We start from the raw sequence: 144,179 nt of genomic DNA on the forward strand, positions 1-144,179 counted from the left end.
AATGAGAACAGTGGAAATGAGAACAGGAGCAAGTAGAATTCCAAACAAATAATCCGACCTTCAAGTTGTGGAATTTTTAGATTGATTTCCAAACGGTAGAGATGATGAACTTGAAAGTTTAAGTTTCATGAGGTGAAGCCAATTGTAGAAGAATGGCAATTGAAGCCCACACGAGGTTGTAATTTTTGACAAAGTTTATCAGAGTAATATGCGAAGCAATCGATGAATAATTGAATCACAATTGAAGAATAGAATAAATGAATTAATTTGAAAGAATAATTCACTTTTAAAAACGTTCCGTAGATCCGATGAATAGCGAAAAAACGTCCACACGAGGTTGCAATTTTAACAAAGTTTATCAGAGTAAATATGCAAAGAAATCGATGAATATTTGAATCACAATTGAAGAATAGAACAAACGAATTAATTTGAATAATAATTCACCTTTAAAAACGTTTCGTAGGTCCGATGAAAATGGATAAAAGGTTTAGACCGAAGGCGTAAATGCACCATCGACTAAGAACCATTGCAAAAAGACAAGAAAACGCTACAATGCTTGATGAAAAAAGGAAGGTGCCGGATGTGTTTGAAACATAGGTAAAACGTTTGCAAACGCATGGTGAAAAAGTAACAAATATCTAGAAAGTAAGATGCCTAAAGACAAGATTAAATTCCAAAAAATCGAATAGTATAAATATTAAAATTGCAACGGCAAACAATGACACGACGAATAATAAAGGAAACCAACTTGATTGGGGCAGTAACGTGAACCTTGACTGTGACGTCACTGGTCAGCGCAGACAGACAAAATGACGACATGATGTCTACGTAGTAGCGGAACGAGTAACAAGTGGAACCGTTCCAATAAATGCTTTGTCAGATTTTACATAAACTGGGCCCCTTGTGTCATACGGGGGTATGGCACAATAAGAAAAAGTAAGAAATATGTAAAATCTGGCAAGGCAATTGGAAATTGAAAACTGGGCCCCATGTGAGAACCAGGGGAAAAAAACAATGAAACCTAAAAATACAACATGAACCATAGAGCAAGGGGATTAACTAGAATCCTCATCAATGGGAAGAGGTGCCAAACTCGAAATAGCTCTCTTAAAAGTGCCGGAGGGAGTGAGAACAGTGACAACTCGAACCTTGTCGTCCTTACTGGGATGAACTTCAGTAATGCGCGCCAGCTTCCAAGTGGACTGCGCGGAACCAGGATCCTTCAAGATGACAACCGTACCGACCTTCAAATTTTCATAATTGTTTAGCCATTTGCCTTTTTTCTTAAGAGTGGTTAAATATTCACGAGACCACCTATCCCAAAGCTCCTGGATAGAAACAGCAAGTTGATACCAACATGAACGATGATCAATGTGTTTGGTGTTAGGCGGCAAGAAGGGTAATGACGTAAGTGGACGTCCAATCAAAAAATGACCTGGAGACAAGTAGGCAAGATCATGTGGATCTTCCGACAAGGGAACAAGAGGGCGCGAATTCAAGATGGTTTCAACCTGAGTAGCAAGAGTACAGGTTTCTTCAAAGTTAAATACCTTGTTGAATGTGACTACACGGAATATGCGTTTGAAGTTTTTTACCGCATTCTCCCAGAGTCCACCGAAGTGCGAAGCCCGAGGGGGAATGAAGTGCCATTGGATGTTGAGTACAGACATAGTGTCATGAATATCTGATTTGAGACGATCAGAGGACAAAAATTCGTGGAGCTCACGTAGCTCATTGTTGGCACCAACAAAAGTTGTGGCATTGTCCGAAAAAATGGAATGCGGAATGCCACGACGAGCAGAAAAACGAATCAGAGCGGCAATAAATGCCTTGGAAGTAAGTTCCGAGACAGTTCAATATGAACGGCACAAGTTACCATACACACAAACAGCAACAAGTATGCTTTAGAAAAAGTACGAGATTTGGGGCCGCCTACACGGATGGAAATAGGACCGGCGTAATCCAAACCACAATTATAAAAGGGAAAGTTAGCCTGAACGCGGGCCGCTGGTAAACTACCCATGATTTGCTCAGAGCAAAGAGCCGAAAAGCGAAAACACAATATGCAATGCCGCAATACACTTTTGATGGTGCGACGGGTGGAGGGAAACCAAAATTGTTGTCTTACACTGGCCATGGTGGCCTGCACCCCAGCATGACTTAGACGACGATGGTGAGCAACAATCAATGCACGAGTGAATTTGTGATTGCTAGGCAACAATATTTGATGTTTGTAATCAAAGGAAGCATTTGCATTTTGCAAACGTCCACCAACTCTGAGCAGAGAATCTGAATGAATGAATGGTGACAAGGCTTTAATAGAACCATTAGGCAATAGCTCCTGATTTTGACGCAATGCTTTAAGTTTAGCAGAGAAAGCTTCTTCTTGAATAGATTTGAAGATACAATTTTCAGCTTCTGAAATTTCAGAGATAGTTAATTGACCAAAGCGCGGAGTGACTGAATTTTGTTTTTTACAATTATGAATGAACCGTAGAACATATGCTGTTGTACGAACGATTTTGTGATAGGTGGAGCAACTATTGATTATACCTGAAATAACATCATTACGAGAGGAAGTAGTAGCTAATACCTGAACTGAATGAGAATTGATTTCCTGAACTGATACCTGAACTGATTTCTCTAACTGATGAGAGACATCATTTGAAGTTAAAAAATTTGACATGACCCTATGGGGAGCGGCCACAGGTGAAGCGGGGAGGCACGAACGAGGTGCTGCAATAGGACGAATAGCTTTACAAGAACCAAATATGACCCAACCTAGACTGGTTTTCTGAAGAATGGGAGCGTTTTGAGCTAGATATAATTTACCAGGCTGAAGTATAGATGCGAATATGCTAGCACCAAGTAACAAATCTACAGGCTTAGGCTGATCAAACAATGGATCCGCTAATTTAAGTTCAACGGGAATTGAAATTTTGGAGAGATCGATGTTCACACTAGGAACATTAGATGATATGCTATCAACTACAATACAATTTTCTTCAACCGACCACGAATGATCAGATGAAGACAAGCAAACTGAATGAGAAATAGATGATTTGGTCTTATTCTCACCTACACTATGAATCAAAGTGTCAGAATACAAAGTAACAAGTGACAATTTTTCAGCCAACCTAGTTGACATCAAATTACAATCAGAGCAAGAATCTAAAAGAGCGGTTGCTTTAATAAATTCTCCACTAGAAGTTTGAACCAAAACTTCGGCAGTAGGTAACAAGGCGACAGTTGATTGCTGTTGCAAACACAGTGACGAAGTGGAGCTCATTGTGACATGAGAGTTCTTCTGAGGCTGTTCTGCATGAGAAACAGCTTGCTTAGTTGTTTCCGCATTCTGAACCATGACAGAATTCAAAACAGCATTCTTACCCTTGGAGGGAGCAAAAGATTGAGAATGAATAACATTTGAAGTTACCTTATCCTTAGAAGTAGGCTGAGTGTCCCGTGATTGAGGATACGACCTATGAAGAACAGTGTGGTGACTCTTGCCACAAAGTGTACACGATTTGTCCGAACAAACATCATTGGGTGTGAAAGGCTTGAGGCAATTATAACATAACCTTTTGTCACGGACAGCATTCCAACGATCAGTAACCTGCAACTTCAATAATTCATTACAACGATTTGGAAAATGACCAACAGAGTTACAAAAACTACAAGGTGACATAGAAGAGGTAGTAACCTGCATCCTAGCTTGAACATTCGATTGATTTTGATTGAACTTCGGCTTGCTATGAGCACCAACCGAGTTGGATGTACTTTGCTGTACATTTCCTTGATGATGGTTAGCTGAGCTTGAAGCAACAGCTTCCATGATTTTGCATTGAGATTCCAAAAAATTCCAAAATTTATCAATGGTGGGAATGTCGTGTATACCAACACTCTTTTCCCATTCTCGAACAGTAGCAGTATCCAACTGCAACAACATTTTGTGCATGTACAATAAGTCCTTGATTTGGACTCCAAGTTGAAGCGCTTCGAGCGCGGTAATGTGGGACTTGCAAAAGTCAATGAATGCCCGTAATGATTGCGGACAGTTATGCTTTATGGTAGGCGGAGATTCAATTGCCGTGACGTGCCTGGCAGCAATTAATCTCTTATTGTCATACCTCTCCCTTAAGAGGTTCCAAGCAAGCTGAAAACCATTTTCGTTAGCTTCAATGTGTTCCACTCTAGCAAGAGCTTCACCACTGAGTGATTGACAAAGATAGAAAAATTTCAATGAGTCATTAATATTATCTTGATTACCAATAATATTGGTAAAAGCACTTGAGAATGCTTGCCATTTTGAAAGCTCCCCATTGAAGCGTGGAAGCGGAATCTGAGGCAACTGAAAATTTGCCAAATGTGAGTTTTGAGATGTTGGCCGCTGGGAAGCACCAGCAGTGGCCTCATTGTTGCGTTGTCTGCTTTCAAAAGCAGTTAATGCAGCGTTTGCCTTAGAGGTAATGGAGATAAACTTATTAAGTATCTCAAAATGAGTTGAAGTGTCTTGTGCTTGCAACTCTGAATTCCATAGCTGTTCATGTATTTTATCATACTTAATTCTAAGTGAACCTAGTTCGTTTTTGACAGTCAATAATTGATAATAAGTGGCTTCAGTGTCCACAACATAATCGTTATAGCTGGTTATGAACCAATCTATTTCCTGGTGTAAATTGTCTCTTGCATTGAAAAGAGCAGAAGGCTCAGGAAGTGAATCTTCCTCATGATTGGACATGCTTAAAAACTAACAGAAAAACCTGAGTGAACAAAACGATGCTGCACTGTAGCAATGCGATTGCTGCGCCAATAAGCAACCTTGGGCGCTGGTCCAGTACGCAGAGAGGCACGCCTGTGCATTTGAGGCAAGTTGTATCAAGCTTGCTGTGCGGCAAGTCAAGTAGCGAGCTCGCAAGGCAGTGTAGTTTGCTGTGTGTTGTTTTCTCAATGCGCAATAGCCGTCTGTGACCAGTTCAGTGCGGTTCAGTCTCTCAGGGTACAAGATAGTTGATAGCTGGTGCATACACGTCGCAGCATGCTTTGAGTTGCAGCCAGTACTGAAAATTTGAAACAAGTGTGTGAATGCTTAATATTAAACAATATAAACATACAAAGGTACAATGGAATAAAATATACTCTAGAGTGGGACCTAATCATTGGCGTCAAGCTAGACTATTAGGCACATGGTCACTGAAACCCTAAGGTTCAATGGACCAAGAAATGGGTAATAAAAATTAACAATTATCCTAGGTAACACTAGATCAAAAATGAACGGGCTGGAGGACCAATTTTTATCCAATTGGTCCAACCAACAATTATCCCAGATAAACACTGGATCAAGAAATCTGGCCCGGATGAACCAATTTTATGACAGAATCCAAGGTCAGGGCAGTGGACTGTGAATGATAGTTGGTACTAATACCTACAAATAAATCTTTGAATTCTGTGCATAAAAATACTGATAGCTTGAAGTGTGGTAAGTATGCCAATAAAAGACTAAATGAATCAACAAGATGAGATTTAATAACAATAAAATAATAATAGGCAGATGGCCACATACAAAACAATTGTAAGTAGAATGAGTCAATATCTTGGGATAATTACAACATGATAAAACGTTAGAGAAATACAAAATTTAAATGAGATTAGGTCAATGACATTAATGACCATTGAAGTCTGACAATAAACGAAAAGGTAATATTAATGATACCTGAAATGAATATAAATTGAGTGCTATAATGAAAGTTATTGCAGTAAGGTTCAATCTTAATGATTTACAAAAGGAATAATAATAAATGACAATGATTACAAAAGGAATAATAAATGACAATATGCTGTAAATAGTGCTCAACAAGTAGAATACATAAAAATATATGCGGCATAGGCCTTCAGTAAATAAATGTCAAGTAGATATCAATTGAGCAATAATAGGCGTCAGTGGCCTCAGTGAATTGAATGTCAAGATAGACATTTAATAGTACAAAAGGAATAATAACAAATGACAATGAGCTGTAAATAGTGCTCAACAAGTAGAATACATAAAAATATATGCGGCATAGGCCTTCAGTGATTTGAATGTCAAGATAGACATCAACAAAAATTAATAGGCGTCACTGGCCTTAAAATATCACTTGTAAATACAAGGGTAGCTGTCAAATCAAATGAAATAATAGGCGTCGGTGGCCTCAGAAAATCACTTGTAAAGCCAAGGGTAGCTGTTAAATACAATGAATTAATAGGCGTCAGTGGCCTTAGTGAATCACTTGTAAAGCCAAGGGTAGCTGTCAAATCCAATGAATTAATAGGCATCGGTGGCCTCAGTGAATTGAATGTCAAGATAGACATTAATAAAACTAATTAATAAGCATCACTGGCCTTGAAATATCACTTAATAGCTAAGGGTAGCTAATAAATACAATGTGAAGATTGTCCAGGTTAAATACAGGCGACATCAGCCTTCAATGAATTGAATGTCAAGATAGACATCAATTAGAACGATAAATAGGCGACAGTGGCCTCAGATTGACACTTAAGAGCTAAGGGTAGCTAACAAATACAATGTAAAGATTGTCCAGGTTAAATACAGGCGACATCAGCCTTCAATGAATTGAATGTCAAGATAGACATCAATTAGAACGATAAATAGGCGACAGTGGCCTCAGATTGACACTTAAGAGCTAAGGGTAGCTAACAAATACAATGTAAAGATTGTCCAGGTTAAATACAGGCGACATCAGCCTTCAATGAATTGAATGTCAAGATAGACATCAATTAGAACGATAAATAGGCGACAGTGGCCTCAGATTGACACTTAAGAGCTAAGGGTAGCTAATAAATACAATGAATTAATAGGCGTCGGTGGCCTCAGAAAATCACTTGTAAAGCCAAGGGTAGCTGTCAAATCCAATGAATTAATAGGCATCAATGGCCTCAGTGAATTGAATGTCAAGATAGACATTAATAAATCAATTAATAGGCGTCAGTGGCCTCAGTGAATTGAATGTCAAGATAGACATTAATAAATCAATTAATAGGCATCAGTGGCCTCAGTGAATTGAATGTCAAGATAGACATTAATAAAACAATTATGATACATACATAAATGAAAATTGAATAGAACGATTTACGTAACCTGAATAAAATTTTGAAGATGGGATGCAGCCAGGCAGACAGGCAATGACTCCGCAATACCCACAGGAACAGGACATCAGCAAGCGATGATGTGATCTGGCCATGCGATGACAAGCATGGAAGCGTCCATCACAGCAGGCAAATCCCCCAGTGGAAATGAGAACAGGAGCAAGTAGAATTCCAAACGAATAATCCGACCTTCAAGTTGTGGAATTTTTAGATTGATTTCCAAACGGTAGAGATGATGAACTTGAAAGTTTAAGTTTCACGAGATGAAGCCAATTGTAGAAGAATGGCAATTGAAGCCCACACGAGGTTGTAATTTTTGACAAAGTTTATCAGAGTAATATGCGAAGCAATTGATGAATAATTGAATCACAATTGAAGAATGAAATAAATGGATTAATTTGAAAGAATAATTCACTTTTAAAAACGTTTCGTAGGTCCGATGAAAATGGATAAAAGGTTTAGACCGAAGGCGTAAATGCACCATCGACTAAGAACCATTGCAAAAAGACAAGAAAACGCTACAATGCTCGATGAAAAAAGGAAGGTGCCGGATGTGTTTGAAACGTAGGTAAAACGTTTGCAAACGCATGGTGAAAAAGTAACAAATATCTAGAAAGTAAGATCCCTAAAGACAAGATTAAATTCCAAAAAATCGAATAGTATAAATATTAAAATTGCAACGGCAAACAATGACACGACGAATAATAAAGGAAACCAACTTGATTGGGGCAGTAACGTGAACCTTGACTGTGACGTCACTGGTCAGCGCAGACAGACAAAATGACGACATGATGTCTACGTAGTAACGGAACGAGTAACAAGTGGAACCGTTCCAATAAATGCTTTGTCAGATTTTACAGTTTGTCTTTGCTAAAATCATTGTTGAAGCCATTTTCACATGGTGATTCAAATGTTTGACAATCCACAACCACACCAGTATCAGGCACCCGGTCAATAGAATAGTTTTGAAATTCATCCCTGAGTTGTAAATTCTCAGCAGATAAATTATCTTTGTCAAAAGCTAATAGTTTAAATTATCAGTAATCGGAGAATTGAGAGCGACAAGAGGATTGTCCATGGTAATAGAATTAACTGGAACTTCATTCAGCACAGGTTGGTCATCAATTGAAATGTGAACAGGCGTCCTCTTGGATGATAAAAGGGGCACAGCAGGATGGGGTTGTATGATAGGAGAACTGATCACGCAGGAATTAGCTCCCTCCACTGTCACTTCAGTTCTCAAGGATGCATGACCATCTCCAACAAAGTCTCTCACATATCCTGCCAGGTGGCTGCCCAGAATTTGTTTCCCTCGCCAACCAAGGTGAAGACCATGCCTTGTAAAATGAGATCTACCCAGGAACTTGTTGATATCCTTGTAGTGGATGCTGAGACTCCCTGTATATCCTTCCACCGCTCTTGATAAGTTTGAGTTGGTATAGCAAATATTATCATTAAGAGCAGGATAATCATGTCTGTAGGGCACCGCAAACCAGGACATTGGTCCTCAAATCAACCTCAGTAAGACATCTCATTCCTTGGTCCAAAGTCAACTGGAAGGGCTCATCACGATGTAGGTCATTTGTCCCCGCCAATATAATAACACAATCATTTTCTGTGAAATCCTTGACTACAATGCCAGTTTCAGTGACAGATCCCATAATCCCACAAAAGCAGATTGGAGCCTCATTAAGGACTCTTACAGGGCACAGTTATTCACAAAGTGTAGGTCCAGTCCTGATGAAGCCAACAGGGCTTTCCTGAACACTCTGGGTGAGATAGTGGATAGCATTCTAGACTCTGGCCATGATCCAGACTCATCAGTGCCTCAAACTCTCCACGAGTTTCATTGTTTCAGGCCATTGAATGCTGTGGAGATGGTGAACATTGTAGAAAGTTTGAAAACCACCTTCAGCCAAGACATCCATGGCCTATCCACATATGTCCTAAAGAAAGTTGTTGGTGTGATAATTGGTCCACTCCTTCTGTTAGTCAATGCCTGTCTCATCAATGGAATATTCCCAGACTGCCTTAAGGTTGCAAGAACTGTGCTCATACATAAAAAAATGACAATCCTGATGATATGGGCAATTTCAAGCCAGTTTCTATTGTTCCAGTCATCAGTAAAATCATAGAGACTGCTATGTTGAGGCGAATGAGTGAGTATTTGGAAAGTAATAACCTCCTTGGTGATATGCATCATGGTTTTAGAGGGGGTAGGTCCACTACATCAGCAGTGCTCTCTTGTCCAAAGAATACAAAAGGTCTTTAAGGAACATTGATCAATTGAGTTGGTATTGTGCAACCTCTCAAAGGCGTTCGATTGTGTGTCTTATGTCATCTTGTTAAGAAAGCTGGCTAGATATGGGTTCTGGGGAAGAGTGTGGAAGATGGTCGCTGACTACCTCAAGGACAGAAAGCAGGTAGTTTCAATAATGGGTGCCAGATCAAATAAAGAAGATGTACCACATGGTGTGCCCCAAGGCTCAGTACTTGGCCTGCTGTTATTCCTGGTGATGATTTATGACTTGCACCTGGATGGTGCCAGCTTGCTTTTCACTGATGATACTACTATCATTGGTCAGGGCAGACGGCCCCATGATGCTAAATCCAAGGCTTAGATGCTCTTTTCTGAAGCCAAAAAGTGATTTGTCAATAATAAGCTGCAGCTGAATGAGACCAAAACTCAGGAGATTGCATGTACTCTCAGCAGAACAGATACTCTTGATACTGAGCCTGTGACATCACTTGGTTTTGATACCAAACTATCATGGGAGTCACATATCACCAAAGTTTGCAAAAGGCTTTCTAGAGTTGTTTATCTGCTCCATAAAATGAGGGGGCTGCTCACTGTTGATCACATGCTGATGTTGTACCATGTGGTATTTGCCAGCCACATTCAATATGACATCTTGATATTCGGCGCATGTGAGGAACATTCCCCTGCACCAGAAGAAGGCACTCCATGTAATGACATGTAGTGAGTATGATGCACACTGCCAGCCCATATTTCAGCGTTTCGGTATCCATACAGTATATGGCCTTTACATACTGTCATCTCTCCCACATGTCAGGAAAAACATCTACACATTCACCAGAAGAGAGGAAGTGCATTCACATGGAACTCGAGGGAGGGACAACTTGAATGCGCCGTGGTTCTCACAATCACCCTTCTTGAAGACTGGAACAGTTCTTGATGTTTTCAAGAAATCAGGAAAATTTCCAGACCTCAAGCACTCATTGACAGATGCAGAGAGAGGAACTACAATGGCATCAACAACCTCTCGAAGCAAAGACCTTAAACAGATAAGATGTATCTTTAAGATCTTTGTCTCGAAGCATGCTCACAGACACGCCAAACACATCTGGACTTCTAGAGAATTTGAAAGAGCTTATGATCTTCCTCAAGGCAGCTGGTGTGGTGGGGCGAAAGAAGGAGAGATGCTGCTGTCCCGGCTGGATTCTTCCCTCCAACAGAGAAATTGGATCAATGGCAGCATCAGGCAGGGAATCCACTATGTCCTGAACCGAACCCACAAAGAAGCCATTGAAATAATCTGGGCTTGCAAAGTCAATCTTTTTCCATGGCATGGCATGGCATGTCCTGAACCGAACCCACAAAGAAATTTGTGGTACAATTACCACAATAATGGTACAATTATTTATTAGATAGTCTAGAAATAAATGCTTTTACTGGAGTACAGTCAATTGTCCAATTCTTGAAGCAAAGGCAATTAACAATAAATAGTAAGAAATGTCAATTCCTACAATTCAAAAGTAATGTATAATTCAGTAGAGGATAGAGAAATAAATGTGTTTGTAGAGGAAAATGAATTAGACCAAGAAGAGAAAGTAGCATTCTTGGGAATTTTATTGGACAGGAAATTAACATGGCATCCTTACATTGAGAGGATATGTAATAAGATATCATCTGGGGTATTTGTCCTGCGGCAGCTTGCTAGGCTGAATGATAAAAAACTACTGTTAACTGCTTACCATGGACTTATACTATCTCATATTAGGTATGCTATTTTAGTATGGGGTAATTCATCTCAACAAAATATGGACAGAGTGTTTAAGATTCAAAAGAAGGCACTCAGATGTATAGAGAAAGTGAATAGGTTAGACTATGTAGGCCTTTATTTAAAAAGCTTGGTCTATTAACTGTGCCATCTTTGTATGTATATGAAGTTGTAATGCATGTGAAAACGAGTGGTGTGATCCAGAATTCAGATGTTCATGAGTATAATACGCGAAACAGAGCAGATTATCATATAATGGGTCACAATAGTAGGTTATTTGAACAAAAACCAGATTATATTGGTAGGAAATTTTATAACAAGCTACCTCAAATCTTGAAAAGTAATGATGATTTGAAGATTTTCAAAAACAAATGAAAAAATATTTAGTTGATAAAGCTTTTTATAGTGTACAAGAATTCCTTTCAAACCTAAACTAGGTTGAACTACTTAGTGCTAGAATTATTATGTAATAACATGACTTGTCTTATACTCCATGACTGGAGTCTTTAGGACGTAATCTAAAAAAAAAAAAAAAAAAGAAGCCATTGCTCAAAGAAGCATGCTCACAGACACGCCAAACACATCTGGACTTCTAGAGAATTTGAAAGAGCTTATGATCTTCCTCAAGGCAGCTGGTGTGGTGGGGCGAAAGAAGGAGAGATGCTGCTGTCCCAGCTGGATTCTTCCTTCCAACAGAGAAATTGGATCAATGGCAGCATCAGGCAGGGAATCCACTATGTCCTGAACCGAACCCACAAGGAAGCCATTGAAATCATCTGGGCTTGCAAAGTCAATCTTTTTCCATGGCATGGCATGGCATGTCCTGAACCGAACCCACAAAGAAGCCATTGAAATCATCTGGGCTTGCAAAGTCAATCTTTTTCCATGGCATGGATCTGTTTGTATTTATCACATCCCAGGCAGTTTTGCTTTGATCAGGTGCATCCTCAATCCGTCGCTCAGTTGCCAACCATGATCTAGCCAGCTTGAATGATTTATTACATAGCTTTAATCTTTATTCGATAGTCAATGAAGTAACGAAACCTGCCTATGTTGGACATGAATTAGGTTCATGCATAGATAATATAGCTTCATCTATTCATCGGGATAGAATTATTTCTGTAAAAGTTGAACCGATGGCAGTCTCGGATCATTTTGTCATCATTTTCCATGCCATGTTGGATCTGGATTCTAAAGTAACTTAGAATTCTAATAACAAGTTTCAGAGTTCTAGGAAAATTATTAGGCCATTGACGTATACAAATATTCCTTTATTTGAATCACTGATTAGTATGATTAATTGGATTGAGATCTATTCTATTGATTCTTTGGAGGATAAATTTATGTTTTTCAATAGAAAATTTTTAACTGCTGTTGAGCTATGCTTTCCTGTTAAGAATGTCATGTGCAAGAGAAAAGCTGCTCCTATCTGTAAATGGTATAATGATGATATTAGACAATTAAAGGATGACTGTTTGCTTATGTATGAGTTATTCAGACAATCAGGTTTGGTTCATTACAAGGATAAGTATAATTTATTAAGAACATATTCAAGAAGACTGTGAGGGAAGCCAAATTCAATTACAATTGTAATCGTGTGCTGACAGCTAAAAATAAACCCCAAGAATTGTGGTCTATTGTAAAAGAGAATCTGAACAAGAACGATTTGAAAGACAGTAAACAAAATGATTGCCTGACAGCAGGTGGTTTTAATAATTTCTTCATTGAAAGTGTTGGTAATATTGTTCAAAGAGTACCTACATCTGTAAATGATATTTCTTATTATCTTGACATTCACAAACAAGATAATCCTGTATTAAATTCTTTCTCTTTTTCATGTATTACTGTTGAGCAGGTGTATAATTCTATATTATCTCTCAGTAATAGTGCGTGTCTTGATGTTTACTATTTAAATTCATGTTTTATGAAATTGGCTGCACCATTTGTATGTGAAGTGTTGTGTTACCTTTTTAATATTTGTATTAAGGATGGTGAATTTCCTAAATGTCTGAAATTAATTAAAGTTATTCCTTTGTTGAAAAAGGGTTCATCTCTGGATTACAACAATTATAGGCCTGTTTCCATTATTCCTATAATTTCAAAGATATTTGAGATGGTACTCTAAGCAAATCATAAGCTATTTTGAAAGTAATTCACTGTTCACAAATAGTCAATTTGGATATAGATCTAAAAGAGGTACTCATGGTGCTATATCTGAATTCATGAGAAACTGTATTAACTGGCTGGATGGTAAGAACAAAGTTTCTAGTAGTTTTTATGACATGTCAAAGGCTTTTGAACACCATATCTCATGAGATTTTGATAAAAAAACTCCAGTTTTATGGGTTTGATGATGTGTCTTGTAATGGGTTATTTAAATTAGGAATATATTGGGGTTATATTATGTATGGTATTGTGATGGTATTATAAGGTTGTGAGAACAACCCTAGACATTATGGTAACAATTTATAATAGGGGAATCACTTGGCTTGCGAGAGGTTAAATTGATCTAACTCTATAACTCATGAGAAAGGAACTATATTTTAAAATAATAAACAAAGCAGTTATATTTTGGAGAACTAAGTAATCGATTTAATCAAATTGTAACTCAAAATGAAACTGGAAACTTAAATAAAAATAATATTGAGAAAACTTTTTAAACAAACAATAGAATAATTACAGGATTTGCCTTCAATAAAAAAGATGAATAATATATGATAATAAAATTGATAATATTAGCTCACTGAACTCACTGAACCAGGAAAATGGTGTCTCGGAAAAGAAGGGTAGAGCCGGGCCCGATTATCTGCAGTAGATAGCTCCAGGTCCCGTCCTCGTAACCGACTGACTAGAGCCTCTCATTTTTTCCATAATTTTACTTGTCATGAATTTTCACCGTCGTCAACAATTTATCTATTCATTGTGAAAATTCATGACAAATAATAAAAATTATGTAGTTCTATTACAGTCTATTAAGCTTATGATTTCCTATTTAAGTGATAGATTTCAGGCTTCTTTTTATAAGGGTTCTCTTTCACATTTTTTGAAGGTTCAGACAGGTGTACCCCAGGGTTCCACACTTGGAACTATAAGTTACTCTTCATTATTTATACTAATGACTTGCCAGCTGCTATAAGTAATGGAGATATTAAGGCTTTTATGTTTGCTGATGATCTGGCAGTCCAGATTAAGTGTGAAAAGATTTTTACAAATTTGAATGTATTGGGGCAGATTAATGCAACTATTGAGGACTAGAGAGCTGCTAACTTTCTTTGCCTCAATAAAGATAAGACCCAGTTGTTAGATTTTGACTTCGGTTGTAAGACAGATATTAGTAATGTCAAATTCCTTGGCATCACATTGCAAAGTAATAAGAAATGGGAAAATCATATTTTTTCATTGGGTAAGAAAATATCTAGAGGCATTTTTATGTTATGTAGATTAAGAAATATTGTTAGCATTGATGTGTTGGTAGCTGTATATTATGCTTACATTCAGTCACACCTGTTGTATGGTATTTTGGCATGGGGGAGGGATACCAATAAATGAAGAAACTTTTTGTTGTACAAAAAAGGGCCATAAGGATCATTTGTAAAGTAGATAGTAGAGCACATTGTCGACCTCTGTTTAAAAAACTTAATATTATGACTGTTTATGCTTTGTATGTGTTTGAATGTCTGATGTATACCAGAAAAAATCTTTCCATCTTACCCATAAATAGTAATATTCACAATCATTTTACAAGACAAGCAGAAGCACTTAGATTATCACAGTGCAATTACCATTTAACTTTAAAAAGTTTTGTTGAATTTGGAAAGAGGTTATTTAATAAACTGCCTGCTAATATTAAAGAATGTGATATTAATAGTTTTAAGTTTTCTTAACTGTGATATAACTGTTTTAAAAATGTTTATTATATTATATAGAATTTGCTTATCTTTGTCTTTTTTATATACGGTATATTACAATGTGACTGTGATGACTATTAATGTTTATTGTTATATTTTAGAATTTTTTACTTAATTGTTGACTTTGTCTTGCATTTTTGTTAAAGTGTTCAGACAATAAATGAATCTTGAATCTTGAATCCTCCTCTTGTAGAATTGTTTAAATTGTCAATGGATTACTTAATAAGTTTTTTAAAAATGTCATTCTAGTAATGTCAATCAGTAATGACAGAAAACTGAGCTGATTCACAAAGTAAAAGAAATATTCTTCCTTTCTCTGTGGCTGATTATTAAAAATCGCGTATTACGATTTACGATGCGTTGTAGGTACAGATTATTTTTGAAGTGGCAACTCGACAACTGCAACTCTTAGACCAGTTATAGAATAGACACGCCCTATACTGAAAGTCGATGAAGCCAACATCTACTACCATATCACCCCATCGTGACGTCAGCATCAGATAGAAAACGTTCCTGTTGAGTTTGTCCGCCTGTAGTTTTCTATATCTTAGACCAGTATTATAGAATAGACACGCTGGGAAGTCTAGCCTCTGAAGCCAACATCTACTGCCAGATCTCCAAATCGTGACGTCATCATCAGATAGAAAACTATTTATCAGATAGATTGTGTCTATTTCAGAAGGATGTAAATTATTATTCATTAAAATGGTAAACTCCAGCTGCGCTCCCGCTGGAATAGACACAATCTGCTATGGAATACAATGTAAACAAACTCTACAGAAAAGTTTTCTATCTGATGCTGACGTCACGATTTGGAGATATGGCAGTGGATGTTGGCTTCATCGACTTTCAGTATGAATCACAGAGAAGAATTCTAATTCATTAGAAATAAAAATTAATCCTCTTTGTCACTGGAGAAGCAGCGTTCATGCGATCTGGAGAGTTGAGAGTAGCAAGTGATTAGAATAAGAAAAATGAATGTCTAGTCTATGTACTATTAGCAAAACAATGACATATACATGCCTCAAGCCACAAATGCTGTCAGCAGTTGTTTTGCTGGGGGGAGAGAGTGGTGTGAACTGGTTTGTTGGAGAGGGAAGTGTAGGATGCCAATGACTCCCCACTACGTCCCCCTACTACAGTAACTAACTACCTACTACGTCCCCCTAACTCAGCTCAGACAGAAATCGTCATTTGCGTATACAAGCGCTTTCTACCGGTATAAGTGATACTACACATAAGGCGAAACAATAGTCGGTAAGAATGTTCCCTCTGATCTCTTCTCTGTGGTATGAATATACCATTGATATATATAGTTAGATGACTAAGCTATACCTTCAAGCGTTTGGAAGCATGATGCCTCCTTCATTTCTCGTCGCCATTGAATATCGGGCAAGAAGTCAGGCGCCCAGACAGACTTATATGGGAAAACATCGACTTTCATTGCGTTATATCTTTCGACATACTTGATGGATTTCAATATAATTTTTTTTCAACTTTTCGTCATTTCCATTACCATATGATGCAATGATTTGTTCATTGAACATTATTTTAAACTTGACCAAACATCTAATTTAGTGAACCTACCTCACTACAGATTTTGATCCATTCTATTAGCAAATGAATCTCATTTTTACAATATTTTCCTATTACCATGTATTTAGGATATGGAAAATAAAACATTTATTATAGAACGCTAATATTACCGTATATTTTATTAGATGGCATCATAATAAGTAAATAATAAATCAACTGTTATCACAATACTTCGTGAAACTGTTTCCATTCGTTTTGTAACTTAAGTATAGGTACTAACTATACTCTATACTCCTATATTTAATATAAGATAATAAATAACTACATATTATAAGAACGGGAAAAATAAAACAAAAATTATAGATTGCTAATATTACCGTATATTCTATTAGATGGCAAATAATAATAAATTAACCATTATCACAATATTTCGTGGAACTGTTTCTCATTCGTTTTGCAACTTAAGTATAGGTACCTAACTATACTCTATACTTCTATATTTAATATAAGATAATAAATAATAACTACATATTATAAGAACGGGAAAAATAAAACAATAGCAATGATGAAGAATTTATAGACAATTTTAGCAAATAATATTTTTTATAATACAAATTCAGCATACAATATTTTCATAGTTCACAAAATATTACAATATGAGACAAATTAATGGAATGGAATATGGATACCTATATTGGATCTATGGAAATAAAATATTTATTATAATATTACCGAAACTTATATTTTATTAATTGGCAAATAATGATAATGAATCAACCTAAGCCTGCATGAAACATGACCGATGAAAATATAAAAATACTTATGTATGAAAAGAAATATTTTTATCTGGTGCATGCAGATTCGTACATCCATAAGCACTGCATGAAACTACCATACTTTGAATATTTTTTATTGCTTCAATAAAAAAAATATTATCATTTGAAAAAGGCTCTTTTTCTACACAGCGAATACAAATACCTGACTTCTTGCCCGAAATTTCTGGTAGCTACACTAGCGCTGTGGCATCATAGCGGATATCGCTCTTCTTAATCTTATTCTCTATATCAATGGAATATACAATAGGCCGTGTCTATTCTATAACTGGTCTAAGAAGCTGTAACTGACGAACTGGCAAAAGTGGCAAAGGCAAAATGGCGATGGCGATTTGGTTTTTGTAAATTAGAACATTAGAAGAGATGGTAATTGAATATTGTATCAAATAATCTTTTGAAAGTTGTTCTTATCATTAGCTTCTCACTTTATGATAAACGTGAAAATATCTACACACAGTAAACTTGGTCAGTGATTTTGTGATATCTTCGATTGAAATTGGTAACTACCCTAGCTATTCCATCTTTAGTTTCAACGTAAAAAATAGACCAATAATTAGTATACATATATCAACAGTTTGTGGCTAATTCAGTCATTGAATTTAATATGGATTACTTGAAAAAATAATTCCAAGTTGACGCTCACTATGTTTAATAATTAGTTACATTAAGTTATCAAGCTGCAGTTGTTTCAAACTTACAAGATTGTATAAGTTGCAGACCAACTCATTTAAGATACTCATTATTTCTTCAGTCAACCATTCACGTAATTAAACGATCTTTTTAAATATGGAAACTGTGGGGGCACTTTAGTTTATGGGCCGCGGAATCTAGCATTGATACCTACATAGATCAATAGAGGAGGTTAAGACGAGATCAACCATGTATAACATTGTTGTCGATTTCCAAGGATTAGGCTAGCTGAAAAAACATGGCGGAAAGTTCAAAATTTTTATATTAATTTTTATTTTTAATAATTTTTTCAAGCCTACAATTTGTTTTAAACTAGTGCAATCTTATGTAAAATTTGACGAGGAATCCAATGAAACTAATTTCAGGTTAGTACCTTCAGTAGTTTTTGAGATATTGCAAAAAATGTGCGAAAAAGTGCAATTTTTTTGTTTAAAAGAGGTGAACCTGTTTGCATAGTGATTGATAGGTATTTTAAACTATTGGATTTAGTAGAATGATAAATTCTATAGAAAAAATGTCCAGTCACTTGATTGCCTCAACTCAAAATTGTTCGTGATATTTGGGAAAATAAAAAAAATTGCACACTCAATACTCTTCAATTCTCAATATTTAATTTTTTTACTACTTTTAGTGACTACTGAATTGGCTAAATCTCATTGGGATTTTTGCAGGGAATTCATTAAAATAGATTTGAGGTTGGAAAATTTTTTAGACTATTAAGATATTTGGAAAAAATACATGAAAATGTAGTATTTTAGCCTTAGAAGAGTTCAATATGTTTGCATAGGCATAGTGCAGACCGATATTTAGGATCACATTTTATTCAGCTTCTAATGTAATTCAGAAGCTTTAAAAGACTGAAAATAATTGAATCAAATCAAGCTTTTTCCTAAGCCAAGCTTTCCCTAACCTAAGCTTTTCCCAATCTTACCTTTTTTCCTAACCTAAGCTTTTTCCCAATGTAAGCTTTTCCTAAGCCAAGCTTTCCCTAACCTAAGCTTTTTCCAATCTTATCTTAAGCTTTCCCTAACCTAAGCTTTTCCTAACCTTAGATTTTTCCTAATCTAAGCTTTTCCCAACCTAAGCTTCCCCTAACCTAAGCTTTTCTCAAACGTAGCTTCCCCTAACCTAAGTTTTCCCCAATCTTAGCTTTTTCCTAACCTTAGATTTTTCCTAATCTAAGCTTTTCCTAACCTAAGCTTTTCTCTTACCTAAGCTTTTTCTAATCTAAGTTTTACTAACCCAAGCTCCTCAAACCTAAGCATTTCTCAGACCCAGCTTCCCCGAACCTAAGCTTTTACTAACCTAAGCTTTTACTAATCTAAGCTTTACCTAACCTAAGCTTTTCCTAACCTAAGTTTATCCCAGACCCAGCCTTCTCTAACATAAGCTTTTCCCAACCTAAACTTTTTCTAATCTGAGCTTTTCCTAACCCAAGCTTTCCCCAATCTAAGCTTTTCCCAAACCCAGCTTCCCCTAACCTAAGCTTTACCTAACCCAAGCTACTCCTAACCCAAGCTTTTCCCAACCTCAACTTTTTCCTAACCTAAGCTTTTCCTTATCTACGTTTACTCAACCCAAGCTTTCCCCAACCTAAGCTTTTCTTAGACCCAGCTTCCTCTAACCTAAGCTTCTCCTAACTTAAGCTTTTTCTAACAAAAACTTTTCCTAACCCAAGCTTTCCCCAGACCCAGCTTCTCCTAAACTAAGCTTTTCTTAACCGTAGCTTTTTCCTAACCTATGCTTTTCCTAACCTTAGCTTTTCCCAATCTAAGCTTTTCCCAACCTAAGCTTTTTCCTAACCTAAGCTTTTCCTAAGTTGAGCTCTTTCTAATGCAAGTTTTCCTAAACCATCTTTCCCTGACCTGAGCTTTTCTCATACCCAGCTCTTCCTAACCTAAGCTTTTCCCAACCTTAGCTTTTTCTCAACCTGAGCTTTTCCTAACCTAAGCTTTTCCCATCCTAAGCTTTTTTCCTAATATAAGCTTTTCCCAAACTAAGATTTTCCCAACCTAAGCTTTTCCTGACCATAGCTTCTCCTAACCTAAGCTTTCCCTTATCTAAGCTTTTCCTAACCTAAGCTTCCTCTAACGCTAACCTAATATTTTCCTAATCCAAGCTCCTCCTAACCTAAGCTTTCCCCAATCTAAGCTTTTTCTTACCTAAGTTCTCTCTAGGTAGCAAAAAATGGAGTTGCAATATTTTTATTTGCCCAAATATCTCGAACAATTTTGAGTTTAGGCAATCAAGTGGCAACTGGACATTTTTTCTTTAGAAGTTATCATTCTATTAAATCCAATAGTTTAAAATACATATCAATCACTATTCCAACAGGTTCACCTCTTTTAAACCAAAAATTTGCACTTTTTCGCACATTTTTTGCAATATCTCAAAAACTACTGAAGTTACGAACCTGAAATTTCATTGAATTCCTCGTCAAATTTTACATAAGATTGCACTAGTTTAAAACAGATTGTAGCCATAAAAAATTATTAAAAATAAAAATTAATATAAAAATTTTGAACTTTCCACCATGTTTTTTCAGCTAATCCTTGGAAATCGACAACAATGTTATACATGGTTGATCTCGTCTTGACCTCCTCTATCGATCTATGTAGGTCTCAATGCTAGATTCCGCGGCCCATATACTAGAGTGCAGCCCAAACGGTATGACTAATCCTATGTAATAGTAGTAGACCTATTTGTTAATAGTAATAATCTCTGACCCAACCTGACTATTTAAGAACCTTCCTCTTCCTAGCGTACAGGGAACTTGACATGGCTAGCAATACTTAAATCGCTCATACCTCAGGTTTCAAAAGTATTGAAATGTAATAATATTATTGATCTTGATGACTTTGTTACATCTGTCTCTACAATTGTCATAGGCTACACCATTTCATCGTAGCTGCAATGTTTTGAAAGGTACCGGTAGCCTATTCATTTAAAAACTAAAATAGCATTATATTACTTTCAGGATTGCATAGCCTAGCCTACATCTTTTTTTTCTTGGATATTTTATATTAATACAAATTTGATGAATAAAAAAGAGGCTAAGCTCTAGCCGGTGAGCCCCCCCTGTTATCTCAGTTATTATTGAAAACAAAGAATTAAAAGAACAGATTTACGTTAGGCTATGCTTTAAAGATCATTTAAAATTAAATTATAAAATGAGATTATTCGGAACTTTCTATCTCCAATGAATACTGAGTTATGATTTTTCAAAAATGAGTAAAATTTGAAGAAAAAATCAATTTTGATGAATTTTAGTTTTTGATCAACAATATCATCCGATTGTTATCATTTAGATGTATAATTCAAAATCCCTCTAGACGTACTTTTGTGCTCTACAATCTGAGATCAGGTAGAGCGCTCTATCTTATAAAGATTTCCAGGTACACCTGACAACAATGCTCCTTGTATTGTGAAAAACACCTAATTTTCAGCTTCAACCATCATCACCAACTACATTGTCCTCACAGTCGAGACCGACGACAGTCGAGGCCTGCGACAGTAGAGGACTCTTTTCCAGTCCTCTACGATCGTAGGTAGTCGAGGCCTGCGACAGTAGAGGACTATTTTCTAGTCCTCTACGATCGTAGGTAGGCCTCGACTGTCGGAAGTGTACGAAAATTGAGTCCTCTACTGTCGCCTAACGCAGGTGACATTTGAGGACTCTTTTTTAGGAGACCTCTGCGGTCGCAGGTCTCAACTGTCGGGGCTGTTCAAAAATTGAAGAGGCCTCAACTGTCGCCTAACGCAGGCGACATTTGAGGCCTCTTTTTCAGGAGTCCTCTACCGTCGCTGGCCTCGAATGTCGCAGGTCTCGACTGTCGGGCCTGTACAAAAATTAGAGTCGCTTGCAGCAGACGACAGTTGAGGACACATCCTACTGCGATACCAGACTGTACCTGTACTAATGGGTCAATAGTGTATTTTTATCTAGTGTATAATAGATGTTATGAAATACATTTTGTAATGATTATAACATCTGATTTGTTGAAAACCAAATAATGGAAACTTCCTTCATGAAAAAAGAATATGAACTTTGAAGGATGGTAGGGCTTAACTTTAAAGGATTTTCAGAACGAAAATGGGCCTATGACACTTGTCGGTATACAGGCCATCTTTGTGAAGAATTACAGCTTAATCAGTCAAGTATTTCAAGCGTGATGAGCTCACAGACAAACAGACAGAAAGACAGACACCATCTATTCTCATATATAGATAGAAGATAGATTGATGTATAGATTTGTCAATGAAGGAGGCATAATGCAGTAGTAATGGATTCACATTACTTAAAAATATGTTTAGGAACCACCATCCAAGTACTGGAATGTATATCATATCAAGACTTGACCACCTTTGTTGACGAAACTTAATTGGAGGGTGGAAAGATGCGGGTTTCTTCATTTTGCATGCTGAACTTAATAGAAATAAAAGTTCATATATTGACATGAAACATTTTCCAATGCATAGTCAACATCAAAACAATTTAAAAGTTGAAAAATTAATAAGCTTCAGAGAATCGAAAATGGTTGTTACATAGTACGATGAATAGAGTAATAACCTTCTTATATAATCTAGGAAGTTGATTTGAAAATCGCAACTTTATATAAACATTCTTCCTTAAAAATATTTTTTACTGTGTTTTTGAAAAATATACCCGAAAGATCTCTAACAATTACTATATATAATCAGATCAAATATAATATTATATTTTGTACCTTTTTAAAGCCACCTTTTTTGAGATCTTGCAATTTGTAGAAATTCAGTTCTAAGATTATTCCTGTGCCTAGTATTTATAACTCGCACTTCGCGCTCGGCAGGGGGCTTCGCCCGCGGCACCCCTGAAAATGTTTTTCTGGTTTATAATTTATTTTTGTTTTTCTTTGTAATTTGGTAGTGTAGACTCTTCTCCTTGTGACAGGCTACTTCTCTTTTCTTCATCCCTAAAAAGCAGTGCTCAATGACTCTGACTCACAACCGAAAGTACGAAGAGGACGCGCATCCTACCTGGCTGAAGGTTGGTCATGAATCATTTTCGTGAGAGTACGAACAGAGCGCGCTTCATTTCAGTATGTGCTCTCTTCGTACCTCACTGATTTACCCTTCTGACAGCTTGACAGATCTTCGTTCTCCCTGATAATACATATAAATATACATGCTACTACTTATTTTCTAGTTTTCTTCAATAAACCCCTTCAACAAATATCGACGTGTTGAGGACCGAATGGTGAATATTGAAAAATATTAAAATTGTAGATTCCTGTTAGTGTTCTCCAATTATTGTGTTGAAGTGATTTGATTCAAGCCGAATTTATTGATATGAATTCCAGTGAACTTCGATTTATGTTAACTGTTAATTATATTTTTGTGTTTAATTTTAAGTGTTAATTTTATTTTCTGACTGGAGTACGATTCTGCTAAATTACTTCAAAGCTGTTTGAAAGCTGCAATAATTTCAACAACATGGAAGTAATCTAGACTTCTATGTTGTTGGAATTATTGCAACTGAAATCATGTGTCGGCACATAAAGTCTGTCCGTCTGACAGTCTGTGTGATATAAAATCAAAACAATTTTTCATCTTATGCACTTCCAATATTATTTCTATATCCTGAAGGAGTGAGTCAATTTTTTTGTCCAACGAACTTGACCTGTAAAAAGGTTTGAAGAATTCGTGTTCAAAATTTGAAGCTGATTGATCAATTCTCTCTTAAGTTCTTGTCGAACATAAAAACAGGCAGAAAACGCCTTCAGTAAGTCAAAAGTGAGAACTTCGCTAACGCTCGTTCTAATGTAGAGACTTACCTACGTTTCAAGCTATATATATCAGCCTGAATTTTGAACCCTTGTCAACACTAACTTGTCAAACTCGAATCGTAGAGGTACGAAAAGAGCGCGCATCATTTCAGAGCGCGCTCTCTTCGCACCTCATTGATTTACCCTTCTGACAGCTTGACTCTTGCATGCGCGCTGTCTTCGTTTTCCCCTCACGACCTGCTATCTCTATAAAATATTATTGGTGCAGCTTCTTACTTGTGTTGACATTACTCTTTCAATAATTGTTAATGGACAGATACACATTGAAAGTAAACGCATGTTTGTTCTACCTGTAAACTTGAATAATTTCATTTTTAAACTATGACAGAACTTTATTGTACTAGGCTAGGAATTAAAAATCTATGGTGACCTTACCGTACGTAAATATAACAAGGTAAAGTTATAAAGTCTCCTCCCCAAATTGTCAGCCTCATCACCACTTATCACTATTAATTTTTTGAATAATCTTCATTTTTAGTAGAAGATTAAAGATTGATGGTGGGTGAGTTTAAAGATTAAAGATTGATTGATTGGGTGGGGATGATGCCCTGCCAGCCACTTGTAGTCGGCGCCTATGATCATTGTAATTTCTCGCTATTCACTACATCTGTATCAGCAATAAAAATGAACTGTATACTGCACTCCATATTTTTAAGTCGAGACGATCTACAATGTAAACATACATGCGCGTGTGAGAGTCGGATTCTCGGAAGGCTGACACATTCTAGCTAAAATCTCTTTGTTTTCATTCACCACTTGAGAAAGTGAAATTTAAGAAAATTTCATACAGTAGAACTTTTAACATTCTTATTATTCTTCTCGCTCACCTGAGTGAATGAAATATATTGGTAGATGTAGAATGAATATTGAAGAAAACGTTTTAATGATGAAGCAATTCTTTGAATATAATTATTATGATGTCCTTAGAATGGGTAACGTTAATGATCTACTTTGTTTTTCGTCATGTTTAGTATTGAAAATGGATAAGAGAGAAGAAAACATATTCATGGAGAAGGAGAAAGGAATCAGACGAAAAGGGATTGGGACAAATAGTAAATAGATACATGGAAAAAGTGAATTTAATGGGGATAGAAAAATTGATAAAAGATAGTGAAACATATTGAGCCTGGTATACAAAAAGAGGTAATGTAACAAAGCATGAAAATAATACAGAAGAATTCCAAGGTAGCTTGTACGGGAGGAGAAAAAAAGGTGGAAGAGGAGAACAAGAGAAGAAGAAGGCAGGAAACAGAAGAAGAGACATGAGGAGGAAAGGAGATGACACCGAAAAACGAAGGGGAGAAGAACAAGAAAGGAGGAAACAAGAATCAGAAGAAGAAGGATGATGAGAAAATGAAAAGAAACGGAAGAAGAAATAGAAAGAAGGAAGAGTGTACTTCTCTGAACAAAAATTGTGAGGATTATGTTATAGGATACAACATAATAAGTTCAGATAAACACTCTCAATTTGTAATCTTCCAAATGTACTAACAATAAGAAAATTTGAATTAATAATCAATCCGTCTTATTCAGTAATTGATGGAGTAAATAAGAGTGTAATATAATAATAGCCCGAATATAATAGTCCGCCGACTTGCCTTCACGGTCGACGAATCATGTACCTTGGCGCAAAAGTTTGGCCAATTGCGAAGAGTGCCAGAAATGCTAGTCGAAGTGGGAAATTTGAATCGATCTATCGGCGCGCCAGTTTTTGAGCTGTAGATCGTGAAATTACCTACGAATTTTTTCCAAGAAAATCTCACTACACTATCGATAAAATGAAATATTGAATGATTTAGCTGAAAACTGAAAAACATTGTAACCGGAGGAGGTAATTTTAACCCTACACCACACCTGACATCATTTCTGCAACCGGTGACATATTTGTCTCTTTTGAGTTAACCTTCCAAAATATGAAATATATAAGAGTACATGTGGTTTGATAGCCATTCTTGCAGACTATACTACCGCTAGCCACCAATGTAAACGGAGGGGGGTTGTTTATTCTCTTCTATAATATTTACCAAAATTATGCTATCAAATCTCTATTTGAATCCTTGATTGGCTGGGAGCTTTTAGTGGATTCGTTCATTCAAATGCACAGATTATCATCATCAACTAATTGTCACCTATTCTAGCAGCTAGCAACTACGAGTCAGGAACTTCAATGAAAAATACTAATAAAATTTAACTTCAGGTTTATTGAACTCTAAGTAAATAGAACGAATCAATAAAAGTCAGGTAACATGTCAAATTTTCAAACAGAACAAAGTGATTCAGCAATTGATTCACAAAAAATATATTCAATTCCAATCTACACATTTTGGGAACCTGCTAACTTGCTGCATTTAAATTTGGGCCTCGGTCATTCTATGAAACTAAATTTTGAGCTTAATAAGAAAAATAACAAAAGTTCGGCACTCACCATTTTAACAATATTCAAACTTAGACTCTTCAGAAACACTCACATACGCTTTAATAAAACTCACTATACTTGAACTCACACGCACAAATAATTTCCTGATTCCACTCCTACTAACTCTATAAAATTTGGTTCCCTATTCAACTAGATAAAAATTACTGATAACTGAAACATAACAATTTGTCCCTCTGAATGGGAAATGGGCCCATTCAGAGGACCGAGGCTCGCACACCGTTACATGTTTTCCCAGTTACGTCTCAATTCCAACTGTGGCCTTTTCACTTAAAATTATTCCCCCTCCACGAGCGTTGAGCATAACTTCCAGTGGAAAAGCCAAAGCTGCAAAAGGTCAATGGTCGTACAATTCCCAAATACAGTAGCTTTTTCGACAAGAAATTGAAACTGCATTTGAAAAATGCACGAAAATCGCTTTAATTTTGACAACTGAGCAACAAGTTAGCAAATTCAAACAAGACAGAGTCAATTCTCACACTAAAAACGCAGGGTTCAACAAACAGTAAAATCAAAGTTCATTTCAGTTCAAAAACCTGAAAAACAATATAAGATACACAAAAACAACTACAATACTACCCTCTCAATATCACACTATTACATTACCCCCTCCCCTAAAAAAGACGATTTCACCAAAATTTCATTCACTCTTAATTTGCTTTCACACTAACACTTGACACTATTATCTGGTCGACATGAAGCCTGGAGCTGGGACCTGTAACAGCCCTTCGATATGGATGGGGGTGGTCGAAGAGATGCATCCATGCACCCGACGGTAGTACCCAGACAACTCAGCCCGTGGTAGGTGGTTGACATCAGTGCAAACTGCAATACAGCTGTAGGTCAGTTCTGGCAGTCGGAAGCCAGTCAGCTGTTCGCTGGCCTCAGCGACATCAGGAAGTCAGCATCCTCCCGGAACAGTGGACATCACATCAGTAGTAGCAATGATGTCATCGGGAGTGGGGCATAGATGGAATGGCCCCATCACTCTTGCACACAGTAGCCTCTTGTAGACAGGCCGTGATATCCCAGAAGACAAATCACTGTTTCTTCCAACAGGAACTAACCTTTTCAACTGTTATCACTCAACATTTCATCAAAACTCACAACTTACATGAGAGTTGGGTGTGCCAGACCCAGAATAATTTACTAACATTGTAGCTCAAAATAGAAATGACCGGGCCCTTTAAAATTAATTCAACTCAAAATATTCACTTTTCACATAAGACAACAATAAATTTGAACGCATGATATATTTCCTAAAACTTCAAATAATTTCAGTTCAAAAACCTGAAAAACAATATAAGATACAAAAAACAACTACAATACTACCCTCTCAATATCACACTATTACAACATAATTTATCTTCTGAACATTCAGTAATCAATTGAAATTATTTCTATTTTTGTCAACTTTATTATATTCTAGTATTTTCAAGCTTGTTAAGTTTTTTCTGGAACAATTCTCTAATCTATAAATTTGATGTTGTCGGTGATATTTTTTCATAAGATACGTAATTATAATTCAATACCGGCAATAATAATAACTGCAGAATATTTTTTTCAATGCGGGAGGTTTTAATAAAAGCAGCGAATCAAACAATCTCTCTCACACTCTCTCCAGTAATCCAGATAGAGTAGACATGTATTTTTACTGTACAGACATTGAATATGTGCCTAACTAACAGGATCAAGGATTTATATTATCTGAGCTAATGTCACGACGACTCAGGTAACGTTTCTCATCTCGAAATATGAGCAGACATGGTGAACTTGAAGACTGCACAATACCAATACAAATGAATTTATTCTGCTGACAACATCAATAATTATTATAGACTCAAAGAACTGGGAAGAACTGAGATTTGTGTTTTAATGGTCAAGTGCAGTTGAATCTATCCAAAAATACTACCAATACCGTTCCAACCTATTCCGCTTCATTAATTCCATACACTTAACTCTTATAATAATTATCATGCATCATCTTCATTGTTGATTGTTTATCATGCATCATCTTCATAGAATCTCTTTTGGTATCATAGAATTCGAAACAGAGTTTGTGGTAACTATAATCTTAATCAGGAAGTTATTCTTGACGCAGAGTTGATTTCTAACCATGGTAAGTTGGAATATTTTTCAAAACCTAGATTTGAATACCAAAATCAATCTAAATATTTACAAGCATTTGATCTGATTCCTTTTAATGATAACTTGTCAAATCCTTTCAGTGGAGAATTATTGAAAATTTATGATCAAAAACTTGAAAGTATCAATGGTTATGTGAGTTTAAAATCTGTATCCCACAATCATCTGCACATTGGAAATGGTGAAAAGAGGAAGGAATAGGGTGATGATGGGGGAAAGGGAACTTGGATGGAATAATGGAGAAGAAAATGGAATTGAATCAAATTATGAAATTATAAGGAAAAACTTGGAGAACGAAATGAGAATGTACAAAAAATGAGGAGAGATGAGAAAGATGTGGAAATGGAAGAAAGTCAAGGTATGAATTTAGAAAGAAATGAAAAAGAAATATTCGCTAGTATTGGAAAAAGTAAAAATGATAAGAATAATTATAGAATGAAGAATATGTATGAGTTGATGCATACTCAACAAAGAGAAGAAAATTAATGAAAAAGTAATTCAAAGTACCCCAACTGCGAAAGAAAGTCAGTCTCATCAAGCAATATTGCGTGTAATGCAGTGTTATGTTTTGTTCACGTTCGTTTCATCTTGTGTATTTTGTTTATGTTTGATTTATTTTCCATGTTTTGTTTATGTTTGTTTTATTTTCCATGTTTTGCTTATGTTTGTAATCCTTTTCATATTCATTTATTTTATGGCTTGAGAGCAAGCCAATTTGTCAGAATGGCCGAGTGTAGGATATGAGATTGTAGCGATGGTAATTCTATTTTAACGTATGATGATGTTATCATCATATGAAAGTAATCAGTTGTGAAGTTGCAATACTTATTCATCAGATGGAAGGAATAATGGGATATAATATATAATTCAATTGCTGGTAAATACATACTAATTATATAATTCTTTTGGTGCTGTCTGCCATTCTGGAGGGCCTAGCGCAGGCGACAGTTGAGGCCTCTTTTTCAGGAGTCCTCTACAGTCGCAGGTATCGACTGTCGGGGCTGTACAAAAATTTGAGAGGCCTTAACTGTCGCCTAACGCAGGCGACATTTGAGGCCTCTTTTTCAGGAGTCCTCTACCGTCGCAGGTCTCGACTGTCGGGGCTGTACAAAAATTAGAGAAGCCTCAACTGTCGCCTAACGCAGGCGACATTTGAGGCCTCTTTTTCAGGAGTCCTCTACCGTCGCTGGCCTCGAATGTCGCAGGTCTCTACCGTCGCTGGTCTCCATTTTCGCAGGACTCTTCTGTCGTTTGCCTCGTTCGACATCGACCCATCTCATGAACTTGTGACATTGTGCGAAATATCAATGTGAGGACATTGTATTGGTGATGATGATTGAAGCAGAAAATTAGGTGTTTTTCACAATACAAGGAGCATTGTTGTCAGGTGTACATGGAAATCTATATGAGATAGAGCGATCTACATGATCTCAGATTGTAGAGCACAAAAATACGCCCAGAGGGATTTGAATTATCCTATACTATTAAACTAGCAATTTCTGTTTATATGTTCAGATGTTTGGATGTTTATATGTTTTTATTTCACCGGATCTCAAAAACGGCTCTAACGATTCTCACGAAATTCAGAACATAGTAGGTTTATAATATAAAGATTCGATTGCACTATGTCTCATCCCTGGAAAAACTCTGAAGGACATTAAAAGGATAATTTATTCTTGGAAGAACAGATTTCGTGATCTGTTGATAACAGAAGATGCGTGTGCCTGTGTGGGAGATCAGCTGTGTAATCATTCAAACAGCTTACCGTATCTCGCGAGAAATATTATCCAGACATTTTAATAGACTATCAAAATAATCTGATCTGTTGACATGACATGGTTTATCACTCTAAATTAGAGTATATCTTAATACTAGCCGTCAGGCTCGCTTCGCTTGCCATATCCCTCTAGCCAGGGGGCTCCGCCCCCTGGACCCCCGACTGGATCGTCCAAAAATGAGATCACCGGGCTCGCTTCGCTCGCCTGCATGTAGACCTCAGCGGAACCTCTGTACCGAATTCTGGACCCCCGACTGGATTGTCCAAAAATGAGATCAGCGGGCTTGCTTGGCTTGCCTGCATGTGGACCTCAGCGGAACCTCTGTACCGAATTTGAACGTATTATGTCAATTTGATATCGAAAAACACCTGTTACTATATCAGAGTATCTTTGACGAACAAAATTCTTCCACCTCAGCTAAACCTGTGTACTGAATTTTTCTAAATATATTTCCATCAATATTATTGGAAAAGGTGAGGAAACGCAGAAAAGCTGAGAAAACGCTAATTTTGGGCGTATCTTTGGCGTTATTTCAAATTCCCTCTAACACAACATTATTGCACTCCAGCTGAGCTTCTGTAGTAAATTTGAACATTTTCTGTTTATTTGTTCTCGATAAAGCTGAGAAAACGCTAAAAAACGAAGATTTTGGGCGTATCTTTGGAAATTTTTCCAAATCCGTTCTTATTGCGCCTCTAAAGGGCCAACTGAACACACCTACCAAATTTGAAATGTTATGTCATATTTTTATCATATGCTAGGACGATCCAGTCGGGGGTCCAGACTAAACGTCTGGCTAAACGGATATGGCGAGCGAAGCGAGCCTGACGGCTAGTAATATAATATTCCCAGGAATAGCTCTGATTGAAGTAGCAGTACCCAATCAATTTTTCCGCGATAAATCAGGTATTTAGGAGGTACTGGATAAATTTCGTATTTAGGAGGTCCTGGATAAATGCATTTCAATCTTCAACTTGGTGCCAACCTAACAAAGTCAACTCAACTTAATGCCAACCTGACAAATTTTTAATTTAGTTACCAGAATAACTGTTTCAAAGAGGTACTCTCTCTAAATTTTAGTTCTATATTAACATATGGTATGGACATTTCAATAATAATTTTAAGATATTAGAATAAGAAGAATATACATGCTAAAAGACGAACTTTAAAACCTTAAAAACCACCCTTAGAGTTAAAATATCGCCAAAAGATTTCTTAGTACACCTCTGAAGGGCCAACTGAGAGGTAAAAAAATCCAATTAATCTCAAAGTTTTCTTCTTATCACAAATTGAATGCAAGGAAACTTGACTAATGTAAACGCCCCTTTAGTGTTTCAATTCTATAAAATATGTACGGTAACAGTGTATGAAGTTAAATTTACTTGAATTCAAGTTTTCACAAAAGTAAAAGTAACCTCAATGTTAAAATATCATTATGAGGTAAAAAATCTAATTAATCTCAAAGTTCAATCTCAAAAATTCAATTAAATTGCAGGTACAATAAATATTTATGTCATCAATTATAGAAAAAATGTATAAGGTAGCCTTCAAAATCAATTCCATTACTAATAACTAATTTTTATTAATATTTCAAGAATGAATCAAGCTAATGTTTCATCTTTGAACTCTGAAAAGTGGGTAAAAATTACAAAATTATATTTTTGAGACGTTATAAAACCCCTCATGAGTTAATGAACTCAGAGTACCAACTTGTTGATTTGCGGTACTAACCTTTATTTACAGTCAAATGGTAATTTTCCAGGAAACAGCCCCGAAAGTTTTAGTTTTAGTTTTATTCTAAGTCATTGACCAGCGCTGCTGGTTAGACTCTCAGGGTAAAACATGTCACAAAAAAGTTTCAAAATGTCATCTCACTATCAAGAAATTCACTCAGGCTATAGAATGGATGCTCCACCAAGAGAGATTTCGATACTGCTCGGAATTGTCCATCACTTCCACTATCCTTGTTTGACCCACTCTGGCAGCTTATTAAACATTTTGAAGGCAATGAAAGGATAACACCTCTGAGTCCTTGCTAAACGGCATCTTGGCATGTTGATGAGGTGAGTCTGACGGGTTCCATAGCCATGTATCTCACCACGAGTATCAGCACCACCAGAGTCTCTTGTATTTTATTCCCAGCTCTTCTCTCTTCTTCTTAACATGGACCTTCCAGCGAAGCTTTGCATCTAAAGTCATACCTAGGTACCTGGCATCATTGGAAAATGGTACTATTTGATTGTTAATGGTTATTGGTATGGGTTGAGCCCTCTTGTTGGTGAAATTGATATGAACTGATTTTGCTTCATTGAGTTTAATCTCCCATTTTGTTGTCCAGTCTTCAATTTTTTCGAGAGATCTTTGAAGTTTTGCTGTGGCACTTTCAATCTTATAGCTAATATTGCTGTGTCGTCGGCAAATGTTGCTATTGTATTATTCTCGAGACATGGTAGATCACTTGTAAACAGAAGATAGAGAATCGGCCCTAAACACTCCCTTGTGGCACTCCTGCTTTTATTTCTCCTAGTCCAGAATAAGCATCTTCATGGTTCACTCTGAAGTATCGTCCAGTTAAATATGAATGTAAGATGTCTGTGAATTGCTTTGGAAGTAACTTTTCAACTTATTGATTAGTCCTTCATGCCAGACTCTATCAAAAGCTTGAAGCACATCCAGAAATGCTGCAGAACAAACTTTTTCTCTTCCAACGACCTTTCTATTATATTTACAATCCTGTGTACCTGATCAATTGTTGAATGTTTTTTCCTGAAGCCAAATTGATGATCTGGTATCAATTTTTTCCTTTCAATAATCGGGCTCAGCCTTTTCAACAATATTCTTTCAAACAGTTTTGACATTACTGGAAGCAAAGATATTGACCGGTATGATGAGATGTTGTGAGGCTCTTTTCCAGGTTTTGGGATCATTAGCACCTCAGCTACCTTACACATGCAAGGAACATATTTGAGTCTAAAAACGGCATTTATAATATTAGTTAATTTCACTATAGCTTTCCTTGGTAAATTCTCCAATACTACTCCTGTTATTAAATCAAATCCTGGTGCTTTTTTTGTATTCAATTTTTTTATTTCTTTCTCTACTTCATCCAGTGTAACATGTCTAAACTCTTCGCTCTCCTGAATGAAGTCCTTTTCAATTTCTAGCTCATCATGATTGTGTGGTTGAAATGTTTTTACCAGATGATCAGCAAATGCTTGAAATTTTTCTGCATTGCTTCTAGTCCATGAGCCATCCTGTTTCCTAATTGGTGGTGCATGCTGAATGGGTCTTTTCAATTTCCTGGCTGCCTTCCAGAGAGAGTAGTCGGTGCTTTCATCTCCTGTTAGATTTCTCAGATAATGATTCATTGATTCATTCTTAATTTGATGGATTTCTCTTTTGAGCTGTTGAGTTAAATGATTAAGTTGCCTTTTATCTTGTGAAGCTCTTGTTTGTTGCCATTTTTCCCTAGCTCTCCTTTTTTCAGCTATCATTTCCCTCACTTCCGTTGGGTAGCTATTTCCTACAGTTCTTCTTCTTAGTTGTGGGGTGTTCTACCAGGCTGCCTGTTGCACGTCAATGACAAATTTTTCCAGTTCTCCATCAAGCTGTTCCATGCTTCTCAACGGTACATCAAGGATTGTTTTTTCTTCCAGCATCTGTTGAAATCCTTCCCAGTCTGTACGGTTATTAACAAGCCCTGGCCGTTCATTTTGTTCTTGTATTATAGTTTCACTCAGCTGTAGAAGAATTGGAGAATGGCCAGAATCAAGGTCGAAACTTTTCTCAATACTCAAGTAGTTAAAACTCACATTTTTAATTAAGAAGAAATCTATTAGGTCTGGAAATTTTTGCATATCTGAGGGCCAGTAGGTTGGTTTTCCGGTAGAAATGGCCTTACAACCGTACTCTATAATAGCCTTATAGAGCTCTCGGCCTCTCGTGGTTGTTAAACGTGACCCCTAAAAAACGTGTTTTGCATTAAAATCACCTCCAAGAATGAATTTTGTACCCAACATCTCAAATAAAGCTATGTATTCTCCTTTTCGTATTGAATGTCTGGGTGGGCAGTAGATAGCAGCCACAACTAACTTATAAGTTCTTGTTTGAACAGCTACACTAGTTAATTGCACTCTTTCAGACTCATATTTAATTTCTTCATGATGTTGAATACTATCCTTGATGATAACAGCACTTCCAGATAGAGGATACTCTTTTCTTGCTTGTCTAACTTACGTAAAATGAGCTTCAGCACCTGATTAATATCTCCCTCCATATTATCGAACTAACAGCTATTCGAATTAGAGCCTTTGTTTCCTACAACAGTCTGTGCAAATGTTCTTCTACTCAGAGTAGGCACACGAATTTCTACCTGCTTAGTATTTTTATCTCCAAGCTTTGTAGTTGGATTTTGACTGATTGAGCTCGTGGGAGTGTTTGAGTTGTTTTTGAGCCGCATTTCTGATTTTCTGCAGTTCAATAGCTACAGTACAGCTACCCTCTATAACCTGCAGGGTGAGCTTCTCCGCAATGGACACATTTTGGTAGGACATCATTGGATTTTTGGCAGTCCCTACTTAGATGCTTTGATCCACATTTCACGCATCTTGGTTCCATGTTACAGTAACGTTGGGTGTGACCGTAAGCCCGGCAACGCTTGCATTGGGCTATCAGTTTTGTCTTCCTTATATTTTCAATTTCCACCTTACATCGTTTTTAATTCAAATATTTTTTTGATATCTTCCTCGCAGTTAAAGGATACCAGGAACATGTCCAATGGTTCCTTAGTCTTCCATTTGAGTTTATTTACCACTTCCAGGACTTTATAGCCTTGATTCTTCAAATAATCAAGTATGGTATCTGGACTACATGAATGATGTAGTTTCTTTACCATCACTCTGATGGGTCGAGACAGTTTATTTTCGTATGAATGCCACTTATAGCCAGTATCAACCAATTTTTTCGTTACGTTTCTATAAGTATCTACATCTAGAACGTTGATTTTGAATGTTTCATCACTGACTAGCTTTATTCTAAACTTGTCATCTGCAAAGACACTGTTCAAAGTTTTCAAAAACGTATTGAAATTTTTTATATCGTTCACAATGATAGGAGGCGGGGGCACTACTTTATTCTTCTTTTCCTTGGTGTGCTGGCTGTCAGTTGCTGCACTGCTTGTTGATGGCTGGGGGGGAGGGCGAAAGCGAGGTATCCATCTTCCTTTTTTTGAATTTCTTGATTTCACTCGAATCCATTTAGTCTCCTTTGCTAACTCTTCTTCATCCGTAGAGAAATGTAGCTTCTTGTTTTCTTCCTTTTCGGCAGTTAGTTTATCAGCTTTCAAATTTCCTCCAACAGTAAATGACTGAGGCTGGTTCTTACTCTCTCCATTTTTCTCAAGAAGAGAGATTCTTTTAATCAGTTGCTTTAGCTTCGTTTCAAGCTCTTCATTCTTGATTTGCATTATTACACATTTATTTTCAGCTTCCTTCCAACTATTATACAATATTTGTTCGGTCGCTGTTCTTAAATTATTTGGGTCGATGACCTTTTCCGGCGTTGACTCCTTTGTAGGGATACCTGCGTTTACACTACCGGGTTCCATTTTTTCTTCATTCGTTTTGACTTCTTCTTCTTCATCTTCTGTTGCCTCTTCTTCAAACTCGGGAATAAAAAATTTCGACGGTCTGACGAACGACATTTATGTTGAATTTAAAATGTTTATTCATTATTCAGCAAAACGATTGTGTCGCGAACATTGACCGGCCTGTCTAACCGGGACGCTCGAACGCGCACTCGCGTACTGTAATTTCGCACTTTTCGACAATTTCGCGTAGGCCTAATTCCACTAAGGCGCAGATACGGAACTATCGAAATATAACTATTTTTACTACCACTATACTACACTATTCTATTAACACTACAATGCTCTCGACATGCTACCGCTACGACGTCTAAACGATATGACCAAGGACGATATTTAAAAACATATTGAGAGTGCCATGTAATTTTGGGGTTACTATCAGCCTTACCAATTTCAGCATCCACTATAAGTGCATCATGATCAGCAACCAGTGGGTTTATCACATTCACATGATAATCAGATCGATCAATATTTGTAGCCATAATATCCAGACAGTTTTGTCCTCTAGTGAGCTTAGGGTCAGAGACAAAAAGGCCAAAAGATCTCAGCAAGTGAATCACAGCATTTGCCTCTCGATCACCAGTCAAGTTGAAACGCACATTGAAATCACCATCAATTAGGATTTTGTTACCTCCACCTCGCCTGAGAACAAAACCAAGACAAGCCTTAAGCTTATTCACAAAAACTTCAAAACTTCCATTTGGTGAGCGATACACAAGTACAATCGAATCATAATACACCAGCTTTGAACAAGTCACCTCAAAATCCAACTCCACACAAAAACGGCCAACATCAATATTGTTATATTTGATAGAATTTTTTACATATATACTCCTCCACGGTCAATCACTTGTCTATTGAAACAGTTGGTCATTACAAAATCATTTATTACTTTATAGTGGAGAGCCTCCAACTCTTTCATCCAATGTTCACTCACACACATACAGCATCTAAGTTAAAAGAGTCCATACATTCAACAAGAAGATTGTATTTCGTCCTGATACATTGAACATTTATATATACAATTCTGAGATCATCAAGCAAGGTAGGGTTACCAGTGCTACTTATGATGCATTCTCTAAAAAAATTGGCTTACCAGATTCATTAGAAGTGCTTTCATTTTCGGTAACATTACTGTCATTTCTGATAGGTAGTCCTACATTACGTGGAGTATTTCTGTGTCTTTTGCAAATAAAACTGTCTTACTACTACACCAAGTGGCCAGAAATCACAATTCAGTAGATCATTTTGGTACCTACGATCAACACTCACTTTAAAGCTTAAAAGAATTTTTCTCGTCGGTTTCATATGTATTTTGGGGCGCTAAATTTGAATTTGAAATTCGCTGACATGCCAGAGAGCTGCTTCACCTCTAAAAACCCCCAAATTTGGGGACTTTCAATTTTTCCATTTTATTTCGAAAACCTCGGGTTTTATAAAATTGAAGACAATAAAATGTCCAATAAATTAAGTGGTCGCTCAGGATTCTACGATTTCCAGTTTTGGAGCTACAAATTTTCAAAAAAGGGGTATTTTTCAAGTTTTTTTTTTTTTTAATTCTGGAAACTCACTACTTTCACTCTTTACAACGTTACAACGTGGAGCATTATAGAGTAATGATAAAAAATTACATATGATGTGAAAGTGCAATTAATTCTGAACAGGATTCCTCAGAAATTTTGAAATTTAGTTTAGAGGGGAGTGGGAGTACTAGCAAAAAAAGAAAACCATGCCCTACAGCCAAAATACAAGTTTTCCATTGTTATAACCTTCGAGACCTTCCTAACTTGAAAATATTTTTGATCATATTTATTATACAAGGGTTATGTTCTATCAGAATCACCCAGCGGGAGGCGCTTAAGGACAACTCAAGGATCAAAACTTGCATATGAAACACTCATAACTTTTGACACAATGATCGGACTTTCTCGTACTACAGCTCCTTCTTCTCAAATTTCAAATTCGAATTAAGCGCCTTAAAATACTTATGAAACAGACGAGAAAAATTCTTTCGGGGATGTTTCCAGAAAAATGATCATTTGACTGGACCATCAACTACTCTCACATTATCAAGAAATTCGTTGTTTTTATTATTGAAATATATCTTCTCTATTCCATGTGCGCCTAAATTTTCAAGTGTAAACCTTTTCATTTTACAATTTGTATCTGCTATCTAAAAATACCTTTTTATTTATTTTTTCAGGAAATGGTGAATGTTATATCAGGCATTGATCTTGCTCGTCTACCTGTGAACGAGGAAGAGCATAATTTTGGCTCCTGGAATATAAAATACAAAAGTAGTCATATCCTTCACTCAAAATGTATTGAAGCCGAGTGCTCAAAAGATGATTCTTCCAAATGCTGTATCTTTTGCAAGTAAGTTATTGGAAGTTCTTTTTGTCATCCCATGTTTAATTGACAACTGTTGTTAATATTTCTTCTATTGGTTTTTTCTTTTTGAAATTTAATAGATTGCACTTTCCGAGCCATGAAATAGTTGATAATTTAGTTTCTTGAACATCACAAATATTTCCAGTTCAATATTGATTACAAAATTAGACCGCTGTACAGTAATGTTACAAATTGAGACAAATGCTGCATGCCTTGTAATAATTACTCCAAAAGGCAAATCGTCAACATTATGAAATCAAAAACTTTTATGTTGTCAAATTACTATTGAATCATCTTGCCTATTTCATTCACGCAATTGGAAGCGGTTTCATTTACAAAACTGCAATTTAAGTAAATTATTGAAACTAAATCAAACTTAGTTGACGATCTTGAAATTACTTTTTGCTATTAGAAAAATATTAAAATATTGAAATTATCAATTTTTTTTAAATAATCGATTTCTGTCTAAAATTTAGCCGTATGAAAGTTGAATTGCGAAAATTGTTGAATCCTTTCCTCATTTACTTCGATAACGTATATATATACAAATTTGTCAAGATAGTTAATAGCAATACCCTACCTAATTTATTTAATTACAATAACACTTAGTGTAGTTATTATTGACTATATTTGAAAGTTTCAGTTCCAATATAATTTATATATGCAGTATTTTCATAATTGAATCGATTAAATTTGTTTGGATGAATAATGACTGTGATGTTAGACCTATGTGTCACTGTGTCTCTCATTCGTAATTCTGCCACCATTGCTCTCGAATCTATCTAATCTATTATTTAATTACTACGTTGTTATTGAAATTAATTTAGAGTTGTAATGAGAATAATCAAAACCTCCTTAGTGAAGGCCTAACGCATTATTCATAAGTAGAACTACAGCTTTTGATAAGAGTACTTGACTAGAATGTGCAAAAACATTTGGCTTTTTAATTTATAGTTCAAATGAACTTCCAATTTATATGTTTTTTCACACACGATCTTATGACATGAGAGTTGCTAGTATTTCAGATTGTCTTGAGAACATCGAATTTCCAAAATAATTTCTTATAACTTGATGAACATTTTGTGACGGACTCAATCTCATTCTCAATCTCATTTATTTGAAATTCATGAATTTTGATAAAGTAGAACATATTGAAATCGAATTGAATGATTTTATGATGTGAGGATTCTTTATTGTGCTTGGAAAAATGGTTTACTCAATTGATTTTATTTTACAAAAATTCGAATTTAATTATATAATATTTCACTGTATAATAGGCCTATTATCAAGTTTCCGATTTTATCATTATTATTCACTTTCCTGTATGTAATGTGTTCTGTTGACTCAGCATTAATTACTATGAACTAGATCTATATATTTGTTAAATTACGTTGAATATTTAAAAATATAATATTGGTGCTTAATTAGAAAAAATAACCCAGCACATTTGTATTAATTTTATAGAGGAATTTTCATGATATCAGCAATTCACAGAATGATGTGTTTTACAGGTAACTGGACTGAATTATAAACAAAAACTAATTGAACTATGAAAAACTTGAGTGGTGGAGTGCTTTGTCATTTGAAAGTGGTTCGTAAGTAGATTCTAAACAGTGATTATTGTTCTGCTACCAGTGACTATTGTGCGTTGATTACCAATTCTTCAACATGTCGGTCTCCGCAATCTACATTTTGGACGTGAAAGGAAAGGTGTTGATTTCTCGGGACTATCGAGGGGACATTGAGTTGGGTGTTATAGAAAAGTTCATGCCATTGCTGATGGAAAAAGAGGAGGAGGGTCATGGTATGACTCCCGTTCTTCAAACAAGTGAATGCACATTCTCATATATTAAACACTACAACTTATACATTGTGTCGACTACAAAAAAGAATGCCAACATTGCTCTTGTATTTGTTTTTCTTCATAAAATTGTTCAAGTGATGACGGAATACTTCAAGGAAACCGAAGAGGAAAGTATTCGAGATAATTTTGTTGTTATCTATGAGCTTCTTGATGAGTTATTAGACTTTGGTTACCCTCAGACAACGGATAGTAAAATCCTTCAAGAGTATATCACACAAGAAGGTCATAAGTTGGAGATTCAACCTAGGATACCTATGGCAGTGACAAATGCCGTATCTTGGAGATCAGAAGGCATAAAGTACAGAAAGAATGAGGTGTTTCTAGATGTGATAGAATCGGTGAACTTGCTGGCTAATGTTGTTGGAAGTGTGCTTAGAAGTGAAATAGTGGGAGCAATCAAGATGAGAGTGTACCTGTCAGGGATGCCAGAGCTCAGACTGGGTCTCAACGACAAGGTGCTATTCGAGAGCACTGGTCGAGGCAAGTCCAAGTCAGTCGAGCTCGAAGATGTCAAGTTCCACCAGTGCGTTCGACTGTCAAGATTCGAGAATGATAGAACAATATCTTTCATTCCGCCCGACGGAGAGTTCGAGCTGATGTCATACCGGCTGAACACACACGTGAAGCCGCTGATCTGGATCGAGTCGGTGATCGAGCGGCACGCGCACAGCCGCGTCGAGTACATGATCAAGGCCAAGTCGCAGTTCAAGCGCCGATCGACAGCCAACAATGTGGAGGTGGTGATCCCGGTGCCGGCCGACGCCGACTCGCCCAAGTTCAAGACGACTGTCGGCAGCGTCAAGTACGCCGCCGAGCAGAACGCCATCATCTGGACCATCAAGTCGTTCCCCGGCGGCAAGGAGTACCTGATGCGCGCTCACTTTGGCCTGCCCAGCATCGAATGCGAGGACTACGAAGGCAAGCCGCCCATCCAAGTCAAATTTGAAATACCCTATTTTACAACGTCCGGCATCCAAGTCAGGTATCTCAAAATTATTGAGAAGAGCGGTTATCAAGCTTTGCCATGGGTTCGATACATTACTCAAAATGGAGACTATCAACTAAGAACCAATTAACGTCTTAATTTGATTGACTGAAACATTAATGATTTTATCAAATATAGTCAAGGCAATTTTTTATGAATGAAATGCTATTATTGACACTATAATTCATTTTTATTCTCAGTGTGTTGTATGTATTAATATTATCTTTATCCAGTATATCTTGAAAAAATGTTATTTATTTAATAAAATACAATTGAAAATGAAATATTTCTTATAGCATTAATTTTAGAATGGTTTTTATTCTTTATTATATAATAATTATATCGTGAAGTCATCTCTGGGAAATATCACCGGTTGCTATTTTCTATGTAGACTCCATCTTATTAATTATATTATTAGTATGTGAATTAGTTATTGCTCGAAAAATTATTGTTTGACAGACATCAGATAATTCCTTACTTTCGAAATTATAAATATTATTTTTGAAAATACTGTTAAAGTTATAAGTGCCATTAAAATAATACTAGCTTCACAATCTTGGTTTTATGAAAGCTAATCAATTTTAAAGTACGGTACAGGAGAAACTAGCCAAAATGAATAAGATTGATTCATCATAAAACTCAATGATAAAAGAAGCACCAATAGTCCAAAATGATATTTCGTTATATTATCTATCTAACCTGATTTGAAATAGAAATGGACAAGCAATTGATACGCACTTTTATTTGGAAATAAGTGGATTACTTATTTGTTTAATTAGTGGAAGAAATTGTTTAATTCGCGGTACCAACTATTTTCCGTTTGTGCTACCACAGCTTGTTCCATCCACATAAATTTACTTCAATTCTTGGTAGTCTTGTAGCTACTACACAATACTTACACTATAATTTATTTATTTGAGGATTTGCATTGTAAATGCTCCATCTACATTTTCTATTTGGGTATTCTTTCTATTATTAGAAAATTATTTGTAATTAGTTTTACTTTTCTTATCATTCTTTAAAACTAGATAGAGTATTATTATCGTTAGTGGAAGTTTACTCAAATTGCAAGTGCATTAATGATTACTATGACATTCGATAAAACCTGCTTACCAAACGTCTTGCACATTTACCTATAGTGTTCAATTAATGCACTTTTAATCATGAATGAGTTAATATTGTGTCAAGATCAAAACTATATTCATTATTGTACATTCAATTTTATAATTCATAAGAGCAGTAGATTTCCAATATTTTGACATTAAAAAAATTAAGTTTCTTATTGCATTTATGCAATTTATTTATTTGATGGAATGTAAGCCGTTTCAAGCTTAAAGTATGTCAACATTTCAAATTGGAAAAATATGTCAACATTTTCAAAAAAAATTTTTTTAATTCTATCTCTTAGTTGAGTCAAGTTATAACGAAAATATTCTAATTTAATCAATGACTCATTACTTTTAACACTTTAGTCTTATTGTAAGTTACGACAGAGTTTATTAAATAAATTTTATATTCTCGATAAATATATTATTATTTCTATTATTTAAGCCAATTTATGATTAAATTGTAACACAGTATAGTGTTGATAGAATTAAATTATTGCTAATACCCAAAGTTGAGGCTTCTTACTTAATGTTGAAAAATGGTGGCAGAATAATTCTTATCTTTTATTGTTAATTTATAATTTCTATATTGTAAAATAATTTTACAATATAGAAATTAAATATTGATAGATACAGTGAACATTTTATATTGAAACCTAGGTGTCTTGAAAACAGTATTTTATAATAGTTCATTGTAATATTTATTTGCAAGTATTAAATACTGATTCGGCATCGGATGTTTTGAAAATAATGTTAATTTTGAAATATGTTAAGTTCATGACTCATTTAATCAATAAAGTGTTTCATGGTCATTGAATATTTTTGATTACATATTGACTTCGCCTTTATTTTGTCAAGTTTTGCTTCTAATAAATTGTGATACCGTATTACAATTTCTTGATTTTCTACTAATTCAACTCCAATTTAACGATTTGTATTTTTAACTTGGCTGCATGATTTGAAGAAAAAAATGTTATGGTATGTACCCATAGCCCAATCAAATAGTACATCGGACCAAACAATAATTAAGGTAATAGTAATAGTCCGGGCGCAAATGTCATGAGTAAGGCACTCCGTGGTGGAAGATGTCTCAATCTCTTCGTTTGGTCTAGCATATTAAGGATCGTGATGATAAGTCGAAATCACAGGCAAACACCTCGGAAACAAGATGACCGCCAAAATTTTCAGGGTTTTGCTATATATCGCTTTTATTTCAATAACCGTTCAAGATATTCAACCGTTTTTTTAGACGAAAATATTTTCTAAATCTTCCTCTACAATTCTTGTTTCTTAAAATTTTCTTCTAAAACGCATATTATTTTAGTTATAACCTTCAAAAGCCCAAAATTTTTTTCTAAATTTGTTCAAATTTCATTCCATTATAACTCTCTTTGTGCAAGAGATACAGAGAAATTTTAAATCAATGAAATTTAGAGCGTTTTTCAACTTTGGAACGATATATCTTCATGCGCTGTATGTCTAGAAATGAGTTCTCCAGCGCCCTTCAAAGAAAACCCTGCATGATTTCCGGTGCGTTTTTCCATACCCATAAGGTATCAAGCTAGAACTATAAAATCGATTCTTTCATGACTACTTTAAGATAGAGAATTGCAAAAAATGGTTCCAATCTCTTCGTTACAGCAAGACGAATAAGAATATTGTTGATGGAAACAACGGAAATATTCGACATCATTGAAAAATACAAGATGGCGGTCAAATCAATCAATCAAATTTCATTTATTCAAGTAGTTGCATATAAAAGACAAGCTTCACAACATAGAATCGTCACAATCAATAATAAACACAGAAAATACAATAGTGCAAGTAGTTGGTGTCACAAAGTAAAATTGTGACGGGGAAATATTGCTAAATAATTAATAATATTATTGAAAGACGCTCAGCTATCAGCAAAGCTGGCTGAACGCGGAGATAAAGAGGGTACCGATGGCGCACCATCTTCCGTGCATCGAGGAGACAATTCTCACCACCTCTGGCGGCGGCACATCTCCATCCCCTCCACTTTGGGAGAGTATTTAAACGCTGGACGAGCCCCAGACCAGAGCATTCCGCTCCCAACCTTCTTGCTCCTTGTACAGCGGCCCGTTGGCTGCCGTAAGTCCCTGTCCTCCTCTCCTGGTACAGCGGCCCGTTGGCTGCCGTACGTCCCTGTCCTCCTCTCCTGGTACAGCGGCCCGTTGGCTGCCGTACGTCCCTTTCCACCTATCCTCCCAGGGCACAGCGGCCCGTTGGCTGCCGTCCCTATCCATCCATCCTCCCAGGGCACAGCGGCCCGTTGGCTGCCGTCCCTTTCCACCTATCCTCCCAGGGCACAGCGGCCCAGCAAGTTTTTTATTGACATTGACATTTTTTATTGACAAGGTCATTATTGACAGAAATTTTTATATCGCTTGTTATTCAGTTATTGTGAGAAATATCGGATTGGTTTTACCAACAAAGTGTTCAGAATTAACCAAACTATGATGTTCAAGAGAATCATCTCATTTCGACCACACTTTCCATTATTTATTCAACTTCAAAAATTTGAAACATACATTTTTCGGGGACAATATTTTACTTTTTGTGTAGTTGAGAAGTTGATATTGTGGTAATTATTCATATTGAATGAAAAAGACTAAGAAATTGTCAAAAAACCACTGATTTATCAATTTCTTAGTCTTTTTCATTCAACAATATTTTACTTTCCACTCTGTATATGTATTTGCAGTAGACAAACACTAGTATTATTGGCACAGTGTCGTAAAATATTTCCAAAGCTCCAAAATGACATCTGGTTGGAGGCTGTAAGTCCATATTTTACGTCATCGGAAAAAGTACTGTTTGCAGCGGAAAACACGCTTTTTCCACCAAATGCCAATCCCATCAATTAGAAAACCGTGTAACTCATGCCTCCTTGAAGGTACAGACTTGGGAATGGTATCAATCTCTTTATTTTTTCCTTGTTGTTTCCCGGTTTTTCCATGTTTTTTTTCCTTCTCACTTCTTATAAAGTGATATGTGGTATTTTTTGATCGTAATTAGATTATTACTAAGTTGTCAATTCAATCACTAATGAGATTGGAACAAAAAATTTATATTTTAGGGTGGTGATTTAATTTATGAGACTCATGATTTGGCCCTAACTTCTTTTGGGTGAATTCAGACCAACTGCTAATTGCTAAAAACGGTCATTGTTGGAAATAAAAAGTGCACGTTATACAGTGTTATAGTGTGAAAATTATAAAGTATTCACTAGAGTAGATTTCATAAGAATAGTCCAATTGAGGATGAAACAGGAAAGTGCCTCCTCAACACCCCCCCTCCACCATTAAACGACGTTAACAATTCATCAGGTTTAAATATGAAATATGAATGTACTTTTATTTATAATCAGCTGATTTGGCAACGTTGCATATATAAACTCACTCTTAAGTAAATAGTCCCTACTCCAGTAAGAACTATAAAATCTACTCTAGTGGTTACTCCAGTTTTGAGGAAGTCATACCTATTATTGCAGCCTCCGTGGACGTTTGGATGGGCCAAGTTGTTTGTTGTTTATCTCCTGGTGCTCTGGTGCTTTGCCGGCCTATTGTCATCTTCATTCTCAAGGTTTGCCACCACCATATTTTCGCAGTTTACCCCATCGCAATTTTTGCAGATGGGTGAACATTTCAGTCCTTCTTTGATGCATATATTTATGCCCTACTGGATCCAGTCTTACATTAGCAGGACACAATGTGCTAAAGAGACTGGTGCAGGCTGCTGTGAAATTAGTGTAAGCTGAAGAACACTGCCATCACCATTCATAGACCACCAACATGTTTTAACTTGCTGTCAAGATTGGATTAGGTGGTAGCAGTGGCAGAAGTGATGATGTACAGCATCCTCAGTTGGTGGAAGTCTTGGGAGGCTATGTTTACTCCCAGAAGCAGACTTGGCAGAGAGCTGGTTGAGGGTTAAGTCTTGCACCACTGTACAGAATCTTTAGAAAAGTTTCTCCTGCATCCACCACCTCCTGTTGGGTTCCATTAGGTTTGTTGAAAATGCTTACTGTGTCCTCCAGTTGTGGGTGGGTTTTGAGTGTAGAGCATAACTTCCATTTTCTTCGGCCGAAAAAGGCAGATGTGTCAGAACCACTTATGGTGTAAATGGAGAGTATGTGGCTGTGGTTGTACTTGTAGGATTGAGGTGAAATAGCATAAAAATTATTATTGTCGATTTAGCAAGCATTTCGTTGAATTCTAGAAGTTTATATAAATTTCTGTGTAATTTATAGTAAAATAACTTTTATTTCACTTATTATTGAAATCTAGGATCCAATCAAAAATACTGTGTTATCTATTTGAATGAATTAATCTAATCTGATCTTTAACCACACACATCATCCCTCTTCTGCCATCTTCTTCTGGGAACCCCAAATGACAACTGACTTGGCTCCATTACAATAAAAAACCATCTCATTTCTCATGCATTAAGAGCCAGTAAGATTGTCACTGACCTTATGAGCAACATGATAACACAATTACCACGATAAATTAATACCGTAGACGACTTGAAAGGAAGTAAAAATGAAAAATGAAACGTGAATTTAGCAATTTCTCTCAAAGTAGGAAAAATTATCAATTTTCGACGAGATGTAACTCATTTCCTATTGGAGATAGACGATATACCTAAAAGTGAGTTTATAGTCCTGTGAGAGCTGATGCATCGTTGCCAAATCAGCTGATTATAAATAAAAGTACATTCATATTCATATTTAAACCTGATGAATTGTTAACGTCGTTTGGTGGTGGAGGGGGGTGTTGAGGAGGCACTCTGCTGTTTCATCTTCAATTGGACTATTCTTATGAAATCTACTCTAGTGAATACTTTATAATTTTCACACTATAACACTGTATAACGTGCACTTTTTATTTCCAACAATGACCGTTTTTAGCAATTAGCAGTTGGTCTGAATTCACCCAAAAGAAGTTAGCGCCAAATCATGAGTCTCAATAAATCAATAATAATCAATAAACTTTATTCTTGTCATCGAACATTACAAATGTTATAAGCAAACGTCATGTGGAGATAAAACATAGCATTGCATATACTAACAATATATCGTACCGCTAACACATATATACATAACATTAAACATGTACACATATGTATACATATATAAATTTACAAATATAATATAAAACAGTCAGATGCTCACGTTATGACTTAGGTATTCGTCAATTGTATAAAAAGCCTGTTTTTTGAGCCATTGTGCTACTGTAGATATGAACTTTTTTGTGGTAAATTTTTTATTCTTGTCGGTAATTTATTGAATAATAAGTATTGTTGATACTTATAGCTTTTGAATGTTTTTTGCAGTCTGATGTATGGTGTAATTAGGTTATTCCTATTTCTAGTTCTATGTTCATGCTGATGGCTATGTCTTGTTGATAGAGTTAGGTTTTTTTAACATGGACCAGGTTACAATAAATGTACATTGAAGGGAGAGTCATGATTCCAAGCTCGATAAAACTATTTTTACAGCTTTCAACACTCCTTAGACCAACAATGCAGCGAATTGCTTTTTTTTGCCAAATAAATTCCTTCTTCATATCACTTGAGTTACCCCAAAGACGGAGCCCATAATTGAGATGGGAATGAAACAAACCATAGTAAGTCAGAATAAGTACCTCCCTACTGACACAACATTTTAGTTTTCTTAGTAGGTACATAACTCTGGACAGTTTCTTAAACAGATACTCTATGTGGCTACTCCAACTCAATTTACTGTCTAGGATAAAACCCAGCAGTTTAATCGGCTTCAGGTACTCCTGGTGCTCCCTGCTTAAATTATTTCTAAGCGTGAATAGAATGTTTTCTGTTTTACTCTCATTGAGAGTCAAACAATCAGCAGCATACCACTCCCTGCAGCGTTCAACCGTGGAGTCAAGCCTATCAAGTACAGCCTCTACACTAGTATTAGAATCAAGTATGGTAGTGTCATCAGCATAGAGCACAGATAAACATGGAACATTAACACTAAAATCATTCACATAAGCTAAGAATAGAAAGGGTCCAAGGACTGATCCTTGTGGAACACCTGCCAATACTTTTTTTGGTTCTGAACATTTATTATTTTGCCTATTCAGTCGAACTATTTGTGTTCTGTCACTAAGGTAACTTCTGATCAATTTTAATTCCTTATCTCTAATGCCATAATGTTCAAGCTTGCTGCAGAGAATACTGTGAGAAACTGTATCGAAAGCTCTACTCAAATCCAGCATTTTTCCTCCAACTATCATATTTTTCTCGAATCCCTGAAGAATAGAATCTACAATATTTTCTACAGCCATAGTGGTTGAGCAATTAGGTCTGAAACCAAATTGGTTTTCATGTAAAATAAAGTTGACTGTCATGTACTCATACATTTGTTGGAAAATACAGGTTTCAATGATTTTACTTATTATTGGTACAATCGCTATTGGCCTGTAGTTTTCGGGCAGGTCTCGATCCCCTTTTTTGAAAATTGGATTGATCAAGGACAGCTTCAAGCAATCAGGAAACTGTCCTGTTATTAAAACAAAATTTATTATTAGAGTCAGAGGTACCAACATGGAATCAATTATATTTTTAATTATAAAATTAGACAGAACAAAAACGACAGTGAACGGATGATTTTTGTTTTGAGCTCTGTTATCTGATTTTTCTACTGTGAATTGAGTTGAATCTTGAATCTAACCTTACTATTAATTCTATTCTCTCCTATGTCTTGCTGAATATTCTGTTCATCTATCCAGCCGCTATTACACTCGTGAGATTGTCTGTGATGAAGTCAAATTTCGCATTACTTTGTCGGTCAGTTTGTTTTGGCACAAATAATGAGTACGTGCAGTGTTTGTAATCTATCGGTGAATAGAAACGCGAAGGAGAAGATTGTCTGTGAACAGTGCAAGTGCTTATTCCATGGTAAATGTGTGGGATTGGGGGAAGCAGAAATTGAAGAACTCGCTAACCGTGCATGGTATTGTACTAAATGTACAACTAAATTGCGTATACAACGAAGTAATTCGAACTCAACACCAGTGAGAGTGAATCCATCTTTAAGTGCAACAAAATCGTTCATTGATCTTTAAACTTTTAATAGATCGATGGAGGAGCTTAAGAAATTAATTTCTGATAGTCAAACTAAGCTGAATGAGGACTTATCCAATGCTATACGCGTTTGTACAGAACATGTGAGACAGAAATTGACAGAACCTGTGAGACGCTGGCGAAGCAAGCTGATATGATTAGTGAACAACAGTCCACAATAAAAAAACTTTCTAATGAAAATAGGGAACTGCGTCAAAGGGTAGAGGACATTTCTTATCAGATGGATGATCTGGAGCAGTACTCTAGACGTAACACTGTTGAGATCTACGGGTTCCATCGGTAGCTGATGAGGATGTTGCTGAAGTTGTTCTTCAGGTGTGTAAAACACTGAATATGTACGTCAACAAGGACTCTATTGATGCGTGTCATCGTCTCCGAAAAAGAGAGAATCGACCAACTGCAGGAATCGCGGTCCGTTTTGTGCGCAGGAGCGATGTTGAAACCCTTCTTCAGAGAAGAAAAATGAAAGGTGGTCTGAACACTCAACATATGGGCTTCATCGGTGACGCTAAGCCGGTGTATATTAACAGGTCCTTGACAGCCAAAAGGAGGTTACTGTTTGCTAGGGCTAAAAAGGTACAGCGAGCAAAAGGGTTTAAATTCGTCTGGATCGATATGACAGGTAATGTGAAGATGAAGTTTAGTGAGGGTGATAAGGTGATTAGGATTTACTCTGAGAAAGACTTACAGGACATTATGGATGAATAATAGGTAATAAATGGAATACTGATGAATTAGCTTATGAATTATGAACTCACTTCAATATGAACTTCTTTTTTATCATATTTTAATTTTAACTTACCATTATCTATATCTGATCATACCATTATTTATACTTATTTTCTCTATATAGGCTACCCCAAATTACATTTCTTTCAAGTAGGCTTTTTAATTGAAGTCATTTGAATTGCAGGTTTTCTTTATTTATACTTCTTGTTTCAAATTCAGAATTGATTATTATATTTTTTTATGATTATAGATATATGTGTAATGAGTGGTCGGTGCGCATTTTTTGGATTGATTCTTCTCCAAGAATTGATAGGATATTTACATTGTTTTTAACCGATTGGTATTAGTTGATTGGGTTTTTGAATGATTATTGCTATGATTTGCACTCATTATTATTACTTACACTAGTAAGTTAGTTGTGGAAATGATTTATTCTACTATGACTAAATATCTTGTAGTCGAAACTATCTGGCAAGTTAATCTCTCTTATCAATGAAGGCAGTACAGTATTGAAATTATCTTGTTAATGTATATCTGTACAGTTCCACGGTACAACGCATTCTACTGAATTGACTATATACACTGTTATTCTGTTTTAAAAGCAGTTTTATCTTTTCAACTGATAGTCCTATAGCTTTCTGAATTCCGCAAACGATCCATTTGTTTATTATGCTTTCTTCTTTCATTTCTGCCAAGCCCAATCAAGTAAGTGAAATAATCTGTCACTAAAATAATATCTCACTAAATAAATGATAATTTAAAGAAGTCTACATTGCTTTATGTGGAATCATAGAATTAGTTGTTATCACCCAATTACCATGCATGCTGATATGATAGTTGGCTGGTAATGTGTAAATTAAATACTGTCACGATTATTTTTCAAGCTTATCATGTCTAAGATTAGAGAAAACTGATATTATGTACTTATATTCCTGACTGTAACTGAATTATTCTATTTGATGAGCGGCTGGTAAGATGATCTTACGATTCTCAATTTCTCAATGAACTATTGCATTAATTCCTTGAAAGTTTATTATCAAAATGTAAGGGGTCTCAGAACGAAGACTCATGGTTTCCTTCAATCGGTGCTTGCCTGTGATTATGATATGATTTTGATAACGGATACTTGGCTTAATTCTAGTTTTGTTGATTCTGAACTTTTTGATGAGAGATACACTGTTTATCGTAGAGACAGACCTGGTTGCGACTCTTGTCGTGGTGGAGGTGTGCTGATTGCCGTTCGTAGGGACATACCCTCGGAGGAATGTTTTGATATTAATTCGTCTCATAATCTCAGAAATTCAGAGAATCTGATGATTGGTATTCTATTACCCACTTGTCCTATATATATTAACATTGTCTACTTTTGTAATAATGCTCTCATAGGTGACTTTGAATCATATTTTGATTACATCGAATCATACTCTCATATAATTAAAGATAAATTGTTCATAGCTGGTGATTTCAACTTACCTGAAATAACTGACAAGGATTTTGATTTAATGAATGGTACTATGTGTGCAAAAAAGTTGAACAATTTCTCAGGATTTTTTGATCTTCAATCTTATAATAATGTTAAAAATGCCAATGGCCGTACACTTGATTTGGTAATTTCTAGTATGCAGATTGAAGGGCTCAAACATGAGTCTTTGCCTTTGGTCCATGAAGATGTTGAACATCACCCAGCTCTGAGCATGGAATTGCTGACGGGTGTCCAGTTGAGTCGGGGGAGTCATCAGCATCAATCTGATGGGGAGTTGAAGTATGATTTCAGGAGAGCGGACTATCTTTCTCTTCACAATATCCTTAGAGATTATAATTGGCAGGTTATTTATAGTATTAAAGATGTTGATTCAGCGGTAGATCTTTTTTATTCAATCATATATTCATGTTTTGATCTCACCATCCCAAAAAAACGTGTCAATGCAATTAACTCGAAGTATCCTCCTTGGTTTAATCGGAATATCATACAGATGATTAAGAGGAAAAACAAACTCGCACGGAAGAAAAATTTTTCGGCCTATCATAGAAATCGGTTCAACGATATTAGAAGAGAGCTGAAGAATCTTATATCCCGTTCTCATGATGAGTATATGACTAGGGTACAGAGGAATATCAAGGGTGAGTCGAAGGAGTTCTGGAAGTTTGTGAATAGTAAGCGTGAGGCTAAGGGGATCTGTCAGAGAATGGAGCTCGGTGATAGGGCCTTTGTGGGATCTGAATTGCCCGATGGTTTTGCTGAGTACTTCAAGTCGGTCTATACTCCAATTACTTGCAACTTTAGTGATAACGTGAATCAGATTAGTGAGGAAAATGGAATTAGAAGGGATTTGGCTTCCAGTTCATTAGCTGTTTCATCAGTTTCTGTTGAGAGCATAAGGAGGGCAATTAATAGAATGAAGCCACTCACTTCTCCTGGTGAGGATGAGGTTCCTGCATTCATAGTGAAAGGTTGCAGAGATGTGTTGGTTGACCCATTGAAATATATATTCGATTTATCTTTGGCGAAAGGTTTATTTCCTACAAGGTGGAAGATTTCCAAGGTAATACCCATTTTCAAGTCTGGCAGAAAGGATCTAATTGATAACTATCGTCCGATCTCCCTGCTTTCAGTCTTCGCAAAGGTTTTTGAGCGTGTTTTGTATGGTGAGATTTTGTGTTACTCCCGTCCTCTGATATCGGACTGTCAACATGGGTTTCTCCCTGGAAGGTCTGTGGTCACCAATTTGATGGAGTTCACTATGGATGTTTCAAGGGTAATGGATTCTGGAGGTGAGGTTGATGTCATTTACACAGACTATGCAAAAGCATTTGATCGTGTTGATCAGGGAGCACTGTTGAGGAGACTTGATGATTTGGGTTTTTGTGTGCAACTTGTGAATCTTTTCAGAAGTTACTTATTCCATCGTACCAATTATGTTATGGTCAGGTGTTCTAGATCAACTCCCTTTTTCAGCACTTCAGGAATTCCACAGGGGAGTGTACTCGGTCCTCTTTTATTCCTTCTATTGATCAATGAACTGCCTCTCCAGTTAAAGAAAGCAAAATGTTTGATCTTTGCTGATGATGTAAAGCTCTACATGGAGATTACTAACTCCAATGATTGTAATTTGTTGCAGCAAGATCATGACAGATTGGCTAGATGGTCTTCTATCAATGGACTTGACTTGAATGTTAGGAAGTGTAAGTGTATCTCATTCTCTAGAAAAAATTTGAAGATGAACTTTTCTTATGAAGTACATGGTATGAATCTGGAAAGAGTCGATACATGTAAGGATTTGGGTGTAATCTTTGATAGCTGTCTCAGGTTCTCAGTGCACATAGACTATAGCATAGCTAGATCAAATAAAATGCTAGGTTTTGTTATGAGGAATACAGCTAACTTCAATAACCTTGATGCAATATGTACTGTTTATGTGTCATTGGTCCGGAGTGTGTTGGAATATTGCTCTGTGATTTGGAACCCTTATAGTGATTTGTGTACTCATGGTCTTGAGGTAGTTCAGAATAAGTTTTTGAGGTTTCTCTATTACAAGCGCTTCGGCCAATCCTGTCCTTTGGGTTTTCCTACAGACCGTTTGAGAGGTACCTTTCACTTTGTATCATTGAGATTACGACGGGAGAGAGACTCATTGATTTTCGTGCATAGTCTGTTAAGGGGTCGATTTTCTTCTCCTTCGCTGCTCTCATTGATCAGGTTCCATGTTCCTGCGTTCAATTCCAGAGATCATCCCACCTTTGATATTATCAGATGTAGAACGGTCAGTGGTTACAATGCTCCCCTGTTTAGGTCTCTTCGATTATACAATAGGCTTAATAATGCATTAGATTTTTTTGATTCAGACAGTGTGTTCAGGCGGGACTTGAATACGATTTATGTTTGTTGAGTTTTGTCTTTTTTTTCTTTCCTATGTATTACATAATATATTAGTGTTTTTATGTATAAGTTTCATATTTGCAAAGTTTCCATAATTCTCTTTTCTTTGTTTCTTTTTTCTTTTCTTCTTGAATTCTTCAGTATTAGTTACATACTTAGTTCTTCTTCTTTTATCTGCTATACTATAAGTTTCATATTTGCAAGGTTTTCTATTATTTTTTTTGTATTTTGTTTTTTCTAAAACTCAATAGTATATTAGTTGAGTTATTCTATTTTCATTTTAATGTATTGTATTTTCAAATTGTATCCTCTATGTGTGTTATGAGGGCAATAATGGGATTCAGTTCCTGGTGCCCTCAAATATGTAAATTTTCAAATAAATAAATAAATCAGTCTTCACTTCGCGAGGAGCTTAAACGGCTTACAATCAATCTCACAGTTTCCACTTCCACCATTCTCCAAGATAGCCCCACTCTAGTACGATCAATCGTCTCTGAAAATTTGAAATTATTTAAAAGGTCAGTAAATTTTGTCGCAGAAGAAGATAGCTGATCTCGATTTTTTAGACTTGATATACTGATGGAATAGTCATTAAGGGCATCGGGTGCAAGATTAATTTTAGAGGGTGCTGAGTCCTGGCCTGTTTCATTCCTTACTATTTTCCAGGCTGCTTTACATCTGTTGGTTGACTTGGAAATACATTTATTATTGGCTTCTATTTTTGCTTTATTTATTGCTGAATTGTACATTTTTTTATAATTTTTTATAGCTCACCTCAGCATTATCAGTATTATCAAGCTTCCAAGTATTATACAGGAGCATCAGCTGTTCCCTCATTCCACTAAGTTCAGCGGTAAACCAATTATTATGACTAGACGTTGGCCCAGGTCTACAACTGATTATCGGACATGCAAGCTCCAGGTGAAAGGACAAGACATTGAGAAACATTGAGGTCATAACATTTACATCACCGGCATTGAATATATTTGTCCAGTTTGCGAGATATACATTCAAGTGCATCAGTCGGTCGTTTGTGATGAGACGTTTTTTGTGGAATTCAGGGTATATATATATATTTTTTTAAAAAAACATTGAAGGAAAAACTAGGCTGAGCCTGTACTATTTCTCTCCAAAAATTTTGATAAAATGTTAATTTCCTTATTTACACTTTGGTTGATCGTTTTGAAATTTACAAATAATCCCGCGTGATCAGAGATCAGGTCCTGCTCATACAAGTGGCATTCCAACCGTTCAGATTCAATAGATGTGAACACATCATCAAGACATGCTCTCTCTCTTGTCAGGAGGCAATGAACATGGTATAAATTAAACGACCTCATTACATTTAAGAATTGTGAAACTTCTTGCTTATGTTGATCAAGAATATTCACATTGAAATCGCCAGCAATTGCAATGAATGAGTAAGGGTTTTTGTTAAAAATATTAAAACTTCTTCTAGTCGACTCAAAAAATCTTTGATATCAGAGTCCTATATAAACTTACTATGATACAGTTATTACTAAGAAGCCTTATCGCTGACATTTTGAATACCTTATCAATACAGAACTGACTTATATTTAGGGCATTATATTCAATGGAGTTTCTGACAATTATAGACGATCCACCATGTGAGAGGGGAGGTGACCTGCAGTACGATGCTGCCAGTGTGAAACCTCTTGGAATGTACAGTGGTACCTCTTCTTGGTCTAGCCAGTGTTCATTTATACACAGAATATCAGTGGACTTCTCAGTAAGAATGAACTCAAGCTGACTCAATTTGTACTTAAGTGAGCAGATATTAATGAAAAATAGTTTTAAATTGATATGACTCATTTTATCTTTACTACTAACAATATTATTTTTCATTTTCTTGCTAGTATTAATAACCTCACTACCACAATCATCACCCTTGTTATTAATGTTAACATTCTTAACAATTCTTGAATTAGTTCTTAACAAATCCTGCGAGACACTCGACACTAGGGTTGTCGAGTATTTGGTACGGAGAGACGGTCGTTTCCCGGAAGCGAAGTGGGAGAGACAGGTGAAGAGCAGGATTCAACCCCGACCAACCACGCGGACGATCCACGGCGGGACGGGGGAGAGGCCACGCAGCCATCAGTAGAAGCCTCCCGAGAAGGCGAACCACCGGCAGGTAGCGCAGGCTCACCGCCCTCTACAGCCTCAGAAAGCCTAGCCGCCAGCCAGCTCTTTCCCCAGCCGTTGAGGTGCATGCCGTGTCGAGTGTGGTGAACTCTCGCAGCCTGACTCGCTTCCACAAGCCTCACGTTCTCATACTTATCACTAAGAACTCTGAGTGGAAAGTTAGTCCGCGCCACTTCTTTATTTACACAAGACCACTCAACAAGGTCGTGTCTATTTGGAATGTCCACGGGAACAATTTTATTTTTTTTAAATCTCCTAATTGACTGCTCAATGCCCGTTAGTGCATTTTCTGCCTCGTTGCATGCAACGTCGTTCGCACCACACAATATAATAAGCACGTCATTTTCCGTAATTTCCATAGAAATGTTGTCGTTGTCCAAAATTTGTTCGGTCCTGGCGCCAGGTTTTACATAACCGATACATTCATAAAAGTATTTTAATCTACTATTCAAATGCCATGCTAAATTCCTTCCATGACTATCAGATACCATCAGTATTTTTTTTGTTTTCTTTTGCCGAGTTAAGTTATTTTTTACCTTTTTTGGATACCTTTTTTTATTGTGAGTTAAATTGCTTTTTGAATTAGTTATCTCTTTCGTCATTGCAGCAATATTTTCATCTATGTCCTCCTCATCTACTTGAAGAGGCTGGTAAAAGTTACGTAGCTGAATGTTGAAATTGCTTGGCAAGCTTTTCCTGATTTTATTTCTTCTGGTGGCAGGGTCAAACCGGAGAGCCGGAGTATTACGCTTAAGGTCAACTATTTCTTCATCTCTCTCTAGAATAATATTTTTTAAATGAATTATTTCATTCCTAGCCTGGGCTAAATCCTCTTTAAGTATAACTAAGATTGCCTTCTGGTTCTCAATTTTCTCCAAGAGAAGACTATTCAATTCTAAATTTAAATCCTCATTTTGCTCATCATAAGAACTAGAAGAGCATGAGTCCGATTTTGAGTTGTTATCTGTATTCGCATTTGTTTCCACTCCTTTACATTCAATACAAGACCATACCATTTCACCCCCTTTTATAAGTTCGTACTCATCATTAGTTAGAGCAGAGCATTTTTTCAAGTGGAACCACTGCGAGCAGTTTCCACTGCAAAGTACGGCTTTATTACATTTATTGACATTTTTTCTACATTTACCACAAGGGTACTTTTTTTACTCATACTGTTGTGTGCAAAATGATTGTATTTGATGAGGAAGAAGACAGGAAGAAAATGCTATGAGAGCTGTCAAAGCGAGCGGAAAATTTGGAAGCTCCTGAAGTTGAAAAGGATTTGGGAAGGGAAATACGAATTGCGGAAGGAGAATCAGAAAACTATACTCGATGCGAAAGAGTAGGTCAGTGGGCTACTATTGAAGCAGATAAAAAAAGAGAAACGATGAATGCAGGATGCTTATCTCAAGAGGCGATAAGGATTATCACAGGCAGTAGACACGAAACGTGGTTACGTCAATAAGATTAGGCATAAACAGCTGATTAAGATTGTATTCCAGCAGACAACGTGAACCGGCCGGCTAGTTCAAAGCAGACGACAGTTCAGCAGACGACAGTTTAGCACACTCAAAATAACAGAGCAATACTATAAGAAATAAACAAAACCATACAGGCAGTCCTGCCAACCAGTCTCATAAATTAAATCACCACCCTAAAATATACCTTTTTTGTTCCAACTCTAACATTAGTGATTGAATTGACAACTCAGTAATACTCTAATTACGATCAAAAAATACCACATATCACTTAATAAGAAGTGAAAAGGAAAAAACATGGATTTAGCGATGTTTCGCAAAGTTGAAAAAAATTTACCATTTTCAACGATCTATAAACTCGCTTCCTATTGGAGAAAGAAAAACATTTAGGGGATGAAAATTGTAGGAAATTTAATGCTCTTCAAAAAAGAATAGAGCAAAAATATTGATTGAACAATTGGTTTTGGAGATATCGTGAATAAACTGAAAAAAGTACCAAAATCTCTTGGTTTTCAGGCTGCCAAAAGTTATGCCTTCAGAAATTTTGGTGTGAAACCATAGATTACTCTTACTTATACCCAAATGGACCGATTAAAACAATAAAATCAATTACCTTAATTTTTGTTTGGTCGGGCCGCATTATAATGACTATTTGACTGGGCTACCAGAATTCTAGGAAAAAACTAAATTTTATTTATTTCGTTTTAAGAGACTAGGTACAATCCATATAACATAACATATTAATATATTAACATATTATATATATATATATAATATATATATATATATATAATATATATATATATATATATATATATATATATATATATATATATATAACATATTGTTAATATAGAACTATAGTCTAGTTTTCTGTAAAGTGAGAAGTTTTTAGCTCAAAAATTTCTAGTTTCATTCAAAATTTAGACTTTTTGAATAATTATTCAGTTACTGTTCTAGATTTTTTAAATTCAGACTCTAATAGTATCTATTTTATTCAAAATTTGCTCGTTTATCCGAGTATTGAAGACTGTAAATTGTATTTTGAAAAGTGAAAGTGACATAAACAACATTTTGATTTGGACAGAATAGTATAAATTGGAAATGGGACAGTTTTGGGCATGAGCCTGTTGTGCCTTTCCTCATGTTAAGTATTTGTACACATTGTAAATAAATAAATAAATAAATATTGTTATGGACTATGATGGATATATACCATTCATTAATGTCAGGCAATCAATATACAACGCGAATCTACTCATTCAATACTTGATTGCATATCGAGTCCATCAGTTTGGATAGTTCTGGATCTATACAAATAGTATAGTGAAAATTTTTGTATACTTGGTGATCGTTCAACATTTTTTCGAACAAACTACTATGAGAAAATTTTGCAAAGGAATTTTTGAAGGATTCATGGTATCTTGTGAATTGAATCAAGTCAAGTCTTTTATAAACGCAATATTGAGAGAACCATTTGTCTGTACACATCAGGCTAGAGGAAAAGGGGAATTCAAGAAATTAGCAATTCGAACACACTTTATGACTGCCAAGCCAAGTTTAAATCCAAGTTTTAAAGCCAAATTTAGTTTTCTTCCCTCCCTAATTATAGATTTTTTAATGTTGTATTATCTTGGATCAGTAACTCGCATGAGAATTTTCATAATAGCTAGTTATCCATGATTATTATAATACTAATATAAGTTAGTATAGATGTTTCAGTATCTATAAAAAGCTTGAAATGACAACGGCCTCATGCGAACGCACACAGCAACAGACAGACGGAGGAAAATCCCTCCCCATGTTATCGAATGTTATAGACGTGTGTGCTCACGTCTGCATGCAGAGGTTTGATTTTTCCTCCATCTGTCTGTTGCTGTGTGCGTTCACATTTTTGGGAATCGAGCTATTATACCAGACTAACAAGAATTTATTGTAGTGATGAAACGTAAACGATCATCGATTCAAAAACTGGAAACACATTTCAATTTTATAACAGTATTGTGAATCAGTCAGATAAAGCCATTACAAAGGCGAAATTATCACGCATGCGTGAGTTGATGACTTATAGACCTAGTAATGGTGTGTGAAACTGAACCAGTGGATAAAAGTAAAAATATATTGTTTTTATTGATTATTCTCAAAGTCAAAATCATATAATAATTGATGATTAACTGATTCCACAAATCAATTATAAGATACGTAAGAACAACATAAAACTCCAGCTTTTATTTCTAAGCTGAAATTAAAATACATTGCGTCATCATATTAATTTCATTCTAGATTCAACCAAGAGCTTGCTCTACCACATCTTCCGGACATGGTATTTGCCAATAACGTCCTCTCATTGAATTATAAAAATTCTGGAAGAATAGAATTCAACGCAATGGATGCATTGAAAAAAGTTCATAACGGCAAAATGAACTTGAAAATCGCATGTTCTCAAGAATGGAAAGAAGCGAGGTAAGCGTTTTTGTCTAGTGTTGAGCAAAAAATTAAACCAGGCAATGTGGCGCATGGTGAATGATTTAAAATATACAAAAAATGTAAGTCCTCTGGGGATTATCTATTTATACATTGATATACAATATGAGGATAAAACAAAATAAAACTTGTAGCACCCTTTATTTATTAAAAAACTTGAAATAGTTGAACAACTAGTTTCGGTTCTAAAACCATCTTCAGGTTCTAAAATAAATAAATAAAATTCAATAACTGTTTACTAATTGATATAAAACTGACATATGTTTAAATTCATATGACTAATTATTTATGGTAAAAGTTATTAAATTTAAATTTATAGTGAAAGTTAGTTTATTTTTTTAGTGAAAGTAATAAATTAAATGTAAAAGAAGAATTTTATATCTATAAAACTGCAAAATTGAATAGGAATAATTTAATAAATATAATCCAATTTGACTTAAATAATCCTATTTTTGATAAAATTAAAAATGAATAAATAAAATTAAAATTTATATTTCAAAATTTTAATTTTATTTATTCATTTTAATTTTATCAAAAATAGGATTATTTAAGTCAAATTGGATTATATTTATTAAATTATTCCTATTCAATTTTGCAGTTTTATAGATATAAAATTCTTCTTTTACATTTAATTTATTACTTTCACTACCTACCAATGCTTAATATTTTCATATTAGAATTTATATTGATATAATTATGATTATTCTCAATTAAATGTTCAGCAAACGCTGATCTTTGAGTAGTATTTTTTGAATTTAAAGCCTGAATATGTTCATTGAACCTTTTTTGAAAACATCTACGTGTTTGACCAATGTAAAATTTTTCACATAAATAATTAGTCATATGAATTTAAACATATTTCAGTTTTATATCAATTAGTAAACAGTTATTGAATTTTATTTATTTATTTTAGAACCTGAAGATGGTTTTAGAACCGAAACTAGTTGTTCAACTATTTTAAGTTTTTTAATAAATAAAGGGTACTACAAGTTTTATTTTGTTTTATTAATTTAAAAGCAGCCCATTTCAATAAGTGTTTTATAATATGAGGATATATGATATGTTATGAGGATATCCATAGGTTATCTTGAGACTGGCTAAAAAACTTCTCACTGGTAATATTTTTCAAACTTTTTCGATTATTATTATTATTATTATTATTGTCATTTGTTACGTGAAGCCACAAATCTGAGCAGAGCTCGAATGGCATGTAATATGTCATGAACATTTTCCTATGCAAAGTGTATGCATCTGTATCAACTCAAAGTGTGAAGGCACCACAACATTCCTCCATTGTATAAGGTCACGCTTCCTCAAGTACATTAGTAATTGAAGACAAGAAAAGCCTATGACTACCACATAACCATATTCTTTCAGGTAGACAATTGAAGAGCTTGAGTCCCGAATAATATGGTCCTTTTTGCAAAAGTGTCAGTCTGTGAGCGGGGTACTGATATACAGCTGAACTCTGCTCTTGTGCTATAGCCATGGCAAACTACATTTCCTTCAAATCTCTCTGAATTTCTGAAGACAAAATTTACAGTCTCAAGGAAGTGCAAGGAAGTGCAGAGAAACCTGTATTTTCTAAAAATGGGCCTACATGAATTGGATGGCCGCAAGCCTTCCAAAACACGAACAGCTATCTTTTGCATCTTAAATATTGTATATAAGTTATTTTTACTATTTCCCCAAAAGAAGATGCTGTAGCGTATTAGGGCTAAAAAATATCCATGATACATTTTCTGAGCTGTCTTTATAGTGGATGCAGTCCTCACAGTTCTCAGCGCAAAAAGTGCATGATAGAGCTGTTTTATACGTTTTTCCAAGTGTTTATCCAATTTCATAGTTTTTTTTTGCAATTCCACTCCAAGAAAACTAGTCACTTCAACAGACAAGCACTCCCTCCCATTTGAAGCATTCAGGTTTAAAGGTTCAGCATGATGTCCCGTCACGGCAAACCTGATATAGTTGGATTTAGTCATATTCAACTTCAATGCATTATGACAAAACCAATTGTTGAGTTGATGCATAGCCGTTTCAGCCCTAATCATAACATCGCTTTCATTCTTACCAGTAACCAGAACCGTTGTATCGGCATATAAAATGAGCTTGCCATCTATATTATTTGGCAGGTCGTTTATAAATAAATTGAAAAGAGTCGGTCCAAGCACGGAGCCCCGTGGCACACCTTGCTTTACTCTTTTCCATGCTGAAAATACCAGTGAATTCCCATTACTCAATTTAACTGACTGATATATATTTTCCAAATAGGACACGAAAAATTTCCCTGTACTACCAACAAATCCATAGAATCCAAGCTTATTCAACAACAGCTCATGGTCTACCATGATTTGTTTACTATCAAGCTATAAAATGAGAAAGTTTTCGATCATTTTTTAGATTAGAGCGCATAAAGTTAAAATTTTTAGGACAGATCATTTCAAATTCGGTAAGAATTTCCAAAGATACTTTATGGTATTGTTCATTCAATAATACAAAAATTTGTTAAAAATATCAATTTTTGAGAAAATGGCCAAATTTACTAAAAATTACCAAAAATAACTTCTAGTTGAGTGATAAGTATAATATAATTAGAATTTGAGTTTTTTTTTTGAGGGTGATTAGCTCATAAAAATAAGCTCTATTAGCCGGATGCTTGGGTAATGGGAATAATAATGAGATGAGTGGACGTACAGCTGTTGGGTTCTGAACCACCGAAAAGCGGTTCTGAACCTCCTAAATACCGGACCTGAGCATAAAAACAAGATGGCCGCCATGTTTGGTGGATTAACTTACTGCCATCAGCTAGGTTCCAGCTCTCTCTCTTATAACTTATTACTGTTTAAAATCATTTTTAAGAATTCAAATAAGGATTAGTTTAATTAATTTAATTAAAGGTTTATTAAAGAAGTAATCATTTGATAGGGTAACTGGACTTTATTTATTCTCATGCACATAGTATTCAAGTGCAATTCACATGCACATAGCTTATAATTATCGTTATTTTATTCTAGCCTAAGAATTCAATGTTCTCAATTTTCGCGACTTTGCTTGCTGGGGCAACTGATTATTATTCTTCATGTTGCAGTAGTTGTTCAGAAATATATTGCCCAATACCTTTACACACGATTTAATTGTATTGTAAGAAGGTTGATTTGGAAAAATTGTAGGGAAGGCACCATCACATAGTTTTACTTTTTTTCTTGGAACAGTCACATAAGAACCATCTTCACACAAAAACTTGTCTTCTTTAATAATGTCTGATGCTCTAAAATGATTGATACACACAGCCAAATTGTTGATGAGTTTAGAATCTTTCTACACCTTGTCCATTTTTTCCTCAGCTCTTTGTCTTTGGTAAAAGTAAATATTGTCACTAAGGGGCTTTTTCTATAATATAGTTCGATTTACACCCAGGGACACAACAATTTCTAGGCATGTTCAATTAAAACTGTTCATAGGCCTACTCATTGTAGCATGTTGTTAACTTGTTATAAAGCTAAATGTTGAGTTACGGATGATAAACAAAAATTAATCTAGGCTGCGGTTAAATATTATAAAATTATTGTTGATTAAAACACTTTGAACACTGAATACACTTCGAAAACTCTACACTCACTATACATTTTGAATTCTTAAAACTTAATTATTCACAATTTAAATTTATCAAACATTTACTAAACACTTTGAATACTAAAAAAATCCAATTTGAATCTCTATTGCATATTAAATAATTACTAGTAGTTCTGTGAACAGTAGATCTCACGCATTATTCTCATTCACAAGTACCTGATTGAAACTATAGACCTTATGGAAATACAGCCATAGACTGGCTTCTCCACACATCTGTGTAATCACTTGTCAGCTGATTTATGATGAATAATTCTATAGTTTGATTATTACTCTTATATTGGCGTATGAAGGAGGCTCCTTTTTCCTTTTATATTATCCTTGAAATGCAAAATTTCCAAAAACCTTGTATGTACGTCAACGCGCAATTAAAAAAGGTACCTGTCAAATTTCATGAAAATCTATTACCGCGTTTCGCCGTAAATGCGCAACATATAAACATTTAAACATTCAAACATTTAAACATTAAGAGAAATGCCAAACCGTCGACTTGAATCTTAGACCTTACTTCGCTCGGTCAATAAAATGATAATTGATCAATATTATAAAACTCGTAAATATTATAAAGCCCGTGACATTTGTAAACAAACTTCACTTAACTACAACTAAAAACTAAAATCTGATGGCAACATACCAGTGTCAGCTGAGTTGAAACCCCACCAAATATCGGCGCCATTCTACCTAAATTTTCACACAGGCGCAGGTCCTGTGTATTTAGGAGGTCATGGGCTTTTTCATCTGTCGGGATTTGTGAATAAAGAAAATTACCGTTATTGGGCAGTCAATAATCCACAGAAATAAAGGAAGTCATCCAATGAGAAATCGAAGCAATTCTACAAGTGATGATTGAGCGAACAATGGCAAAATTTAGAATTAGGTTAAGTGAGTGTGTGAAAAGTAACGGAAATCGTTTGGATGATATAATCTTCAAATAAAAAAACGTTTTGAATAATCTATGTAATTCACTGTAAATTGCAAAATTTGATCTTTAATTTGATTTATTACGTGTTTTAATTATAAGAAAGACACTTTAATTATTATCCCTCAAAAATCGTCAGGTTTTCATGCCGGAACCGGTATTTATAGTAGAATTACTTTTCATGTGATAACCTGGCGATGGGAACGCGGAATTGGCTAACTGGAATTTGGCTAACTGTGGTTGTGGAAGTGACTGGCTAGGAACTCACTGATTCTGTCGCCGACAGAATTGGCTAACTCTAGAACCCGCTGATTCTGGCCAGAAAATTGTGGAGAATTGGAATTGGCTAACTTTGGAAGTCGCTAACTCGGAACTCACTGATTATGACGTCATCGTTTTCACCTTTCTCCTTTCCTCATTGTCTCCTCATCATTCACATTGCGGTACTAGTCCAGGCAATGAATGCTCAAAAAAGTTTATAGAAGGAAAAGTTAGGAAGACAATTTTTGACCCTGCGGATCTCTTTAGGGTAGTAAGGAGGTGAACATATCAAAAGTCCCCATCTCTACCCACTGAGCTGAGGGGGTGGTGGTGGTGGTGGTTCAAAAGTACCATTTTTTGGTTTCTTGCAAATAACTCAAAAACTATACATTTTACGGACATGACTGTTCAATAAAACATTGAAGCTTACATAATTTCCTACAATATTCACAACTTTTTCTATATCTTTGAATAAAAAAAATTAAAAAATTTGATGAAAACCTGTTATTCCAACAATTCCACACTTTCAAGACCGGATTTCTCGAAAACTGTTGGAAATATCACAAAACTCCACTCAACAGGAATTGTAGAGAATTTATCAAACTTAATTTAGAGCAGTTATCTTGGTTGAACGCATGGTTGCAAAGATATAAGCATGGAAGCAAAAAGTTAAAGAATGCAACATTTAAATCACCCTCATCACTTCAAAAAATGGGGTAGGGATGGGGACTTCTGATATGTTCTCCTAACTAGTATCAACTACGCTGCAAAGTCAAAAATTGTGTTCCAAACATTCCCTCCAAATTTCCCTGTCAATTAATTGATCTATTGTTGTTGAACTGAAGTTTTTACACTCAACACTATAATGGCTGCAACAATCGAGGGGAGATGCGTAAAATAATGAAAAAATACATGAAATTGAAGAGAATAAGGTGCTCTATAGGCTCATGATTAGCACAGAATTTTTCATTCAATCGTGGAAAAGTTATAAGGCCAAAAAGATGAAAAAATCTGAGCTGGAAGGGTTTCCTTAAAAATGTGACTCCTTCAAGAGCTCATAAAAATATCTGGAAAACTAAGAGATATATGGAAAAATTTTAAGGACGAAACTTGTAGGCTAATTCGTAAGCTTTAATTTTGTATTTGACAAAAATTTCCGAAAGACGAATTTGTTCAAGAAATATGCAAAAAACCAAAATATGGAACTCTTAACCCCCCCCCCCCCTTAACACAGGGGGTAGGAGTGAGGACTTTAGTGTAATGTTTACCTACTTACTATCCTTAAAAGTGTTGTGGGATCAAAAATTGTGTTCCAAACGTTTCCTTCTATAATCTTTCGTTGACTGGACTAGTATTGAATTACACAAATGTGTTATAGTTTGCATCGTCTTGTTTTTTATGATGTAACGCGTTTTTTTTGTGGGGAGGAGTAGGCAGGGAATCGACATTCACTAGATTAATTTGTATTTTTGAATGCTGAAAATTCTGTTATATACAGATCATTTTCAAACAAATTTCCCCTTATGATTGCATAGGCTACATTCACTTTCCAGGTGTTGGATTGCATAAATGCATAGTGGAAAGTTCTATTCTTGTAGCAATTAATTTTCGGAAAATGATCCCATACTAAAAATTCTACTGTGAACGGATATGGGCATACTAGATACTCTTATGAGAGACTACATTGAGTCCATAATCCATCTTGACTGAGACTCTGAGTCAGTAATGTTATAAGACAATATTATATTTATTTGTTTTAGAATGTTTATTTTTTATTTTATAACAAAGTTATGTAATTTTTTGTAACTTTTGTGATATAAAATTGTTTTATAACAGTTAAATAGTCTAAACGAGGCTTAATCAAAACACTGATTCTTCAAAATTGATAGTATTTTTTTCTTTTTTTTGCCTCCTTTCGATCCTGATTCCTGAGGTATGGAAGTATCGCAGCATTTCAAACTATTGGGTGATTGAAAATGTTATATTCATTATTTAAGTTCATCCAATTTAAATACTTGGTTTAACAATCAAATAATCAAGTTTAACAACTCTTAACGGGAGAAAATAATGGTTTTCGGCATAATATTATGTGTATTATTTCAATAACCATCAAAGTTACTAACCTCTAACTAGTTTTATTGGATTTATCAGCAAATTTTACATAAGATCCAATCATTTATATACCGAAATAGAGTTAGCCAATTCTAGCGACCCCTGGCGATTTTGTCTTTCATTTAGTGGAGTGGGATTTTCAAGTAGATTGGATCTTTAATCCATTCAATGGAAGTTGCTGGCGCTTGAAGCTCATGCTTAATTTTTACGAGCAATATCCACTTATCAACGCAACCACGGAGTAAACTGCTTCCATTATACCGTAACTAAAGAACGCTTCGAATAATCGACCTCAAATTGCGAATACATAATCATTCATTTCGTTGGCCAACAAAATTATTTGTTAAAGCTGTACACCACGCTTTTGGAAAATTTTCAATGGTGGCATTTTTTAAATAATTCAGAACATTCAATTTGGATACTAACATCAAGTTACCAAATTTTTTAGTAGAACTTGTTTTTATTTTTTTTTTGAGATATGTGCATTCAAAGTTAATATCTTGAGTGAGATCCATCTCTGATTCGTTAGCAAATAAATTCTTGAGGATACATCCTCCAAGATATATTGTCCATCTCATGATATATTTGATTTCTCAGAATATCAACTCTAGCGAACTTCATTCTAGTTTTAGAAAATACCTCAAAATAACTTGAAGTGGGGTGGGTATGTTTCATTATGTAATAAATTTGCCGAGAATTGTTTTCTGATAAATCAAATACATCATCTTCACTTCAGGGATTAGGTTTATTAATCGACATGTTCCGGTACCCATCTCTTTCTTGGCCTTCCTAGATCTCTTTTTCCAGTAGGTCCATAGTTTTGGACTTCAAGGGGCATTCTATCCAAATGACTGCACCAGTTGAGTCTATTTTGTATAATTCTTTCATGCAGAGGAGCAACCGATAAAACCTGTCTTATATCAGTATTCCTTATTCTATCCACTCTAGTGCAGCCAAATATACTCCTTAAAAACCTCATTTCTGCAGCTTGACTGTCCATTCTACGTGTGTGAATCCAATTCTCACTTCCATATAGGAGAGTTGGAACTGCAATTATAGTATTATAAAACTTTATTCTCGTTTCTTGTCTTGTTTTATTTTTGAGGTTTCTATGTATATTAATTGACCACATATTTTCTGAAACTTTAAAATTTTATTGTACACATCAATCTGTATCATATGCTACATCATTACCAAGATAGTTGAAATTTTTCACTTGTTCTATTACTTTTCCGTTCAATTCTATTTTGGTTCTGATTGGATATTTTCCTTTGAAAGCTATTGATTTGGTTTTTATAACTGATACTCTCAAATTGTAATTTTCAGCAACTGTCGAACATGAAACCTAATTTTTGTAAGGAATCTTCATTTCTCTGAATTATCACTAAGTGATCCGCATAAATAATTGAATTCACAAAAATATGGGTTGAGAGCTGTATACCTGAGTCCACAAAAGTGTTCCATGTGCATAACATGTCGTCAACATAAATATTAAGTGAAGACGACGATTTTAATAAATAAATAAATTAACTACGAATTCAATCTCTACAGAGCCTTTACGTGGATAGTACAATTCGTCTGCAAGTAAAGGGGGGTTTGACTGATGCCATTGGCATAAACAAAGGGGTTATACAAAGTTCTTGTAAATCGCCGACTTTATTTAATATCAAATACATCATCAGATAATTATATCTTACGAGAATTTATCATCAAAAATGTTTTCAATTTATTTGCTATAGTGAGGTCCAAGTTATAATGGCAGTGGAGAAAGATAGAACAGCGTTGCCGATACTCTGCCTTCTCTTTGCCTTCTATAGAGGATAGCTGATGGTGGTATATCTGATTAAATATTATCTGTTCATTCTTGTTTGAATGATTAATTATATTTTAATCTTCAAGAAAAATATTTTTCAATTATTGAATAATAAACTTTTATAATTGAGATTAAATATTTTGTTCATTATTATATTACTACATTGTTGAAAAACGATATGGCAACGTTAAGGAGCTAGAAAAGGATAGCGCTATCTGCTTTGTAGAATGATAGACAATGATAACAAAATACTGCCATTATAATGTGGACCTCACTATAGCAATTCGGAAATGGATCTTAGAGATATCAACTTTAGAGGTCTCATATCGCAAAAAGTAAACATGATAAAAGTTTTTCCCTTTGAAATTTGTTCCATTTTGGAAAGTTGATAGTATCCAGATCGAAATAATTGAAAAAATGTCACAAGTAAAAAGTTCCCAAAAGCGAGGTGCACATCTTTCAAAGAGCCCTGTTTCAAAGCTCGACCAACAATCAGTTTTCACTCATCTATTTCACTTTCCATGACGAACTGCTACTTAATAATTCCTTTATGAACACTTTTAGACGACACTGAATTAGACTGAAGTGTCATCAAAAATAGTTGTTGACAACTATTTGTCAAAAAAGAACTTTTATAGTTCAAAAAAGAACTATTCAGTCAGTTTTTCCAAATTAAGAGGACTCCTGTCAAAAGAACTGATTTCATAAAATAGGCCTACGCACTGACGGTCGATCGAGCTCTGTAACCTCCCATAGTAGGCCCTATAGTCCAAACATGCATAATGCGCATGACCTTTACAGTTTTCTTGACTTCTAATAACCATGCTTGAATTCTCATGAGCGCATCCACATTTGCGGTCATTTACCGGTACAGAGTACTGGTACTGACAAAGACACTAGTGTCCAAATGAATCACATACCATGATCATAATAGTTCATTCAACTAGTATCAGTAGAATTGGAAAAAACTGTATAATGATGAAAGGCTAATTTCAAAAGTATTGCCACTAAAATTCAAAAAGTTCATGCTTGAACATATTCAACTGCATACTAATACTTTATATTCTCTTATACCACGGAGTAAAAAAACCATTTTCTTCCCCTATTTTGTGCTTATACTGAATTAATATTAAACTTGAATGTATTTCTTGATAGTTTCTATTTCATGTCAAATTTTTATTTGTTTCAAAAATCAGAACAATAATCTTATTCATACAATCTTACTATTGATTATGAACTCATAAATCTTGCCTCTAACTATGTTGTCTAGTTCAAGATAATTATTTGACCAACTTTACAAATTTGATAAATAGTTAGGTATTTTCTAATACACAGCAGTATTCTACAGATGAAAACAAATTAATCTTCATACTAGGTAAACTCAATTTTCTGTTTTTGAAATACTACAAATAAAACTGTCTCTCAAACGATAATTTTTGTTACAGACTTTCAACGGGTTTAACAGACAAAGAAATACTTCCATTCGATTGGACATTCACTACTGATTATCAAGGCACTTTGGTCGGTGACTGGTTGATTGAAGACTGCAAAGAAGAGATTGATTACGAACGTCTCAAACAAAAAGACAAAATACTGTTTTTCAATGAACTCACATTATTCGAAGACGAACTTCATGATAACGGGATTGCTCAGCTGTCTGTGAAAGTTGTAAGTGGAAAATTTAAGGAACATGGGGTTGTAATTTAATTTCATCATTCTTCCACGATTTAGAGAACTCAGAATCAGGGACGCCATTCGAGAGGAGGGCTGGGGAAACCCGTGACCCCTCAAAAGTCAGAATGGAATTTCCCTACCTACACCTAGTCAGTTGAAAAAATGTATAAACTATTTTGAAAAGGTCATACGTGCGATATCTGAAATGTGCAAGTATTTCAACTTTTTGTTATTTTTATTTATAATCTAAAAATATCCAAAAATTTCAATTAATATAAGCATAATATCAGGGCCGTTTGCACAGTGTAAGTTTAAGCTAAAGCTTGAACCAAATCTGGATTTTTTTGGTTTAAACTAAAATTCCGATTGCGCAGTATCAGTTTAAACTCTGTATTGAGTTTAAACTCTGGGAAAGTTTAAACCTCCAAAGCAGGAGGTTTAAACCAAATAATTTGGATTAAGTTTACATCTGTAAAGATTTGATGGGGAAAAAGCTGATAGTAAATTATTTTTCGACGGTTGTTTTTAATGCTTCTGTAGACGATAATTATTAATTTAGGTTATAGTGAATTATTATTTGAATGTTATTATTATAATTATTTGTTGTTATTATTATTATTTGAATGTTAATATTATTTGAATTTGAGGAATTGATAGAAGTTTCTAATGCGATCGATAAAGATGACTGCAAAGAAATCTTAAAACTGAGAAAAATTGGGCAAAAACAAATGATTTAAATTTCTGGGATAATAGAAAAATTTCTTAACGGTTTTGCTTGAGTAAAGCAACTGCCAATTTAGTATTTTGATTGAATAAACCACTTGATAGAAATTAAGACGATTTTTAAATAAATAAATAAATAATTTTATTCATGGAGGCAACAGGTAAAGACCCATTTTGCCTCCTTCACACATTACAATCATACACTTAACAGTTACACTTTTTAACAGTGGTCTTCGATTAGAAAACATGTTTTTAATGACACATAACTGAGATATATTGCTTTCGAGAAATTTCTAATAAACGAGGAAGACCGTAGTAGATTCAAGCCTAATAAAATAACTTTTTCCTCCACCTACTATCAAAAGTCTCATTTTACACCCTGGAATCGAATACTAAAGTACTACTTTTCCTCCCATGGGACTAAAAATAATTCCCAGCGGGAAAAGTGATCACTTTTACTCCCAAGGGAGTAAAAATAAACCCATAAGATTAACATGGGAAGAAGTCCGACAACGCCGCGATTGAAGAATGAGGAATGTGGCAACACTGTCGTGGTCGGTAGAGGAAAAGTAAAAGAGCTCTATTTCGATCTTTGGAATATTTTAGCTCTAGGAAATAAGTAGCTCTATTTCGATTGTTAGGTTATGTTCAACCGTTGGTGGATATGAAAAAGTACACACCTCTAATGACGTTAGAGGTGTGTACTTTTTCATATCCACCAACGGTTGAACATAACCTAACAATCGAAATAGAGCTGAAATAGTGTGAAAGCGTGAAGATGTAGTAAAATTATTCATTGTTATAGGTATTGGTGTAGGTGGAGGAAAAATGTTGTGTGCATCACGGGACTAAAGTACTTATTCTCCCTCAGGGAAATTGTCGCCCTCGGCTACGCCATCGGGCGACAACAGTTTCCCTCAGGGAGAAAAAGTTGCACTTTAGTCCCTAGATGCACAAATAACTATTTCCTCCACCTACTGTCTAAAGTACTTACTTTACTCCCTGAAACCTAATACTAAAGTGTCACTTTTTCGCTCTCGGTAGTAAAAAACAGAAAAACTCCCTAGGGAGTAAAAGTGACTCCATTTAAATAACATGGGGAGCATCTCTATTTTGAAACTTGCATTGTAATAGGTTAGAAGGTCTAAGCTCAGATGAAGAAGCATAATAGAGGTGTCTGTCATTGAGTCAACTGAATTCAATACCACAACCAGAAATTTGATCAACTCATGAAATATATGTTTGTATGATAATTATTATATTCTTAATATTAGTAGACGATAAAAATTTATACAATTTTAAAAATATTTTATTCTATTCAAAATACCAGCCAACAAATATTTTTGATCTGCAATTCAAATCTGAACCGCGTGATCTGGAGTCAGCCATTTTTGGTAGCTGCTCAGCTGATATAATTGTTACAACTTTTGCCGATAGATAGCACAATCGGCAGTGCCAATCAGACGACCGGTTTTTAGGTTTTAGATTTAGGTTATGTTGTTAGGAATCATTGTCACCAATACGTAAGTTATTAGAATGATTTTATTTGCAGTTTCTATAAAAAAAATGTAGATGGAGGAAAAATGTAGTGTACATCACAAGCGAAAAATACTTTTTCTCCCTCAGGAAAATTGCTGCCCTCGGCTTCGCCTCGGGCTTCAAACTTTTTCCCACAGGGAGAAAAAGTCGTACTTTTCACTCTAGATATACAAATAACTATTTTATCTTACATTCTAAAATATATTTTCTGGTGCCAACTAAACATAAGTTTTAAAAGAATTTCTTGATCGCTTTTCACTTTTATAACCGTACAGCTTACAGCTCTGTGGATTTTGAACAAGAACAAGAAAATACTAAAATAGTAGCTACCGGTACATAACCTCAATTTACTGATGGTTTGTAAACAAATCAAAACAAATTTCCAGTAAAAATCAGCCTTCCTGATATTATAAACGATGACAATCTATTACCAACTTAACGCTAAACTAGTTTAACTTAAAATGGATTAGTAAATGCACTGAGAAAACCAATTCAAGTTTAAACTTTCAGATTAACTTAAACTTGATTAACTTAATCGAGTTTAGCAATCTATACTGTGCAAACGGCCCTAAAAGCAAAACCTAACCTTCCTAACCTTTCATTTAACCTTTAAAACCTAATTGAACAGAACCTTTTAGTTTATGTTTATACGCTAGACAAATTGGAATCTCGCAGATCTGAGGCACTCCCTTTGAGAACCCATAGGAGGTATTAGGATGTTACAAACAAGTTGCTATAATGATTCGCATTAATTGAAATAGTAAATAATAATTTTATTAATATGAAATAGGATAGATAACATGGTTGGTTGTAATAATTGGTATTATTTTTCAAGCTAATTTATGCTTTCAAAAATAAGAAGGCAGCTGAAGCAGCAGAACTGGTTTCATTGCTGAAACCAGGACTTCCTATATACCGGACCTGCGCCTACGAAAAAAATTCCCGCCGTAAGTGGTGGCTGGCAATGCTAGTTTAAATGGGAACTGGACGAACTGAGATTTCGATAAACTGAGACGCTCTCTAACAGCTGGTTAGTGATTTTTTCTTAGTAGGAATTCCTATAAGAGCACCACATACGGCGGCCATTTTTTTCTAGGCTCAGGTCCGGTAGTATGTAGGAGGACCTGATGAAACACTTGCAAATGATACCAATTATTTCAGGTGCTCCTAAAAATCTAACATAGTAAGGTCTAGTTAGTCTTAGATTTTTAAGGACAAAATTACCCTCAGAATGATTTGGAGTGAACATTCAATAAAATGATATAGTATAGATAAAATAAGGAAGATATAGTTTAATGCATAATAGAATTCTTCAAACTTGAGGTTTTTTAAAAAAATATGGCTAGTATTTTAAACTGTAATTCATATAATTGAAGATAGAGTTGAATTCTTGCTTATTTCCTGTGAAATTCCATTGATTAAACCCCAGGGGTTTTCAGAAAAAAGAACAATTGATAGTTTAAAAAATAGCACAGAAAGTTTTATTTGCAGTCCAGCTAGTGTATATATTCTAAGTGAATAAAGAATAAAAAAAAACTAATGAATCAGTTGTTCATACTGTATTCCAAATGTATCAATTTATATTGTTTTTGGTTTTTTTACAGAGAGTTATGGAATGGGGATTTTTCGTACTGTTGAGATTCTTCCTTCGGATCGATAATGTTCTTATTAGAGCGTTCGATACTAGGATATTCCACGAGTTTGATAAAGATTTTGTGATCAGAGAAATCAATGCCAGAGAAGCAAAAGTTTGCGATTTGAAGGTGAGTGTTTAAATTGATCAGCAATATAACTTGAAATCTCTGGTATCTGCCAGATTAACCGGACAACAAGATCTGCCGAAGCTGATAGGTACTTCTGATAGAACAAAATTTCTGATGCATTGAAAAAAGATTATTCTTGCAGGTGCAAGGTCGTGCATAATAAATGAATACGTTTAGAACCCTTTTATTGAGATACAGTAATTTTTAATTAATTTGATTCAAGGTTTGAAAAAAGTAATTAGTTGGAACTAATTGAAAATTATAGGAATTATTTACTCTATACAGCTATCATGGATGAGTTTTCATTTTTAGAGTTTGAAGTACGTATCCACTGGTTATCTCTTACAATATTAGAGTAAAAGTGGCAAACTGAATTGGTCTAATTTGAATGCGATTTTATTATTGGAATGACTCATTTTTTCACATCTGTACTATAATAAAGGAAAGAACTGGCTTATACACGTACGGGAAAGGAAAATTATGTTTGACGCATCATCACGTCGACTGATCAACTTAGAATTTTTCATATAGATTCTCAACTGAGGATCTTTATAGACCTATTTTCAATTTTTCAAGATTACATTACGTTAAGTTTTCAGTGTGTCGAGTAAAAAATTGGACCCTTGCGGAGCACGGGTTACCTGCTAGTAATTTATAAAACAGAGCAAGTCCAATTGGTTGGTACTTATCCCGTTTCAGTGATTGCAAGTTCAGTCAGGAAATGAGGCAACTCTTTTGTTAACTTGGTGTTGTCTTGTCGTTCAAATGTGTTTGGTTTGCTTTTTTTTAGGATCCTTCAGTTTCTATTAAACCACAAGCCGAAGTTGTACCTCTCATACCACTAATAGAATCTAAAATTGAAAAACTACGAGTAAAACCAACGCCGGACTGATGATTCTACTATGTGTAGAAAAACCGCGATCATTCTAAAGAATGTATCATTGTAAAGTGGCACATCGCTTATCGTCATTCATATGTTTAGCAATATTTCTTATAATATAAGCAGCTATTAACTGTGATTTGTGGAACCTGTTTTTTAAAATAAAAATGTCTTTTTCACTTGATATTGTATTCGGAAATGTTTCAATTAAATTTATTTGCTATCCAAATCACATCAATGAAATTTGAATAAACAAAATGGGGAATCTAACTTTGCAGAACATTTGATAACAAACAATCACAAGTTCACAGTTGAGGAGAATGTTGAGTTTCAACATGTTAATAACAAAAGTAATGAAGGACAATATTCCCAGTATAGTTTAAATGACCAGATTCATTTCAACCAATACAACACTACCAATCTAGCTCTATAAAACCTTGTTGACATACATTAGTCAATAGTTTTTATAATCACATATTTGTTTAATATCATTTACTTGGTGTTTTTATTTTGTACTGCAAGTAAATTCTGTTTTCATGGCGAGTCTGCTGCTTAAACTGCCATTTTTTGCCGTTTATATTATATGCACCGTCAAGTGGGAGGAGAGTGTCTAGCTAGGCCAGTGGCAGGCATTCATGTACTCGCCCACTAGTATAAATCTGCTACTCTTGTATTCAGTTTTAGTTTATCAGAGATTGACAATGGTGTAACAACCGAGACCGGTCTTTCTACTTTTAATAAAATTGTGGTTTTTGACAATTTCTTAGTCTTTTTATTTAATCATTGAAAAGTGATACTATACTACTTTTAACCTGTTCTGCTGATATTGATTTCATTAGGATTTTAGTGTATGGAACAAAGAAGTGAACAAAAGACTTTACAAGTCTCTTCTTGTAAAGATTGAAATTTCTACTGACCTGTTCTACTATGTTTCCTCCAATATCTCGCACTAGGTCGTAGAAATCATTGCTGCAGTATTCCTTGTCTACAGGCAACCAGAAGCTCAAGTCATTTGTGAGCTGCGGATAGACACTTATCGGCTGAAATTTGCAACCAAACGAATTAGAGAAACTAACAATTTACTTGCTAATTAAGGGTCCGGCCACACAGAGAAGTGGATCTGCGATCCTATAGGTATCTTCATCTATATCCTCCTGATGTATTCTGATAGAAGATCGCTCTCTGTGCAGCAGGGCCTTTAGTCTATTTGAAATTGATTTAATGGTGGTGATAATACTCTATGCTTAATATCTGATTTAGCTTTGTATTGGATAAGAAATGCTTCAGTAATCTTTTTTTTTTAATTGAATATCACTGTTACTAGTACTAGAACTAACGATCAGTTTATTTTTATCCTAAATTAATACTTCACGTCATTTTACAAGAAGAGTCTTGTAATAGCTTATCCTTGTTTTAAATTAGCTCATTCATAATAACTGCACTAAATAGATATGTTAATTTTTTCCACTTTCACTAAGCACTCCTGGAGGTTTACACTAGATCTGTTGGCATCTTCCTTTTGAATCTCCTCGTTAATGTTGAATTGTCCAAAAGCTGGATTGACTCAACATTTTGGTGGTGATGTAGAGCCTCTTCACAGGTCCTTGCTGTTTCTACAATCTGTTTTGACTGTCTCCACCTGAAGGTCTCTATAAAGGTCGGCGTTCCTGATGAAATATGGAGCATTGACAGCATTTCGCAGAAACTTGTTTTGGAATCGTTGGATGATGCCAATAATGGCCCATATGAATAAAACCAGAGCAAATGCTCATGAGCAAAAGCATTGAGCATAAGGTTTTGCTCATGAGCAAAAGGTAGAAGCAAAAGCATTTGCTCATTTTGATATGAATAAGCTTTACCTTATGCTCCTGAACTCTGGAGCAAATGCTCACGTATTTTAAAGATTTTTCATCAGCTGATTCACTTTTGTAGCCTTACTTTGTTTTTATAGCTCACGGAAGCGCTAAATATGCAAGTAGGGTGCACCGCTTGTGTTTGCGTCGTCTGCTCTGTTTTCTATTTATGAATAGAGAGAGTTTTAGGTTAGTTGAGTTTAGAATTTTAAAATAATAGCTTGCAAAAACGTCATCTCTATAATAATCTTCAGCATATTCTTATAATATCAATAGCCTTCTTATGATTGTCTACACTCTCATCTTCTTAAATGCCTATTTCCTATTTCGTGATGGCTATCATTATAACAGGTAGCTTTTGTATTTATTCTTTTGTAGGAATAATGGTGATATATATCATGGTTGAATCTAAAAAGAGTTTTATAGTTCTCAACTATTGGTTGTGATCGTATCTGGTATAGTTTCCTCTTCCTCATACGAATTAGTTGAGCCATTTTACTATGAGCAAAAGGTGATAACTGCTCTAGACTAGACTCACCTTTTTTGAAGCATTTGCTTCAAAAGTTGAGCAAATGCTCTAGTTTATTCATACAATTTTGAGCAAAAGCTTTTACTTTTGAGCAAATGCTCAAACTATTTTTTTGATGAGCATGAGCAAAAGGTTTTGCTCACGTTTATTCATAGAAAATGAAGCAAATGCTCCATATTTTAGAAGTATGAGCAAATGCTCAACTTTATTCATATGGCCCATTGCTCTCTGCTGTACAGCCCCACAGTTGTGCACCATACAACCTGACAGGCCTCAGAATTTGTTTGTAAAGTAGAATTTTATTGTAGGTTGATAAGCTTGAATTCCTTTCTATCAGCCAATACATCCTACTGTACTTGTAGTTGAGCTCATCCCTCTTTTTGTTGACATGGCTTTTCCACCGAAGTTTGGCATCCCAGAGTAATGCCAAGATATTTTGCCTCGTTTGCATATGGTATCACGTGGTTGTTGATTCTGACTGGTATGTAATCATGCGGTCTATTTGCGAAGGTCACATGCACCTACTTATTTTCATTCAATTTAATTCTCCAGTCTATGGTCCATTTTTTAATTTTTGTTAGACTTGGATTTTTCTTGTTGCTTCTTCATTGCTGTCTCCTGGAGCTAGGACTGCTGTGTCATCTGCAAAGGTGGCGATGATGTTTTCTTCTGGTACAGGAATATCATTTGTGTAAAGCAGGTAGAGAATGGGCCCCAAAACACTTCCTTGAGGCACTCCTGCTTCAATTTTCGTTAAATTTGAGTAGCTATCTTCTTGTTTCACCCTGAAGTACCTGTTTGAGAGGTAGGATCTCAATATTGTTGAATACTGGATGGGTAGTATTTTCTGGAGTTTTCTGTTCAGACCCTCATGCCATACTTTATCAAACGCTTGAGCTACATCAAGGAAGACGGCTGCACAGTACTTTTTCTCCTCAAGGACTTTCTCGATAATGTCAGTAACCCTGTGGTCCTGCTGGATAGTTGAATGCTTACTTCTAAATCCAAATTGATGATCTGGAACTAGCTTCCTTGTTTCGATTATTGGCTGCAGTCTTCTGAGTAGGACTTTCTCAAATATTTTTGACAAAATTTAAAAAGAGATATTGGTCTATAAGTGAAGCCTCATGTGGTGGTTTTCCTGTTTTTGGAATCATTATGACTTCAGCAAACTTCCATATATTTGGGATGTACCTCAGTCTTAAAGCTGTATTGATGTTCCTCAATTTTTTCAGGGCTTTATTCGGAAGTTTGAGCACTGCCCCAGTAATAAGGTCATAACCTGGAGCCTTCTTGCAATTTATATTTCTGATAAGAGCTTTCAGCTTATTTAAAAAAAACTTTTGGAATGCCCCCTATTTCTGTTGAAAATTCATCCTCATTAATGCACTCTTCTCCAGTTGGTTCATGTGGCTGAAAAGCCTCTACCAAAAGCTCAGCAAAACTCCTAGCTTTCTGGTTGTTATTTCTAGCCCAATCGCCATTTTTTCTCCTGATAGGAGTAGCTTGTGCAGATGGTTTCTTCAGATACTTTACTGCCTTCCAGAGTGAATAGTCAGAGTTTTTGTCACTGCCCAGGTTTCTGAGATATTCGCTTGTAGCCAATTCCTCATGGTTTCTAATTCCATCTCTCACTTTTTGAACAAAAAAGTTTAAATGGGTCTTGTCTTGTGGATTTCTTGTTCTCTGCCACTTTTTCCTAGCTAGCCACTTCTCATGGATGAGATCCAATACACTTTGAGGATAATGTGTTCCATCTGGCCTTTTCATTTGGAGTGTGCACGGTGTACTTTCCCAAGCTGCCTCTTGAATAATTATCTTGTGTGAATCTTTCGACTTCAGAATTCAGTTCTTCTCCATTCCTAATATGTACATCAAGGTCTATTCTCTGCTCTAGGGTCTGTTGAAATTTTTCCCAGTCTGTTCCTTTATTCACTAGTTTTAGCTTACATTCTTTCATTATTAATTGTTCACTAACCTCCAATATAACAGCGGTGTGATCTGAAATTGAATCATCACACTCTTCTACTTTCATATTGTTATATACAAAGTTTCTAAACACAAAAAGTCTATCAAGTCTGGTATTTTGTTCCTGTCTGTTGGCCAATAAGTAGGTTTACCTGACGATATAGTGTCACACCTGCATTCTTGAACTGCCCTAAGAAGTTCTTTTCCTTTTGAATTTATTAATCTTGAGCCCCAATATGTATTTTTGGTATTGAAATCACCCCCAATAATAAATCTGTTACCAAGACGATTAGTCATAGCCTTATACATTTCTTTTGTAATGTTATGCGTTGGTGGGGTATAGATTGATGCTAGAGTGAATTTGTGTATTTTAGTCTTAACTGAAATGGATGTGATTTCTATCTCTTCTGTTTGTATGAATGTGTTTTGGAAATGTTTTATGCTATCTCTTATTATAATTGCACTACCACCTCTTGCTGTATTTTGAGGATGTATGGTGTGATAAACTTTGTAGCCTCCAAGTCTCATGTAAGATTCCTTAGTAAAATGAGTCTCAGATAAAAGGCATATGTCTACGCTAATCATTGCTGCAGTATTCCTTGTCTACAGGAAACCATAAGCTCAAGTCATTTGTGAGCTGTGGATAGACACTTATCGGCAGAAATTTACAACCAAACAAATTAGAGAAACTAATAATTTACTCGCTAATTAAGGGTCCGGCCACACAGAGAAGTGGATCTGCGATCCTATAGGTATCTTCATCTATATCCTCCTGATGTATTCTGATTGAAGATCGTTCTCTGTGTAGCAGGGCCTTTAGTCTATTTGAAATTGATTTCAAATGGTGATAATACTCTATGCTTAATATCTGTATTAGCTTTGTATTGGATAAGAAATGCTTCAGTCATTGATAAAAAAATAGGTACTGATTATTAATCATTATTATTATTATGGTCCGCTTAATGATAAAATAAGTTGACTGCTGACCGTCTGAAATTATTAAAATTTCCCTCAGAAAATTTGATTTTACAGAATTTTGTTTAAGAAGTAAAAATGTTAGTGACTTAATTGAATTGCTGAAATCAGCAACCACATGAGTCAATTGTTTTTTAAATTTAGTTTATGATGGAGTACTGTACAAAAGAAACTTCATAACTGGGGTCAGAAACAACATCAGTCAGATTATTATTATTATTCACTGAGTAATAGTCCAGGCAATGAATGCTCAAAAGAGGGTATAGAGGAAAAAGTATGGAAGACAATTTTCAACCCTATAGCTGACAAGCATCTAACTTGAGACTCGGTTATGCTTTGTGGACAAGTCAACCATCTCAAGTCAGATGCCTTAAAAACAACTGTTTATATCTCGGCTGCCATCCGTCGGATTTCTTTGGAAACTATACCATTCAATTCAGTACAATTTTTATAACATGTTGTTGAAAACTAGACCACTCTAATAGTCTCCTAGCTCGATGCAGTTCTGTTTATGTTGAAAGCTACCACTGACAGCTGTGTTTTCTACAGTAATGGCCGCGCACTTGACTAGTAATTATTGCATAAAATCGAGTGAATTATAAACAGTAATTTATATACTTTTGTGTGTTTTATTAGATTTACATAATGATGATGATTATAGTGCTTTTTTCAAGTGATTTGGACAATACTGAGGTAATATTATTGAAAGTTTATACCCAAATGATAGAGGTTAGGTACTAGTTAGGCTATTTGGTTATACCTTTTTAAGATATAAATCTTTTATTATGCAATTTTACAGGCTATAATATTTACATATTATAAATTTAGATAACTGAAGAATATTTCAGTAATTTATTCAAGTGATAGTTTGGAGAATACTTAGGTATTGTGAATTCTCTTGTGATATTACATTTTTTCTCGATTAAAATTGAATCTTCAATTCGATATTCAAAATATTAATAAAACTTGATAGCAAATATCGGTGTAATTGATATATGGACTGAACTTTTCATAGGGAATTTATCATATATACTAGTGTTGAACATTCCACTGAATCACTGTAACAAAGTTATATTTCTGAATTAACAGATAATTCTAAACAACATAAAGTGTAAATAAATTTAAAATAACTTAAAAAATAGAGTTTTATTGAGAATAATAAGTTGTAATAGTTGCAAATTTATAATTTTGGAGGTTGGCATTGATGACGTTTTTAAGGTGTGTCCTTTGAGAAAGCAAGTCATTGTCTGCTCAGAAAAAAAGGCTGCTGGCTGAAATAGAATAGTTTTTGTCTTGTTGAAAATTTTCTGTTTAACTGAAGTTTAAAATGTTTTATTTGAGATTTAAATAATTTTATCATTTTCTAAATGTGTGTTGAATGTATCATATAATTTTGAAGTCTGTAGCCAAACAAATGAATTCAAATACACATAGATAAGTATTTTAGCTTGTAAGATTCTATGTTCAAGTGTCATATGGTTCTGTTCAGTAAATTTTGTTGTAAATTGCACAAGTATTATGAAAATTATAAGTTGATTTGCTCTGAACTAAATATCTTATTCATAAGCATTAGATCCATTCATGATCGGAGATCCTCCATGACCGGAGATTCAAGATGGCGGATGTGGAAGATGGCAGGTCTCTTTGTGGCTGCTGCAATAATTCTATTAATTCGGGTGATAGTGCTATTATGTGCGACGTTTTATGTGACAAGTGGTACCATTCGAAATGTGTCAATATTTTTTCTAATGATCTCGTAAAAATTGGAGAGTTGGGAGAGCTTTCGAAATGGTTTTGCCCAACCTGTGGTTTGTGGTTAGAGAAGCTGCATGATTCAAAGTTTGAAGTGAGCGGTTTTGTGGAATTGAATAATAAATTGAGTCAAGTCTCTGAAAAGTTGAGTGTAGTGGAACTGGATAATCTCAAACTTCATGTAAAGTTGGATAATATTCTGTCAGTTTTGAATAACATTAAATGCGACCCGTATCATTCTAGCTCGATAGATATCAAGAACTTGCATGTTGATCGTGACCGTGTTGTTGGCTTTTCGAATTCTAAGCAGCGCCTGCCGGTGCCGGTAAGCTCGGGTCGACAAACATCGAGACCAGGCCGATTGACTGGCTGGAAAAAGTCGACAGATACTGTCGATCTTTCTGACAATGATCGATCTGTCTGCGATACTGTGAATCAACTTGAGAATCAGCGACCAAGTGTCAATCAGGCTGAAGACCTGACTTAAGTAAATCTAAATAGATCTAGCAATCTAAATTCTTGTAACGTGAATGATAGCATTGATAATGTTCAAACTCATTCTAAAGTCAATGACACAAACTCTAATAGTTTGACCAAGTGGGTAAAAGTTAACGACACAAACGGATCGAACAAGTGGGTAAAATCGACTTCTACTATCGATGTCGATACTGTTGACAATCAATCGACTTACTGAACAAGTTGACTTTGACAATTCGGCTGTTGAGGTTAGGCATGATTTCACACCTACGGTGACTGTAAATAATGATTTTAATGTGACAAACAACAACGCATGGTCTGATGTGGTAAAGAGATCAAGGAAAGCTAAAACGACTATTTCCTGTAAGTACAGGACAACCGTCCACGAGTGCCAAATTGAAATGTGACGTAAGTAAGAATTTGATTACTAAAAATTCAATTGCTGTAAATCAAAAAACTGCAAGTAGGCTTGCTAAAAAAGGTATGATTATAGGTACATCTGAGCATGAATCTAGTCTCCTGTCAGCAGGTAATAAGAGAGCATGGTTTTATGTAGGTAGAGTGTAAAGTGATGTTAGTGTTGACACAGTAAGAGAGTTTATCGTGAAATCCTTTCTGGGATCAGACCCAGTAGTTGAAAAATTACCAAGCAAAGGTGTAAATGCAAGTTTCAAATTTGGAATTAATTTTGATAAGAGGGCGGAAATCATGACTAGCTCTGTTTGGCCAAAAAACCTAGTCTTGAAGCGTTTTTTATTCAGGAGAGACTCCAAGAAGACAGTCAGCTAGCTACAAGGGTAGGCTGATAACTAATGCACACATGCTTGTAGAGCACAAGCTAAATAAACTTCAGAAGCGCGCCTGGTGGCATGTGGAAGTACTATTTCTCCTCTACACGGCTGCGCAGTTTGAACGCGTTGTGCTCATCCACTTTGGTTTGGTTAGTGAAAGTATGGCATCGTGTTTTGGTGTTATGTCAACGCGAATTAAACAACGCGCTGTTACCGAATTTTTAACTGCTGAGAAAGTGAATCCTAGTGAGATTCATCATCGTTTAAAGACTGTTTATTGTGATGATACTGTTGATAGGTCTACCGTGAATCGATGGGTTATAAAATTTCGAGATTGCCAACCTCGAAAAGCCTCAATTGTTGATGAAACACGCAGTGGACGTCCAATCACTGCCAAAGACGATAATCATCATAAACTCGTCGAAGACTTGATTCAAAATGACTGGCGAATCACTCAACAGTGTATCGCAAACCAAGTTGGAATATCCAAGTAACATGTTGGCCTCATTATTGAACAATTTGAATACCATAGAATCTGTGCACGAAGGGTACCATGCCGTCTGACAGACGAGAATAAACAGTGTCGATTGGAATGCTGGGAACAATTTGAAGAGCTACCATTAGGAAGGAGACAAATTCATAGATCATTATTGAGAAGAATCAAGAATTAAATAACCTTTAAACGACGATGAATCTCACCGGGATTCACTTTCTCAGCAGTCACAAATTCGATAACAGCGCGTTGTTTAATTTGTGTTTACATAACACCAGAACACGAGGCCATTCTTTCACTAACCAAACCAAACTGGATGAACACAACACCTTCAAACTACGCAGCCGTGTAGAGGATGAATAGAACTTCCACATGCCACAAGGCTCGCTTCTGGGGGTTATTTGGTTTGTGCTCTACAAGCATGTGTGCATTACTTATCAGCCTACCCTCGTAGTACAAACGGATCTGACTTGAAAACTGTACAAATTGTAAATAAAATTCTCAAGTTTGTCTATGTGAATGTTCAATGTCTTAGAACCAAATTTAAATTACTGTCTCTATTTGTTGACAATGTATGTCCTGATATTTTGTGTTTGAGTGAGCATCATTTGGTGCAGTCTGAAACCAATCACTACAACTCCATTTCTCATTTGAGTCTGGCAGCTGTTTATGCTAGGACAAATCTCAAAAATGGTGGTGCTGCTATTTATGTTAACAAAAATTTGGATTACAAACCTATTGATGAAACACAATACTGTGTTGAATTTGAAATTGAATTGGCTTGTGTGGAACTCAGTGCTTTGTCCATTATAGTGGTCTCTTTCTACCGTGCTCAAAGTGGAAACCTGGATAAATTCTTCGATTTGTTGGATGGATGCTTGATGTTCTTGTCTAGGCTGGGCAGGTGGATGATACTGGGAGGAGACATGAACATACATCTGCAAGTTGAGGATGAAAAGTACTCTATCTTCAAGTATCTTCTCCAGTCATGGTCTATTTATCACAAACCATGAACCGACTTGTGGTAGCTCCTGCTTGGACACAATTGCAACATCCTTGAACACCTGGGAATATGAAGTGACTGTTGTTGATCCAGTTTTTGCTGACCATGATGCAGTTGTGATGGACCTGCACCTGGGGCTGGTGAGTGATTCTGGAGCTGGCCAGCCTGATACTGGACCAATCGCATATCGTACTATCAGGACAGACCGACTGCCTCTCTTCAAGGCTGCTCTTGATGGTGTTGACTGGAGCAATGTTCTGAACTGTTATCAGCCAGAGAACGCATTTGGTGTTTTCTTTGAGTCTTTTATGGATGTGTTCAACAGTCATTTTCCTTTAAAAGCCAGAACTTCCAGGAAATTTGCAAGGAATCATGGAAAGTCTGTAAGGATTCTCAATGACAAATCCTGGTACACACCAAGGCTGGCACAAATCAGAAATTTGATTGTTGCTCTCCATGCGAGGATGGGGCTCATTGATGATGAGGGGGACAGACTTCATCTCCTCAACCAGTACCTGAGAGCAAAGAGCATTTATCGAGCTGAGGTTGATGCTGCTAAAAGGGCGGCCAACATGTCAAAAATTGAATCTGCAGGAAACCCATGTAAAGCTGCCTGGGACCTCATAAACCAAATCTCCAAAGATTGTTCAAGACCTAAATGTAAAGCTACACCGGATGAATTCAACAGCTTTTTTATTGGTGAGGTGGAAAAGATAGTTGCTTCCATGAATTATGTGAGATACAATGCTCCTGGTTACAATAACAACCGAGTGAAGTTAGAACGGTGGAAGGAGGTCAGACCTGCGGATGTTGTTCGTGTTATTCGCGGCTTCAAGAACTCCCACAGTCCAGACATCCATGGAGTTACAGTTGGTGTGCTGAAGTGTGTTGCGGATGGGATTGCTCTTCCCCTGTCTCATGTGCTCAATGTCTGTATGCGACATGGCTGTTTTCCTGATGTCCTGAAGTTATCCCGCATGATTCCAGTCTTCAAAAAGGGTGACCCTGAGTCTATGAACAACTATAGACCTATATCAATCATTCCTGTATTGGGTAAGGTGTTTGAGGTCCTAATGAAGGAGCAACTTGTGTTCCACTTGGATAGAAATAATCTTTTTTTTGACGCACAGCATGGCTTTAGAAGTGGAAGGTCTACGTTTACAGCTGTCTCAGAGATGATTGATTTTATTGTTAAAGCCTTTGAGGAGAGAGATCTTGTTCACCTGGTCCTTGCTGATCTGAGTAAGGCATTTGATTGCGTGCCTCATGGAATTCTTCTTGAGAAGCTTGCTGGGTATGGACTGGGTGGTGAGGTGCTTATGACCCTCAGATCCTACTTGACTGGAAGGAAGCAGATCATATCCATTGGAGGTGCTCTCTCACAGCCTATTCAGGTGGATCATGGTGTGCCACAGGGATTGGTGATGGGCCCACTACTCTTCCTGGTCATGATCAATGATCTTGGGCTTCTTGGACCGGTGCTGATGTTTGCGGATGACACCACAATTTACTCTAGGGGGCAGACGGTTGAACAAGCTGGCTTGCAGGCTCAGCGAGTTTCTGATGATGTCAAGCAGTGGTTTGAGAGAAACAGACTCTGCTTGAATGAGGGGAAGACTCAGCAACTGGTTTGTGAACTTCGCAGCCTTGCTGACTCTGCCCATAAATCAGTGGTGAAACTCCTGGGATTTGTCATTGACTCAAAATTGACATGGGCAGGCCATATTGATGGAGTTTGCACCAGGCTGGCATGAGTAATCTACTTGCTGTGTAGACTCAGAGCCCTTCTCAGCAGGAAAGATATGGTGATGGTATACTTTGCCCTTTTCCATTCCCATCTGCTGTATGGACTCCTGCTGTGGGGGCATGCAGCGGGCTGCAAGAGTGTGTTGATGCTCCAGAAGAAAGCACTTTGATTGATCACCTCAGCAGGGCATTGTGAGCACTGTAGGCCTATCTTCATTGACCTGGGCATCCTTATGGTCTTCAACCAGTACATACTGTTGAGTCTGCTGCATGTTAAGGACACCAAGGGCAGTCATGTGCTGAGGGCTGATCGTCATGTGCACGCTACAAGGAGGAGACTTGACATTGACATACCACGCTGCAGAACCAACAAGAGAAAAGACTCCTTCCCAATATTTGCACTGCGCCTATACAATGACCTGCCTGTTGGTGTGAAGAACCTGCAGGGTATTGCTATTAAAAACCGAGTTGACATCTGGCTGAAGAGGAACCCATTCTACTCAGTCAATGAGTATTTTAATGCTCACAAGGACAATATAGTTTGACCTGTCATCTTGCCATTCGACGCCATCTATCCAGTTCCCTGGTCATGGATGTAGAAGGAGGAATTAAGGAATGATATATTAAGATATTAGCTTATTAGGAACTGATGACTTTCCTTAAGTGATAGGTGAATGCTGTCCAACCTATTAGGATAAATTGGTAGCACGTCAAATGTTACCCCTGTGGTGGGACCAAATTACAAAATAAATATGTCCCAAATGGTACACCATGAAATCCCTGGTTATAGAAATTATGTGTAGTCTGATGTCTTGATAGGTTATGAATGGTATGCTGCTAAATGGGAGGTCAGTTCTGGAGTGGTCAAGTTTTAATGAATAGATATCAGTGCATATTACAAAATGGCAAACATTAAAAATGATCTGAATCTTATAGCGTTTTTAACACAAAAGTTTGAGGAGCTAAATGCTAAGTTTGACAGACAAGATGCCAGGTTTGATGAACAAAATGCTAAGATTGGCAATCTGAAACAAGATCAAAATGTTAGGTTTGATGAGATGAAGCAAGAATTTGCTAGCATTAGACTAGAGCAGGTTAGTATAAACCTTCTATTGATAATCATGGAGATGAAAGCAAATTGAAGCAGAATGATAGTAGTGTTAAGATACAAGATCAATTATTTCAAGTTTCAGATAATGTAGGCCTAGTTACTGTTATTGAAAAAGTAAATCTTAGTGAGATAGTAGAATTGAGTAAAGTAGTAGGTAGGGAGTTGTCTTTATTGAAAGTCAACAGTAAAGAAAGTAGTATTGCCAAATTGAAGGTTAGGAAAACAGTAAATAAAGTGAATGTGTACATGAGACAGGTTTCTGTAGAGGTTAGGAACAATGTAAACAAAATGAATCTTGCTTTGTATCAAGTTGATGAATTCAACTGAAAATTGAAAAGGTGTATGCAAAGCATTATCTAGTGAACATGACTGACTTTTGTAAGCAAAATGGCTTTGTTGAAACAAATGAATCCATGAATAAAATCATGTTCTTGAAGAAAACAAAGCACAAAGTCACCATTGATGTGTTAGTATTCAAAGGTTGTTTCAAGTTGTTTACTGATATGATGAAAGTGAATCACATGATGAAAGGGTATTCCCCGGCACTATGTTATGGTTAGGAATCCTGTGTCATGCCGGGATTCAGAATAGCAATGACCGTGAATACTAGGTATGGTAAGAGTCCATAATTGTATCTTTTTTCTTTCCTGTAGCCTATTTTCTTGGCCCCAAATCTTTTCAAATTTCGATTCTTTCCTGTCTTTGTGTAGTAAATTTCAGTAAATTTCTTCTATTATGCAGAACTTAACCAATCTTGTCCATAGTCATTTGAATTTGTAAATTTAAATTTGTATGCTTCTGAAATAATATTATAAGTTGAAATAGTAGCTTATTTTCCCAATCTTTAATAAATTGTTGATAAAACTTAACTTTTATGAAATCTATCCATTGTAGTGTAAAGAATTGTGTGCTTGTGATATATTTTTTCATCATGTATCACTTATGTGAAGTGTATCAATTTTGTGTATATTGTTTTAGGGAATTTATTACCCATTTTTCCTTTTTCTCTTATTTGTATTTTTTAGGGAACTTATTTACCCATTATCCATCTTGATTTTCTTTATATTTTTGAAATGGTTTGTAGTTATTATACAGTCTTCAAATTCATAAATTATTTGAAAAATGGATGGTTCAATTTAGAAAATGTTGAAATTTAATCTGATGATAAATTCTTTTGTTATAATAATAAAAACTTCAAAATTTGAAAGTATTAATGATTTATGTTGCCATAAATATGAAATGTGCAAGATAAATAAAAAGTCAATTTGAATAATGATGAGTTTATTGAATGTAAAAGTTTTGTCATATTATTAATTGAAATGAGTTGAAGTTTGAATCTTTTCTAAAATTGAATATTAAAATTGATGTATTTTTTCTAAATTTTAAAACTGTTTTTCTTTATAAACTTTGATATGATTAATTATTATCGTTTGAAATGGATGCTGGGGTGTATGTAGAATTTTTAGTGAGGTTTGATGATTAGTATTTTGCTGGTATATGATTGTTTTTGAGATGGAAAACCATTATTGCCTAAAGAAGAAATGACCAGAAGGTTATGACTTAGAGAGGCAGTAATGAGATAATATTTTTTGTGTTAATTACTTATGTTGATTGCCATAGATGCAGAATAATAATTAATTATGTTGATTGCCATGGATACAAAATAATGATTAATAACGTTGATTGCCATTGAAGCGAAATATTATTGATGTTTTGAATGATTTCTTGTTAAAATGATTAGTAGTAAAGTTTTGTCATGAAAATGTAGTTTGTGTTTAGAACATTGAAAAGTCGAAATAAACTATAGTATCCAACAAACGATGATTAAGAATATTGAATAAATTGCTTTTTATAAATTATTTGAACAAAATTAAAATTTATAAATTTGTCTACATAAATAACTTTGAAACCCTGAATGATAAATAATCATAAATGTGAAATACTATATTTGAAATGTTATATTGAATGATAATGAAATGCAGATATATATTGTATTATGAAATGATTTTTAGTGGAAGACCAATTGTATGAATAATTAGACAAGTATGTAGTAAAATTATTTTGTTGTGATGATCTGATGTTTTTTGCAATTTTGATAATGATACAGGGTGTTATGACATTTATGTAACATGTATTTGATTATGTTCCAATTTTTTTAAGAATGGATTAAATTTTATTATTTGAACAGTGAACAAATGAACATGAAATTATATACTTTATTAAAATTTTTGTAATTGATATCTCTATTGAATTTAAAGAAATTTCACAACTTATGTATTGCTGACTGTATAATGAGATGTTAACAATAAATTTCATTTTTTATACTGATTACATACTTGTAAATAACTTTTATGTGCATTAGATTTTCATAATAATTTTCAATTATAAGTTGACATGTAATGTTTGTGTAGAAAAAATTGTTCCTGTTCTCAAATTTAATTTCAACAATTTCCATTTGTTACAATATAATGTTAATTTTTTTTTTTAATTCTCAAACAGTAAAATTTGTTATGTAGAGAGGGGGGTATTTGTAATATTACATTTTTTCTCGATTAAAATTGAATCTTCAATTCGATATTCAAAATATTAATAAAACTTGATAGCAAATATCGGTGTAATTGATATATGGACTGAACTTTCCATAGGGAATTTATCATATATACTAGTGTTGAACATTCCACTGAATCACTGTAACAAAGTTATATTTCTGAATTAACAGATAATTCTAAACAACATAAAGTGTAAATAAATTTAAAATAACTTAAAAAATAGAGTTTTATTGAGAATAATAAGTTGTAATAGTTGCAAATTTATAATTTTGGAGGTTGGCATTGATGACGTTTTTAAGGTGTGTCCTTTGAGAAAGCAAGTCATTGTCTGCTCAGAAAAAAAGGCTGCTGGCTGAAATAGAATAGTTTTTGTCTTGTTGAAAATTTTCTGTTTAACTGAAGTTTAAAATGTTTTATTTGAGATGGACAGACCCAAATGGACTGATTAAAACAATAAAATCAATTACCTTAATTATTGTTTGGTCCGATGTTCTATTTGAGTTGGTCACCTATCACTAAGGCTGCCATATCTCACTTGATATTGCCAATCTTAAAAAATCAGGTACCAATCGATAGGTAATCAAATTTACTAAAAAAAGTTATTCTTATAAAGTTATTCAACAAACAATGTTTCAAATGGCCGCCATTTTGTTTCATGAATTTGAAAAATTATCCATAATTTTTTGTAGCTTTGTCTAGTTGTTTTAAATGATTGTGCAAAGTTTCATTTTCGTATGTTCAATCATTATTCAGAAAAAAATAAGTGAAAAAAGCAAAATGGCCGCTGTGTGAGTAACTGAAGACTTCCGGACAATTTAAATATGATATTTAGATATGTTTGTTACCCAGGAACAATTTCCTAGAGTATTGGTGGGGAGTTCGTAAACACCCTGTATAAAGAGTCGTATTCTCAAGAACAACCATACATAAACTAGCCCAGCCAACGAAGTGTTACAGAGGGAAAAGTTGGGAAGACAATTTTTGAGCCCGCAGTTCTGTTTAGAGTAGTGAGGAGGTAAACATATCAAAAGTCCCCACCCCTACCCACTGTGCTAAGGGAGTTGGGGTGGTTCAAAGTTACCATTTTTTGGTTTCTCGCTTATAACTCGAAAACTATGCATTTTACATACATGACTATTCTATAAGAAATTAAAGCTTACATAATCTGCTATAATATTTATCTGACAACTTTTTCTATATCTCTCTCACTTTTCGAGGTTTCCGCTCTAAAAGATGTGACATTTTTGAAAAAAAAAACAAATTTTCCTCAATTTTTTGCTATTTTTGCTCTTATAACAATAGAAGGAAAACATTAAGTAGTGAACTAATACATCAAATTAAAGAGAAAACAAAGCTCTACAAATCATTCATTTTTATGATGCATTGTTGGAGAGTTGTAGGCCCTGAAACATCAAAAAATAGGATTAGAAGCTTTTATTTCAACAATTTTACACTTTTAAGAGCGTATATCTTGAAAACTGTAGGAGATATCAAAAATAACCACATAAAACAAATATTGTAGAGAATTTATCAAGCTTCATTTCTGAACAGTTAGTCATGTCGGTTGAACGCATTTTTCTCAAGATATGAGCGTGTAAGCAAAAAATTGAAAAATGCAACTTTTAAACCACCCTCATCACTTTAGCACAAGGGATAGGGATGGGGACTTTTGATATGTTCACCCCCTAACTGGTCCCAACAAATCTGCGAAGTCAAAAATTGTGTTCAAAACATTCTCTCCAAATTCCTTTGTCAATTGGTCTATTTTTGCATACCCTGAAGATCTCACACTCAACACTGAAGCTGGTGCAACAGTCGTGGGGATGTGCGTAAACTTGTGATCAAACTGAAGATAATTTGATGCTCTATGAAGCACATGATCAGCATGGATTTTTCCCATCGATATTCAAAAAGTTATAAGAGCAAAATTAGCAAAAAATTGAAGGAAAACGAGTTTTTTCATAAATGTCACATCTTTTAGAGCGGATATCTCGAAAAGTGAACGAGATATAGAAAAAGGTGTTAGATCAATATTGTAGGAAATTATGCAAGCTTTAATCTCTTATGGAATAGTCATGTCTGTAAAATGCATAATTTTTTAGTTATATGCGAGAAACCAAAAAATGGTACCTTTGAACCATCCCCACCCCTTTAGCACAGGGGGTGGGGGTGGGGACTTTTGATATGTTTACCTCCTCACTATCCTAAACAGAGCTGCAGGGACAAAAATTGTCTTCCAAACTTTTCCCTCTTCGTAGACTGGGCTATAATACAGTCTCATGTTTAACGATTAGTGCAGGAATAATTTCTTATTTATTTCAATTTATTAAAAACACACAAAACAAAATTACAAAGAATTACGAAACAAATAGAACACAATAAAATGTTACAAATATAAAAAACCATGGGCTTTGTGGTTGGGTGTGTTGAAGAAGAGAAAAAAAGAGAGTAAGATACCTAGCCAACTATGGTTTCCCATGTAATAGGCAGGCAAAGAAGAGAAGAGAAGTAATGAGGAAAAAAGGGATGGGGGAAGGAAGAAAACAGAGGAATAGGTACTCAAAATAAAGGTAAGCGAGTCCACTGAAAAATGAAAAAAACCAAAGAAAAAACAATGCTGGAGCAGAAATCTCGAGTCATATATCTAAATGGAAGAAGAAATTACTGTATGTCCAGTTTTTTATATCCAGTTTTATTTTTCCGCTGATCTTATTGTCCATGAGAAAGTGATTTGGAATGAGGTTTATTATTTTAGTACCTATGTAAATTAACTGCCTCCTTATACATTCAATATTAGTGTTATAGGTTACATATTAGTTAGCAGTGGCCCTCAGATTATAATAATTAAGTGTAGAGTTTATTGTGAGAGGAAAATCGGATCTATATTTTATTAAGTACTCAATTACGGTTTTTATGTATAATTGACGTATAGTCATGACCTCAAAATCACTAAAAACCATATCCGTTGGATAGAGCCTGGGTTTGCTTAATATAGTTTTAATTATCAGTTTTTGTGCTACAAATAATTCAGCAATATGACAGTTGAAACAGCCTCCCCAAACAACTATGCCATACTGCAGAATTGACTTGACTAGAGCATGATACATCATTTTCAGGTGGTTCTTATTAAGAATTCTGTTAACTTGGTAAAATTTAAAAGATAAATATCTAATTTTTCTACATATGTATTTAATATGAACATCCCATTTAAGGTTTTCATCAATTATGATTCCCAAGTACTTAGTATTATTGACTATTTTAATGGTGGGACAATCACAATTACCAAAGTTTAAATTGCACTGAGAATGGAGTCTCAAATCTTGATTCTCGTTAGGCTGCCCTACTCTATTTGCAGAGAAAGTTATGTAATTAGTTTTTTTTTCAATATTTAAACTTAAGGTATTCTTATCTAACCACTTCTTAATTAAAAGCATAATATTATTTTCAGCTATGGTATGAACTTCATTCCATGAATTACCGTGAAAAATAGCTGCAGTATCATCTGCAAAGGATATCACAGTTGAGTTTATAAGTCTTAAATTTAAAAAGCCATTTACATAGAGTATGAAAAGGATGGGAAAAAGTACAGTACCTTGAGGAAGACCATAAGAAGTTAAGTTAGTTACACTAGATTGATCATTTATGATTAGGAACTGGGTTCTATTACTCAGATAGCTTTTGAACAATTTAAGCGAGACTCCTCTGAAACCATAGGACTCCAGTTTATTGAACAAAGTATTATGAGGTATTGTATCAAAAGCTTTGCGTATATCCAGGAAGACCGCAATAGTTTTCTTATTGGAGTTTATTTTATCAGATAAAGTATTGATGAATTTTATTAGAGCGTCAGATGTACTTTTACCATTTTGGAAACCGAATTGGTTCTTGTTGATTATTTTGTTAAGATTCAAGAAAGAAACAACTCTTGACTTTATTAGTATCTCCATTATTTTAGCAAGGTTGCTGATAAGACTAATCGGTCTATAATTACAGGGATTAGTAGGGTCACCTTGTTTGAATAGAGGTTTTATTTTGGCTGATTTGAGGTGCTCGGGAAAATATCCCTCCTCAAAGCATCTATTAAAAATGAAAGCGAGAGGTTGAGATATAAAATTGGCTATTTTCTTCAGCGTAATATTACCTAGACTATCAATATCAGGACTGCAGTTGTTCTTTAGATTTTTAATAGTTGCCTCAACTTCAACTGGGCACGTTGGTCTCATAAAAACCGTGTTATCGATCTGTATTGCAGGAAATCGATCACCAGTATTATCAGGGATATTGATAGTTTGAGCTTGTAATTTACCCACATTTGTGAAATAATTGTTTAGGGAGTGAGCATCAAGTTCAGTACTCTTATCCTTGATACTGTCCTCACCTATAACTTCGTTTATGCACTTCCACAACTTCATGCTGTTGTTATTACAATTTTCCCTTTATAGTAGACTTCCTTTGCATGATTTATGATCTTTTTCAAACCATTACGATAAGCCTTATATTCATTCTTTAAGATATTGTTATTAGGATCTCTTCTGAGTCTAGAATGCATTTTGTCCCGCGTGATTATTGATCTTATGATGCCTTCAGATATCCAGGGCTTCAGGGGACGAAGTCTGTTAGGTATCTCTTTTACCTTCTTGCATTGATTGATGAGACTGGTCAAACGATCGACAAATTTATCCATAATAGTGTCAATGCTTCCATTCACGGTATAGATTTCTTCCCAATCTTCATTCCTTATGCGTTCCAATAGTGCATGATAGTTGGTTCTAGTTAATGTGTTTATCAATACGTTTCTATTATCCTTATTGATAGGAACCTTCACCAAGTTCAGTACAACCGCGTATTGGTCAGTTCTGGTTGTCCTAAATATAGCTCCTTTAATGGACATAGAATAGTTGCCTGAATTTTTATGAAAAATTTGGTCAATGCAAGAATTTGTTGTGGTTGTTACTCTGGTATCACCAGTTATGTAAGACTTATAGCCATTACTATTGAAAATATGCAGATAATCTTGAACAGGAACACTAGTTGAATGTGTATTTATATTCATGTCTCCCGCCACACATACATTTATTCCATTAGGAATTTTACTGATTTCATTACTCAGACTATTAAGAAAATTATCAATATTTTGATTACTTGGTGATCTATAAACCCCAACCACCTTCACAACAAAATCATCAATTCTTAAGTCAGCACTAACTACATTGGCATCAGTAATATCGAGTGAAACTTCATTGAATCTTATACAATCTTTTATGTACATGCATAATCCATCACATTTATTCTGTTTAGTGTACTTATTTATTGCCTTATATCCAGGAATGTTGAAAATGAACGGCATATCTGCAGTCAACCAGGTCTCCGTTAATATTATAATGTGAATATCAGTTTTCAATTCATTGAGGCAGCAAATAAACTGATTGAAATTAGCATTCAAACTACGTATATTCATAGACATAATATTGAAACACTCAGCATCTTTATTTCTGTCCTCGTGAAAGTGATAGTGAAAGTGATCTGTTTCATTTTCTGTTTCTAAAATATTCAGAACTTCTTCAGTGTCACTCATAACTTATATCATCAGGTCCACTTCTCTTTTCCTTGTTCCATTTAACAAGCCCCTCACTATCTATGAATTTAAGTTTCTTAATTAGTTTGTCCACAGCATCATCTACTAGACCGGTTGTTAAATACCTGAAAGTTTCAGTGTGTCTAGACAAAGCAACAATCGCATGGGGCCTGCTGTTATAGATTTCATTCTCCTTGTACTTAATTCTGATTAGAATAACATTTTTATGAGTTAGCCCTTGTGCTTCGTGAATTGTGTGAAGTGCAACATCCTCTCTCCACTTTATAGTATCACCCACCATAAGTTTTTCCTCTTGGGTGAATGTTAATATCAAAGTGTCGGGTTGTATCAGATGGTATTCCCCATTTCTGTAAGTAGGCAGAATTGAGATAGCTCTTTCATTAAGCGTCGTAATATTTTCATAGACAGTGGAAAGGACAAAACAAACATTGATAGGACATCTACGAGTTACCGTTTGTTTTGTAAAAGGTTCGCAGAATTCTGAAATTTTATGCCATCTTGTGGCATAATTACTTCTCTCAATATAGGGTATTTGGTTTGCGTCACCAACTACAATTATTTCTGAGGCCTTACTCAAGTTTGCAATAAAACCGATGTAACCCGCATGCATAAGTAGACTTTCATCAATAAAAACTCTATCGTATGCTTTATTCTGATTATGATTCATTATATATGAGCCAACTGTCCTGTAGTCAAGCTTAAGACGATTACAATGTTTTCGACCATACCTTTCAATGATAGTTTCACGGATTGCTTTAATACCTGCCCGTGTTTGAGTGAGTACTAGATCCTTGCCAGGCTCATGATGCGAGACTATAAAGTAAGATTTACCACAGCACCACAGCCGGGAACACCGTTATACCGTTTTATTTTAGGAAGTTTACATTCATGAAGAGTTATTCTATTTATAGTTTTTATTAATTCGCTATTCAGCATAAGTGTAGTATTACGTGTGACTAAAACATATCGTTCTTTACTAGAGAATTTTAAAGTATCCTCTTGAAATTCTACGTGACTTCCACCCTGCTCCAAGCAATATCCCATTCGGTATTTAGAGTTTGTTTTGAATAGAAATCTTTTCAAATTATTATCATAGATGTTCATATTGTTATTCAGGACGCTTATTAGTTCATCACCTGATATTGACATGTTTCTATACGTGATCCTAAGAAGAATATTTTTATATATTTTTGCATTTTCGTTATCAGTGTTTTGAAGTAGGGTCCGTAATTCAATCGGGTCCGTATCACAGAGACAAGTTCTCACAGAGACAAGTAGTGTTTTTGAACGATATTAGTGTCACAGAGACAAGTTTCATAGGAACAAGTAGTTTTATAAATGGCAGTCTCACAGGAACAAGTTCCCACAGAGACAAGTTGAGTCTCACAGAGACAAGGTGAGTCTCACAGAGACAAGGTGAGTCTCACAGAGACAAGGTCTGTTTCACTGGAACAAGTAGTGTCAGTGGAACAAGAAGAGGGGTAGAGTCCCATTCGAACAAGTGTAGTGTCACAGAGACAAGGTCAGTCTCACAGGAACAAGGTTGGTGTGGTGTGAAGATGAAGGCATTACATTTGCTCTAATAAATTGGATGTCATCTGTTTTTTAATATATATACATATATATTATGGTGACATGAATAGAATAGAATGACTGCCTTTATTTTTCTTAGAAAGCGAAGTTAGGGCGCAGTCGACCCTCTCTTACACTCAACTCTCTATCAAGTATTATAACAATACGAAAAAAATAAATACAAATAATATGATTAAAAACAAACAATAGTTAAGTTATCTACTTATTTAAAATAATAACATATTTTAAATTATTGAAAAGAAAGAGAAAAAAATGACATTGAAAATAATACATAACAATGCTGAATGATAGTATTTTCTGATACTTCATCACTTTAGTAAAAAATAAGACACTACAGAATACAATACAGTAGGCCTACATAGCAACTGAAGTGTTTGCTATACATTAATTTCATTTCCTACTTATTATCACTATGTAAATCTCGAAGTGGATAAGTAAATTACATTATGATTTATTTAAATAGTAAAATAGAATCTTCCTTCAATCAACAAACAACGTCACAAACAACGCTCCTTCAATCCACGTGACATACATATATAAATATATAATTTACATATGTTAATAATGTGGTGACATCATTTGAAGTCAGCTTTAAACGTTTCTCCTGTGGAGAAAAAATGATGAACTTAGTAGACTGTTTAGTGGATCCTAGACATTCAGATTCAAATCTATACATAACAATTGATTCCCCTTTTCATCCAGGATATTTGTGGTTTCTTAAAATTTCGATTTATTGACCGAGCGAAATGAGTTCTAAGATTCAAGTCGACGGCTTTGCATTTCTCTTTATGTTTATATGTTCCGCAATTACGGCGAAACGCAGCAATAGATTACCATGAAATTTGACAGGTATATTTCTTTTTAAATTGTGCCTCGACGTATATACAAGGTTTTTTGAAAATTTTGCATTTTAAGGTTAATACAATAGGTAAAGTCTCCTTCGAACGCCAATATTACAGTAAAAATCAGAATAGAATCATCCATAATATTCAGCTGTTGAGTGGATTTTTAATTGCATGCAATAACGCATGCAATTAATATATCAATGTAACTTAGTAAAAAATCAGCTGTCGTGTTGACTATTCATTGCATGCAATGACGCATGCAATTAATAACGGAAAGAAAACATAGTATTTTCTCTCGACCTTTATCTGCTTTCAACTCGGTCTGACCTGTTGCCAGTAAGTTGAAGGAGATTAGATTTTGATGTTAGCATATTTTTGATACACTAACCCCAACAGCCATTAGCCGTTTTCACACCGACATCTTGCCGACACAACATACAAACAGGATTTACTCTCATGGACAGTATGAGACGAGGCTGTGTTTTATAACTGCGCGAGGTCTACTGTTCATAGAACTACTAGTCCAGGATTAAAATGTTGTTTTACCAAAATCATCAAATATTTAATAATTCGATACAATGATACATGTACAAATGTGAAGCTGACTTGCACCGAGGTAGAATCAATTTAATCTTAAATAATTTGAAATATATTTCAAGTTGTTAGGCTTCATTAATTCATTGAACACCTATTTTATCATTATGTGTTACCAGAACCTATTAGAATTATGTAGATTGCCTTTAATGAATAAATTGAGTTCCATGTAAATGTATTATTTCCACCAAACTCCAAAATAACTATTTCAATGTGACTTTTAATTGTTCAGTCAATATAAAATAATTTTGATTCTGCAGTAACTTATACATAAGTCATATCAATGTAAGAAAGAACAGATTATATACTTCTAGATGAATGTAACAATATTGGAAAGATGTTATCCAACGGTATTTGAATACACCCCTGACTGTATGGGAGTACCACCAGTAATTTATAAGTTTTCAATTCGTCAAAAGAGTGGTTATAGATAAAATAGTGTACTCAACGGTTATAATCTTCTCCTATCTATATTTTTTCTCCTTATTATTGTTCATCTTCTTCCTGCCGCCAAAGTGCAGTACTTTATACCTGGCAATAGAATTTTTAGAAATAGAAGCATTTGGTTAACTTTGGTTTTACGCTTCAGTGAACATAGTCTATGAGCAGGGTAGTTCTACCTGGACATCACCGATGACAAATTGACCGGGCTTTCCAGAAGTACCTATCGGGAAACATTTGCTTTGTTTCATGGAAGCAAGGCATTGTAATACTGAATGATTATTTATAGTTCTATAAAGCAAGGCCTTTTGGTTCTAATACCCGAGACATCAGTCTGCAGATTGTTGTTATGGAATGCAGAAAACTTCTTTCACCAACCTTAGACAATAAATGCTGTTTCAAAAGATTGAAAAGATAGCATGCCGCTTCCAAAATCTATGGATATGGTTTATGTACTATATATATATATATATATATATATATATATATATATATATATATATCTGTGAGTGTAGCGTAAGGGACACACTATTATTCCTCACCCACCATATAGCATATAATATATCGAACTCTGTCACTCCCACTCAACCACATCACTCTCTTACACATACCCTTTCCTTCGGGCTCACTCTCTCTCACTCTCTCTCTCTCACATGATAATGAATTAAAACGCAGATTTCTGTCTTTGACACTAATATCATGCTTTAGTTAGATCAATAATGTTTCAATTGCCATCTAAATCTAGGTGAACTATTTGTAACACATAAACTAATAATTAAAACCACCCTAAATAAACCTTGATTAGTCCCAACCGATATGGTTTACAGTAACTTTAAGGACATGACAATAAGACAATAATTGTGGGTTGGAAACGTAATTTTGAATATTTATTATAATAAAATATAATCCCATTTTTCTGGTGCTCCAAACTCGTTATTTAATAATAAACCTACAGTTTAAGAGCCATCACTGATAAATATGTCACTTAGTATAAATACAGAAGAACAAAAATCATAAACCTTATTCCGGGACACTTTCTCATTAATTCTTAATTCTCGTATAGTCTATGTGTGTGATAAACGAAATTTGAATTTGAAATCACAACATTTTTTGAAAAACATACAGTTTTGAATTACGTGCTTATTCTACGAAAATTGAAACCCCTTTCTTAGCTGGTGTCTAGGAATAAGAAATATATTGACCGATAAATACAAACAATTTGGATGTAGATTAGGCGAATAGGCCTTGTCTAAAGGATTCAACTTATAGTCTGTTATACAATAAATGAGAAATTCAATTCATAACATCTTAGTAGTCATCTTATGAATAGTGTTATCATTCATCAAATCAGTCTTATCAAGTCATAATTATCATCACCCAGTACAATTGAATAAATTAAGTCATACATTGAAAAAAGACATAAACTATTTATAAACTCACAGCACTGAATATCATATTTTCAACAATTTGAAAATTAATTTACGGAACAATAAGCATTTTCATTCAGAATTACATTTAGTGCGTTTTTTAATTTATTCAGAGGCAAGTTTCTTCTAATATAAGATAAAGGCAGATTATTGAACATGGAGTACACTAGATAGGAATAAATTTCAAGCTCTTACTCAATCTGACATTAGGAGTTACAATACTCTAGTAGTCCAGATAACAGTAGACCTCACTGAACATCCTTTGCAATGTGGTAACGAGAATATTCAGCCATCTACTAGAAATGCTATCTACTAGGAATAAAGTCATTGTAATAATATCAGGGCTTTTATAAAATGTTTGCCAATGGCCCCACTAAGAAATCTGATCAGGCTGGTTGGAGACTTCCAATCAACCATACATTACATTACATTACCAGGGCTACCAGACATTGTTTTGCAGTAGTCGTACTATATCATAATGGAAAAAGTAGAACTTTGATATGAAAGTAATGAACTCACTCCGCTACAAATAAAATCTATTGGTGTGCTAATCTAAATGTTGCACTACTTCAATCCTGTAAAAATGAATACCGGTATAATACTTATTCTGAATTGATGGAATCCCAAGTCCCATTGCGCTTATGATAATTTTAAATGTTACTTTATTAACTCAGTAAGTTCAGAAAGTTATTGCTCAGTTGAATCAGAGCTACGATTAAAAAGATGATTTGGGAATTATCAAGTGGCACTTTTTGTTTTTCACTGGGATTTTCATTTTGTAACATGTAGAGACGCTTGTAGAACAACAATCTGTTAAATTTTTTATTGGAAAGATTTTATGAGGAAAATGAAGTTTTTCATTGACATTATCATCCGTAACTCGGAACGCCATGATAAATCTTGGCATCTAAAGCTGCGTTTACACCAAAGTTATTAACGAAATGTTAATAACTTAATCCTCACAGATTATTATAGATTGAACGGCACATGAAAAACACATATGTTCATCATGTGTATGATAAGTTATGTTCAATCTAATAGAATCTATAGAATCTATTGGTGTTGACGCAGCTTTACTCTGTGACTGTCTGGAGTTAATATTATATCAATTTGAATTTACAATTCGAGACCGCAGCTCGGAAAAAGAAGAGATGATTAGCTCATAATATCGGGGACCGAGCTTCGCTCAGGAGTACAAAAGCATAAACAATTTATTACGAAAGAAGGAATTATAATGAAAAACCATTTTGGCCATGTGGTTTTTAAGAAGCGGTGATGAATAGGTCAGTGGTAGGCTATTTGGCTTTTATATATTCCATTTCATATTCATATTGATTATTCTTTCGGGTTGAAGGTTATATGTATACGTATTAGATATATTGGAATAGTTATCTTGGAGTTTGGTAGAAATATATTACATTTGCATAGAACTCAATTTATTTATTTATTTAAATTATCTTCTATCTAATTCTAATAGGTTACCAACCCATCCCTATCTTATATGATAAACCTTCAATCATAATCATATACCTGCATGATTAAAAAACAGCAGACATTCAATTTACTAGAACAAATAATGGAGTGCCTTCAAGTTCAGATGTAGGCAACACGCCTAACTTCTTCCTACATTCGCTACCTTGTCTCTATGACACTGACCTTGCTTCTGTGAAACACCTTGTTCCAGTGGAAACTTGCTTCTGTGAGACTGCCATTTATAGCGCTACTACTTTGGACGGAGACCTTGTCTCTATGAAACTGCTTGTCTCTGTGGGAACTTGTTCCTGTGAGACTGCCATTTATAGAAATACTTGCTCCTGTGAAACTTGTCTCTGTGACACTAATATCGTTCAAAACCACTACTTGTCTCTGTGAGAACTTGTCTCTGTGAAACATCCCCATTCAATCATAGAGTTTATGAATGCTTCACGTTTATTATCACCTTCAAACAATCCTACAGGGTACTCAACTCCCGGACTATCAAATAGCTTAGGTATATTAAGAAAATTAATTTCACAATAACCAAATATTCAAATCTCTAGCTCCTATAACAGTACTCAAGAGTTCAGTGGCAGGAATATCAAAATAAGTTTCACCCAGATTGTTAAAAGAATCAATTCCTATAATCAAAGGGTAATTGAATTTACTCCAATCATTTATTCTATTCAAAAGATAAAATAAGTACCCCATTTTCACCATCATTTAATATGAAAATAAGAATGGTTTTATCAGAAAACAAAACTCTTATACGATTAGAATCTCGTAACACATTCAGGTGATTCCATTCTTCAAGAAAGAAATATTTTTTATTTCCAAGCAGAGAGAGACCTTTGGATGTTTTAATCCTATTTCTTATTTTTGTAAAAGATATCATAACATCAACCCTCTCACCAAAATTATAAACCAGACTTATCTTACTTTTATCAGTACTAGTTGTTACGTGGAAACTATCAATTTTGTTAAGGATGGAATTTAAAGTAATCATTTTGTGTTGGGTTGATTGCTTGATTTTACTATCACTATTATTTTTATTTATCCTCAGTATATTAAATCATTTTCTTTCTGATTCCATAATCAGTTCTATCAATTATTTGTTGTAATGCTTTTTGATAGGAAGGGCACTCTCTGTCACCTACTTTGTGATCGGAAGCTTTTTTATCATTGCGGTAATTTAAACATGTGGGCTTTTTGTCTCTATCAGGGCACTCTTTAACATCATGTCCTACACACTACAATTGGAAGTGTAGGAATGATTGTTTTAACCTGCTCAAATCACGATCAAAATCAACGATTTTCATCGTTTTTTTTGCAATTCCACGTTAACGCGAATGACATCCAGCCATAGGCTGTTAGAATTTAGTTCACCAGTTTCGGTTGAGGAAAAGGAAACATCTATAGTGAGTTCTAAAATCAGCTCGAAAAAGCTTTTTGTATATTTAATAAGTTATCTCAGTTTTTCCAGAAAAAATCAATTTTATTTAATAAAGCACAGATAGGCTACAGTTAAGGGAATTCAAGAGTTTGCAGTGACGATTTTGAGGATGCTAGGAAATCGATAAATTTCCAGGGTTATTAGCAGAGGCAAACACAGCAAAACGTGTTGAAATTTGGTTCAGTCTTGCAAATTCGTGATAATTGTTTCTGATGAATATTAGTGCTCCATTATATCTACATTCCTTCATATATTTTAATAAGGATGACTATAGAAGGCAGCTCTTGATATGCGTTCGCACATTTCTTGTCACTAGTATTCCAATCGAATATATGTATCAGGTCAAAACATATCTTGGCACAATCTGATCCATAATAATTCTCCGGAATACATATTATCCATAAATTTAACCTTAATAAAATACATGTAGCTGTAGTTGGCCCCCCCGTAAGGTCATTTCGCACAGCCGTAGAGTAGTTTGTAAGACGAAGCCGTCTTTGATCTCCTAATGTTGATCAATCTGTCAATTTCAAAGCGGAAGACCGGAAACATTATAACATTGTGAAGAATAATAAATAATGTAGGAATTTTTCAATTGAAAATAATATAGGATATATTTTGTAGTTAGATTATGAAAAAGAAGTCTTGTTCTTTGAGCATTTACCTTGTAAGTAATATTAACATTTGGATCTTCGACTTCAAATTGAGATAAAAAGCCAGAGTCCTTACTCCAGAATAATCTTATATCTGGAATTTTATACAGATGCATGGCTAAACGTTCAAGTCCCATTCCGAAAGCCCAACCGATTCTGTCACCAGCTCCAGCTGTAACAGAAATAACAATTAATCGACTTACCTACCGAGCTGCAGTCCTTGTCTGACATAACAATTTTTAAGAGTAAAGTATATAAATTCCTGGTTTCACAAGCCTACTACAGTGTGAAGGATTTTAGTGATAGAAGGTAGCATAGTTTGTAGGTAGGCCTACTCTAGTCTTTCATGTGTGCTTTTTATTGTGTATTTATTATTGTTACTTATTAAGACCTGACGTTATTCAACTGTATATTATAAAGTGTACTGTGTTGAATAAAAAGATTATCTTATCTTATCTTATCTTACAATTCTCTTTAAACTCATTTCCGATTTCCAATAGTTCTTCAAATTCTGGTTCCATATTATCATCAATTTCTTGCACCTGTCCAAATCTCCACTCATTCAAATACTGACATGATAATTCATATTTCTCAACATTTTTAAACAATTCTACAATGTTAGTATTTGATAACATTATAATTCTTTCAAATATATTTGAAGACAAACCTCTCAAAATTATCCTGATAATCCGAGATTCATGCATATTCGAATCTACTTTTCTGCATAGGGATAAGACTCGTGCTACAAAATCTCTACCATCTTCTTCAAATTCCATTCTACAAGTATCTAATTCCTTTTCTAGTTTCCACAATTTGAGAGGAGATCGATAGAAATTAACCAATTTTTCTTTCACTGGCATATATTCAAATTTGTTCTGTTGAGTCAAATCGTTCTTAATAACATCAAAATATTTCTCAGCACTTCCTTTCAAACAAAACCGCAAGTATAATAAATTATCTTTTTCATCCCAAAAGGCAACCTTTTCAAAATAGTTGAAGAAATCATCAACATCAAATTCTTCATCTTTTCCATCAAAAAATTTCGGTAATAGTAACGGTCTAAGTTTTTCCATTGTTAATCTGTTCCAATCCAATTCTATTCAATAATAAATAATAAATTTCCAATTAATCTGGTTCCAATAATCATAAATTCTCCATATCTCAAAATCTCTTCAATAATAATAAATTTATCCTATTCAATCATATCTTAATAATCATCAATTTCTCATATCATCATAAATATCCAATTCTTTCTAATAAGAATTGATAATAAATCTTGCAATCGTTCAAAATCTTCAACTGCCATAGCTTTTACAATTTAAAATATCACAATTAATAATCGTAAATTTTCCAATATCGTGAATCTCAAAATCTGTTCAATTATAATTATCATTCTCCATCCGATAAAATCCGTTATTGTTCTACAATATTCCAATTCATTAAATCCTCGAAATTCATCCTACAAACTGTTTCTACAGCCCCGTAAGGTTTAAACTCAACTATTTCACCCATAATTTTACTGAAAAAAACATATATTCAATAATGCAAAATGCAACCACAAGAATTGAATCTTCAATGAGGTAACCGGAAAAGTCCAAATTTAAAAGCTGGATTAAGAACCCTTGAGCCTCCACCAAATATGTAAGGAATATGTGGATGGCAGGAGAAACCTCCACCAAAATATGTAAGCAATATTATGGAACGGCGGGAGAAGCCTCCACCAAAATATGTAAGCACGATATTATGGAACGGCGGGAGAAGCCTCCACCAAAATATGTAAGCAAGGACGCCTCCACCCAATATGTAAGGGGAAAAGAACTATGAATACAAAAAATGAACAGAATAACTAGAACTTTAATGAGTCTTTAACATATTTACTTTTGAACAAAACAGGATTATTTTGATTATAAAACAATATTTTATATGAATTAATGGGGAAACACTCGCTTGCTGCTAATGAGGATTCAATGTTTGTGGTTATGAAAAATTTAAGAACAATGACTCAGTAGTCACCTACCTTTTTGAAATAGCTTCCCACTTTGGCATCCACTGGTATTTCGCGGCGTTAATTATTAATTAAAAATCAAAATAACTGATCTAATGAAATAGGTTCAGATCCCGTCCTATTCAATAATACAATTCTCTTTAAACTGTCCGAACTGCGACAGGAAAACTGTATTATAAAACAAGAGCAAAATTTATCCCCTTCACCAGAACAGCCGGACTTTACTCACAGTCCTAACGAACGAGCTTACACAACCTCCCACCGACACAGCAAAAGTAAAATTTTGGGTATTAAATATAACTCAGTCAATGCCAAACATGAGAGCCATCTCAAGTACATATTTTTATCTGTCGCACAAGCGGCACGTTTGTTATTAAAAACAAAAGAGAAGCTACATTAATTTTGACAACAAATGAAATAAACAATCCTTCTGTCGATGACAAAGATTGTTCAAAGACAAAAACACTGTTCATTAAACTTTTCCAATTTAAAACTCTAAAATCCTGATCAATGTGAGATAAATATATGATTCATATATATGTCTCATGTGACCAGGTGACACTGTTCAGTGGTTGCAGTACAGCGCATCTTTTGGAATTGGTTTAATTTAGCCCCGTTGGCCCATGTTCCAGGACGGAAATTGATTGTTTTGTGGATTACTACATTGAGAAAAAACAGGAATTACAACAAAACGGAGACCTAAAGTTCCACGGCCCATTAGATCACGTGAAAACATTGACACAGTGAGAGCTTGAATTTTGTAATCTCCAAGGCGTTCAGCACGCAAATATGCGTCTGTTCTTGGACTTTCCGATCGTTATGTGAGGAGAATTCTTCACGAAGACCTTCATTTCCATCCATACAAAATGGATATCATATAATAATAATAATGTTTTATTAACTCAAGAGCTTTTACAAACATAGAGTTTCTTCATACAGTAATTTAGAGTCAACACAATATTAATATAAGTTCCATCCCATAGTCTATTCAATATAAATCTTATTACAGCTTATTTTTTCCATTGCTAAATCAGTCCCTATCATAATTAAATTCAACTATAACAGAAAAACAACAACATATCTATTAATGATTACAGCAATACCAATTGATAAAATTTATATCACAGTCAGGTCAAATGGAGAAAAGAATCAATCACAATCAGGTCAAATCACAGAAACATTGTATAAAACATAAATAATCTATATCAATCATCTTTACTCAGACTACATACATACTACATATATACAAAATGGCTGATTTGAGTAACACTTCCCAGAATGCCTTATCTCAATCAGAGGCGATTTTCAATGGCCGGCTCGATCTCCTGATTAGTCCCTGTGTGATTTTTTTCTGTGAGGTCTTTAGATATCCTATATGTCTATGTGAACCATCCAAGATTTGAGATCAACATACAGGAAGAAATTGCCAAAATCACGCCTGCAATACTTGGAAGGGTAATATCAAATACTAGAAATAGTTACTCTAAATGTATCCAGAGTGGGGGACGTCAACTTCATGATGTACTTTTCAAAACTGCATCAAACAAATCTTTAAATAAGCTTACCTAAATTTTGAAAATGAAATAAAACTTTTTTTACTCTTACAATGTGTTTTATTAAGTTTTGAAAAAAGCAAATTATGATGCCACTCCTTGTAGGCTATTATATTGGTGTTAATTTTGGAAATTTGTTGATCCAATCTAACTGTGATTTCAAGATACTTAGTGATATCGCTCACTGAGACACTGCAGACATTAAATTTCTATGATGCAGCCATGAGATATTGCTGCGATTGCTGAGATCGGGATTATCTCTTGCGCTCGGCTAAAAACCGGTTTTTGCGCCGCAGATCAAAAATCGGTTTGCTGAGATCGGGATTAACCACGCTCGAGCGCAAAAGTTAGCCGATCGGCAATTATCGCAGGGAAAAACCGGCAGTCTAAAAATCGGTTTGCTGAGATCCAGTCTAGGCTAAAAATTAATCTCGGTGGATTGCTGAGTTCAAGCGTAGATCAACTCGAGTTTGAAAGATAATCTCGGTGGATTGCTGAGATCGGGATCAGGCTAAAATGAGATAATCTCAGGAGCAAAAATGATGATTTTAGACTCCAACTTAGACCTGCTAGGAGGCAGGTTTAAGTTCGGGATTAGGCTATTAACTCGCTATTCTTTTGATTTTATTGAAAACCAATGTCAAATTGGGGTTCATCTTTGAATTCTGAATAATTTCATTACTCATAAGTCATATTTAAAATGTTTTTCCACAAATGTTTAAAATATTATAACATAAGAAAGTGAAAATGAAAACACCTTCAAACAACAAGGAAATTCTTTACCTCGCACGAAAGAGGGATCCGGGGGGCCTCCCCCGGAAAATTTAAGAAAAATACCCTCAATTTGGTGTGATTTCAAGCAATTTCCACTTGAAAAACTACATCCTAATAATGAAGTTTCTTTATGTTCAATGGACTGATCATTATTTAATTTTTCATAGAAAATATCATAGGCCTATGTTATTTCAGTTCATATAACAAATAGAATGGAAATATAATTTTATTAGTCATTCAATTGTTTCAAAATATAGTTTCAAAGCTATAGTCTACAAACCTATGATTTTCATAATTTTTACTAAAGTGCAAAAAAATATATTTACTGTGGGGGGGGGGGATTTATCCAAGTTCCCAGATATTACTGGAGATTTGTATATCCTCCTTTCCCCGGTGGAAACTACTCTTTAATTATAACATAACTAGGACATTTTGTGGGTACCATACTAAAAATAGGTGCTGGAGCATTGTTTAAGGGACTACGGTTCAATCACATGAACTGTTTTACATACATGATCTTTTCATATTCATGCATGAAACTGAATGAACAATTATCAATACATGTTAAATTGAACTTTCAATTTTTAAAGATTGTAAAAACAAAACTGACTTACTTCAAAAAGATCTTTCTGAAGTATTCGCTATACGCAGTTCCATAGAGTAAAGATACTGTTTGAAAGTTACCTATTTATTTGTCTCTGGCAGTACGCACTAGCCCATTCACTGAGTAGCCCATAATTTTATTATCATTCTGATATTTTTTTGTTTAAACAATGTCTGAAAATATATTAAATTGGAAGCCAATTCTTTTGACTCAATTTCTATCACTGGTCGATTACCTTCTACGAATCTAGGCTACGATAGTATCGATGCTATCTACCCGTATAATATATGAATATTGATTGACCTGTATATCATCGATCTACAGTTACACATACTGTAAATATTATTGTCCCCAGAAGTCCTGGGAAATTTCTTTTTCTTGTCTTTTTTGGATTTATGAATTTTCGGCGGATGGACCTGGGTTTTCAAACTTCTATAGCTCAGCCACCATCTTGAACATAATTGATTTGAACATAATATGGAACTGCACCTACATCAGTAATGAAGGAGAACTGTATTAAATACGTTGTAATTGTACTAAAGTGTGAGATGATATCTATGTGGGGTTGATTGTTGCTAATTGGAGGCAGCTGCGTTTGCTTTCATCATCACGGGATGCAGAAATAGTGTGCATTGCATAATTGAACTATTAAGTTGAGTCCAGATGGTGATGAGCGACCCTTTGTTTGCGTGATCCTTTCTGTGGAATTGATTTTGTGAGTGGATGGAGTGAATAATGGATTATCTTGAATATTTGGATTATTACGAACCAATACATCAAGTCGGCGAGTACGGTATCAGAATTTAAAACTGAAGAGAAGTGCTGATTGCTCTCAGATTTTTTGCTGATGGTAGTCCACATAGAGACTGGCGATTTATGTGAGTACTGCAGCATCATGTCGCATTATACATAGTTTTGCGGCGATAGCTATTATTTGTTTAGTAATGGAAAAATATTAAATTAAATTCCTAGCTGGACAATATGCTAGAAAAAAACTACATTTTCGAAATAAATGAAAATTAATTCCAAATGAACACCAAAAAGGTGAGGAGTTGTTCATATGTTCACTGTAACAACATTCGAAAGAGTTTAGAGGATTATCAAATCACAGATGATCATTATAACGACGGTCAAGAGAGGATCGAGACTGAAATAGAGAGAGAATGGGAGTAAGTGGGGGAAAGAGAGAGAGAGAGAGAGAATGAGATTGATTGATTTTTTTCTTCTTCAATATGCCCTAATAAAGGCATATTATGCCTGAGAGAGAGAGAGAGAGAGAGAGAGTGAGATTGATTGATTGATTATATGCCTTTATTAGGGCGGAATTAGGACTCCTGGTCCTCTCTGCCACACAACCCTTTACAAAAGAAGACAAATTTACATAAGAACAGAAAAAACAGATTACATATCATGTAATAAGATTACATAAGATTAATATAAGTAAATAAAACTCTTAATCAAAATACAGTTTAAAAGAGAATTTTAAACTTTATTTATTTATACAATTAGAAACAATATTTCAAATTCCACTAGATAAATCCTAAAGGAAAACCTCTTAGAGAGAGAGAGAGAGAGAGAGAGAGAGAGAGAGAGAGAGAGAGATGGAGGGAGGGGAAGAATAAAAAACAAAAAGAAACGAATGATGGGAGAGTGAGTGAGTGTGAGTGAGAGAGTGCAAAAGCAAGACGCAAAGACAGCGTGTGAGAGCCAAAGTAGCATTCAAGATGGCTGTTGCCAACATTGCGACAATAATTCCCCGTGGATTCCTCCAGTTGCGCCTCGGTCTGGCTAAACTTGAGCGTCCGTCTGGCTAAACCTGGGGATCAAAGTTGCTCTCGACCAAGAGATGACCGACGGCTAAACTCGATCTCAGCAAACTGATTTTTTAGCCGAGACCAAAGTTGCGCTAGACCTACGTTGCGCCCCTTAGGGGCGATTGCTGAGATCGGGTCTGGCTAACCCCGGCGCAACGTTGGTCTAGCGCAACTTTGGTCTCGGCTAAAAAATCGGTTTGCTGAGATCGAGTTTAGCCGCCGATCATCTCTTGGTTGAGAGCAACTTTGATCTGCGGGTTTAGCCAGACCGACGCTCAAGTTTAGCCAGACCGAGGCGCGAACTGGAGGAATCCACGGCGAATTATTGTCGCAATGTTGGCAAAAGCCATCTCGAATGCTACTTTGGCTTTCACACGCTGTCTTTGCGTATTGCTTTTGCACTCTCTCACTCACACTCCCATCATTAAAATAACGAAATTAACGTTTTGGTAGAGAGTTAGTGGGGAGGATATTTTTAATATTCTTCCCAAAGAATGGACATTGATATGTTCAAAGCTCCGCCAATTTATGTAGATGCATAACAATATGATTATTATCTATAGTTATTATATTACAAATTGCTTTTTCATATCATATACAGTTCAATAGTTATTTTCTTAGTCTATATTATGTAGTAGTCTATATTATGTACTTAGTCTATTAAGCTATTGTATATAAGTGTATAAGCCAGTATATATTGTAATCTACATGAATAAAGTACTCAATCAATCAATCAATCTCATTCTCTCACTCTCTCTCTCTCTCTCTCTCTCTCTCTCTCTCTCTCTCTCTCTCTCTATCCTAATAAAGGCATATTATGCCTGAGAGAGAGAGAGAGAGAGAGTGAGAGAGAGGGTTAGGGGGGAAGAAGAAAAAATGAATTCCAAATGAACACCAAAAAGGTGAGGAGTTGTTCATATGTTCACTGTAACAACATTCGAAAGAGTTTAGAGGATTATCAAATCACAGATGATCATTATAACGACGGTCAAGAGAGGATCGAGACTGAAATAGAGAGAGAATGGGAGTAAGTGGGGGAAAGAGAGAGAGAGAGAATGAGATTGATTGATTTTTTTCTTCTTCAATATGCCCTAATAAAGGCATATTATGCCTGAGAGAGAGATTGATTGATTGATTATATGCCTTTATTAGGGCGGAATTAGGACTCCTGGTCCTCTCTGCCACACAACCCTTTACAAAAGAAGACAAATTTACATAAGAACAGAAAAAACAGATTACATATCATGTAATAAGATTACATAAGATTAATATAAGTAAATAAAACTCTTAATCAAAATACAGTTTAAAAGAGAATTTTAAACTTTATACTTTATTTATTTATACAATTAGAAACAATATTTCAAATTCCACTAGATAAATCCTAAAGGAAAACCTCTTAGAGAGAGAGAGAGAGAGAGAGAGAGAGAGAGAGAGAGAGAGAGAGAGAGGAGAGAGAGAGAGAGAGAGAAGAGAGAGAGAGAGAGAAGAGAGAGAGAGAGAGAGAGAGAGAGAGAGAGAGAGAGAGAGAGAGAGAGAGAGAGAGAGAGAGAGAGAGTGAGAGAGAGATGGAGGGAGGGGAAGAATAAAAAACAAAAAGAAACGAATGATGGGAAAGTGAGTGAGTGTGAGTGAGAGAGTGCAAAAGTAAGACGCAAAGACAGCGTGTGAGTGCCAAAGTAGCATTCAAGATGGCTGTTGCCAACATTGCGACAATAATTCCCCGTGGATTCCTCCAGTTGCGCCTCGGTCTGGCTAAACTTGAGCGTCCGTCTGGCTAAACCTGGGGATCAAAGTTGCTCTCGACCAAGAGATGACCGACGGCTAAACTCGATCTCAGCAAACTGATTTTTTAGCCGAGACCAAAGTTGCGCTAGACCTACGTTGCGCCCCTTAGGGGCGATTGCTGAGATCGGGTCTGGCTAACCCCGGCGCAATGTTGGTCTAGCGCAACTTTGGTCTCGGCTAAAAAATCGGTTTTCTGAGATCGAGTTTAGCCGCCGATCATCTCTTGGTTGAGAGCAACTTTGATCTGCGGGTTTAGCCAGACCGACGCTCAAGTTTAGCCAGACCGAGGCGCAACTGGAGGAATCCACGGCGAATTATTGTCGCAATGTTGGCAAAAGCCATCTCGAATGCTACTTTGGCTTTCACACGCTGTCTTTGCGTATTGCTTTTGCACTCTCTCACTCACACTCCCATCATTAAAATAACGAAATTAACGTTTTGGTAGAGAGTTAGTGGGGAGGATATTTTTAATATTCTTCCCAAAGAATGGACATTGATATGTTCAAAGCTCCGCCAATTTATGTAGATGCATAACAATATGATTATTATCTATAGTTATTATATTACAAATTGCTTTTTCATATCATATACAGTTCAATAGTTATTTTCTTAGTCTATATTATGTAGTAGTCTATATTATGTACTTAGTCTATTAAGCTATTGTATATAAGTGTATAAGCCAGTATATATTGTAATCTACATGAATAAAGTACTCAATCAATCAATCATTCGTTTTTTTCTTGTTCTTCTCTTCTTCCTCACTCTCTCTCTCTCTCTATCCTAATAAAGGCATATTATGCCTGAGAGAGAGAGAGAGAGTGAGAGAGAGGGTTAGGGGGGAAGAAGAAAAAATCAATCAATCAATCAATCAATCTCATTCTCTCACTCTCTCTCTCTCCTTCCCCCACTTACTCCCATTCTCTCTCTTTTTCAGTCTCGATCCTCTCTTGACCGTCGTTATAATGATCATCTGCAATTAGATAATCTCCTAAACTCTTTCAAATTGGTGATTTATGTGAGTACTGCAGCATCATATTGCATTGTACATAGTGTTGCGGCTATAGCAATTATTTGTTTAGTAATGAAAAAATACTACATTAAATTCCTAGCTGGACAATACGCTAGAAAAAAACTACAATTTGGAAATAAATGAAAATGAATTCCAAATGAACACCAAAAAGGTGAGGAGTTGGTCGGTCATGTGTTCACTGTAACGACATTTGAAAGAGTTTAGGAGATTATCTAATCGTTACAGTGAACACATGACCAACTCCTCACCTTTTTGGTGTTCATTTGGAATTCATTTTTATTTATTTCCAAATTGTAGTTTTTTTCTAGCGTATTGTCCAGCTAGGAATTTAATGTAGTATTTTTTCATTACTAAACAAATAATTGCTATAGCCGCAACACTATGTACAATGCAATATGATGCTGCAGTACTCACATAAATCGCCAGTCTCTCTGTGGACTACCATCAGCAGAAAATCTGAGAGTAATCAGCACTTCTCTTCAGTTTCAAATTCGGTATTGGTTTGATACCTCCCTCGCGTTCGCTACCTTTCAGCCTGCCGCTCTGCTCTGCTCCCCACGCCATGCATCAACCAAATGAGTGGTTGACCCACCCGCCACCAGGGTGCGCCTCAGTCGCCGCCACCCGTTCCTGCGTTTCTATTGGCCGAGCACCGCCGGCCAATAGCAGCGCAGGTGAACTCGGGGACTGTGAATAAAAGGGGGCTACTCAGCTACCCTCGATAGCACTTGCTCACTAGCAGCCTTCCACTGAAGAGCCAGAAGAGACCACCAGCCGAGACCACTGCCAGAGACCACTACCGAGACCAGGAGCAGAGCAGCGAGCAGGCCAATGAGGGAACCACGGCGAGACTAACCGCAACCTGAGGTGTCTTCCTTGTCTACTACCCAGCCGATGCCTAAGAGGAACCGAGCCGGCCGCCGAATCCAGAAGAGGAGGAGAGGCTGAGGCTGTACACCGCCGCGCCAGCTGCACCCCAAGACTTAGCGCCCCAGCCTAACAACTGGCGTGCGGTTCTGGATGCGCGGGTTGGGTGCCGAACCGACATCGGAGTGTGTGCAGTGGAAGCCTACGACCCTGCCTGCCCGGGGTTTGACCAAAGGCCCCTTCTAAATGAGGAAGTGGTCGAGGAGGTCCTCCCGGCGGAGATTCGGCACGACCTCTGGCTAGTAGATCACCCGGTCAGCCCTCTCCGTAGCCCGGGTAAACCAGAGTGGAGACTGCGAACCATTGACTTGAGCCCCTGCCGGCCTGCTCTCGCACCAGACGGACCTGCCTGGGACCCTCGCGCGGCGTGGTATCGCGCCAGTCGACGACTACTAAACATCTAGCCTGCCTTGGTCCCTTTTAGGGCCACCAGCAACAATCTTGGTCCCTTTTCAGGGCCACCAGCAACAAACTTGGCCCCTTTTCAGGGCCACCAAAAGCCTTTTTTTCAGACAGTGGTAACAAACCCCTCGCTCGACCTGACTGACTAGCCCAATTGATGAACAAGCCACACCTTCCGCCATATCAATTATTGGCGCCTGCCAACGTGGGGCCACTCACTGTATGGAGATTAAATTTTCTTAAGTCTTAAATTTTTCATCTAAATGTATGTCTTGAATTTTTCACACTAAAAATTCAAACTTATTTTCTTTCAACAAAATGTGTCTCTGAATCTTTCAATTCAGAATACCTGTCTGGGAACAGGCAATTTCCCAGTGGCGCCCATAACACCTGAACATGGTAGCGACTAGAACCGGAGCCGGAGACAGTGGAGATATGACCACCGAAGATTCGATGCAGTCAACCAGCCAGCACACTGAGTCTACATTCGCAGGCTGGCCTGCACAGACCACCGGTCAAACCGACAGCAGCACGATGCAGCCGCCCGCTTCCACCAGCGAAACCGGGGCAACGCAGCCACCTGCCTTCACCAGTGAGCCTGCTCGACCAACCACCCTGCAACCCAGCACGCTGACCGTCAACCTGCCTGCTCAACCATCAACCTCTAGTCACGCCACTACCGCAACCAGCAACATGGCCAACTTACTGGCTCCAGCCGTCAGCTACACCGGCAACCTCAGCCAGCTGACCAGCATAGCGACCCTGCTACCGTTCTTCCGCGGCAAGCTCCATGAAGACCCCATCACCTTCATGCGACAGTGCACCGAGCTGCTACAGGGTCACCACATTCCCAGCTATACCTGGGTCATGCTTCTAAAAGCGCAACTACAAGACAATGCCGCCGCCTGGTGGAGAGACTATGGAGAGTTCGTCACCACCTGGGAACAGTTCCATGACCGACTTCAGGCCGATTTCTCGGGAGCCCATAAAATTGCAGCTGCTCACACGGAATTTTATGGCACCACCCACAAACCGAACCAGCCAGTGGAGCGATTCATCCGTCAGAAGCTCCAACTACAGCAGCGCTTAGGAACCAACCTGGCTGAAGACGAGGTGATCGCCCTGCTCATCGGTCAGCTGAGTTCCGAGCTTCGCACCCTAGTTCGAGCTGCTCGTCCCATGAACTATGAAGAGCTGATCATGATCGCCAACGACCTGGAAACCGACCTCAACAGTCGACCAAAATATAAGCCGCCTCAACCTACGGCACCCGCAGGGCCACCCCATCGAGAGCCGCCGCCAAGGTTCAACTACAACCAGCTTCCTCAGTGTCATTACTGCCCGGCCAAGCATTTTCATCGCGACTGCCCAGAACTCGCGAAGAAACAGCAGGGAAACGGCGATACTGGAGAGACTCGGACTCCACCCCTCCAGCACAGAAAGTAGAAGTCCACTACACTAACGATGAGGTGCAAGACCCACAGCGCCAGCCTCGCAGGTCACCACCCCAACTACAAGCGATAACCGTCACCAAACCGGCCAGCCAGTCATTCCTTGGTCATGCCACCGTGGATCCTGCCAGCGTCACCAAGCCTCCTTCCAACGTCACCGAAGACCCCTCACTCTTCTTGGCTGACGGAGACTCTCCACGGTACCTAGCAGCCGCACCTCCACGGGCTATCAAGAATGACCCAGTACCAGTCGTCACCCGGGTCACCGTCTCACAACAGCAACCGCGTCTGGCACACCCTTGCGCGTCAACCACCCAGCCGTCACTCATGACCGTCTCACTCACAACGGATCGATCGCCTACCCGTCACGCCACCGTAGACCCAGCTAGCATCGCTAAGTCTCCTTCCAATGTCACCGAAGACCCCTTGCTCTTCCCGGCTGACAGAGACTCTCCACAGCACCCAGCAGCCGCGCCTCTACTGGCCCGCGAGAGGACAGCATCACCAGCCAACGATGAGCACGTCATCGACCACCAGCCTGGGGAGGAACATGCAACTGTGACCCACACGCACCCGCCACCTACCGGGATTGCTGTCATGGACGGAGTCACCAACACTGCCCTCGCCGCAGTCGACGACCAGGTCACCAACGCTGACCCAGCCACATTCAGCCACCAGGTCACCAACACTGCCCCAGCCGCAGTCAGCCACCAGGTCACCAACACTGACCCAGCCGCCGTCAACCAGCCGGTCACCAAAACTGCCCCAGCCACAGTCAGCCACCAGGTCACCAACACTGCCCTGGCCGCAGTCACCGACAAGGTCACCAACACTGCCGCCCCAGTAGTCAACAACCACATCACCAGCCCTCCGCCCAGCCAAGCACCGAACCTAGCCGTGATCCAGATAGACGGACAGACTCTACCCCGGATCCCTGTCATCCTCGCGGGTAAACAACTACACGCTCTACTCGATTCAGCCGCAACACACAACTTCGTGAGAGCTGCCCACCTCGACCACAGTACACGGATCCAACCACTGAAGCTACCTGTACTGCTGGCCAACTGTCCCACTAGCTGCGAAACGGCCATACAAGGACATCTGGAACTCCAGATCCAACAGCACATTCAAAATATTCCCTTCCTGGGTCTACCTGACCTACACAAAGACATCATCTTGGGACGACCATGGTTTCGGGAGAATAAGGCAGTGCTTGACTTTGAGCAAGACAGGCTAATCTACGGCAAGACGCAGCGAGATACGATCTTCTGGATAGCGCAACCACCAGTCTCAGTAGAGATGGACACTCACCTGATTGACAAGTTACTAGAAGACACGCCCAGCGACCAGCACCGACGGTTAACAGTATTACTGCAACAACACGCAAAATTGTTCATGGAGCAGATGCCACCCTCCATCACCACGGCCGCCACCATGACAATTCAACTCAACAGCTCAGAAATACACAGCCAGTGGCCTTACCGATACTCACGGGAGAAACTGCAAATTATCGAGTCCGAAGTTGCCGCCCTCAAGGAACGCAACCTGGTAGAAGCCAGTGATTCGCCTTACAACTCTCCAATCGTCGTTGTCCCCAAGAAGGACGGCACATCACGGTTCTGCATCGATTACCGATGGCTGAATTCCATCACCGTTCCAGCCACGGCACCGCAGATGACCCTACAGGACATCATTCAAAGCCTGGGAACTTCAAAAATATTCAGCTCACTCGACCTACGGATGGGATACTGGCAGGTACCACTTGCACCCTAGTCTCGACCTTACACGGCCTTCACCACTCCCTACGGTGAAAAGCTACAATTTAAGGTCATGCCTTTCAGCCTACGAAATGCACCCAGCTGCTTCCAATCCATGATGAACAAGGTACTGAGTGGATACGTCGACAAGTTCTGCTACGCTTATCTCAACAACATCATTGTGTACTCGGATACCTGGGAAGAACACTTACTCCACTTAGCCAAAGTGTTTGAACGGTTAAATCTATACAATCTCTCTGTCTCAGCAGCAAAATGCCAGATCGGCCGCAAGCAACTTGAATACCTCGGTCACATAATCACCTCCGAGGGCAACCAAGCGAAACCGCAGGCTATCCTAGCTGTAACTTCTGCCCAACCACCCACCACCAGAAAGAAACTGCGAGAATTTCTCGGAGTAGTCGGCTGGCTACGAGAATTTTTACCCAACGCCGCTGACGTTTGTGCGCCTCTGTCTGAGCTACTTAGCACGAAGACGTGATGGAAATGGTCACCAACAGAAGAGACAGCTTTCCACCGCCTACAAGCATTGACCGCCAACATCCAACCACTCTGTCGACCAGATTTCTCCAAGACCTTCATCCTACAGACAGACGCCAGCAAGGTCGGTATAGGGGCTGTCCTATACCAAGAAATCAACAATGACCGTAAGGTGATCGCATACGCCAGTACCAAGCTGAACCACACGAAACAACAGTATCACAGTAACGAACAAGAGTGCCTTGCGGTTGTCTGGGCAATAAAGCAATATCGCCCTTACCTGGAAGGCAGGCCATTCATACTCCGTACCGACAATAAGGTGATTACCTGGTTACAAACTGCAAAGGACAGCCGCGCCAAACTCACTCGATGGGCCCTGCTCCTACAAGAATTTGACTTCACCCTAGAACACTGCCCGGGTAAAGAGAATCAGTTCGCCGACGCACTGTCACGGCAACCCGACAACGAAAAAGTTGAGGAGACCAGTCAACAACTAGAACGAACCATGCCTCCCGACATCCTGCCAGTCACCAGTGAACCCACTAAGCTAGCAAGCATCGCAACCGAAACTGAAATGTTAGAGGAGATTCGGAAAGCACAGGCCACAGACAACCAGATCAACGCGCAGGTGCAACGATGGATGGAGATCGAACCCCGACCATTGGAGGATCAACCGGGAACTGATCAAGTATTCCTCACCAGTTACCGCCTACACAACCGACTCTGGGAGAAGAAGACACGCGACAGTTGGCGAATAGTCATACCGCCCAACTTTCGCACCCGGCTACTGTTCCGCTATCACGACGATGATCTAATGGGACATCCAGGCTATGCCAAAACCTACCGAAACATCGCTACATACTACACTTGGCCCCGTATGAAGGCGCAGATAACCGCGTATGTACAAAATTGCCTGCTGTGTAGCTGCTCAAAAGCGTACAACCGGAATCACGAACATACGCAATGACCGCGACGGTCTACTAGACCATGGGAATCCATATGTCTCGATCTGATGGGCCCCTACCCACTCTCCAAGCGAAGAAATCGATTCATATTGGTCATCACTGATTCTTTCTCCAGGTGGATAGAAGCCTACCCGCTGCCTCACGGCGACGCCAACACGATTGGCCGCACGATGGATATGCACCTGTTTCCCAGATGGGGATACCCAAAAATCCTACTCTCTGACAATGGCACTCAGTTTACGGGGAAACTATGGAACGAACTCTGCCTCAAATGAGGAGTCTTACACTACACCACGCCAATTTATCACCCCCGAGCCAACCCTACCGAGAGAAGGAACCAGGAACTCAAGAAGGGTCTATGGATCCGCCTACAAGAACAACACCAAGAATGGGAGAACCAACTACCATCTGTGCTATTCACCCTGCGAAATCGACAGAACACGGCAACAAGATACAGCCCCAGTCAAATCCTGTTTGGCCAAACCCTTCCACAGCCAGGGGAATGGAGCCACCGGCCCGAAAATCAACTCGAACCGCACAAAGACCATATTAACCAGCGTCTACACACGCTAACCGCAATCCAACGCGAAGCCGTGTTGAACCAAGAAAATTATCTCAATAGGAAGGGAGACCCGATAGCCGAGACACAGCCTCGTTACCAGATCGGCGACCAGGTGCTCACACAGAATCATCAACTCTCAAACAAGGCTCAGAAATTCCACGTGGGCCTAGCACCCAGATGGAAGGGACCATATACGGTCGCCCACAACCAAGGAGCTGTCTACTGGATCACCCATGACAACGAGACCATCAAGGTGTATGAGACTCAACTACGCCCGGCTCCAACCACCAACCAGCAACATCTCTTGGAATAACAACCCACCTGTTGGGGGAGACCCTTCTGGTCTTATTTCTGTAATTATTGACCACAACCCACCTGTTGGGGGAGACCCTTCTGGTCTCACTTCTGTAAAATTATTGCCCAATGGCACTTTTGTATATTTTGTGAACATTGTATCTTGTTTTTTGCAATCAATAAATTCTCGCCGTGGCTACCTCAAACAGGGGGGGGAATTGATACCTCCCTCGCGTTTGCTACCTTTCAGCCTGCCGCTCTGCTCTGCTCCCCACGCCACACATCAACCAAATGAGTGGTTGACCCACCCGCCACCAGGGTGCGCCTCAGTCGCTGCCACCCGTTCCTGCGTTTCTATTGGCTGAGCACCGCCGGCCAATAGCAGCGCAGGTGAACTCGGGGACTGTGAATAAAAGGGGGCTATTCAGCTACCCTCGATAGCACTTGCTCACTAGCAGCCTTCCACTGAAGAGCCAGAAGAGACCACCAGCCGAGACCACTACCAGAGACCAATACCAGCCGAGACCACTACCGAGACCAGGAGCAGAGCAGCGAGCAGGCCAATGAGGGAACCACGGCGAGACTAACCGCAACCTGAGGTGTCTTCCTTGTCTACTACCCAGCTGATGCCTAGGAGGAACCGAGCCGGCCGCCGAATCCAGAAGAGGAGGGCCCTACGTCGGCTTCGCCAGGTGGAGGAGAGGCTGAGGCTGTACACTGCCGCGCCAGCTGCGCCCCAAGACTTAGCGCCCCAGCCTAACAACTGGCGCGCTGTTCTGGATGCGCGGGTTGGGTGCCGAACCGACGTCGGAGTGTGTGCAGCGGAAGCCTACGACCCTGCCTGCCCGGGGTTTGACCGAAGGCCCCTTCTAAACGAGGAAGTGGTCGAGGAGGTCCTCCGGCGGAGATTCGGCACGACCTCTGGCTAGTAGATCACCCGGTCAGCCCTCTCCGTAGCCCGGGTAAACCAGAGTGGAGACTGCGAACCATTGACTTGAGCCCCTGCCGGCCTGCTCTCGCACCAGACGGACCTGCCTGGGACCCTCGCGCGGCGTGGTATCGCGCCAGTCGACGACTACTAAACATCTAGCCTGCCTTGGTCCCTTTTAGGGCCACCAGCAACAATCTTGGTCCCTTTTCAGGGCCACCAGCAACAAACTTGGCCCCTTTTCAGGGCCACCAAAAGCCGTTTTTCAGACAGTGGTAACAAACCCCTCACTCGACCCGACTGACTAGCCCAATTGAAGAACAAGCCACACCTTCCGCCATATCAGGTTCTTAATAATCCAAATATTTAAGATAATCCATTATTCACTCCATCCACTCACAAGATCACTTCCACAGAAAGGATCACGCGAACGAAGGGTCGCTCTTCACCGTCTGGACTCAACTTAATAGTTCAATTATGCAATGCAGACTATTTCTGCATCCCGTGATAATGCAAGCAAACGCAGCTGCCTCCAATTAGCAATAATCAACCCCACATAGATATCATCATCTCACACTTTCTTACAATTACAACGTATTTAATACAGTTCTCCTTCATTATTGGTGTAGGTGCAGTTCCATATTATGTTCAAACCAATTATAGATAGCATCGATACTATCGTAGCCTAGATTCGTAGAAGGTAATCGACCAAAGATAGAAATTGAGTCAAAAGAATTTGCCTCAAGACATTGTTTAAACCAAAAAATATATTTGAGAGAATATCAGAATGATAATAAAATTATGGGCTACACAGTGAATGGGCTAGTTCATACTGCCAGAGACAAATAAATAGGTAACTTTCAAACAGTATCTTAATGGAACTGCGTATAACGAATACTTCAGAAAGATGTTTTTGAAGTAAGTCAGTTTTGTTTCTACCATCTTTAACAATTTAAAGTTCAATATATCATGTATTGATAATAATTGTTCATTCAGTTTCATGCATGAATATGAAAAGATCATGTATGTAAATCAGTTCATGTGATTGAAACGTAGTTCCCTTAAACAATGCTCCAGCACCTTTTTTTAGTATGGTACCCACAAAATGACCCAGTTATGTTATAATTGAAGAGTAGTTTCCACCGGGGACAGGAGGATATACAAATCTCCAGTAATATCTGGGAAGATGGATATATCCCTCCCCCCAATATATTTTTTTGCACTTGAGTAAAAATCATTAAAATCATAGGTTTGAAGACTATAACTTTGAAACTGGATAGAATTAAATATAATAGAATTATATTTCCATTCTATTAATTTGTTATATGAACTGAAATATCATAGGCCTATGATATATTATTTTCTATGAAAAATTGAATAATAATCAGCCCACTTAACATAAAGAAACTTCATTATTAGGATGTAGTTTTTCAAGTAGAAATTGCTTGAAATCACACCAAATTGAGGGTATTTTTCTAAAATTTTCTGGAGGAGGCCCCCTGGAGCCCTTTCTCGTGATAGCTATAGAATTTTCTTTTTGTTTGAAGGTGTTTTCATTGTCACTTTCTTATGTTATAATATTTTGAACATCAGTGAAAAAACATTTCAAATATGACTTTATGGGTAATGAAATTGTTCAGAATTCAAAGACGAACCCCAATTTGACACTGGTTTTTGATAAAATCAAAACAATAGCAAGTTAATAGCTTAATCCCGAACTTAAACCTGCCTCCTAGCAGGTCTAAGTTGGAGTCTAAAATCATTGTTTTTGCTCCTGAGATTATCACATTTTAGCCTGATCCCGATCTCAGCAATCCACCGAGATAATCTTTTAAACCCGAGTTGATCTACGCTTGAACTCAGCAATCCACCGAGATTAATTTTTAGCCTAGACTGGAACTCAGCAAACCGATTTTTAGACCGCAGGTTTTTCCCTGTGATAATTGCCGGTCGGCCAACTTTTGCGCTCGAGCGTGGTTAATCCCGATCTCAGCAAACCGGTTTTTGCGCCGCAGATCAACGACATTTGAAAGAGTTTAGAAGATTATCTAGTCGCAGATGATCATTATAACGTTGGTCAAGAGAGGATCGAGACTGAAATAGAGAGAGAATGGGAGTAAGTGGGGGAAAGATAGGGAGAGAGAATGAGATTGATTGATTTTTTTTCTTCTTCAATATGCCATAATAAAGGCATATTATGCCTGAGAGATTGATTGATTGAGTACTTTATTTATGTAGATTACAATATATACTGGCTTATACACTTACATACAATAGCTTACAATACAGCAAAATTGTAGATGAGAGAGGAGAGAGAGAGTGAGAGAGAGAGAGGAAGAAGAAAAAACAAGGAAGAAACGAATGATGGGAGAGTGAGTGAGTGAGTGCAAAAGCAATACGCAAAGACAGCGTGTGAGAGCCAAAGTAGCATTCGAGATGGAGCTGTTGCCAACATTGCGACAATAATTCCCCGTGGATTTCTCCAGTTGCGCCTCGGTCTGGCTAAACTTGAGCGTCGGTCTGGCTAAACCCGCGGATCAAAGTTGCTCTTGACCAAGAGATGACCCGACGGCTAAACTCGATCTCAGCAAACCGATTTTTTAGCCGAGACCAAAGTTGCGCTAGACCAACGTTGCGCCGGGGTTAGCCAGACCCGATCTCAGCAATCGCCCCTTAAGGTTGTAAGATTTAAAGGTGTTTGTTATGAGGATTGAAAAATTAGTGGGTTGAACCAAAAATTCAACTTACAGCATGCAAAATTATAGCTGAAAAGAATTGATGCAGTTGTTTACCTCGTTTGATGATATCCTGCCTCATGACTCCACACCCTAGAACCTCCATCCAAGTCCCATTATGCTCGATTTCAAGCTCCCATGAAGGATGCGTGAATGGAAAATATTCAGGCACCCATCTGTGGGACATCTCTTCTCCAAAAATACTGAAAATTAATGATAGGAGAGTGGTTTTCAATTCATTTTCTATTAACTTAGATGCTTCCAGTGTATGCTCTGCTTGCTTCTCATCATTTTCCACACCACTCGATTCAAACGGTTCTATGTCACGACCAGCAACAGCGGCCAGCTGAAAATCGAATTTTATGTTTCAATAATAAAACTGACTGCATTGCATTTGAAACATAATCGTCAACCTTCTAGGCATATTGATTGAAATGTAATTGATATTACTATATGACTTTAATAATGTAAGTTGTGACTGTTTTTGATCAATCAGTTCATAAAATATTACAAAAAGCCTGAAATAGTTATTTATGTATTAAGAGCGTAAAACGCGACTTTATCGCTCGAGCCGAAACAGTTACCATGCGACAAGTAGCGGAGTGAGGTAATTTTGACGAAAGCAATAATGAAGCTTTCCGCTCGAATTACATACAAATTTTTTCTACAACTGCAGTATTGGATTCTAATACAATAAAGTTTTTTTTAGATAATTTATTCAATTATTATTATCGCTCATGTCCATTGCTCAATTCATTGATGAGTTGAGATAATGATGTTGGAGCCAGCTCTAGTTTTCATTTTTCGTTTTTGAATTGGACGCGCGCTCCTCGTTCAGTTCGTATTTCTTTCACTTGAGTGCGTCGCGCTCACTAGCCTGTAGGTTTTTTCTTTCAGTTCAGTCTCGCTTTGTAATAGCTTGCCTCGAGTTGGAATTGATAATTATTATTCGTCGATCATTTCCAGAAGAAAATCGTTCTTCAAATTATTATTTTTTCGTTAATGTTAAATCGTACACCATAAACCTACGTTTGGAAGAGTGTTTGCCAAACTCCCTTTAGTTGAAAGTTTTAAACTATTATTTTTCGATTGGAAAGTTCACCGATCTATAGTCTTTAAAGACATTGTAAATATCTCGTCAGAAATATATGTGCAACGTTATATGATGGAAGCCGAATTTACCAACAGTAGATGACAATTAAGCTTGCCTTTTCACCATCCTTGATTCATCTCCTACCTCGGGGACACCTGAATACCTTACCTGGGAGTTGTAAGCTCAATAATATAAATATTACATTAGGTACTCTGCAGATTTTCGGTGAGTTGTTCTTTTATATATTCATTGCATGTACTTGTTTCTGTAGAGATATCACTTGTTTCTTTTCTATTCAATACAGTCCACTTTACATCAAAATTATTGATTACCAATTTAAAATCAATATAAATTTCTTAAAGTTGAACCTTAGAGTTTACATTGGTCATCCAGGCCAGATTTTATTGGCTATTTTTTATTCAAATATTTGGCAAGCACTTATCCAATTTTATTGTAAATCGTTTGTGCATGCTAGGGTTCAAACCTGTTTGTACATTATGAATTGAGCCGATCAAGTTGGTTCACTCTTATCTCTATTGTCCGATCGGAACCGTTACTTTGCAATGCTGATAACGTTATCGCTTAGCTTGCTTCGTCTATTGAGCTTTCTCTGTTCAATTTGTACTAACATTATCATTTTGCTTGCTTGAATCATCAATGAAAATCGTTCATTGTTGCATTCGTAATTTTATTCGAAAATTAGTAAATGAAAATCATTAAGACCTTTCCAATATCCAATCATGAGTGAAAAGAAGTTAAAGCTCAAACGAGCTAAACTTGAGCAATATTTCTATCGTATTCAACGTACTTTCGATTTGTCGAAAAAGGCTTTAAAAGAAGAAGCTAGTGCTAAACAATTTCTAATTCTCTATAGTTCCACTCTTAAAACTGTTCAGGATTATGAAGCTGTTGAAATGGAAATACAGGAGCTTGAAATGGAAAAAGACCCGGAATTTGTACCCAAATTTAGTAGTTCACATATGGAAATGTTCGAACATATGGAAGCAATTGCTAGTGAATTGAAAAAACGCAGTCAGGTTGTACCTAGTGTTTCTACCCCGGCTCAACCTGTATCTTCCAATAAGGATTCGTCTAATATTTTACCGAAAATTGAAATTCCTGTGTTCGACGGAGATCAATCAAAATGGGCGGTATTCTACGAAATGTTTAAATGCATGATTCATGACAACAAATCGATTCCAAATCAACAAAAGGTCCAATATCTGGTGTCCAAACTATCTGGAGAAGCGGCTAATATTTCACGTCATCTACCACCTATTGCTAATAATTATGAAATTATTTGGGATGCATTAATTAAGCGGTTCAATGACCCCCGCTCACTCTCAAATGTGTACTTGAAACAAATTTTCGAATTCAATTGTCTAAAATCTGAGTCTCGTGCAGGTTTAGTTTCTATAGTCGATCAGTTCTGTGGTTCAATTACTGCTTTAAAACGCCTACGAGGTGAAGATGTATCTGATGCAATATTTCTGTTCCAAGCGTTGAAAATTTTAGATCCTGTTTCTCGAAAGGCATTTGAAGCTTCAGTTCATACTAAGGATGATCCCACATATACTGATTTTGTTTCATTCATCGAAAGGCAGATTAAATCGTTACCGCATGACGAATCGTCTAAACAATGCAAGCCAGTAGTGAAACCAATACCAAAATCCAAAGTGTTGGTTGTTCAATCGAATTCGCAAGTGACCAAATCACCGGTAAAAATATCAGAATGTCTGAAATGTTCGATGACAAATCATAAATTGATCAATTGTCGTCTTTTTCGTCAGTTATCACCTTGGGACCGTTTTCGTTTTGTTAAGGAGAAGGGTTGCTGTTTGAAATGTTTCTCGCCAGCCCATCGTAGTAAAGATTGTACTTCTTCCAACTGCGAGGAATGTAGTCAGAAGCATAATTCGCTTTTACATTTCGGAAATGCTTCAAATTCGTCATCAAATTCGGATGCGAAAAAGGTAGAAAATAATACTATTACCTGTTGTTCTATCGATTCGAAGTCGGCACCGTATAGTGTTCTACTATCAACTGCTCAAGTCGAGGTACCTGATAAGAGAGGTAGATTGCACAAAATAAGAGTTTTAGTTGATTCAGCTAGTCAAAGTCATTTCATTACTCGTAAACTTTGTCGTAAATTGCAACTATCGATTTCTCCTTTCCAATTAATTGTGAATGGTTTTGGCGGAAATTCGCAATCAGTTTTTGGTCGTACTTTTGTCACGCTTCAATCTCGACTCGATTCTAGTGTTAAATTTTCCATTGAACCATTAGTTGTCGAAAAAATCATGGAACAGCTTCCCACTAGTAAAATTGATAATTCTAAATTATCAAATTTGTTTGGTCTTCGACTTGCTGATGAAAGTTATCACATTCCCAGCGAAATTGACGCTATTATAGGAGCTGAATTAGTGCCCCATATTTTCCGAAATGGTCGTGTGGAAATTGATTCGAATTATTTGATGGCCTTGGAAAGTGTTTTCGGTTATATTTTGATGGGTAGAGCCCCTATTTTAACTCAATCTTCAGAAAATTCAACGTGTTTGATGACTTGTCTAACATCACCGTTGGATAAGTTAGTTCGAAAATTTTGGGAAGTGGAAAGCGTTCCAGATGTAGGAAAACAACTCACTGCTGATGAGTTGGAATGCGAGAAGGATTTTGCATCGTCCGTTCGTCGTGAAAATTCGGGTAGATTCGTTGTCTCATTATCGTTTTCAAAATCCCCTGATTGTCTTGGTGATTCTTATGCTATGTCAGAACGTCGACTCATCAGTTTGGAGAAACGACTGGCACGTGATCCAAACATGCGTTTAGTGTATCACGATGTCCTCTTGGATTATCTCAAACAAGGACACATGGAATTGATAAAAAATCAGAGTGATAAAAGTGGTTATTTTATACCTCATCATGCTGTAATCAAAACTCAGAGTCAATCAACGCCTTTGCGTATTGTCTTTGACGCAGGCGCGAAAACTACTACTGGAGTATCATTGAATGATATACTTCATATCGGCCCCAAGTTGCAAACGGATATTTTCGTTCTGTTAGTCAATTTTCGGTTATTTTCTATCGCTGTAACTGCTGATATAAAGCAGATGTATAGACAGATTCTTGTCGATGAATCGTGTCGCAAATTTCAGCGTTTGTTATGGAGATTTTCGTCCAATGATCCCATACAAATTTTTGAATTAAAAACTGTTGTATTTGGTCTGAGTGAGTCACCGTTTCTAGCTCTCAGAACTGTCCATCAACTTGTTCAAGAAGAAGGTGAAAATTTCCCTGATGCTAAAGCTCGTATTCCGAGTGACATGTTTATGGATGATTTGGTGACAAGTGTGTCTTCTTTAGGTGAAGCAAATCGTCTTTGTAGTCAGGCTAAAGAATTGTTCGAGAGAGGCGGATTCGAACTTACTAAATGGAGTTCCAATTCACCTGAATTGATGAATGATTTCTCGGAAGATGAAAAATCGACCTTGTCTAAAGATTTCGAGATGGGAAATTTGTTGGCTGTCCTAGGTTTGAAATGGCAACCTGGTAGTGATTCGTTTTGTTTTTCAGTGAATCCTAATCAGTCTGTTCCTACCAAACGTCACATTTTATCGGTAGTAGCACGCATTTTCGATCCTTTGGGACTCTTGTCACCCCTAACTTTGTTTCTTAAATGTTTAATTAAACAATTATGGAATGCTGGTCTTGATTGGGACGATTCAGTACCTCCCTCTATTGCGCTTCAATGGGAGACATGTCAGAAGGAGTTCCCTTTATTGTCCAATCTCTTCATACCACGTCATTTAGGAGTGATGAATGATTCGAAAATTACTGTCATTGGTTTCTGTGATGCATCGACTTTAGGTTATGGTGGTGTGATCTACATAAAATCTCAAATGGATATGCAACCTGCAACTATCACATTGTTGTGCGCTAAATCAAAAGTCGCGCCATCTAAGACTTTATCCATACCTAGGCTTGAATTATGCGCGGCGCTCTTGCTCGCTGAATTAATACAGGTTGTTGTCTCTGTTTTGAGCCTTCGTTGTCACGTGACTCGCGTTGTTGCATTATCGGATTCAACTGTTGTCTTACATTGGATCAGGGGCTGTCCATCTAGATGGCAATCTTTCGTCGCTAATCGAGTTACGAAAATTCAAGACTGTCCTATCAACGACTGGTTACACGTGGCAGGAAATTCAAACCCAGCTGATCCCATTTCGAGAGGTTTATCCCCTTCTGAAATAATTAATCATGATTTGTGGTGGTCTGGCCCCTCTTGGCTAATGTTAGAAGAGAGTGATTGGCCCGTCAAGGTCGATCTGGAACCTATAGAGTGTCTACCTGAGGTCAAGGTTCACTCAATTGTCACTGTAGTACAGTCGGAAAATTCATCTATTAATTCGATTCATCTTTTAATTGCTCGTTGTTCCAACTACCAACGTCTATTGCGTATCATGGTGTTAATATTGAAAGTACTTCGTCTATTGCCTAAACCTCATGAATTAGATTTCGATTTGGCAGAAAAACATTTGTGTAAAGTTGTACAAAAAATTCATTTTTCGAAAGAATTACTGGAATTGAAAGCTGGGAAAGAATGTACTTCTCATCTTCAACAACTGTCACCCTTTCTTGATCATGATATTATTCGTGTGGGTGGACGTTTACAAAATTCTGAGTTGAATTATGACAGCTGTCATCCGATTATATTACCGAAAAATGATCCATTGGTCACGCTTTTGATTGATTATTTTCATGAAAAGCACTGTCACGCTGGACCTCATTTATTGGCGTCTATTTTGAGACAAAAATATTGGATTTTATCAGCCCGTGTCCTTATAAGGAGTCATGTACGAAAATGTAACAAGTGTTTTCACTATCGTCCCACTCTTACACCGCCGAAAATGGGCAATCTGCCAGCCTGTAGAACTCTGTCGTCTAAACCATTCGTCCAATGTGGAGTTGATTATGGTGGACCCATTCGAATCACCATGGCCAGGCGTCGGAATCCTTTCATATTTAAATCGTACATTTGTCTTTTTGTCTGTATGGCAACTAAAGCCGTTCACATTGAATTAGTTTCGGACTTATCGACCCAAATGTTCTTATCAGCTTTTCGCCGTTTCCTTGCTCGACGAGGTCCTTGTAAGGTCATGTATTCCGATAATGGTACCAACTTCGTCGGCGCCTATGATGAGCTAATAAAATTGTCACGGATGCTGAACTCCAAGGAATATCAAAACCTGCTCCAGAATGAACTTGCTGATCATAGCATTGAGTGGAATTTCATCCCGCCAGGTTCACCTCACTTCGGCGGTCTTTGGGAGGCGAATATAAAATCAGTAAAGTCACACCTGTTTCGAGTTATTGGTAACCAGTTGTTGACTTACGAAGAATTGAACACTGTCTTAGTTCAAATTGAGGCTGTACTTAACTCACGCCCGTTATGTCAAATGAGCGCGGATCCGAGTGAACCCCTCGCCCTCACACCGGCTCATTTTCTCACTTTGACACCTCTTAAGTACCTTCCTATGTTAAATGTGGAAGATCGTCCAATGAATCGATTGGATCGGTTTGAATTAGTCAATCAAATGGTTCAGTCTTTCTGGAGTCGTTGGCGCAAAGAATACTTACATGAATTACAAACCCGTGTGAAATGGTGTAAGGATTCCACCCCTCTCACGGTTGGTACAATCGTCCTAGTGGATCAACCAAATGTCGCACCGTTGAAATGGCCTCTGGGGGTGATTGAGGAAGTATTTCCCGGTGCTGACGGTGTCGTTCGAGTGGCTATGGTGCGGTGCGCCAATGGTCGCTTCAAAAGGCCGGCTACAAAGTTGTATCCGTTGCCTACTCAATAATTTTCCTTTTGCATTTTTTGTTTTATTCTCGTTTTGTTTTATTTTTATTTCTTTCGTCGTTTATTCATTGTTTTTTTTCGTTTCTTTGTTCTCTAGCCTTGTCTGAAAATAGCTTTTCAGCCGGGGGGGATGTTGGAGCCAGCTCTAGTTTTCATTTTTCCGTTTTTGAATTGGACGCGCGCTCCTCGTTCAGTTCGTATTTCTTTCACTTGAGTGCGTCGCGCTCACTAGCCGGTAGATTTTTTCTTTCTGTTCAGTCTCGCTTCGTAATAGCTTGCCTCGAGTTGGAATTGATAATTATTATTCGTCGATCATTTCCAGAAGAAAATCGTTCTTCAAATTATTATTTTTTCGTTAATGTTATATCGTACACCATAAACCTACGTTTGGAAGAGTGTTTGCCAAACTCCCTTTAGTTGAAAGTTTTAAACTATTATTTTTCGATTGGAAAGTTCACCGATCTATAGTCTTTAAAGACATTGTAAATATCTCGTCAGAAATATATGTGCAACGTTATATGATGGAAGCCGAATTTACCAACAGTAGATGACAATTAAGCTTGCCTTTTCACCATCCTTGATTCATCTCCTACCTCGGGGACACCTGAATACCTTACCTGGGAGTTGTAAGCTCAATAATATAAATATTACATTAGGTACTCTGCAGATTTTCGGTGAGTTGCTCTTTTATATATTCATTGCATGTACTTGTTTCTGTAGAGATATCACTTGTTTCTTTTCTATTCAATACAGTCCACTTTACATCAAAATTATTGATTACCAATTTAAAATCAATATAAATTTCTTAAAGTTGAACCTTAGAGTTTACAAATGATAATCTTCATGTGAAATTTGTCTAAGCAAAAGAGTGGACTGTATAAAGGGGTGAATTTGTAGGTTATGAAATTTAGTAAAGAAATCAGAGACTAACAAAATCCACATATAAATTTGAAAGGAGGGAAAGATCCAATGTGCTTACATAATATGTATTGAATGAAAGCAAATTGGCATGTACAGCAAATGGTAACTCAGGATTGAGATTGAAATAAACAATACCAAATGAAAGGTTGAATATAATCACAAATTTAATTAAAATGTTTGTAGTGCAATTAATAACTGAAAGAGCTCTGAGAAATTTAGAATAGTTAATGATTAAACCCAAAATTAAACAACAGGCTTGATGAATAATGAAAGTTACTAAATATTGAAAAATCACAATTAAAATGCTCAAATTGGAAAAGTGCTCAAGTAACAAATACAAGAGTAATCAAAAAGCTGAATCAGCAAAATTTGTAATGAAAAGTTTTATAAGAAAAAGAGAAAGTTCAAAATCAAACAAATGATGAACAATTACCAAAGTTCTACAATAAATTTAGAATGGATAAGCTGAACAAACAGTAGACACAACGTTAAGCTAATAATCGATACAAAAGACAAGATCTGCAAAGGTGCAAGAATCAAGAGACTGAACTGACACAAAGGAAACTAAATAAAAATACAATATTAGTGGAATACAAGTAAAAGAATGGTTCTGATAGCTTGCTTGAATTTAAATAATGACAAGATAAAGGAGTGATGTTTAAACACTTTCAATACTTTGAAATATTTAAAGATTGATTTACAATAAAACAATATGAATTTGAAATCATGAGATTAGATACTATATAGATAACCAAAATAATTGAACGAGTTTGAGACTATTTAAACTTTTAGAAATCAAAATGAAAATACATTAATATGTGAATTAATAATTGAAAAACAAATAACAATTATTCAAAATGAGGGTTACTAATTATTGTCAATTTTAAACCAAAAGGATACAATCACCAATGGAAGATGAAAGCTTTAAAATTAGTGGAAAACACTCAATTAAAAAGATTCACTGAATATTGAGATAATATTGAATATAAGATTCAAGTCTGGGAAGATTGAGCAAATGTACTTCAAACTCAAAATATCCAATTTAGAAGAGATAGCACAAGATCTATAACCAAAGTGGATATTTTGCTACAGTTGACGTGATGTGAAAATATCAATAATGTTAAATATAGGACTTAGCTCAGAAAATTTAAAGCAACAGCAGGTGGAGATGAGCACCAGCGTGTCCACGCAGGTGGTGCAGATCAGGATGAGAACCTCAAACCAAGATTCTGGAGACCAGCAGGAATCCAGGACGACTCTAGGCTGACAACAGTGAACACCTCACTGTTATAAGAAACTGATGAAACTCCGACGAGGACACTCCAAAGGTGATGGCGAGATTGAATCCAAACGTACGGTAGTAGAAATCGATTGAAGAAATCGATTCTTCAATGAGTAGCATTGCAAAAAATCCAAAATTGCAAGCTAGATGCAAGATTCAAAACATAAGATGAATTTGGATTGAACACTGAATGAATGAAGAGGTTTCAACACTGAAGAAAAGGTTCATGTACACTGCAAGGTTGTGACACACATGAAAACTTGGAATGGAGATAGATCAAAAACTAATGAATCAATTTTGAATTGGTGAACAGCGAGATGTATAGCACAGATTGATTTGTCGAAATCAATGCTAACAGTGACCTTACTGCATAGAAATACTTGAAGTTTTGAAGGAACATTTGGGACTTCGAAAAGTTGGTGCACAAGAGACAGGAACAAGCTGGAAGAACGAAGTAAAGTTTAGGCTTGGAACCAAAAAAAGCAACAAAAGGAAATGACTACATGACTCAAAATACTGTCAACACATAACTGATGATCACACTAATATAATGAGAGACAATCTATTTGTAAAATATAATTGAATATGATTACAAAAAGTGAATATGGATAATTTATCTATAAGAATATCTAAATGATAAAATTGAGACAAAAACAAATCTACAAGCGGCCATGAATTCTCACAAAATGACAGCTGATAGAAAACAACATCATCTATTAACCTAAAAACAAAATAAATAGGTAACCTAAAAAGTGGAAAACGGTAAGTGGGATTTAACACTTCAAATCTAACTTACACAAAAAATGTAGCGCTGCACTGCAGTTAGCGAAAAATAAATGTCCAATTATTGAATAATATATTCTTATATTATAATATAATATCGGGGACTGAGCTCCGCTCTGGAGTACAAAAGCATAAAACATTTATTAGGTACAAAAGAGGAAATTATAATAACATTCATATAGAAATGTTCTATCTAATCACAGTGAATTGAGATTAATTCCCAGAGGAATGCAAAAATTTCCCTCACAAAGGCCCAGTTGCACAAAAGCCAGTTAAATATTTTAATCCTGACTAGCTTCACGTGAACCAAATCAGAGTAACAAATCAATAAATGATAAGCACATGGATAACAAATCTTCAAAATTAACATTAATATAATATAATGTCTCCTAGGTTGTAATCAGTTGTCAACCGCCATTTTTTTTATTTTCGCAACGAAATATTCTGACATTCCCTGAATTTTCCTCTACGGATTTGGATGAGGAATGAAATATAATACATTATAATATAAGAATATATTGTTCAATAATTGGACATTTCTTTTTTGCTAACCGCAGTGCATGCGCAGTAGGCTACATTTTTTGTGTAAGTTAGATTTGAAGGTTATCATTACCTCAACTCAACAATGAATTGAGCAATGGACATGAGTTCATATTCCAAAGTCATTCTAATAAGCTGAGTGTTACCAATGACTGGTTTTGTGCTAAAGACTCATAATTGGCCACACTGACAACATTAATAATTTATGGGTTGTGCATGCAAGGTAGATAATTTTTCTTCTTCAAATTGGCCAGCTGGGTCGTCTCTTGAAGTGCAGACTAGTATGGTGATGATAATGTTGAGGAAGGTAGTTGAGGCAGTTGGTAATACTGTAACAGTAGATGATTATACTCTGAAAACAGTGAGAAAATGATGAAATACCAAAAGATTGCCTTCATGTTCGATCTGAAAATAATTAAGGACTGATAAATGTATTATTCCAGTATTTATTTTCAGGTACCTAGTAATGGGGACAGCTGCTGTAAATATAGTAGGTTTATAAATTATTGATTCTCAGAGGAATAGATTGGAGAAATTCTAAAACTTTCTTCTTCCACAGCCTGTACAGTGGACCAAATACACTCTTGATAAGCACTCATCATACACAAAGAAAATAATATGAAAACTGATAAAGTTGCACGTTATTGACTCTCTTTGAAAAAGTTGATTCTGATGTTAGACTAATAAGAAATTATAATAAATTTCAAGTAGCATGAATGATAGGTAAACTGACCTGTTCTCGAGTGAAAAGCCGTACAGCATCGGATTGATGGAAGACTGGGAAATGAGTGGAATCTATCTCATCCCGCCGGTACACATCACCAGTCACTACAAAATGATTGAGACCCATTTTGATGAGGTCAAACTGATGTGCAGTGGTGTGCGCTCGAAGAAGATAGTTCTTATTAATATAATAGCAGTCACTTTTTTGCCTGCTTACGTGATTGGCAGGAATTAGTAAGTTATCGAAATTACTTTCAACAGAAACAACTGGATTCAAGTTGTTATGCATCGAGAACATAGGATTTCCTCGCCTCCCAATAAAGTTCTTGTAGAAATAGTTCTCAATCCTTTGTCTGATGAATGAGATAGGATGATGCTTTTCTTGATGTAAATTTCTGCCAAGGTAAGATAGAATTTTTTGAGTTACATTTGTGTAATCATCCCTAGTGTAGTCTACATTATTGATTGTAACAACTTGCTTAATTTTAGGTTTGCCAAGGATACTTTCTGTATATCCTCTACACTGAGTCAAAAGCTGCACTCGATTGCAATTTACGCACCTGAGCAGCATTTCCTACCTGTAAAATTGAGAAATTCATTAGAAATGGGTTTTAAATGTAAGATTCATACAAGTAACAAACAGATATACAGTATCCAATAAATTACTTCAATTATTGAATTTCCGCCTAACATGCCTCTAAAGGATAGATGTGCGGCTAGAGCCGAGTGTCGATGACTCATTGGATCTTCATGTTGTATGAACATTATGGCGGATGTGTTGGCTACTCTAGTGAGGTCCACGTTATAATGACAGTATTTGATCAACTTTGGTTTTGCTATCCTTGTCTGTCATTCAACAAAGCAGGTGGTACTATCCTTTTCTAGGTCCACAACGATGACAATTATGTTTTTGACGGTGTAGAAATGTGATTAATTAATGCAGAGAATCAGCATCGCTATTCTTGTATCTTCATCCACTGTCATTATAACGTGGACCTCACTATATATTAGTTATCAGACTCTGATGAGAGCGGATGTAAAGCAATTGAGCTCCGTTATCTATCTAAAAGTGAGCGTGTCTAGTCAGCATGAATTGAAATAAATGCAACAAATTGATCGTGCGGTCTTCGAAGGACAAGGCTATGAACAAAATTCAGTGTAGTGAGTGCAGGGAGAATTTCCATGGACAGTGCGTGGGTTTTGGTGGAGCAGAGTTGAGTGTTTATGAAACATCCGGACGTAAATGGTTGTGCTCAAATTGTGCTCACAATCGTCAGTTGAGTCGTAGTTATAGCGACGGTGGTGATGCGTTAAGTCAGGATTTGAATAATGAAATTGCAAGTTTAAAAATCCTAATAAAGGACTTGGGTGAAAAACTCGATTCTGGATTAAAGCGTATCAAAACTGACTTGGGTAAGTCACTTGAATCGTGTCATGAGAAGCTCGACGAGAACGCCGCACTATTATCTGCTCAACAACTCATCATTGAAAAGCAGAATCAAATCATTGAATCTCTCAAATCGGATAAGTTGGCATTGTCTAAAAAGGTAACAGAACTTTCAGTGAGATTGACTGATTTGGAGCAGTATTCAAGATCAAATACTCTAGAAATCCATGGAATACCTGGCTCCCAGAACAAAAACGTCGCCGGAATCGTTATGGAGATTGGAAAGTGTGAAGTGAGATTGGTCGTGTGAAGAGGACTGTCAACCAGACACTTGGGATTGGCTTCTGATACTCCGATTTATATTAATCAGTCTCTCTGTCAAGAGAGAGCTATTTTATTTGCAAAGGCAAAAAAAGTTAAAAAAGAACTGAACTTTAAGTTTCTATGGATAGATAGAACAGGTAACATTAAGATTAGAAGAGATGAGACTTCAACTATTTGCGTTATCAAAACTGATAGCGATATTGAAAAACTTGCAGGTAACCGAGTTTAACACAGTGCCTTGTCTGATACGAGAATTTTATTTTCGACTGTCTGATAAGGCTGTAATCAATCCATTCCGTTGTTTCTCCTGTCTTCCGCTACTCAGTCGCAAATTATTCAAATTCTTGCCATTGTTTTATTCTTTTTTGAAATTATTTGTTTTGAATTCTAACTCTCTCTTGGTTAAATTAAATTATCAGAATATTAGAGGTTGTCGCACAAAGACTCACAAATTACTAAAGTCTGTGCTGGGTGAAAGTTTTGACATTGTTGCTTTAACTGAAACCTGGCTGAGTGATGAAATTCATGATAGCGAGCTGTTCGATGCTCGATATCGTGTTTACAGATGTGACCATGATAGGATTGTCTCTGGTAAGCGCTGGGGTGGGGGGGTTCTTTGCGCTGTGGCTGATAAATGGTCATCTCGACTCATTCATTCTCGTGCTACTGCGTGCTATGAATCGCTGCTTGTCAAGCTATCCATCCAAGATAAGATCGTTTCTATCTGTGTTGTTTATTTTGCTCCCGAATCTAACCTGGTTGACTATTGTGACTTCTTTGATTTCATTGAGGGATGCAATGAAATTTACTCTCATGATTTGTTAATTGTAGGAGATTTCAATCTAAGTGAGATAAATGGTACCTTGTGTCACAATACTGTGTGAGGGACAGGTAAGTATGCCAGGCTAAGAAACTTCATGTGCCTTTTCAATCTTAAGATGTACAATAATGTATTAAATGCAAACTCTAAAACTCTTGACTTGTCTATGAGTAATCTGCCTTTGGTTGTTTTACATGAAACTAGTCCTCTACTTGCAGAGGATCCGCATCATCCAAGTTTGGATATTAGTTTTACCGTTAAAAGAAAGCCAAAACAGCCTCCTTTAAATATTGACTTCAATATAACTTCAAAAAAGCGAATTTCCTTGAATTTTATTTAACACTCAGAGATTCTGATTGGAATAGTTTATATGAATTTCATGATGTAGATCTGGCTCTTGATTATTTCTATGAATTGATGAATAATGCCTTCACTTTGCATATACCAAAGAATAAAAAAATAATTAAATCTAGGTATCCAGTTTGGTATACAAGGAATATAATTCAAATGATTAAATCTAAAAATAAATGTGTGTGTAAAAAATCGTTCTCCAGATACTACTTTAACAAATTCATAGATTTAAGAGTGTCAATAAAATCAGAAATAAATATAGCTTATCAGAGGTACATAGACTCATTACAATGCGACATTAAATCCAATATGAAACAATTCTGGAATTACGTAGGGAGTAAAAAGGAATCAAGGTCAGTGGCAGATTGTTTTGAATGGAATGGATGTAAATATACCAGTCAGGAGGTGCCTCAGGCATTTGCTGATTATTTTCATTCAACCTATATTAATTGCAATAACATAATGATACTACGCCTCCCGAAAACGACAATGAAGCTAATAATATTAATCATATTCTGCCACCTCTTGATAAACTTCAAATAAAATTTATCTCTGAGGAAGAAGTCAGCTCAGCCATAGATGACCTGAAAGCCACACGCTCTTGTGGACCTGATGGAGTGCCAGGATATATAATAAAAGGATGTAAGGATATACTCACTAAACCCTTGAAATTTATCTTCAATTTGGCTCTCAAATCAAATAAATATCCTGCAAAATGGAAAGTTGCTAGGATAACACCCATCCACAAATCTGGTGCTAAAAATATAATCGGAAACTTTCGACCGATTGCTATTTTGAATTCAACAAGCAAGGTATTTGAGTATATACTTTACAGTAAAGTATTTAATCACGTAAAGCCTGTAATCTCCCCTTTTCAACATGGGTTCATGCCTTTGCGATCAACGGTTACTAATTTGCTGCAGTTTTCCCAATCTGTTTCCTCTGAGCTAGATGTACAAGGTCGCATCGATGTAATTTACTTAGATTATAAAAAAGCATTTGATACAGTAAGTTTCACAGTACTTTTAAATAAGATGAAAGGTTTCGGACTGTCTGAGAGTCTGATTACATTTTTTAAAAGTTATCTCGTTGATAGGAAATCTTATGTATTATTTAATAATCAGAGGTCTCTTGATTTCACCAACACATCAGGTGTCCCTCAGGGATCAAATCTTGGCCCATTATTGTTTTTATTGTTAATAAATGATCTTCCTGATTACATTGAAAAGTCCTGTATTCTGCTGTTTGCTGATGATGTTAAGCTCTTCAGGCCTATAGCTAGTATTCATGATTGTGTCTTCTTGCAGCGGGATTTGGATGGTGTTCAGAGGTGGTGTGAATTGAATAAATTAGAAATCAATATTTCAAAAACCAAGTTCATGATCTTTACCCGCCAAAAGAATCCCAGACAATATAGTTATAAAATAAATGATACTTTTCTGGACAGGGTAACGAGTATGAGAGACCTGGGAGTCTTGATGGACCCAGCACTTGAATACAGGGATCATTTGGCTCATGTCATGAATTCGGCCAATAGATCACTAGGGTTTCTCTTTCGTAATTGTAAGCCCTTCACTAGATGTGAGGTCATATTGAATATTTATAATGCAACAGTGAGGAGCAAGCTAGAGTATGCAGCACTTGTTTGGGAGCCATCACAGAGCACTGCTGTAAATGATTTAGAGATTATTCAAAATAAGTTATTGAGGTATCTTTATTTCAAAACGTATAATACATTTTGTCCAATAGCTTTTTCCACCGAAATCTTAAGGTCAACATTTAAAGTCCAAAAATTAAAAACCAGAAGATCCATTAGAGCATTAATGTTATTATATGACATTCTAAATAATAATATATTCATGCCAGATTTCATCAATTTGTTAAATTTCCATGTTCCATGCAATAGACCAAGACTTAATATTCTATTTCAGATACCGTTTGTCAGAACCGTTCACCATTTCAATTCCTACCTGAATAGAACAATGAGATTGTACAATAGACTAAACCCATTCCTTGACCCCTTCTATGACCGCTTCAATACATTCAAAAAATCTTGTGAAAAATTATGCTGTTCAATTGATGAATAAATTATTATTTTTGAGCTCTACTAACTCTCCTTTTTTCAACTGTTTCTTCTTTCTTTTTATTTAAATATTTTTCATCCTATACCCTTTTACTAACTTTCTGAATCTGACCAATATATCGTTCTCTTCTAATCTTATTAGTTATAGCCTACTGAATTGTGAATATTTAATGAATTACGATAATATTATTTTCTTTTCTATTATTTTTTTTTTTAATTGTAACGTTACACTATCAAATGTGTCATTAAGGCTTGTACTGGAATTTGTCTGTGAGCCTTTCTATGTTTTTATGGAATAAATAAATAAATAAATATTGCTTTACGATTCATATCTAATGAATCATAGAATCTAATGATTTAAAGGTTATGTGCTCCAGCCACATTGGCTTCAACCATGAGGCTCTCGAGTCATCGCTGAAGGCCTTGTCAGACCTTGACAAGGGAGCAAGGTTTTAAAAATCTTTCCCTCTGTTATCAAGAACATAAAGGTCAAACAGAGATCGCTTAGCAGGCGGGAGTACCACCTAGTACCGCGCATTACCACTTGCTGAGAGATTTTTCTTAGCGTTTGACTTATATTATAGCGTTTGAATAGCCTAATATGGAAAGAGATTTTAATAGCAAGCAGTGCTGTGTTCGCCGGCTTCTCTCACTACTCAAGCTTGGTCAAGCTTGAGACATTTTATTGTATTTAATTCTATGATCACATTACGGTACATACGGTTTTCAATAGCTTCCTAGAAACTCTTATCAGAGTATAGGAATTTTCAGAAGTTATAACACTCATACGGTAAAATAAAAAAAGGAGAAGAAAATCGCACAAAGGAACCCTCTCTACACACAAACTCTGCTCTGCCGTGGTATAGAACACTCCAACCATCAATAAGCTCTTCAATTCCTTCTCAAAAACATGGACATCATCACAATTTTTCAATTCAGTTGGGAGCTTTCTAATAAATTTAAGGCCCATATATGTTGTTTCTTTTTCAAAAAGAGCTGCTGTTCTATGATACAGTGAAGCATAGTCTCCTCTATTTCTTGTATTGTATCTATGTGTATCAGCATTTCTAGACATAGTCTTTCTTTTAATATGCATAACCTCATATATATAAAAAGGGGAACAGTTAGTATGCCTAGTTATTTAAAGTGATCTCTACAGTACTCTGTAGTTATAATACCTTTAATTGCCCTCATAGCTTTTTTTTGGAGCTTGAACACTCTCTCCAAATTCTGGCAGGACCCACCCCACACGACAATGGCATAGCGGATGTGAGACATTATTAGTGAGTCATAGACTGCCATTGTCAGTTTGGTATCATTCAATCTTCTTATTTGTCGGAGTGGAAAAATGCCAGATGCAATCCTCCCACAGAGCTGATCAGTATAGCAAACCCATGAAAGATATTGGTCCAGAGCAACCCTTAGGAATTTCACGAAATGAGGCTGGTTAACATTTTTTTCATTTATCTGTACATTAATAGTTTGATTTATCCTGGAATTATTTCTATGTGTGAACTGTAAAAAATGGGATTTTGATTCATTCCTAATTTGAGTTGAAAGGTACTGGGCTATGTCATTGATGTTCATGAAAGATTCTATTTCTAACATATTTGCATCCCGAGAGCTGCAAATGTATGATGTGTCATCGGCCTACATTACAACAAAGGGCCAAGTATAGAGCCCTGTGGTACACCAGCCTTCACTGATACTCTATCTGATAAGTAATGAATTATCTTACAAGTTTCAGAGTTCTAGGAAAATTATTAGGCCATTGAGGTATTCAAATATTCCTTTATTCGAATCACTGATTAGTATGATTAATTGGATTGAGATCTATTCTATTGATTCTTTGGAGGATAAATTTATGACTATTGTTTGGAGAATTTAATATTTACAATAGTAAATTTTCAACTGCTGTTGAGCTATGCTTTCCTGTTAAGAATGTCATGTGCAAGAAAAAAGCTGCTCCTACATGTAAATGGCATGGTATAATAATGATATTAGATAATTGAAAAATGACTGCTTGCTTATGTTTGAGTTATTCAGACAATCAGGTTTGGTTCATTACAAGGATAAGTATAATTTATTAAGAAACATATTCAAGAAGACTGTGAGGGAAGCCAAATTCAATTACAATTGTAATCGTGTGCTGACAGCTAAAAATAAACCTAAAGGATTGTGGTCTATTGTAAAAGAGAATCTGAACAAGAATGATTTAAAAGACAGTAATCAAAATGATTGCCTGACAGCAGGTGGTTTTGATGATTTCTTTATTGAAAGTGTTGGTAATATTGTTCAAAGAGTACCTACCTCTGTAAATGATATTTCTTATTATCTTGACATTCACAAACAAGATAATCCTGTATCAAATTCTTTCTCTTTTTCATGTATTACTGTTGAGCAGGTGTTTAATTCTATATTATCTCTCAGTAATAGTGCTTGTCTTGATGCACCATATGTATTTGAAGTGTTGTGTTACCTTTTTAATATTTGTATTAAGTATGGTGTATTTCCTAAATGTCTGAAATTAATTAAAGTTATTCCTTTGTTGAAAATGTGTTCATCTCTGGATTACAACAATTATAGGCCTGTTTCCATTATTCCTATAATTTCAAAGATATTTGAGATGATACTCTATAAGCAAATCATAAGCTATTTGAAAGTAATTCACTGTTCACAAATAGTCAATTTGGATATAGATCTAAAAGAGGTACTCATGGTGCTATTTCTGAATTCATGAAAAACTGAATTAACTGGCTGGATGGTAAGAACAAAGTTTCTAGTAATTTTATGACATGTCAAAGGCTTTTGACACCATATCTCATGAGATTTTGGTGAAAAAACTCCAGTTTTATGGGTTTGATGATGTGTCTATTAAGCTTATGATTTCCTATTTAAGTGAAATTAGATTTCAGGCTTCTTTTTATAAGGGTTATCTTTCTCATTTTTTGAAGGTTCAGACAGGGGTACCCCAGGGTTCCACACTTGGACCTATACTCTTCATTATTTATACTAATGACTTGCCAGCTGCTATAAGTAATGAAGATGTTAAGGCTTTTATGTTTGCTGATGATCTGGCAGTCTGGATTAAGTCTGAAAAGATTTTTACCAATTTGA

At 36.3% G+C, this 144,179-nt stretch overlaps 2 protein-coding genes across 4 annotated transcripts; both read left to right on the top strand.

Moving 5' to 3' along the window:
* The first annotated feature begins 17,680 nt into the window (after positions 1-17,680).
* Positions 17,681-43,191, top strand: LOC111046397 (AP-1 complex subunit mu-1). Of its 3 annotated transcripts, none has more exons than XM_022331941.2 (3): positions 17,681-17,808; positions 38,162-38,334; positions 39,861-43,191. In XM_022331941.2, exon 3 carries the CDS (start codon positions 40,018-40,020, stop codon positions 41,287-41,289), a length of 1,272 nt encoding a protein of 423 aa, XP_022187633.1. In that variant the 5' UTR covers positions 17,681-17,808; positions 38,162-38,334; positions 39,861-40,017; the 3' UTR covers positions 41,290-43,191. The 3 variants fall into 3 exon arrangements, with proteins under 3 accessions (XP_022187633.1, XP_039279817.1, XP_039279818.1); XM_039423883.1 differs by having other exon boundaries at positions 17,707-17,941; XM_039423884.1 differs by having other exon boundaries at positions 17,726-17,907.
* Positions 43,192-60,071: 16,880 nt separating this feature from the next.
* Positions 60,072-75,495, top strand: LOC111046398 (TIP41-like protein). The gene is made up of 4 exons (XM_039422803.1): positions 60,072-60,148; positions 70,350-70,572; positions 74,445-74,603; positions 75,394-75,495. The coding sequence occupies exons 1-4, from the start codon at positions 60,072-60,074 to the stop codon at positions 75,493-75,495; spliced, it is 561 nt and encodes a 186-aa protein (XP_039278737.1).
* Positions 75,496-144,179: the final 68,684 nt, after the last annotated feature.

Source organism: Nilaparvata lugens, chromosome 3 (assembly GCF_014356525.2).
Source record: "Nilaparvata lugens isolate BPH chromosome 3, ASM1435652v1, whole genome shotgun sequence".
NCBI classification, from domain to species: domain Eukaryota; kingdom Metazoa; phylum Arthropoda; class Insecta; order Hemiptera; family Delphacidae; genus Nilaparvata; species Nilaparvata lugens.

Coding starts and splice junctions, on each gene's coding strand:
- LOC111046397 (XM_022331941.2), top strand. CDS start 40,018: ATGTCGGTCTCCGCAATCTACATTTTGGACGTGAAAGGAAAGGTGTTG.
- LOC111046398 (XM_039422803.1), top strand. CDS start 60,072: ATGGATGCATTGAAAAAAGTTCATAACGGCAAAATGAACTTGAAAATC. Junction 60,149..70,349: donor CAAGAATGGAAAGAAGCGAG/GTAAGCGTTTTT, acceptor TTTTTGTTACAG/ACTTTCAACGGGTTTAACAG. Junction 74,604..75,393: donor CAAAAGTTTGCGATTTGAAG/GTGAGTGTTTAA, acceptor GCTTTTTTTTAG/GATCCTTCAGTTTCTATTAA.